Here is a 118164-nt window from a genome sequence, read left to right as displayed (position 1 = left end):
TACAAGAACTTGTGGTTCGGCCCATTTGCTTATTTTTGTGCATGTACAATTATTGTTGTTATAATAGCAATAAAATATGATTAAACTAAACTTTACAGTGTTAGAAATCAGTGACTAACTTTCTTCTGGGTGCTCGACGCTTACATTTGGCCGTGAAAAGGGAGATGTCCTTAACATTTAAGTGATTTTGCCTTCGCGACCAGTGCAGCTGCACTGTTCGCTATTTAGTCAGTTAATTTTCAGTGAACACCCCTTTGAATAACAAGAGGTACTGCCCAAATTGAATGACGGACCAGTCCATTTTAGAAATATATAGCAGGGTAACATGAATGCAGCGTGATCACGTTCTCTTTACAAATTATCTACATTGAATATTAGCTCTATATATAATATACTTGGTTAACGTGACCTAACAGGAGAAAATCTTTTAGTTAGCACAAGTACAGACGTTGTGCTGACACAAGTACAGACGTTGTGCAAATACATTCTCAAAATACTTTGGTTAATACCGAGGACTTAAAAGTTAAATACAATTAAGCCATACGTCATGTGTAAATATCATACACGATATAATATTGCAGAGCTTAGTTTTTTTACCCAAACATCAAAGAATGAACTAAGGTCTTATAAATATGCAGTAAAAATGACAAAATACCGAATTCATATTCGAAATGGTGTGTTCGTAATTGCTGCCTTCTAGCTTTAAAATGCATAGGCACAGTAAAAAAAATATTGTTAACGTCGATTCTAGCATTAAATTGCCGTTTAACGGGAGAGAAAACGTGACTATGTTAATTAACAGAGATTCTCGCGCTAATTCTCTGTTACATATGTGTGTGGGATAACGTAAACGTATTACGGTCGTTCTGCGCATTTCAGATATTTAGTGACGCCGATCGCCATATTATATAGACACATTTTTTTTTTACACGTGATATAGTAGAAAAATGTGGATATATATCTGTTATTGTTGCAGCATCTGCAGAATCACATGGAATATGTTGGTTCCAGTCTCTCAGCATTCTGCAGAATCACATGGAATATGTTGGTTCCAGTCTCTCAGCATTCTGCAGAAAACATGCATTATACCTGCTACTTGAAGTTTCAGATCGCTAGGGTATTAGATCTTCAATAGCTAAGATGGCTGCCTGAGGTTAATAAATGGCGCGCCTATTGTTACGGGGGTCTGTGGGTCAATTTTTAAGTGGTTTTGAGAATGAAACAAGACATTTTTTCGCCCACCTGAGGTTGGACAAAGATGGAAGACATCTAGCATGTGAGAATGATCAATAACTGGAGAATACTTTAGCCTATGACCTACAACCTTAAGTGACTTGTTAGTTGATCATCCTTATTGTTTAGGGTCAGTAAGTCAAATGCTAAGATCACAGTGACAAAGACTTGATCCTATTGTTTCAAGGTGACATCAATACTGAAAATAGTTTTCCGCCAATTGTCTGTCACAGTGGGCATTTGGACATATGACCATTAAACTACAAAGCACACTTGTCTGTGTATGTAGACAACCTCTATTGCAGTTTGTCATTCAAACTTTACTAAAGGTCACCGTGACCTCGAGACTGAAAATTTAGTGGAGAATGCTTTTAACCATGAAACTTCAAGGCTGCTATTCAGCCTATTATGGTCCTTATCAGTCAATGCTCGCTTAAAATGATTTTATTATCTGATATCCACTGGACTTAAGATGACCCTATTGTTTAAGAGTCAAACATTAGTAGACCAGTAGGCATCCTATCAATTACTAGTGAACCAATGAGCCTACCCCAATCAAACTTCATAGGATAATTGCATGTGGTCAGTAAACGATCAGTACAGGTTTTGGGTTAGTCAAGTCCATTCTATGAAGTTTGACCACCATAGGCCAAAGCTTTTTCCAGTTAGTGGACACAAGTTTTCAGTCTGCTGGTCATTGTAACCTTGACCTTTGACCTAGTGATGTACAAAACAGTAATGTAATCTTTAAAGTTTGACCAATGTAGGCCAAACTGTTCTCCAGCTATTGGTCAGAAACCAGTGTACCAGCAGTGGGTCCAACAGACAAACACAGGTAGTACAATACATACAATCTTCTTTGGAGAGTAGAATAAAAATGGTTTCCAACAGAGTTTGCTTGGGCCTATTTCTGCAAACTTTTATGTTCATTCTCTGTAGATGACCCTACTGTTTTTGGGGTCAGTATGTCAAAGGTCACAAAAAACTGATTCCCGTCAATGACTGGAGAACTTATGGGACAACTGTATGTAGTATATGACCTCTTATTTTTTAGAGTCATTAGGTCAAAGGTCAGTCTCAGTTGGTTTTGAGGCTTAAAAACTGTTTTCTGATCAGAAGCTTGCAAAGGCTTTAGTCAACAAAAAAGTTCATGCTGTGAACTTCAGAAGATGACAGTTCCTTGTTTAGCTCAATCTGATTTTGGGGTCGCAAGTTTGATCCTCAGGCAAATGAGGCTTAAGCTTTTCATTGCCATTTAGTATAAAGACATTGTGTCAGATGTCATTCACTTTCCACCTCGGATTCATGTGGATAAGTTGGCATTTACTTGTGTACTAGTACGGAATCTAGAAACCCTGGTTAGGTTAACTTCCCGCCATTCCATCACTGAAATACTGTTGCAAAATGGCACTTAACCAAACAAAATTTAAAGATGATATCTTATTGTCTATATATGACCTTTATCACTTTATTTGGGGTCAATAGGTCACAACATACTCCAGACAAACACTAATTTACTCAGTTACCTTTAACAGGCCATCATGGACGACATTTAGAGACATGTCCCTTCATGTGAAAAATGTCTGTTATTATAATTTTGGTATCAAGTAAAGCAAAAGTTGGGAGTTATTACAAATTCCTCTTCTGTTATGCTCTCAGATCCCTCAAACAGTTCACAAGAAGCGGTTGTTTAAAGCTTTTTCTATTTTAGGGGCCAAATGGAACAATACAAGCCAGATTCAGAAAAGTCTGTACAAGGATGTTATAGACCAGGTTTGGTGAAGAACAATCGAATGATTCATGAGAAGAGGTTGTTTAAAGGTGTTTCTATATCTCTAAAAATGTTATCTACCAAGTTTGTTGAAGATCCATCAAGCTATTTATGAGAAGCTGTTTAAAGGTATTTCCTTTTTAGTTGTGGCTAAAAGGGGTCAAGCTGAGACATGTGAACAAACTCGAGAGAGATTCATGCTAGACCAAATTTGGTGTGCTTCTGGCGAGTAGTTACATTAGGAGATGTTTATGTAAATTGTTGACTATGGACACCAGACCATTCATCTACACAAATATCTCACTCTATGCCTTAGGTTCAGGTGCACTAAAAATGTGGCCTCTAGGTCCGACTTACTTTTTAGCTCTGACAGTTCCTATGTTCAGCAGAGGAGAACCGTTTGAAAATCTTTTGACAGAGGAACATCAATGCATAGTTTCATCAACTTCCATCAGATAGTTTCAAGGAATATGTTGAAAAAAGTGTGGATGTCGAACCAGACAGTGAGATGTCACAAAAGATCAACTGAGCTAGAAATGGAAAGAGCATGAAAACTTTCAATAAATTTTTTAGATGTAGTAACAAGGGAGAGTAGATAAGCTCTCTTTATACTTTGTACGGTAGAAATGAAATGTGTGACACATTTACTTCGACTAAGCAGATTTCTTTTCAATGCAGACGCGTGTTCAAAACAGGTGGAATAAACAAATATGGTGGGTATAACTAAATTTATTCACATACAAATCAAGTATTTAATCATTCATTTTCTCTTTGATTTCTTTTTCCTCTTTTTAGAAGAAGTAGTTTTTACAGCAGTCTGAATTTTGTCCTTCGTTTTCATAACGCACTCTGTTTCAGTCAAAGCATTACTGTTCAGTTCTGTTTTCATCTTGTTTTTCTTCTTTTTTCTTTTCTTCTTAACAGTGTTTTGGTGTTCTACATGTTCCTTCACATCATTGATTTCTTTCACATCTAGTGGTTCATCTTCCAATACATTCATTTCACTACCTTGAGGTAAGAAAGACATGTCTCTATTTTTAACATCTAATGCCTGACTAGATTTTAACACAGTTCTCTCTTTCTTTGCCTCTCCCAATGTAGTTTGATTGTGCTTCACCAATAATTCACTTAAAGATCCTCTCACTTTTTTCAAGAATATTTTCTCTGTCTTTGATGATGAATCTTTATCCTTCATCAGATTTTTCAACCTGTACAAAATGTATATTTTTTTCATTATCTTTTTCTTTCCCACTTTGGAAAAATTTAAGCAAGTTCCACATACCTCGAATGTTCCAGACTTAATTTGCTTGACAAAATTGTCAACATCTTCATATGTAAGGAGAACAGTTTCCAAATGTGCTATCATACTCTGTATACTGCTTATGTTTACTTCAGGTAATTTTACAGTCAGTTTATCATCTACAGTATCTGTGTCTGTTAAGTTTGCACTCAGCTGTTCTTCCTTCTCTCTCTTTTTACTTGCCATATCTGTTGACGGTTCATCAATGTCATACTTCATTGTAGATTCCTGTTTCTCTGTCTCTGGTTTAAAACCAGTGTTTTTGTTACCAACAGATAGTTTTTGTTTCTTTCCTACTGGAGTTTGTTTTACCCCATTTTCTACAGTGTCTATTTCAAATTTCCTTTTACTACTACTGGAAAGAATATGTTCAGTTCCTGATGATTCAATGTCTGGAAGGAGATATGGCTCTTGAACTAAATGTTTCCTCTGTATTGGTTCTAAATAAAACAATAGTGATACTGCTGTATTATCATTCAAATGTATGTAACAACATCTACTGAATATTGACAAAATATTCATATGAAATATCTACAATATAAACTAGTGTGATAAATAGTTCTGCAATTACATTTTGTTCTGCACATTCTATAAGAGAAAATAAGAAATTTTCTCTATGCCCTAAGGGCACATAACCCTGAAATGCCATAACTGACCCTAAGAAGGTATGTCATACAAATTTACAGTCCAAGGTGATGACTTGCATGAAGTTTCATTTGAATCAGTTCCAAAGTATGGAAGTACTTTGTGTTATAATCTTGAGTGTTACAACAAATGCTAGTGTTCACATTTGTCTAGGTCAAGGGGCATATCAGTTAGCAATGCTTTGATTGACCCTACTCTCCTCAATATCCTAAAACTGTGTACCAAAATATAGTTGTTGAATATTTTCAGTTAGAATGATAGCAATAACGAATAAATAAATATTTGTTTTTTAACTTGTTGGTCTGATTATCATAATGTGTGAATCATTCTACTGGAGTAGTAAATAGTAGTTACTATGTGAGTTAATGTATTGTTGAATGTTTCATCACCTGTATATGTTCTGAGGCCCATATGCAAGAAGACTGGGAAACCAAATGTGTAGCCACATTAAATAATGTCTTTAATTATTTACTTACTAAGATAATGTTTGTAATATGCTGTCTGAAAATGTCACAAGTGTGTTATTTTAAACATCATTTCTTCCAATGAAATTAGTAAAAAATTTCCTACATGTAGGCTGATTTTTTTGGTCCCTTGAAACCATGACTAACTTGAGAATTTTGCTCATTCTCTTTGTTCTCAATGATTATTGTTTCACTGTACCGGAACAAGAATTCTGCCAAGCGAGCAATATACACCCGAAGGGTTATATCAAAGGAGGACAGATGCAAAATTTTAAGAAAAAGCAAAATTTAAAGATTTTTTTTTTTGCTGGGAGTGTGTGTGTGTGTGTGTGTGGTGGGGGGGGGGGGGGGGGGGGTAAGCAGGGCGTGTGCATGCATTGGTGGTGTCAGGATACCTAAATGAAAAATATAATGTAGATCGTCTCATCACCACCTGCCTATATTTCAAGTTTCAAGTCAACACCTTTGATGCATGTAGTTTTTAAGTTCTGCTCTGGACACAAAAATACCAAAGTGACTGCTCTATAATGATCCAAGTACCATAACCCAGTTATAAAAGAAGCTTTGATTTAAATGTCATGCAGTAATGCAATATTTAAAGATAATTGTCTGAAAATATGACTCAACAAAATATTTATATTATCATGCTTTACCTCCAAGATCTTCCTGATAGGCTGCCTCCAGAAATTCCACACTTTGTGGTAAACTGCCACTCTCTTTCTCAACTTTAACATTTTTCATCAAGTCTCTAGAAACACATCAAAATGTACCAAGAACAAACTTGCATGTAACTCAATTATAATTTAAGACTTTGTACTAAAGCACACAGGGAAATACTCTGTTCTCAAAGTCGTCTATGCCAGATTCCCTATTTCCTTTATTTGTCAATAAATTTCCGATAAATTCTGTTTATTTCAAAATGGTATAATTTGCTAAAGTTCTCTAAACACAGCATCATCTTTCTAGATTAATAGCTACATAACAACTAAGAAGATGGCAAAGAAAATATGCCACACATAAAAACTGACAGCATTAAAGACTTCACTCCTGGGTGAATACAGGATAGAGAATGGTTATGTACATACTGTTCAGGTAGTGGCTCATCTCCAAATAATTCAGTTAACCATTCTGAAAGATCTTCTGGTAATTCCTCATTCTGCAACTAAAATCATATTCATGTTAACCTTTCTAAAATGGACTGGTCCATTAATCAGTTTGGGCAGTACCATTTATTATTCGGAGAGGTGTTCACTGAAAATTTACTGACTGAATAGCAAACAGTGCTGACCATGATCAGCCTGCATTGATGTGCAGGCTGATCTTGGTCTGCACTGGTCGCAAAGGCAGAATCAGTTGCCACCAGCAGGCTGAAGGTTAAGAACTACTTATACGTACATTACCTTCTTGCAAAACAGTATATGAGCCACGCCATGAGAAAACCAACATAGTGGCTTTGCGACCAGCATGGATCCAGACCAGCCTGCGCATCCGCGCAGTCTGGTCAGGATCCATGCTGTTTTCACTAACAGGTTCTCTAATTACTATAGGCTTTGAAAGCGAACAGCATGGATTCTGACCAGACTGCGCGGATGCGCAGGCTGGTCTGGATCCATGCTGGTCGCAAACCCACTATGTTGGTTTTCTCGTGGCACGGCTCAATTATGATGTTAAACATATACCAAGCACATCTTTCACTAACATATTACTAGTAAATCATTAGATTACACCTTTAATTGTAGAAAAGCTTCACTTATATTCAGCTTTGCTAAGTAAATAAAACAAACTGACTAAAGTACTCCATCTTCCTAAATGCAAGATCTAATGGCGACCCATTCGAAGTCATCTTTATGTTTAATTGGATTTCTGATATTGCTATTTTTATTTCCACCAATCTACTTTTATTTGAACCAATCAGACAACTTGTTTCAACAAGCATTTGGCTCAACCTTCTAAATGCCATCGACAGATGAAGTATTACCGGTACAAATACTTTGTTTTGACCAGAGCAAAGAATTATATTTGATGCTTGGACTTTTTTTTGCTTTATTATTTCATTTCTTTGCAAAGAAAAAACATGAGGGCACAGCCATTATTTATTGTAATCAGAATTATACTGATTCTACTTTCAGTTTCAAAATGTTGAAAGCAATGCTCTGAACATGACCCTCCATCCATTGTATTCAGATCCAAAGCATAGCATTAAGAGATAATTTTTATCAGATTGCTATATAAAATGTGTACATTTTGTATGTAGAGCTGCTGTCACAATTAAATGTTGTTTTTCAGTGGTAGTATTAATTCTAAATACTTATTATATTACAAGCAAACATGTTTATTTTAAGTTAACAGAAGCTTTCTAATTACTGTTTTTTTTGTTGTTTTTTTTCAAATATGAACTTTGTACAGAACATTCCTTTAACTGATCATTTTTATTATAAATAGCCTTATCCATAATTTATACTATATGACCTGTCTATATACAGGGCTAGTAGGTCAAATATTTGAAAATAAAACTGCAAAAATTGATTTTTGAATTTCTCATGTCATGTAATAAAACACTTATTGAATGGCATGCTGATCACTAAGTGTAAAATGCATCAATTTTCTAGCTTTAAAAATGCAAACTACCATTTAAAGCTGACACAACAGTTAATATCAACCAAGTGAAACAGTATTTTTCTACTTTACTCTTAACATAGACACATAATCAGAATTGCAAGTTTATGCTCAGTTGGAAGTAAATTAAACATAGCTTGGAATTTCTGTCTTTCCAATATAGGTAGGATACCATGACGAATGAGGTGTTGAGAGTGAATAATATATTTCACATCCAACCTAAAACAAGTTAGTATACACTAAATTCACAAGATTACATACCCATGGTACAGCTGTATATCTAAAGATGTTCAGACATGAGTACAACTTTCCATACCATTTACATACGTAGAGACCTAGAGAGTTACACACATACCTGAAAGAAAACAATGCTGTAATGCGTAATACAGACCAAACTAATGGATGATGATATAATACGAAGTTTGTTTTGTTTGGTTTAATGCTACACTGACACAATTATAGGTTGCATGGCGACTTTTCAGCTTTTTGAGGTGGAGGGAGATCCCAGGTGCTCTTCTAGGCATTTTTCCAGGCACAAGCAGGCACCAAGATAGAACAACTGACCTTCCTTAAGCCCATTGGAAGGCTTCATCACATGAAAGAATTCTATACCCCAGGTTTTGCCTCCAACAGTGGTGAGGGGCATGTGATTCAGATTAGGTACCTGAACCACCTGGCCATGGAGGACTCTCAGGATACCAAGAAACAATATATCAAGAATCACAATAACTTAAAAAATAACAACAGCTGTTACAGGACAACAACTTTCGAAATTTCTACATCTTTACTTTACCATTCATTTGACATGTCAATTTTTAGAAAATTATATATTATGATACATTTCCAAATATGGTGTTGCAGTATCATGATATACCCAGAAACCAATTTTCTGATTATACCCATCCCTAAAATCTACATACAGACACTTCAGAATGACATACATATGATTTCCTGTAATCAATGACAGTAACCTTCAGTTTCAAGTACTTCCCATGTGACGTCCTTGACAACAAACAGTACGGAGTGACTTTAAACCTTATACACCTGATATGCTTTCCAAAGGCCAATTTTGGAACTATTTTCTAAAGAAATACATTAATTAGTATGGTATGAATGGGAGTAATCGAGTCGAAAAGTTGTATCTGTATCTAGAAGCAGAAGATTATGTATCATACAGTTTTAACACCATGAAACATGGAATGAACTGTTGCATCATGGTAAAAATGGGCAATGAATGACAAGTACCACCTAAAAACATCTGAAAAACAAATTCTATGACAATCACGGCAGACTTGATGAACTCCCATAAAAATATTACACCTTATCAGTTTTTAATCTATCTTATCGGGTAGGAATTTAACTTACCATGATCTGAAAATAAGCTCAGGGAGCCCTGTGGAAATATGGCTTTTCTCAAATCAAATGATATGTTTTGGTAGAATTTCAGCAGTAAGTAAATAGAATATTGATATATGTGAGTTCCTAATACCGATTTTCAGGTGTACTGAAACAAATTTAAATATGACCTAATTATACATACCACAATCTGGAGATGAGAGCTAGCAGGGCTATGTTCTGAGGTATCATATGGCCCAACTCTAAATGTTGTCTCACATGTCTATATTATGTTAAGGTAAATACTTGTATACAAAAGGAACAAAACTGGACAAGATGGGTTACATGAAGAGCTGTCATATCAAAAACAGCATGTAATTTTTTGAATAAGTTTCAACACATCAAAAAGGGTACAAACAATATAGAAGCATGTAACTATTGAAATATTTTTTTATTTTTCATTTTGTTGGGTTTAACTTCGCAGCGACACAATTTTACGTCATATGGCGACTTTCCAGCATTGATGGAGGAGGAAGACTCCAGGTGCCCCTCCGTTCATTATTTCACCACGAGCGGGCACCTGGGTAGAACTGACCTTCCGTAAGCCAGCTGGATGGCTTCCTCACATGTAGAATTCAATGCCACGAGTGAGGCTCGAATCCACATCGATGAGGGGCAAGTGATTTTAAGTCAGCGACCATAACCACTTGGCCACAGAGACCCAAACTATTGAAATAAGACAAAAAAGGCAGCCACATTCAAATAATAGATTTTTGACAATCTTTCCGTGTGAACTGAGATATGCTTAGCATGGTTCAAGGCACTTCCATTTGTAATATATAATAAGAGCAAATACATAAACAATTAGATCTCTGAATATAAAGATAGAAATAAGATGATGGAAGGATACATGAATGACTTCTGACAATATTGCACAGTCTGACGGAGCAGGGCACCAGCACCCTGTAATATCACCAGCTGGTACTCGATCACCTGACGAGATGGTAAAAAAAATTCTGTCTCATCTCCACTGCAAACTCTGGAAAATGTTTTTTATAACATAAATGAACGAGAAAATATTGGTAAAACTGATGAATGCTCCCCGAAATATGATTATGGCATATTAAAAGAACAGAAGTGGAATTCACTGACTTGGCACATATAGTTTACTAATGTTGAATAATCAAAGGGCAATATCTCATTGAAAAATCATTCCAATGGAACATGAAGAAAATATGCGCACCTCCTCTTAAGAGTGAAGCATCCTTTGAATTTTTGCTGAATTCCTGCCAGTGGTTGCTGAGAAATACTCCTGACTATCAAGACACTATAGTTTACTAATGCTGAATCATTAAAGGGCAATAACTGAGTGAACTAGAACTGTCACAGGAGTGACTCATACCCCACCATACGGTCTTGTCACAGAAGAATGGCAACCATAAGTAATCTTAAAAATACTTGGAATAATATAACAAGAGGACCATGATGGTCCTGAATCGCTCACCTCTTCCCACATGACCCAGTTTTGAGTATGACGTCATTTTTTCTATTATTTGACATAGTGACCTAGTTTTTGAGCTCATGTGACCCAGTTTTGAACTTGACCTAGATATTATCAAGATAAAAATTCTGACCAATTTTCATGAAGATCAATTGAAAAATATGGTCTCTAGAAAGGTCACAAAATTTTTCTATTATTTGACCTATTGACCTAGTTTTTTATGGCACGTGACCCAGTTTCAAACTTGACCTAGATATCATTAAGATGAACATTCTGACCAATTTTTATGGAGATCCATACACAAGTATGGCCTCTAGAGAGGTCACAAGGTTTTTCTATTTTTAGACCTACTGACCTAGTTTTTGACCGCACATGACCCTGTTTCGAACTTGACCTAGATATCATCAAGATGAACATTCAGACCAATTTTCATACAGATCTCATGAAAAATATGGCCTTTAGAGAGGTCACAAGGTTTTTCTATTATTTGACCTACTGACCTAGTTTTTGAGGGCACGTGACTTACTTTTCGAACTTGACCTAGATATCATCAAGATGAATATTCAGACCAACTTTCATACAGATCCCATGAAAAATATGGCCTCTAGAGAGGTCACAAGGTTTTTCTATTATTTGACCTACTGACCTAGTTTTTGACCGCACATGACCCTGTTTCGAACTTGACCTAGATATCATCAAGATGAACATTCAAACCAATTTTCATACAGATCCCATGAAAAATATGGCCTTTAGAGAGGTCACAAGGTTTTTCTATTATTTGACCTACTGACCTAGCTTTAGAAGGCAAGTGACCCAGTTTCGAACTTGTCCTAGATATCATCAACATGAACATTCAGACAAACTTTCATACAGATCCCATGAAAAATATGGCCTCTAGAGAGGTCACAAGGTTTTTCTATTACTTGACCTACTGACCTAGTTTTAGAAGGCAAGTGACCCAGTTTCGAACTTGACCTAGATATGATCAAGATGAACATTCAGACTAACTTTCATACAGATCCCATGAAAAATATGGCCTCTAGAGAGGTCACAAGGTTTTTCTATTACTTGACCTACTGACCTAGTTTTTGATGGCACGTGACCCACTTTCAAACTTGACCTAGATATCATCAAGGTGAACATTCTGACCAATTTTCATGAAGATCTCATGAAATATATGGCCTCTAGAGAGGCCACAAGGTTTTTCTATTTTTAGACCTACTGACCTAGTTTTTGATGGCTTGTGACCCAGTTTCGAACTTGACCTAGATATCATCAAGATGAACATTCAGACCAACTTTCATACAGATCCCATGAAAAATATGGCCTTTAGAGAGGTCACAAGGTTTTTCTATTATTTGACCTACTGACCTACTTTTTGAAGACACGTGACCCAGTTTTGAACTTGACCTAGATATCATCAAGGTGAACATTCTGACCAATTTTCATGAAGATCTTTTGAAATATATGGCCTCTAGAGAGGTCACAAGGTTTTTCTATTTTTAGACCTACTGACCTAGTTTTTGATGGCATGCGACCCAGTTTCGAACTTGACCTAGATATAATCAAGGTAAACATTCTGACCAATTTTCATGAAGATCTTGTGAAATATATGGCCTCTAGAGAGGTCACAAGGTTTTTCTATTTTTAGACCTACTGACCTAGTTTTTGAAGGCACGTGACCCAGTTTCGAACTTGACCTAGATATCATCAAGGTGAACATTCTGACCCATTTTCATAAAGATCCCATGAAAAATGTGACCTCTAGAGTGGTCACAAGCAAAAGTTTACGGACGCACGCACGCACGCACGCACTGACGGACGGACGACGGACACCGCGCGATCACAAAAGCTCACCTTGTCGCTTTGTGACAGGTGAGCTAAAAATGTCAAAAAAGCTTAATACTTAAAAAGAAGTTTACTCGTCTTTGTAGTACTTCATCCTGGGCTTCCACATATAAGTAATACTAGTATAATTATGTGCCCTGAATGAGGGATGAGGTAAATATAAAAAAATCTCTAATATTAGAGATACACCAAAAGTGAATACAAAAAGTGTCATACCGACCCATGTTACAACAGAAAAATGTATCTATTTTTTACATAGGACTGATAATAAAAAAGTTAGAAAAATACCTAAAATATTGAAAATCTAAAAATATACTAATTCCTGGAATTTAAGGGGAAAAAACTCCGTACAAAAATTTAAACAAGAGGACCATGATGGTCCTGAATCGCTCACCTCTTCCCACATGACCCAGTTTTGAGTATGACGTCGTTTTTTCTATTATTTGACATAGTGACCTAGTTTTTCAGCTCATGTGACCCAGTTTTGAACTTGACCTAGATATTATCAAGACAAGAGGACCATGATGGTCCTGAATCGCTCACCTCTTCCCACATGACCCAGTTTTGAGTATGACATCGTTTTTTCTATTATTTGACATAGTGACCTAGTTTTTGAGCTCATGTGACCCAGTTTTGAACTTGACCTAGACATTTTCAAGATAAAAATTCTGACCAATTTTCATGAAGATCCATTGAAAAATATGGTCTCTAGAGAGGTCACAAGGTTTTTCTATTATTTGACCTATTGACCTAGTTTTCGAAGGTACGTGACCCTGTTTTGAACTTTACCTAGATATCATTAAGGTGAACATTCTCACTAATTTTCATGAAGATCTCATGAAAAAAATGGCCTCTAGAGAGGTCACAAGGTTTTTCTATTTTTAAACCTACTGGCCTAGTTTTTGACCGCACATGACCCAGTTTCAAAAATGACCTAGATATCATCAAGATAAACATTGAGACCAACTTTCATACAGATCCCATGAAAAATATGGCCTTTAGAGAGGTCACAAGGTTTTCCTACAATTTGACCTACTGACCTAGTTTTTGATAGCACGTGACCCACGTTACCTACTGACCTAGTTTTTGACCGCACGTGACCCAGTTTCGAAAATGACCTAGATATCATCAAGGTGAACATTCAGATCAATTTTCATGAAGATCCATTGAAAATATGGCCTCTAGAGATGTCAAAAGATTTTTCTAATTTTAGACCTACTGACCTAGTTTTTGACCACAGTTGACCCAGTTTCAAAACTGACCTAGATATCATCAAGATGAACATTCAGACCAATTTTCATACAGATCCCATGAAAAAGTATGGCCTCTGGAGAGGTCACAAGGTTTTTTTTATTATTTGACCTACCGACCTAGTTTTTTAAGGCATGTGACCCAGTTTCAAACTTGACCTAGATATCATCAAGGTGAACATTCTGACCAATTTTCATGAAGATCCATTCAAGGGTATGGCCTCTAGAGAGGTCACAAGGTTTTTCTATTTCAAGACCTACTGACCTAGTTTTTGATCGCAGTTGACCCAGTTTCAAACTTGACCTATATATCATCAAGATAAACATTCAGACCAACTTTCATACAGATTCCATGAAAAATATGGCCTCTAGAGAGGTCACAACGTTTTTTCATTATTTGACCTACTGACCTAGTTTTTGATGGCACGTGCCCCACTTTCGAACTTGACCTAGATATCATCAAGATGAACATTCTGACCAATTTTCATGAAGATCCATTCACAAGTATGGCCTCTAGAGAGGTCACAAGGTTTTTCTATTTTTAGACCTACTGACCAAGTTTTTGACCGCACATGACCCTGTTTCGAACTTGACCTAGATATCATCAAGATGAACATTCAGACCAATTTTCATACAGATCCCATGAAAAATATGGCCTTTAGAGAGGTAACAAGGTTTTCATATTATTTAACCTACTGACCTAGTTTTTGACGGCACGTGACCCACTTTTGAACTTGACCTAGATATCATCAAGATGAACATTCAGAATAATTTTCATACAGATCCCATGAAAAATATGGCCTCTAGAGAGGTCAAAAGGTTTTTCTATTATTTGACCTACTGACCTAGTTTTTTTAGACATGTGACCCAGTTTCGAACTTGACCTAGATATCATCAAGGTGGACAATCTGACCAATTTTCATGAAGATCTCATGAAATATATGGCCTCTAGAGAGGTCACAAGGTTTTTCTATTTTTAGACCTACTGACCTAGTTTTTGACCGCACGTGACCCAGTTTCGAACCTGACCTAGATATCATCAAGATGAACATTCAGACCAACTTTCATACAGATCCCATGAAAAATATGGCCTTTAGAGAGGTCACAAGGTTTTTCTATTATTTGACCTACTGACCTAGTTTTTGATGGCACGTGACCCAGTTTCGAACTTGACCTAGATATCATCAAGATGAATATTCTTACCAACTTTCATAAACATCCCACGAAAAATGTGACCTCTAGAGTGGTCACAAGCAAAAGTTTACGGACGGACGGACTAACGCACGGACGGACGGACGACGGACGACGGACGCTGCGTGATCACAAAAGCTCACCTTGTCACTATGTGACAGGTGAGCTGATAAAAATTCTGACCAATTTTCATGAAGATCCATTGAAAAATATGGTCTCTAGAGAGGTCACAAGGTTTTTTTATTATTTGAACTACTGACCTAGTTTTTTAAGGCACGTGACCCAGTTTCAAACTTGACCTATATATCATCAAGAAAAACATTCAGACCAACTTTCATACAGATCCCATGAAAAATATGGCCTCTAGAGAGGTCACAACGTTTTTTCATTATTTGACCTACTGACCTACTTTTTGAAGGCACATGACCCACTTTCGAACTTGACCTAGATATCATCAAGATGAACACTCAGACCAACTTTCATACAGATCCCATGCAAAATATGGCCTCTAGAGAGGTCACAAGGTTTTTCTATTATTTGACCTACTGACCTAGTTTTTGAAGGCACGTGATCCACTTTCGAACTTGACCTTGATATCATCAAGGTGAACATTCTGACCAATTTTCATGAAGATCTCATGAAATATATGGCCTCTAGAGAGGTCACAAGGTTTTTCTATTTTTAGACCTACTGACCTAGTTTTTGACCATACGTAACCCAGTTTCGAACTTTATCTAGATATCATCAAGATGAACATTCAGACCAATTTTCATACAGATCCCATGGAAAATATGGCCTTTAGAGAGGTCACAAGGTTTTTCTATTATTTGACCTACTGACCTAGTTTTTGAAGGCACGTGACCCAGTTTCAAACTTGACCTAGATATCATCAAGGTGAACGTTCTGACCAACTTTCATGAAGATCTTATGAAATATGTGGCCTCTAGAGAGGTCACAAGGTTTTTCTATTTTTAGACCTACTGACCTAGTTTTTGATGGCACGTGACCCAGTTTCGAACTTGACCTAGATATCATCAAGGTGAACATTCCGACCAATTTTCATGAAGATCTTGTGAAATATATGGCCTCTAGAGAGGTCACAAGGTTTTTCTATTTTTAGACCTACTGACCTAGTTTTTGATGGCACGTGACCCAGTTTCGAACTTGACCTAGATATCATCAAGATGAACATTCTGACCAACTTTCATAAAGATCCCATGAAAAATGTGACCTTTAGAGTGGTCACAAGCAAAAAGTTTACGGACGGACGGACGCACGGACGGACGACGGACGCCGCATGATCACAAAAGCTCACCTTGTCACTTTGTGACAGGTGAGCTAAAAAGGTTACTTCCCTTTGGCTCTAAGCCGATCAGAATGAGATATACTGGTCCAGTGCCTAAATCCGGACACTTTTGGTGGTTTTATGACCATAACTTTGCATTCCGAAACCGCACTTGCATCACATTTCAAATGTATAATTTTAGGTTCTTTATAAATCTCTATGCAAAACAACAAAATCGTATATTGCTGATTTCATCATAATAAAGTCATCCGAAGTGGGCCAGTAAAAGCTGTCAAAATCAACCTTCAGAGTGCTTAAATATTCGGACACTATTTCGGTATGAAATGCAACGAGTCAGTGCTCCAAAAAATAAAAATGAACACGACTTTGTTTGAAACAAAGCAGTCAGATTCAGTTCTGTTAATTTTGTATACAGACATCTCCGTTCGATTGAAGTTTTATTACCTGTTAATCATGTGATCATGTGGACTAGTTTCTAATTTAATGTATAACTGTCCAATTATAACAATAATATAATACGCAATAAAATCTATCTTAGCGGAAATTAATGTTTACACACATGCAGATTCTGTTGATGTCGTTATACTCTTTGATGCAACTATGCGCTATAATGATGCCGCGCCGATTTGATCTTATGAATTGCTTCACTTGTCTGCAAAATGCTGGCATTTTCTTCTCTACTGAACTTAATTATTATATAACAGAAATCGGTTAAATTTCTTATATAAATACTGAGGGTAGTACAGAAATGTAAAACATGTTTTACATCAGTTTTGATCAACTAAGAAAAAGAGTCGTCTGCAACAGGAATAATTGTTTTCTCATTAAATTAGTACCTCGTCGCACCTCAAATAACTGGCGTGCGCTGTATGACGTCATCGCCCGCAACACACAATGTTTACTTTTAGCGGTGCGGATATTTGAAGGTAATTTTCTCGGGAAATACTTACATTCACAAACTGTTGTTGACAACTGGTCATCAAAGCGTTCGTCTGCGTCGATCATGTTCATTCCAGTAAAAAATCACGACCGACAAGCGTTTTTTAATGGTGTCCGAATTATTAAGCACTGTCCGGATTTAGGCACTGGACCAGTAGTGAAAATACATCAAATTTAACCTTAAATTCTAAATAAAAGAGGACATAATTCAAGAAAAATTGGTGTCAAGAGTTATGCAACCTGTGTCACATGATGTGGGTGATGAGGTGGAACATCTATTTTAAGTTTAAATAAAATCCATTCACTAGTAACTGAGATACAGTGAATATACATCAAAATTAACCTTAAATTCTAAGTAAAAAGAGGCATAATTCATGAAAAATTGGTGTCAGTGTTATGCACCTTGTGTCACATGATGTGGGTGATGAGGTGGAACATCTATTTTAAGTTTGAATCAAATCCATCTTGTAAAAACTGCGATATAGTGAAAATACATCAAAATCAACCTTAAATTTAAAGTAAAAAGGGACATAATTCATAAAACATTGACGTCAGAGTTAAGCACCTTATGTCACATGATGTGGGTGATGAGGTGGAACAACTATTTTAAGTTTGAATCAAATCCATTTAGTAATAACTGAGATATAGTGAAAATACAATAAAATTAACCTTAAATTTTAAGTAAAAGGGAACATAATTCATGAAAACTTGGTGTCAGAGTTATGCACCTTGTGTCACATGATGTGGGTGATAAAGTGGAACATCTATTTTAAGTTTGAATCAAATCCATTTAGTAATAATTGAGATAATAGATTTTGGGACGGGACGGGACGCGACAAAACTGACTACTATATACCCCCCCCCCCACCACAAACATGTTTGGTGGGGGTATAAAAATTACCTGACCAGAACAAAAAGACAATATGCGCATCTCTTCTTAATACTAAAGCTTCCTAAGAAGTTTGGCTTAATTCCAACCAGTGGTTGCTGAGAAATACTCTTGACAAAACTGTACTGTAGGATTCTACTATTGAATAATCAAAGGGCAATAACCAATAACTTGGTGAAAAATCACTAGACCGAAAAACGAAGATAAAAAATATATCACCTCTTGATAGTAAATTCCGCTAAATTCCAACCAGTGGTTACCGAGAAATACTTCGGACAATATGCTTCCCCTTCAGGGAACAAATCAACATAAATGTAACTGTGGATGATTTATTTCCATCTAAAAGAAAATTACCATGAAATTGTTTATGAAGCTATTCTTCAGTATACCCCCTCTTACAACTTTGTTGTCGGGGGGGTACAACTAATTACAGGTTTATTTAAAGTGAAATGAATACATTATCTTACTTGTCAATAAGCTGTAAGGAATCAGCCAACTGTTTCTCTATGTTTACTATTTCAAGACGTTTCAGACATGTATGAACCTACAAATATCAAAATACATGTACAACACTTCAACATAAAGTAAAAGCAGGAATAAGCTGCTCACAACATCAGTCAGTTCTTCAGCCATTCACTTGAAAAACTTGAAAATCTTGGCATAAATCTGCCCAGTGGTTCTGAAGAAGAATTTTTTTAGAAACTGTTGATGGACTAACAACGCACGACGGACTATGGACATCGAGCGGTCAGGTGAGCTTAAAATGCGGAAAAAGGAAAATGGTGTATAGTATTTATAGCAATTTTAAAGTGTTTCCCTTACCTGGCATAATGTAGGTCATGTTAACAGAAAAATTCTGTTGGAAGGACTGTAAACTCAAATTTTCAAAAGTGTTTGTCCACAAAGAATTGAAAAAGACACTAGGCAATAAATGCATAGTTTTTTAACCTTCAAGTGTATGTGTGGAAGATCCTAGAAGCAATATAATATTAATTTTAGGTTTAAGAAGAAACAGTGAAACTTAGAAGTGTGCAATAACATTCTAACCATCACTGTAACAAAATCTGACCCCAAAACCAGTGACTTTTACCTAAAATGTTAACAATACTATTACAATATGAACAAGCAAATTCGATGAATTGGTATTCCCTGCCGAAAGGGTTTGTGGTGAGGAACGGCAAAACAGTATATCCAGCAAAAGTAACGGGGATGTTAATAAGAGGCAAACAATTTCATTAGTCAAAATCAATTTAACAGAAAATGAATGCTATTTTTTTGGTGGTGGGGGGCAGTGGGGTTGACTGGTTGAGGGTACAAAACATCATATGCTGATTATAAATATTGATGGAAAATTAAGAATGAAAAAAAAAAAAAAATGTGGGGGAGGGGAGCGGGGGAGGTGGAGGGGGTGTGACCAAGGCAAGTTGGTGACCAGATGTGGGTACACAACTTCACATGTTTATAATAAATGTTCATGGAAAAGAATGAAAGACGTTTAATGAAATTCTACCAATTGGTTGGTTTGTTATGTACAAATCTGTAATTTTTAAACAATTAAAGGGCAATAACTCTAAGGAAAATTGACCAATTAAAAAAAATGACAGGCATCATTGAAGTATGTTGGTTCATATTTATCTCAAGTTTCATGATTGAATTCTACCAGCTTGTTACTGAGAAATTGCTGCAGACGTGGATTTTTCGTTAAATCAAGGGCAGTAACTCTAAAGGAAATTGACTAATAAAAAAAAAAAACACTTGAGAGCATCACACAGAGTTGGGTAGCTCATCTGATTTTTTTTTGTAATAAAATATGTCCTCCCCATGATTTTTCTAATCTAAAAAGGGCCTCATTCTTGCAAAAAGGGGGATGGTTTATGTTTCTTGATGTACAGTGTCCCTTATGATGGTGAAAAACTGTTGAAAGTTTTAAAGCATAGTTTTGATAGTTTATGGAAAAGTTGTTAAACATAATACCAACCAAAAAAAAGATTTTTAAAGCCCAAAAGGGGGCAAAAAATTTTTGAAAAAAAGGGATGGAGTTATTTGCTTGCTGTGTTTATGAAAAAATTTGATTTAAAAAAACAAAATCTAAACCAAAGAAAATGTTTTCTAAGCCCAAAAAAGGGGAAATAATAATTGAAAAAAAAGGCGGAGGGAGTTTGTGTTGCTTACGGCAGCTTTATGGTGAAAAATTTTGAAAGTTTAAAAGCAATAGCTTTGTAGTTTATGAGAAAAGTTGACTTAACATAATATAAACCAAAAAAATGTTTTTCAAAGCCCAAAAGGGGCAATAATTTTGCAAAAAGCAGGATGGAGTTATGTTTTTGGGAAACGGGGTCAGCTTATGATGGTGAACAAGTTTTGGGGGCAAGTTTCAAAGCAATAGCTTTGATAGTTTAAAAGAAAAAGTTGCCCTAAACAAAAACTTAACCCAAGAAATCTGTTTTTTTTCTAAGTCCAAAGGGGCCATAAATCTTCAAAAGCGGACGGAGTTATGTTTTTGTATACGGGGTCAATTTATGATGGTAAAACAAGTGGAATTTTTTAAAAGCAATAGCTTTGTGTTTAGGTTTTTAAAAGGACCTAAAAAAAATTTAAACCCAAAAAAGAAAACTGATTTTCAGTCTAAAGGGGAATAAATTTGAAAAAAGAAGAGGAGTTCGTTTTTGATGTAAGGGTTGCTTTGGGTGAAAGTATTCCAAAGTTTAAAAGCAAAGCTTTGATGTTTAGGAAAAAAGTTGCCTTAACAAAAAAATTAACCCAAAAAATTGATTTTTTCTAAGTACAAAAGGGCCAAAAAAATCTGGCAAAAACAAGAGGAGTTTGTTTCTTGCTATACGGGGTCAGCTTATGATGGTAAACAAGTTTTCCAAGTTTAAAAGCAATAGCTTTGATAGTTTGGAGAAAAGCTGCCCAAAAACATAAAAATTACCGGCAACCCCGACGCCGACACCGCCCGACGCCGACAACCGCTCAATGATGAAATAACTCATCATTTTTTTTCAAAAAATCAGATGAGCTAAAAAAACACTTGAGAAGCATCATCACAGTATGTTGGTGCATGTTTATTTCAAGTTTTATGAAATTCTACATGACAGTTACTGAGAAATGGCTGTGGACGGACATTTTTCATTAAATCAAGGGCAATAACTCTAAGGAAAATTGACCAATAAAAAAAAAAAACTTGACGGGCATCATCGCAGTATGTTGATTCATGTTTATTTCAAGTTTCATGAAATTCTACCAGGTAGTTACTGAGATATGACTGCTGACGGACACACGCACGCACGCACGGACGTGAATGACGGACGCCATTTCAATACCCCCTTCCTGATTTCATCGGCGGGGGATAACAAAGTGACCTTGACCGTTTGGGTACCTGATCCTTAACTAGAAGATGTCTGCCCATTACCAAGACTGATCTTTCAGTGAGATTTTGATGATAACAAGGATAGTAGTTAAAACAATACAGTGACATTGAGAAGCTTTCCCTGAAAGCAACAGCAATATCTGATGCATATTGCTAGTACAACAGCCTTCTTTATTCTATCAATAGTTGACTAAAATGGGCATGCATGATGTAAAAATATGAAACAACCTATCTTTTTTATCTCATGTCAGTGTAATAGGAGAAATATCATTTGTATAATTATTTGAAGGATTTTAAGTTTTCATCCACTATTCTGCCTTCATAACCCTTCAATTTAGATCTGCAGTTCTTCATAGTATATGCTTTCCTGCTCTGCTATGCATCCGACTTGGTCTTCAACCATGAGAAAAAAACAAAAGTTTAGCTATGTCACCCAGCTGTCAGTCAGGCGTAACAAAATGACCAAAAACAAACCTGTTTAAGAGTTTTCAGACCTTTGTCACTCCTGAACTGGTTACTCAGTTTGTAAATGATACGTTTTGTCATGTACAGTTCTGCTGTCATTAACTTCATATGGTCATTTATTGGTCCATCAGATTTCTTTAAAAACTTCCTGGCTTCTAATAAACATCCTATAAAAAAAAAGATTATTTTAAAAACGGAATTTAACTTCAAGGACACAGTATATTATGTACAAGTGCATGATACAGCACTTTTATTCTATTTCCTATGTAGTACAGAAAATTTATACTTCTGTCATGTAAAATTAATGAAACTTGGTACTTTCTCATGTAAAAGAATTTGCCAAACTAACAGCTTTATTAGTGGATTTCACTAAAGGAAACCTTGAAGAGTTATATGTCCTAAAAAAGGAAAACCAGGACTTGTTTTCTCCATACAGAAGACAAAGAAATGTTCATAAAATCTATAAAAGAAAGAACAGCTTTCTTCATCAGTATCTCACCGTTTACTGTTAATGAACATACCTTTTTCTGCTGGTTTCAGTAATGTTTTCATTTCACAGTATGGTGGAGGAATCAACACCTTACAGTTCCACATCTTTGCTGGCTTAACTCTGCAAAATATACAGAGAACATACTTAATTACCTACAAACAAACCCTACACAGACACTACTTCACACAGAGAACATACTTAACACAGAGAACAAACCAAAAACAGGCACTACTTCACACAGAGAACATACTTAATACAAAGAACAAACCCAACACAGACACTACTTCACACAGAGAACATACTTAACATAGAGAACAAACCCAACACAGACACTACTTCACACAGAGAACATACTTAACACAGAGAACAAACCAAAAACAGGCACTACTTCACACAGAGAACATACTTAACATAGAGAACAAACCCAACACAGACATTACTTCACACAGAGAACATACTTAACACAAAGAACAAACCAAAAACAGGCACTACTTCACACAGAGAACATACTTAACACAGAGAACAAACCCAAAACAGGCACTACTTCACACAGAGAACATACTTAACACAAAGAACAAACCCAACACAGACACTACTTCACACAGAGAACATACTTAACACAGGGAACAAACCCAAAACAGGCACTACTTCACACAGAGAACATACTTAACACAGAGAACAAACCCAACAAAGACACTGCTTCACACAGAGAACATACTAAACACAGAGAACAAACCCAAAACAGGCACTACTTCACACAGAGAACATACATAACACAGAGAACAAACCCAACACAGACACTACTTCACACAGACAACATACTTAACAGAGAACAAACCCAAAACTGGCACTACTTCACACAGAGAACATACTTAACATAGAGAACAAACCCAACAAAGACACTGCCTCACACAGAGAACATACTTAACACAGAGAACAAACCAAAAACAGGCACTTCTTCACACAGAGAACATACTTAACACAGAGAACAAACCCAACACAGACACTACTTCACACAGAGAACATACTTAACACAGAGAACAAATCCAAAACAGGCACTACTTCACACAGAGAACATACTTAACACAGAGAACAAACCCAAAACAGACACTACTTCACACAGAGAACATACTTAACACAGAGAACAAACCCAACACAGACACTACTTCACACAGAGAACATACTTAACACAAGAGAACAAACCCAACAAAGACACTGCTTCACACAGAGAACATACTTAACACAGAGAACAAACCCAAAACAGGCACTGCTTTGCACAGAGAACATACTTAACACAGAGAACAAACCCAACACAGACACTACTTCACACAGAGAAGACACTTAACACAGAGAACAAATCCAAAACAGGCACAACTTCACACAGAGAACATACTTAACACAGAGAACAAGCCCAACAAAGACACTGCTTCACACAGAGAACATACTTAACACAGAGAACAAACCCAAAACAGGCACTACTTCACACAGAGAACATACTTAGCACAGAGAACAAACCCAAAACAGACACTACTTCACACAGAGAACAAACCCAAAACAGGCACTACTTCACACAGAGAACATACTTAACATAGAAAACAAACCCAACACAGACACTACTTCACACAGAGTACATACTTAACACAAAGAACAAACCCAAAACAGACACTACTTCACACAGAGAACAAACCCAAAACAGGCACTACTTCACACAGAGAACATACTTAACATAGAGAACAAACCCAACACAGACACTACTTCACACAGAGAACATACTTAACACAAAGAACAAACCAAAAACAGGCACTACTTCACACAGAGAACATACTTAACACAGAGAACAAACCCAAAACAGGCACTACTTCACACAGAGAACATACTTAACACAAAGAACAAACCCAACACAGACACTACTTCACACAGAGAACATACATAACACAGGGAACAAACCCAAAACAGCCACTACTTCACACAGAGAACATACTTAACACAGAGAACAAACCCAACAAAGACACTGCTTCACACAGAGAACATACTTATAACAGAGAACAAACCCAAAACAGCCACTACTTCACACAGAGAACATACTTAACACAGAGAACAAACCCAACAAAGACACTAATTCACACAGAGAACATACTTAACATAGAGAACAAACCCAAAACTGGCACTACTTCACACAGAGAACATACTTAACATAGAGAACAAACCCAACAAAGACACTGCTTCACACAGAGAACATACTTAACACAGAGAACAAACCCAAAACAGGCACTACTTCACACAGAGAACATACTTAACACAGAGAACAAACCCAACACAGACACTACTTCACACAGAGAACATACTTAACACAGAGAACAAACCCAAAACAGGCACTACTTCACACAGAGAACATACTTAACACAGAGAACAAACCCAAAACAGGCACTACTTCACACAGAGAACATACTTAACACAGAGAACAAACCCAACACAGACACTACTTCACACAGAGAACATACTTAACACAGAGAACAAACCCAACACAGACACTACTTCACACAGAGAACATACTTAACATAGAGAACAAGAGCTATCACTAAAGGTGATGAATGTACCCCCCGCATGCACTGACACAGTACATTGCAATTTGACGCACACAAGATTGCATAATTATGTGGACTGTATGTATATAGACTGTATGTATACAGTATAGTAACAAAAAACAAAGTCCCATAACTATGCAGAATATTCATCTAAAAGAATGTAACATGACCATGCACAAACTAGGGTTGGTACTGATCACTTGTGTGAAGTTTCATTAAATTGTGTGTAAGGGTTTGGTAGATTAGGCACGCACAAGATTGCATATGCAGACTGTATGTACATAGTATGTTAACAAGAAACAAAGTCCCATAACTTTGCAATTTATGTCGCTGAAAGAACCTAACATGCCCCATGCACAACTACTGTTGTTACTGATCACTTGTGTGAAGTTTCATTAAATTGTGTCAAGAGGATGAGGAGAGATGGTGCACACAAGATTGTGTCTATGTATAAAGTATAGTAACAAAAAAACAAAGTCCCATAACTCTGCAATTTTTTTTCTAAAAGAACCTAACATGCCCCATGCACAACTACTGTTGGTACTGATCACTTGTGTGAAGTTTCATTAAATTGTGTCAAGGGGATGAGGAGAGATGGTGCGCACAAGATTGTGTCTATGTATATAGTATAGTAACAAAAAAACAAAGTCCAATAACTCTTCAAATTTTTTTTCTAAAAGAACCTAACATGCCCCATGCACAACTTCTGTTGGTACTGATCACTTGTGTGAAGTTTCATTAAATTCTGTCAAGGGGATAAGGAGAGATGGTGCGCACAAGATTGCGTCTACGGACAGACGGACAGACAGACAACCTGAAACCAGTATACCCCCCCTTACAACTTTGTTGTTGGGGGGTACAACAAACCCAACAAAGACACTGCTTCACACAGAGAACATACTTAACACAGAAAACAAACCCAAAATAGGCACTGCTTTGCACAGAGAACATACTTAACACAGAGAACAAACCCAACACAGACACTACTTCACACAGAGAACACACTTAACACAGAGAACAAATCCAAAACAGGCACTACTTCACACAGAGAACATACTTAACAGAGAGAACAAACCCAAAACAGGCACTACTTCACACAGAGAACATACTTAACACAGAGAACAAACCCAACAAAGCACTACTTCACACAGAGAACATACTTAATACAGAGAACAACCCTAACAGACACTACTTCACACAGAGAACTACTTAACGAGAGAACAAACCCAACAAGGCATACTTCACACAGAAACATACTTAACACAGAGAACAAACCCTACACAGACACTACTTCACACAGAGAACATACTTAATACAGAGAACAAACCCTACACAGACACTACTTCACACAGAGAACATACTTAACAGAGAGAACAAACCCAACACAGGCACTACTTCACACAGAGAACATACTTAACACAGAGAACAAACCCAAAACAGGCACTACTTCACACAGAGAACATACTTAATACAGAGAACAAACCCTACACAGACACTACTTCACACAGAGAACATGCTTAACACAGAGAACAAACCCTACACAGACACTACTTCACACAGAGAACATACTTAACACAGAGAACAAACCCAAAACAGGCACTACTTCACACAGAGAACATACTTAACACAGAGAACAAACCCAACACAGACACTGCTTCACACAGAGAACATACTTAACACAGAGAACAAACCCAACACAGACACTATTTCACACAGAGAACATTCTTAACACAGAGAACAAACCCAACAAAGACACTGCTTCACACAGAGAACATACTTAACATAGAGAACAAACCCAAAACAGGCACTGCTTTGCACAGAGAACATACTTAACAGAGAGAACAAACCCAACACAGACACTACTTCACACAGAGAACACACTTAACATAGAGAACAAATCCAAAACAGGCACAACTTCACACAGAGAACATACTTAACACAGAGAACAAACCCAACAAAGACACTGCTTCACACAGAGATCATACTTAACACAGAGAACAAACCCAAAACAGGCACTACTTCACACAGAGAACATACTTAGCACAGAGAACAAACCAAACACAGACACTACTTCACACAGAGAACATACTTAACACAAAGAACAAACCAAAAACATGCACTACTTCACACAGAGAACATACTTAACACAGAGAACAAACCCAAAACAGGTACTACTTCAAACAGAGAACATACTTAACACAAAGAACAAACCCAACACAGACACTACTTCACACAGAGAACATACTTAACACAGGGAACAAACCCAAAACAGGCACTACTTCACACAGAGAACATACTTAACACAGAGAAAAACCCAACAAAGACATTGCTTCACACAGAGAACATACTAAACACAGAGAACAACCCAAAACAGGCACTACTTCACACAGAGAACATACTTACACAGAGAAAACCCAACACAGACACTACTTCACACAGACAACATACTTAACACAGAGAACAAACCAAAACAGCACTACTTCACACAGAGAACATATTTAACACAGAGAACAAACCCAAAACAGGCACTACTTCACACAGAGAACATACTTAACATAGAGAACAAACCCAACAAAGACACTACTTCACACAGAGAACATACTTAACACAGAGAACAAACCCAAAACAGGCACCACTTCACACAGAGAACATACTTAACACAGAGAACAAACCCAACACAGACACTACTTCACACAGAGAACATACTTAACACAGAGAACAAACCCAAAACAGGCACTACTTCACACAGAGAACATACTTAACACAGAGAACAAACCCAACACAGACACTACTTCACACAGAGAACATACTTAACACAGAGAACAAACCCAACACAGACACTACTTCACACAGAGAACATACTTAACACAGAGAACAAACCACACAGACACTACTTCAAACAGAGAACATACTTAACACAGAGAACAAACCCAACACAGACACTACTTCACACAGAGAACATACTTAACACAGAGAACAAACCCAACACAGACACTACTTCACACAGAGAACATACTTAACACAGAGAACAAACCCAACAAAGACACTGCTTCACACAGAGAACATACTTAACACAGAGAACAAACCCAAAACAGGCACTACTTCACACAGAGAACATACTTAACAGAGAGAACAAACCCAAAACAGACACTACTTCACACAGAGAACATACTTAACACAGAGAACAAACCCAACAGAGACACTACTTCACACAGAGAACATACTTAACACAGAGAACAAACCCAAAACAGGCACTACTTCACACAGAGAACATACTTAACACAGAGAACAAACCCAAAACAGGTACTACTTCAAACAGAGAACATACTTAACACAAAGAACAAACCCAACACAGACACTACTTCACACAGAGAACATACTTAACACAGGGAACAAACCCAAAACAGGCACTACTTCACACAGAGAACATACTTAACACAGAGAACAAACCCAACAAAGACATTGCTTCACACAGAGAACATACTAAACACAGAGAACAAACCCAAAACAGGCACTACTTCACACAGAGAACATACTTAACACAGAGAACAAACCCAACACAGACACTACTTCACACAGACAACATACTTAACACAGAGAACAAACCCAAAACAGGCACTACTTCACACAGAGAACATATTTAACACAGAGAACAAACCCAAAACAGGCACTACTTCACACAGAGAACATACTTAACATAGAGAACAAACCCAACAAAGACACTACTTCACACAGAGAACATACTTAACACAGAGAACAAACCCAAAACAGGCACTACTTCACACAGAGAACATACTTAACACAGAGAACAAACCCAACACAGACACTACTTCACACAGAGAACATACTTAACACAGAGAACAAACCCAAAACAGGCACTACTTCACACAGAGAACATACTTAACACAGAGAACAAACCCAACACAGACACTACTTCACACAGAGAACATACTTAACACAGAGAACAAACCCAACACAGACACTACTTCACACAGAGAACATACTTAACACAGAGAACAAACCCAACACAGACACTACTTCACACAGAGAACATACTTAACACAGAGAACAAACCCAACACAGACACTACTTCACACAGAGAACATACTTAACACAGAGAACAAACCCAACACAGACACTACTTCACACAGAGAACATACTTAACACAGAGAACAAACCCAACAAAGACACTGCTTCACACAGAGAACATACTTAACACAGAGAACAAACCCAACACAGGCACTACTTCACACAGAGAACATACTTAACAGAGAGAACAAACCCAAAACAGACACTACTTCACACAGAGAACATACTTAACACAGAGAACAAACCCAACAGAGACACTACTTCACACAGAGAACATACTTAACACAGAGAACAAACCCAAAACAGGCACTACTTCACACAGAGAACATACTTAATACAGAGTATGAACAAACCCTACACAGACACTACTTCACACAGAGAACATACTTAACACAGAGAACAAACCCAAAACAGGCACTACTTCACACAGAGAACATACTTAACACAGAGAACAAACTCCACACAGGCACTACTTCACACAGAGAACATACTTAATACAAAGAACAAACCCAACACAGACACTACTTCACACAGAGAACATACTTAACACAGAGAACAAACCCAAAACAGACACTACTTCACACAGAGAACATACTTAACACAGGGAGCAAGTTCAACACAGACATTACTTCACACAGAGAACATACTTAACACAGAGAACAAACCCAACACAGACACTACTTCACACAGAGAACATACTTAACACAGAGAACAAACCCAAAACAGGCACTACTTCACACAGAGAACATACTTAATACAGAGTATGAACAAACCCTACACAGACACTACTTCACACAGAGAACATACTTAACACAGAGAACAAACCCAAAACAGGCACTACTTCACACAGAGAACATACTTAACACAGAGAACAAACCCAACACAGACACTGCTTCACACAGAGAACATACTTAACACAGGGAGCAAACCCAACACAGACACTACTTCACACAGAGAACATACTTAACACAGAGAACAAACCCAAAACAGGCACTACTTCACACAGAGAACATACTTAACACAGAGAACAAACCCAAAACAGGCACTACTTCACACAGAGAACATACCCTAACGCTACAGCAAGATTTTGAAGTACTACCAGAAATGAAATAAAGTCCCTCAGACCTTGACCTTTGCACCACTGACCCTAAAGTCAAAAGGGATCCTTAGACATTGTGAAAAATCTGAAAGCTATAGCTATTATACTCTTATGAAATGTAGAATGTCATCCCCAGAACACTTGGCTATCACAATTGATGACTCACCCACAGCTATTATAAGTACTGCATCAGTTTCTCCTATTTTGTTCAACATATGTCAATATCAAATATAAAACAGTTATTATCCAATTCAAATGGTTTATGAGGCAAAAGACAATCACAAAGAAAGGAGATCTATGCAGTTTCAGTTTCAATACATGTTGGGGATTTCTGCGATAAGTCACTACTAAATTTTTGTCTTATGCTACGATGACTCTCACAAGTGAAACGTTCCAGTGATTTTTTACTTTTTTTGGCAACAGCCCATGCCTTTTAAATTGGGAATTTTTAGTGCGATAAACTTCAAAATTGGGAAAAATTAACAAAACTTAATAAAGAAATCATTTTGAAAAGTTTTATTTTAACGTAAATTTATTTCATTCAAATATGCACTGAGGTTGAACAGACAGGTCAGACAGGTTATTTTCTGATGTGTACAGGATCTGATGGCTCAGATAACTTAGGGTCAGCATGAGCTTCTGTTGATTTCTGAGGGTCATTTTGTGGGGACTCAGATTTCTTGGACAGATCACTTTGCTTTTCTGATGTTTGATTTGAATTTGATTTCTCTTTAACTTTACCAAAAGATATTCGAATGTCCGAAGTACCGATGGCGTGTTTCAGTTTTATTTTCTTATTATAATATTTGGAATTATGCGACATTTTTCGATAATTTAGGTAATTTTCTAACAGTTTTTTTCGGACTCATTTTGACGCATGAAAAAGCGTTTAGCGACCGTGATGAAGTCATACTAAATGCCGTACTATGCCATGACCCGTTTTATGTAAACAACACGCTTCGAATTGTCAACAAAATTCTGCGAATAAACCATAATTAGAGTCGGAATTTTTATGATTATTTGCATCGTTTTAGTTCAACTTTCACAAGAAATCGATCTAATTGGGAAAAGTCATCTTGTTAAGGGGAATTTTTAAGCATTTTTTGGGAATTTTGACCATTTTTGTCATTTGGGAAGACACTGAATTTCGGAGTCAAATCAGCACAAAAAAATCACTGCGTTCACCAATGATTTATTGCAAAATATTGCTACCTTTATTGGAAATGCGACCGAAAGATCTTGATTTTGTGGTATTGTCTTTCATCTTACAAACCATTTGGATGCCATTATGACCATTCTGCATTTGATTTCAACATATTCTGCATTATTGATATTGGTTTTATAACTACTTCTAGCTATATGTAGCTAATTTGTGACTTTTCTGAGACCTGTTCAGCTGTTCTTGACAAGTATTCTCTCAAAATATAGCTTTGTACTGTAGTGATACTAGGTTTATAGGCCACTTCCAACAGCCTTGCTGTTGGGTTAACTCTTTAGTAGCGTGGTAAGATGGATCACAAGGTCCAGGGTCAATCTGACTGAAGTACTTGATCTTCTAAACGAAGATCTGAGAACGACCTATTCACATACGTCTTCTGTATATTTTGGATTTCCAGTATTGCTATTTTTATTTTAACCAATCAGACGACTTGTTCGAATGCCAAAGAGTAAGAAAAATATACAGTTATATCAGGGCTCGAACCCGGGACCCCTCGCTTACAAAACAAGTGGCCTACCGACTGAGCTAAGCGGTCATCTGACACAATACGACATAAGAATTGTAAATATTAAAAGTCAAGGCTACAGGTAGATTTGCAAAATGTTGTAAGCTAGGCTCTGATTGGCTAGCGAAAGGGCCGTCAGAACGAGGCCATGAATAGGTCGTTCTCAGATCCTATGCGTAGCGTAATAGGATATGTACTTTAGTCAGATTGGGTCCAGGGTTCAAGCACCAGTAGGGACCTAGGTATTTTCTCTCCCAGGGTTTACTTTAATGGCGATGAGGATGTTTGATGGGCTCATGTGGTGGGCATATGGTGTGTCATTCCAGACTGGAGAGCTAGTGAGCTCTGAAAAGTAAAGGGGGAGAAGTGTAGAGATAGTAGGTTTATAGACCACTTCCAACAGCCTTGCTGTTGGGTTAACCCTTTAGCAACATGGCTAGAGTGACCACCTAGGGATTATGGTTTGAGCCCCAGTAGGGACCTTGGTATTTTCTCTCCCAGGGTGTACTTTAGCATTCATTAAAGGTCATTATTAGTCAAATACCACAGATAAAATGGAGGCCTATACATGAGCAGGATATACCTATATTTGCCCATCACTCCTGAAAGATACATAAAATACAAATTATCTCAGATTATCCGAATTTGTTACAGCCAAATATTAGTTCAGTTAGAACATTACCTTAACAATTTTTTGGGAAAAAGTTAGTTCTTAATTTCCAGCCATTTTCGAATATGAACTTGTTGGAAATGTATAAAATGTGAACACGATGCGTGTCATATTCTACTTTGAGAAATATCAGCAAACTCCTAAAGTTGTTTACGTTCAACCACGTTCTTACGACTGTAGACTGTATTTCGGAAAATAACAGTAAATTGCGCATCGCCAAGTACGTAAAAGAAACACAGTCTACACATTCGGATATATTTGCAAGTGCTCGTTCAACTGGAACGGAATGATTACTAAGTAGGAAGTTTGTGCAGTTCCAGAGATGTTTTTACTTGCAAAAACATGTGAATAGTATTCATTTTAAAGTTTATTGTGTTATGCAGCCACGATGAAGCGTGTTGGATATTGGATGAGTGAGAAAAAGAGCAAAAAGCTCAATTTTGAAGAACATGTGGATATGTTCAGGTATAAACCAGTTATAGGGAACTGCTGTATTTACTATTTATTATGGTTGTTGTGTACATTACAAGTGTTTGATCAGGTCGGAGACTCAACCTGGATTCAGAGACAGTCTCTTGATCTAAACACTGTCGCTCATTCAAAAAATGTCTTTCAGTCTAAAGACTCAAATTAACTTGAGCAATGAAAATCAGTGAAAGAATAATTAGTTAAAACACTCGATCATTTTAAAAATAGAATGCACAAATTTATTTTAAAGATAGAAAATTATCTTTCTTCTAATAAAATTAAATGTTCAAAATCCAAATTATTTGGGAATTTTGATTAAGCATTATAGTTCTTTTAAGCTAACTTTTATGAATTTTAAAGTATAATACGTAAATTAATTTGAAATAACAAGTTGTTTAAATGAATAAATAATGCAACTGTAATGAAATGATTGTTTTAATTAAGATTTCATGGTTTTTCATCACTTTAGCTAAATACAGTCTTTCGATTGAGTTTTTAGGTCTAGAGAATGTCTCTCGATCCAGGTGAATACTCCAACCTATTGATAGCTACATTTTGTATATACAATATATTTATTTCACCTGTAGATGCTGTTATTGACAAATATAATGGGGCATAATGCATACAGGGTCATTACTACTGGTGTCATTGTTATGAAAAAAGTACAAAATTTTATTTCCAAGCAATATTAGGATAATTACAGGGCCCTCTCTACATTTTGGGGGATTGGGGCCGGGGCCCTTGGAGGGGGGAATTTCGCGTCCTTTTCAAGGGAGGGGGGAATTCATTCTGGAGATATGACATCTGATCATAACCCCTTAAATTAAGGTCAGTTGAGTATTACAGATATCAAACTAATGTGAATATATAAGAAGTATTGTACAGAACATAATCTATTGAAAACAGGCAACTTTTATTTTCTTTTATTAAATCAGTTAGGTGACATCACAGGAGTCTGAAATTCTATCAATAAGACCATAGAAGTCTATCTTTACAAAAAATACCCCCTATATATATAAAATAAACACCAGGAATGAAACGTCAAAAACCCAGGGTCCCCTGAAAATACGCACGGAACACAGGGTGATCGCAATTTAGCGAGCGTAGTTAAGAAATAACACTAAAATACACCTACCACACTCGACAGCATTCAAATCTGATACACTTTACAAGAGTAATCAGACATTTTCTGAGGTTTTCTGAGATTTTCAGCTGTCGCCGAAAATCTCAGAAAACCTCAGAAAATATCTGATTACTCTTGTGAAGTGAGATTTTCGGCGACAGCTGAAAATCTCAGAAAACCTCAGAAAATGTCTGATTACTCTTGTAAAGTGTATCAGATTTGAATGCTGTCGAGTGTGGTAGGTGTATTTTAGTGTTATTTCTTAACTACGCTCGCTAAATTGCGATCACCCTGTGTTCCGTGCGTTATTTTATGTATATAAGGGGTATTTTTTGTAAAGATAGACTTTTATGGTCTTATTGATAGAATATCAGACTCCTGTGGTGACATCCAATCGAGGTTCACATGTCGTCATTAACGGAAGCACTAGCAGTATCCACGGACATTGTCTCAGCAGCAGCCGGAGCAGGGCTTCCCTTCATCGTATCTACCTGATTGTGTATGTCTGGCCCTGATGAAACAGTGGTGTCCGTGACAGTAGTTTGTTTTTTGAGAGCATGCTGCTTAAAAAGCAAATCTATTTTTGCGCATTTCGCCCCAGTTGCATCCGTGATCTTTTTACTGTATGATCAGGGGTCCTGAAATATTTTCAGAGTCTACTTGTCCACGGACAAGTTGGGCCCACAAATCCACTTGTCCGTACCTAAGAAGAACTTGTCCGTACTTTTTAGTTTAAAAAGGAAAGGATCAGCATTATCATTACTAAATAAACAAATAATACAAACATACACTTCTGTTGACTTCTATTTTAACTTATATAAAGTTTTTATGTTATGACTAGAACCATCCTTTTGGAAATATGTTATAACTAGCAAGCTAAGTGACTAGAACATCCACTTGAAAATATGTTATGACTAGCAAGTTTAGTGAGTAGAGAATAATTAAGAACACTTGAACACATGCCATTGACAAAAATAATCTCAGTACATGTATGTATGCCTAGAATTTCTACCCTGGTCCCATTACATTCAATGAATACTGCACTGGTCTTTCAGGGGTCCTGAAATAAGCTGTCCGAGTTGTTAAATGTCAAAACAATCGACTCGAAAAATTAAGCCACAAATTTTGGCTACTAAACTTTTTTACATAGCGTCAACCTAGCTAACCGTTTTTCTGAAAATCAAAAATGAAAGTAGATAACGGGAATCCCCAGACTGGCACTCATTTTCAACTTCACGGTTTAATTTTCCAGTAATGATCATTAAATGTAGTAAACCAGTCCACGTGTCTATAAATGGCTGCATACATTTTTGTTTTGATAAATTTAAGGGTCATAAATGATCACAAATAGATTAGATATTGCTTTTAGGCATGCGGAAATAACAGATGTCGCCGATTAGTTTCATTTTCATAAAATATTTACCACGGAAATTTTACTTGTCCCCGGACAAGCCAGCTTCTAAAAACTGCTTGTGTGGACCGAGGAATCCACGAATCGGACAACTCGGACAGCTTATTTCAGGACCCCTGGTATGATGTGCATTATGCAACATTTTTTTTCAAAGGGAAGTAACTTTGCATACACGTATCCGGGGAACTGAAAAACGAGCGTATTATACGGATCAGTAAAACCAGGGGTTCCACTAGACCTGAAAACCCAAGAGTCCCGGGACCCTTGGGTCCAAATTTTGAAGGGTCCTTTTTCAAAATACAAGAGTCCTGCCCCAACACATCGATACAATTGACTATATTTTCTTATAAAGTAATACTACGTAATTAATAGCTACTACAACCAAGAACATGTTACAGCATAATAACAATTTCTGTTTCAGGTCATATAATCTCAGATATATAGATCTAGCAGAAAAGTGCTAAAACACTCTGTAAAAATGTATCCAAAAACGTACTATCCGGATACTGGTACACTTTTGGAATGTCGTCTGAAATGTTGTTTTTTGCCAGTTACTTGGTCCACTAAGGTAAACCAGAGATAGTTCCTCAAATAATGATGCTACTTTTCATTAAAAATTGCATTGAAAGTCAAGTTTTTTAGTGAATTTTGGAAAAATTGCATATGTCATCGGGTGTAATTAGAATCGTGAATGGACATTCTAAACTTATTTTTACTTTCCAAATTCATTTAAATTTGTGGATTTTCTCGTTGAATTTAAGGTACAAACATTAAACAATGATCTAATTTAAAGTTTGCATGAAGAAATCTTGCAGGACACTTTTCACGTGCTCGGTATTCAGCTGGTCGCTTAATTACGATAATTTAATAATTGGCGCCTTTTTTGACAGTATGCAGGCTCAATACGGGTAACGCTTTATCAATTAATGTTAACACTTCATTGATTCTTATTACCCATGTGCACTCGCCGTGACGTAACTTGCTGATAAAGAAAAATCAGCGTGGCATGTCCACAGGATAAAGGGCGGGAATTTTGCAGAAGATCAAAGGCAGGAGGGTATGACCGCGAGTGTTTATTTTGAATACACGTGTTTTTGCTATATAGAGGATGTCACAGTATATGGAGGCATCCGTGTCCTAAGGACACAATTTCTAGTTGTCTTTCTACAACAGCTGTGTTGAGAAACATGTATGCAAATTACTGTTTTTATGTATACACTTTAAATTTAAATCTTGAAAAAAATTATTGGAATTACAATCATGTTCGACAGTGCCCATTCCTGCTCTAATTTAGTTTATTTGTGATTGCCACATTTTTTTACTATAAACATAAGATTTCTTGTTAAATCTTATTTTTGACAGCAGTTTCCTCTATGTGCTTTAAAAGATCCAGTAATAAATCTAATTTTGAGTTATGTACTTAGATTTATACCAGAAGCTAATTTATGAATTGTGCTTTTAAATTAGATAATAAGTTGCTTACCAGCTACAGCCGATCAATATTTATATTAAAAAGGCTTGTGAGCTTCAGCAAAATGTGTGATTTTCGAGTCAGTTTTTCATGATGGTTGTCCTAACAAGGAAAGAAAAAGAATAAGTCAGCTTAAAATTTGCAGAGCCGTTTTACCTTGCCAAAACTATACCTTTAATAGAAACCAAATCAAAAACAACACTTTTGGCCATCATTGAAATTAATTTGTAGTAAATGCTTGAAAACTGAGTTATGGAAGTCAGTTGGGGATATATTATAATAATTGTTATTACTCTTTTAAGTAATCCCTTTAATTTGTTGGTTTTCAGACCCAAGACCCTTAAGATTTTAAATATGTAAAATACTGTATGTTTTCAAGTGAAAATAATGTTTAGAATTTTTATCCCCCACCCACCCAGATGTTGAAGACCCAGGCTGTATATAGTTTTTGAACTGTCTGTCATTCCACCAATGCACCTGTCTGTCCCTCATCAGTGCACCTGTCTGTCATTCCATCAGTGCACCTGTCTGTCATTCCATGAGTCCACCTGTCCATCAGTGCACCTGTCTGTCATTCCATGAGTCCACCTGTCTGACATTCCATCAGGGCACCTGTCTGTCCCTCATCAGTGCACTTGTCTGTCATTCCATCAGTGCACCCGTCTGTCATTCCATCAGTGCACCTGTCTGTCATTCCATGAGTCCACCTGTCGATCAGTGCATCTGTGTCATTCCATGACTCCACCTGTCTGTCATTCTATGAGTCTACCTGTCTGTTATTCCATCAGTGCACCTGTCTGTCCCTCATCAGTCCACCTGTCTGTCATTCTATTAGTCCATCTGTCTGTCCCTCATCAGTCCACCTGTCTGTCATTCCACGAGTCTACATGTCTGTCATTCCATCAGTGCACCTGTCTGTCCCTCATCTGTCCACCTGTCTGTCATTCTATCAGTTCACCCGTATGCCACTCATACTTTCTTGTGTACTCAGCTCCTTCTACAGCTTCAGCCAGATTCAAAGAAAATAAGGTGTACACCATTGCGGTGAAATGGATATATTGTCAGGTTTCTTTTAATGAAATTATTCATGTTCTGTTGGAGCATGTGGCATGCAATGTTGACATCACTCTTGTTAAAAGTGTACTTTATATTTCTAAGTGGCTTGACACTACTTGTTGCGGGTGTGACATACTTCAGTACAGTAACCACATGTAGGTGTACTGATGTCATTTCTTATTCGCAACAGGTCTTAAGTGAGAATTGTTGCCTCTTTAAACACTTAGACAATCATAGTTTTTTTAGGAGGCTTGCCATTCATTTACACTTACTTTGGTTAAAATAAATGCTCAAAATGTACAGATTTTGTATACAATACAATCAATACAGTACACTATACAATACAATGCAATACAATACAATATTTTGTTTTATTTAAGTCTCACTTTTTTTTTCATAACATTACATAATTACATATACATCCATATTCATAGAATATTTTTGTATTGTTAAAGTATTGGTGCATGAAAACATATATTTTCTAAGTATCACTGTTAAATGCAAAAACGTGTTTCAAAGACATCAGGTTTATTTTCTCAATATTCTTATAATGTGAGACACTATGTGGAGTTGAAGATTTTTTTACTCGAGCTCTGAATGAGTTGATTTAAACTGAAGATGTATGTCGGTTGGATATTTGGAATTTATATGAAAAATTATTTACTGAAACTTTACTGGCATCTGCCAGACTGCTAGATAACATGTTACAGCCAAATATTTAGGTGCAAATGAAGAAAGACTGGTGCACATTTTACTATGGAAAGCTCTACAGGAGACCCAGTTTCTGATAAAATATACTAAAATATGCTGAAGAAATGTCTTACATGTATGTAAGCTGTTCCAGAAGATCAATGTTCTATTAAAAATTCATGCCTGGTGATAACTGTTCATTACAGTCTTATAAGATTACATCTTCTTCAAGGTGTTTTAAAAGTTATTTAAATTTTTCTTTCAAAATGCCTGAAAAAAGGCTCTATGTCTGAGCAGAATGAATGACAAAAATATTTCATAAAGGAAGATATTGTGTTATTATAATTATACCTTACTGTAAATAGTAACAAAACTGTTTAAGACAATAATATTACCTTGCATGTTGTATCCCAGGCTAAATTACCCGAAGCTGGCATTATATTGGCCCACCATGAATGAGGGAAATTATTTTTGACGTCATTTTACCTCCTGTTGTCCTGGTATGAAAGTTGATTTTTAAATGTCTATATTTTATGTGATTAATTGTTTCAAGCAATCAAGTAATAATTATTGTGTTTGAGTATATAATAAGCAGCCCATTAAATGAAGTGACATTCCATATGGGTCATTAGCGCTCCTAAACCTGTATTGGCATTCGGGCTACGACCTCATGCAATATACGTGCTAATAAGGCTTTGTATGAGGGGGTTTTGGATGCTGATGTTCAAATTATCTGTTGAGTGAGGAGTGACGTTTAGAATACACATTTGATATTAAAATTCATTTATGAATTGCTCCCATTTGCAGTTAGGAAACAGTTGTACAACACTAAGTTTAAAGCAGACCTGGTATTAATTTACCATCTTGGAACATGTTTTTTGGCTTGTAAACCATTGTATCAATATTGGCTGGAGGATTTTTCTCCATGTTTACATTGTCAAGTTCACTCTGTTCCAATAAACTATACCTAATCAATGCTCCTGATTTCAGACGGGAGGAACTGTGATGAATCTCATGTCTTGTTAGGCAGAACAGATTTTTTTCAGGGGAATGCATAACTAATTCACACATACTGGTGTGACGGTATTGGTCACCAACAGCATTCTACAGCACTGAAAAATGTTTTAGAAATGACCTACTTTATTTTCTTAGTTTGTATTTGTGATGATACAATATTTAAATGTATGTTTGACATAATAATACTATATACAGTATATATTTAAAGTATTTGGAATTGTAGTCAAATATTCGCAATATTGGTGATTTATAATAATTATATTCAGCTACAAAGAAATGACCAAAAATGGTCCTATTAAATGGTTAGGCTGGTTTTTTTTAGTTTAACTGGTAGACTAACAGTTATCTGGCTTGTTTAGATCGGTCCACTTTTCACAATTAGGTCAAATTAAAAATATGCTTGTTTGGTTAATGTCAATAGGGCAGAATGGCAAGTTTGCCAATGAAAGGGTTGTTAAACATGGATTTACTTAATTTGGAAGCATTGTCAGAACATCAGACTTTGTTGACAATGAAAACTTTCAAACTTTTGTCAGTGATAGTTCTCCATGATTCTATGATGTTTTAATTAATTCTACCATCAGAATATTGATATTCTGTCACCCTGAGCAAATTATTGTGATTTCTCTTTTAAAGATTTTCTTAATATCACATTTCTTAAAGTTAATCATTAAAATCTTGTGGATTTGAGTAGATATTTTATTGATTTCTAAATATTGCACTGTTTTGCTTCCTTTAAGTATAACACTGTCAGATCTTTAAGACCGTCTGCTATACTTTTCTGTTACAGTTTCTTTTTGTTGCAGGCCTTCTTTGTGATGCATGGCTCTATGGTTGTTTTTCGGGTGCTCATTGCGTCTGGGAAATCTACCCTTACCTTTTTTTAGCTCGACTATTCAAAGAATAGTGAGCTATTGGACTCGCCCATGCATTGGCGTTGCGTCCGCATCCCGATTTGGTTAAGTTTTTGTATGTAAGCTGGTATCACAGCAACCACTTGTGGGAATGGATTGAAACTTCACACACTTATTCACTGTGATAAACTGACTTACATTGCACAGGTTCCATAACTCTATTTTGCTTTTTTACAAAATTATGCCCCTTTTGCAACATAGAAATTTTTGGTTAAGTTTTTGTATGTAAGCTGGTATCTCAGTATCCACTAATGGGAAAGGATTGAAACTTCACAGACTTGTTCACTGTCATATGACATGCAGTGCAAAGGGTCAATAACTCAACTTCGCACTTTACAAAATTATGTCCCTTTTTCAACTTAGGAGTTTTTGGTTAAATTCTTATATGTAAGCTGGTATCTCAGTACCCACTTATGGGAATGGATTGAAACTTCACACACTTGTCCACTGTCATGAGCTGATAAGCACTATGCAGGTTCCATAACCCTATTTTGCTTTTTTTTTACTAAATTATGCCCCTTTTTCGACTTCCTTATTCATTCATTCGACAAGGCTGTTGAATAGTCGAGCGCTGCTGTCCTCCGACAGCTCTTGTTTTAAGTATTCTCACTGACAAAGTCTTGTAAAAGCTTTGGCATACATATTTTGACTGTTTCCCCCATACTATCAAACTTCATAATAAAACCTTGGAAAAAGTTTGATTGCCTAAGTTCACTTTGCCTGTATAACCATTTTTATCAAGCAATATCTCATTTTCTCATAAAGATTTACTCACCTATGTACATGTACATTGAAAAAAAAAGATCTTATTGACTAATCGGCCATAGAATATGACCTGATATTCACAGGCAGAAAGTACTGCAGAGCATTAGTGCAAGATGCATGGTTTTTATTATGCCCCCGGCATCTACTGATGCGGGAGGCATATAGTGATTGTCCTGTCCGTCTGTCCGTACAAGGTTAACCAAATGGGACGGTTTCGTCTAGCATCAATACCCCTAACTAGTATGACTTGATACTAATGCAGATGTAACCTGTGACCTAGTGTTATTTCTAGAGTTCAAAAAGGGCAGGGTGCTGCCTAAAAGGGGCAGGGTGCTGTCCGAAAGGGGCAGGGTGCTCTTTTAGACATGAAAGTTACCATAGCAGTAGTTGCATTTCTAGATGTCTATAGTTGATATGTATTCCATTTATCTTTATTGCACACTTAAAAGAAATGTCACAGAATAAAGTGGTAAATCTTCCCAAAACCAGTAACATAGTTTACAAAGGCTTTTTACTTACTTTATAGTTTAGGTTAATAAACCATTCAAGCCTGTCTCTTAAAAAATGTCACCAAGAATGTCAACTTATTCATGTGAAATAGTGGAGGGCCTTAATATAAGCTAATATATAATCTTAAAACCAAAATCATGTTGTAAACAACGTAGTAAAAGGCCTGTTTCAGGTCACATTGTAAACTAATAATTATCAAAAGTCATGTTGTATTGATCAGGTCTTTCATCAATATTTCATTAACAGAAAAGTGTTATTACAGTCAGGTTAAAGTTTACTAAAATGCATATCCAAAAGGTACTATCCTGATACTCAGGTACACTTTCGGAATGTTGTCTGAAAGTAGCTTTTACTCAGTTTACATGACCCACTAGGGTAAACCAAAGATAGTTCCTCAAATTTTGATGTTTCTCATCATAAAAAATACACCGACAGTCAGCTTTTTTGAAGGAAATATGGAAAAATTGCATACGACATCGGGAGTAATAAGACTCGTGAACAGACATTTTAAACTTACTTTTACCTTCGATATTCATTAAAATTTGTGCATTTTCTAGTTGAAATTACAGTAGAATCAAATTGAATTGATATATACTTGTTATTATACTAAACAACGGTCTAATTTAAATTTTGCACAAAAAAATCTAGGGCACTTTTCACGTGCTCGGTGATCAGCTGGCTGCTTACGAATGCCTTTTTGACATTACACAGGATCCATACTCTTTATCAATTAGTTTTAACACCATTGATTCTCATTACCTGTGTGCACTCGCCGTGACGTAATTTGCTGATCAAAAATCTTCGAGGCATGTCAACAGGGAAATTGGCGGGATTTAGCAGAAGATCAAAGGCAAGAGGGCACATTTTAAGGGCAGCATGGCAGCAGTAAAAAGGGGCAGGGCAGGGCGCCCCGCTGCGTCGCTCTAGAAATAACACTACTGTAACCATTTATTACGAATACATAACTGGAAAATTTGACATTTCTAGTTGATAAATGCTGTAAAAGCAGAAATTTCCTTGCGAACATTAATCCTGATGTAAATATTAACCATTAGTATAATACAAATCAAGTAAATCTCTTTATTACACAAACCTTCCTCAACATACCAAATGGAAACTTGGCTATGTTTAGTGCTTCTTTGATAACTATAGGACAGTATGATTTTAAGACAAACAGAACAAACCACATAGTTTTCGAAGATAAAAATGCCATGGATGATTGAAGAATGCCATTGACAAAGAATGTTAACCCTTATCATGCTGGACACGATTGATTCTGCCTTTGCGACTAGTGTATATCATGATCAGCCTGCACATCCGTGCAGTCTGATCATGACCTGCATTGTTCGCTATTCAGCAAGTATCTTTTTGATAAGCACCCCTTTTAACAGTTAATGGTACTGTCCAAACTGGAAGATGGACAAGTTCATTATAGAAATTTAGCAGGGAAAGGGTTAAGAACGAAAAATAATTCCAGTTATCCACTTACAAGTAGTGTTATGTTGGCAAAACAAGGTACCCATACAGTTAGAATCTATATTTTTACCATGAAGTAGGATGTAGGTTACTGTAAAAACCGAAATCCCATGAAATATAAAAATTATTTTGGTTCCCAGATCCTGCTCTGGAATGTTCAGATTCTGTTCATGTATAGTTCATAAATTTGTAATGAATAACTGATTTACTATTAACAATGATTTTATAATTCAAAAATGCTTACCAGGGCCTCCGTAGCCGAGTGGTTATGGTTGCTGACTGATATGAGATGAAGCCTCACTTGGGGCATTGAATTCTTCGTGTGAGGAAGGCATCCAGGCTCCAGCTGCCTTTCAGAAGTTCGGTGGTTCCATGCAGGTGCCCATAATGAAATAATGCACGGAGGGGAACCTGTGGTCTTCATCCACCATAAAATTGGAAAGTCGCCATATGACCTATAATTGTGTCTGTGCAACGTTAAACTCAACAAAACAAACAAACAAATAAAAAATGGTCACCAGTTGTCAACTTACAGTTGCTCCACTGACTACTTTCTGAACTTCCAACTGAGCCTTAGAAGTTAGGGATTTTGGGTTGGAAGCTGTATCTTTAATATACCCCCATGTATGAATTGCATGATTACGTTTTGTTGAAAAGATTTGTAAGCTACATGTACAAGCTATTATTTGGTCTTTTTTCAAGTTTAGGCAAATCATAATTAATGGTAATCATGGATTTTAGAAGTTAATCAAAGAAGGTTTTCTAAGTTATTCATTTATAATGATTAACTGTTATTCTACAAGGCAGGTATAACAGGATTGGGTCATTGAAAAGCAATACATTGTCCAACTATTATATTGATAAATTACAAGGCCACGTAAAGGTTTTTATGCTTAATATTATCTTTCTGTTTGAAGTACGTCATATGCGAACATTTTCAGTGTAAATAAAGACAGTTGGAGATGGGCCAGATTGTATTATAATATATTTGCTCTTGCCTAATTGTACTGTGCTGACTGTGTTCCACACGCTGAACCATTTTTAGTCTGTTGTTATTGGAGGTTTTCGTAAACAGTTCAAAATATAATTATATTATTATACTTTTTATACATTGACTGATTTCATTCTGCCCTAGTTTTTTTCACCTGCATATATTATGTACTTTAATGCAGAAATATCATAACTATTCATAACATTCAAGAATATACCATATTTGGGGTGAAATATTGATTTTATCCTGTCTGTCTGCCTGTCACAAAAGTTTGTCTGGACTACACAGTTTACACCTTGATATTACAGGTTGATTGGATTTCAACAAAACTGGCCCTTTGTAGGGATGTTCAATACCATGGTTAGTTTTGCATGTAATTTGCATTTTCAGGCTCAATGCCTTTTGATGAAGTTAATGCTACTTTAAGGTCGATTCATGCCATTTTTTATGATACATTTATTTGTATACTCCCGTCTCTGAAAAAGCGGGGTGTATTATGTGAACACCCTTGGCTCTAAGTCAAATAGTTTTCATTGGATCTTTACCAAACTTGCTAACAATGTTTGTGGGCATAATATCTCGTCCAAGTAAGATAATCAGCCAAATTGCCCAAGGTACTCCTGGATTATGGCCCTTGAATTACTCGAAAAACTGCGAATTTATCCTTGTCTGCTCTCTAAGTCCGACAGTTTTCATTCGATTTTCACCAAACTTGCTGACAATGTTTGTGGGCATAATATCTTAAACATGTTCCATAGCCAGCCAAATCGCCCAAGGCACTCTTGGATTATGGCCCTTGAATTACTCGAAAAACTGCGAATTTAGCCTTGTCCGCACTTCAAGTCGAACAGTTTTCACCCGTTCTTCATCAATCTTGCTGACAATGTTTGTGGGCATAATATCTCGGCCAAGTACGATAACCACCTAAATCGTCTCAGGCACTCTTGGATTATGCCCCTTGAATTAGGCCAAGTTCGATGACGGGCGTATTTTGTGACAGTCTGGCACTCTTGTTTGCAAACATAATTATATATTTCTGAATGCATTGAATATTTTGATAAAGAAAAAAATATTTTAATACTGCTTTAAAGTATACAGATTCATAAAAATTGTAATAAATGAATGCAGAAATGATGAATTATGTCCTTGATGTTATTTCCAGTTTCATCAGTGATTGCTTTAAGTCAAACTAAGAGTGTCAAACTTTCTTTTTCATAATTTATAAACTATAAGTACACATGGTATTCTGTAGGCGTTAAATACTAGCAACATATTTCAGTAACCATATGTACATTTTTCTTTTGTCATTTCAAGATATTTCATTTATATAAAGACACTTTTGACTATTTTTCATAACCGCAAGTTCATTGATTCAGAAATTCAAGTGCAAATACTAATAATTTAGGACAATGTAGCAGTTGAGCAGATAGAAATTAGCACATTTATCTATTACAATTGATATGAATGAAATCATCTATCATTCTAAAAATGATTATGAAAATATTTTCTTAGCAAGCTATTGGTTCATTCTGCTGGCGGCAAGTGGTTTTGCCTTCATGACCAGCGCAGACCAAGATAATCCCGCACATGGTGCAGGCTGATCACGGTCTGCACTGTTCTAATATTCATTGAACATCCCTTTGAATAATAAGTGGAAGTGCCCAAATTGAATGATGGACCAGTCCATTTTAGAAATTTAGGAGGGTAAAGGCTAATAAGTAATAAATGTGTTTATATCGAACTGCTCAGCTGACACATTGCAGGGATTTTTATGCCCCCAGCATCTAATGATGCGGGAGGCATATAGTGATTGTCCTGTCCGTCCATCCGTACGAGGTTAACCAAATGGGACCATTTCGTCTAGCATCAATACCCCTTACAAGAATGACTTGATACTAATGCAGATGTAACCTGTGACCATTCCTCATCTTCAGACATCACCTGACCTCAGTTTGACCTTGACCTCATTTTGGACTTAGGTTGCTTTATATGGGCCATCTTTTGGTTAACCAAATGGGACCGTTTAGTCTAGCATCAATACCCCTAACTAGAATGACTTGATGCTAATGCAGATGTAACCTGTGACCATTCTTCATCTTCAGACATCACCTGACCTCAGTTTGACCTTGACCTCATTTTGTACTTAGGTTGCTTTATATGGGCCATCTCTTGGTTAACCAAATAGGACCGTTTCGTCTAGCATCAATACCCCTTACAAAAATGAATTGATACTAATACAGATGTAACCTGTGACCATTCCTCATCTTCAAACATCACCTGACCTCAGTTTGACCTTGACCTCGTTTTGGACTTGGGTGCAAAATCTATCAACAAGGATGCCACTGGTGTGGACTTGTAATGTGACATACAACAATAACAATGCTGAAATAAAGGTTGTATGATGGTAAAACTTATTTTTTGAATTTCCCAATTTTCAGGTTTTAAGAGCCATTTTTCCCAGCTTATGTAAGTCAGGCATGTACATCAAATTTTTAAAAGTCTTCTTTTACAACTTGTTTACCTGGGCAGAAATATCATTGATTTTTTTAATGCCACTCTTATACCGTGTTCACACTAGCAGACCGGTTTTATTTTTATCAGACACTAATTGGCTATAATTGGTATTTCGAGGGTTCAATGCAATAAGGGCATATCTACATATGATTATTATATATAGATACGCCCTTATTGCGTTGAACCCTCGATTTGACATTTAAAACCCATCAAAATATAATCTTGTTTGCGTCCACACTAGGCAAAGAAATGTGGTTTAAATATATACATGCAATGTTGAAAGTTAACAAATATTTTGCAATAAGCAAAAAAGGTTACAAAGAAGGAGGCTAACAGATACAAGAAGGAGTCATCAATGTTTAAACTTCTGTGTCCATCTAAGAATTTCTGTTCATTCCATCTATAGTCCATTTTGAGCATCAGCATGACTCCATAATTATCGCAATTTAATGTTTTTGTTTCATCAACACTCCAATTACTTTTGCCAGCCATAGCATCAATTGTTTGATACAAAAGAGAAACAAATGGTATTCTTCCGCCAAAAGGTAATATCTGTGGATTTGGGATTGTAAAAACCAGTTATAACTCACATTTGCATTCACACTTGTAAAAGAATGTAGTATTACTTTTTAATATAGTATTAAAACCACCTCCCAAGGTAGTTTTAATGCTGCATTACAGAAACCACTTGACCTTTACAAAATTCATGTTTTACACCACATATAGTGTGGACAATTCATGTTTTACACCACATATAGTGTGGACGCAAACTAGTTTAAAAAATAAACCCAAGTTAATATAGGATTAAAAATGTAGTATGAACACGGTATTAGGTTAATTTATGTGACTGGTATTGAGGCCAAGTGGATTTGTTTACATGATTTAAGTATGTTGTTTACATGTTTGCATAATACAATAATATATCCTTTTTAAACTTTATGATAAAGTAAATTTTACTACTGGATGAGTCAGATATTAAATTTTTCTTGGAAGAAAATCCTTGTATTTGTATGACTGACACTTGTTTGACTGACACTTGTTCACTTTAATCACAAAAGTATCAATCAGCTGGTAGGTGTGTTACTAATCAAGCACATGAAAGGGCCATGGTACAATTTATTGTTCTTTTTTTTCTCAGTAATATTTTATTTCATGTAATACATACAATGTTATTCAGGACTCATACTAATTTAAACTTTATCAAAGTATTTGTTGGAGGCATTTTATGAATACCTTGGATGTATGTAATGTAAAAAAAGAAATTTTAGCGAGAGTTTAATTTTCGCGAAATGCGCGAGATTCCTTTCCTCGCGAACATTGATCCTCCTCTTGTAACTATTAACCAAAAGTATTATACAAATCAAGCACATCTCATTACACAAACATTCCCCAATATATCAAATGAAAACAGGCCATATTTATAAAGATTGGCTATGTTTAGCGTTAACTATAGGATTAGTATAATTTTAAAGACACTTGCTGCAGTTTCTTGTATGCAAAAATTTCCCAATAATAGAATTTGTTCAAACTTTGTATAATTATGAACACAGTTTCATGTTAGAAACAGAAAAATGCAAAAAAATCATAGGCCACTGTGCTTATTCAGGAGTTATCTACCCATATAACTGGATTTTTCTTCAGACTTGCATATTCAAGGGCAGGTACATGTAACTCCTGAACACGCATGGTGACCTCAGTTTTTTTTTCATAATTCTGTTTCTAACAGATCGCTCTGTGTCAGTACTAGTAGAGGATGAATTTCGCGCCCTGTGTGGCTGCATTTGTGCTATGTAAAGCGCCTTTGATAGTGTTTATCATGAAAAAGGCGCTATATATATCTGGTATAATAATAATAATACATGTAATAATAGCTCTGACATGTATTTTGCAAAATTATGTCCCCTTTTGAACTTAAAACTTCTGGTTAAAGTTTTGCATGTAAGTTACTACACTGGGACCCCGTTATAACGCTGTCGTCGGGGTCCAAGGTTCGAGACCAACGGATCTAGTGGGGTTAAATTTATAACGCGGGTTGATCGTATCAGCGGTATACGCAATACCCCACCCACCGGTAACGTATTTTGGACGCTGTTTTATGTTAATAAGAAATAAGAATCGTATAAACGGGACATTTATTTACCTTAAATGCTACTGAAAAATACATTAAAAGAATTATAACGCTATGTCATCTTCTCATTTTGTCGTGATTATAAAAGAAAATTGGATTTGTGTATCCCGGAAGTAAACATATATAACGCTGTGTGAGGAGTGCGCAGTCGTGAGAATTACATATGCACTACTATTGCACTGGGGGTTTATGTAACTAAAAGAGAAAAAACGCGGACAGTCTTAAAAAAATTAATTTTGAATAGATCTACATGAAGGTAATCGATAAATAAGATAGAAATTTTTTAAATCACCGTCGTTGATATACGACATTAAAAAGGAAGCACATTCTCAGTAAGGCTTTCAGTGCGTAGAATCTTCGTTATTTCCGATGAATTGAGTGTGATGATTACGAAAAACGGCTGCAGTTTATTACAAAATTCAATTTTTTATTCACTCAAGTGATCATGTCATCTGCTTAATTGGTGCAAACTTAAACGGTTTGATAGTTGACTGACCAATGTTACACGCTTGTTATGCAAACAATCTAATTTTGACACGGTACTGATTGCCTAATTGTCACATGTCTACATGTATTGAAACTTTAACAAAGGCATACCCAAACAAGTAAGCTAGCAGACGATTATTGATTTTTGTGACAGTTGTCATGGAAAGGTGTTAAAGTACACAGGTACTTGTAGTTTTAACGCTGGTTATGATCAAATTAAGTAACATCCGCGGATTTTTTTTTTTTTTTTTTTTTTTTTTTTAACCCTCTAAAATTTGGGCGCTAAGGCCATACAGCGTTATACCGAGGACCGCGGTATACCAGGTAGCGTTATAACGGGTTTCGAGTGTATCTCCAAAACAAATGTAGGTACTGTATTGAATGAAATTTTAATATTTAGGGTAGTATTATATTATTATTATTATTATACCAGATTTATATAGCGCCCTTTTCATGATCATTTTCACGTTCAAAGGTGCTTTACATAGTTCAAATGCAGCAACACAGGGCGCATAATTCATCCTCTACTAGTGCAGACACAGAGCCATCTGACCAGAGGGACAGAGTGAGACAAAGCCCCCACGACAGAGAGATCAGAAATTAGATACAGGCTTGTCCGGCTAACTTAGCCTAGCTCGTTGCGAATAGACAGCCTGGTTCTTTAACGTGCCCAGTGTATAGCACTGATACACGCAAGGATTGCCTGGGTTCCTGACCAGTACACCTCTAGTTGGGTGGGAAACACTGAAAAGCGTTTCTGAAAATTCCCGAGTAGCTGCCGGGGATCAAACCCCAGGATTGGAAGGCCAGTGTGCAAAAGGCGCTTTACATATAGCAAACGCAGCCACACAGGGCGCGAAATACATCCTCTACTAGTACAGACACAGAGCAATCTGACCAGAGGGACAGAGGGAGATAAAGCTTAGCCCCCAGAACATATAGAGAGAATGTTTTAGATACAGATTTGTCCGGCTAACTTAGCCTAGCTCTTTGCGAATAGACAGTCTGGTTCTTTAACGTGCCTGGTGTAAAGCACCTATACACGCAAAGCTGTCTTTCCAGGGAAGGACAATACAGGCCTCTAAGTTAGGTGGGAGACACTCAAGAGCATCTCAGAAATTTCCAGTGCCTGGACTGGGATTCGAACCCTGGACCTCAGGATTGACAGTCAAGCATGTTACCACTAGACCACCGGCCCACCTATATTGTGAAGTTCATGAAATCATACTTTACAATTTTGCTTGAAAAATGTTTTATCCAATCAATTATGCAAGAAAAAAATCATTTACCCATTTTTAGCTCATCTGATTTTTTGAAAAAAAAATGATGAGTTATTGTCATCACTTGAGCGGTTGTCGGCGTCGGCGTCTGCGTCGGCGTTGCCTGGTTAAGTTTTATGTTTAGGTCAGCTTTTCTCCTAAACTATCAAAGCTATTGCTTTGAAACTTGGAATACTTGTTCACCATCATAAGCAGACCCTGTACATTAAGAAACGTAACTCCATCTTGCTTTTTGCTAAGTCCTTGTTTAAAAGACCAAGTCTTAATTTCATAAGCATCATCATAAATTCGCTTTTTGATGTCAGTTTTCGCGCAGGTCCTAAACGAGTTTTTGGTCTAAAGTTGCGCACTTTTTTCACAACAGAAACTACACCGATCCAACGCCTGTTGACTAATGGCGATATAACAGAATGTAACTTATCAAATAGACTCCTGCTTCCCAGACCTGTGTAAAAGTTTACATCATCGTTAGTTTTCAATATTTTGTCTGTGAAGTTCTTTCTGAATTTTTTATTTTCACGTTTAAGAATTTCAATTTCTGCCTGCAGCTTCGCGATTTTGTTACTTTGTTCGTAAATGTAATTGAAAAGTCCAATAAACATAGCCAAAAGCGTAAATATCACAGGAACAGTGGTCTGGGACTTCGGAAGAGTTTCTACCTCAGGATCTGTTGATTCTGTTTCAATTCTTGCGCTTTCCATGTCAGAATTCATTGAAACCGCTTCAAAGTCAAACGTTTTTGGTTTCTTTAGTAGATTCTTCAGCCAGTTTAATTCTCTTTCTACATGGCTTAACTGATGTTGCTTCAAAAAGAGCCATCCGTTTAACACGCTTGCATGCCTCTGTAATACCCAAATTCTCGGTTGGTACAGGATTTTTCAGTGTGGGTTCACTTCGATAAATGCTTGGAACAGACGCGACTGTCCTTTGAAGGCGACCACAGCTTGCTTCCCATCTTTCCTCCGACCAACTGTTTCCATTTCTGTCTCAACCTCCGGCTTTCTTATCTTTGTAGAAAAGGGACAATCTGAAATGATACAAATTTACCACGTGTTATTTTGTATTTTATACAGACATCGTTAAGAATATACGTGCAAAACCATGTTTACCGTAATTTACTTGTAATGTATTTATCGTGTGCCAAACCACATGCCCCAGGGCCTCGGATTACCATCCGAATGCTTGACCGACTGAGCCACCCAGCCACATACACATTTCTTCGCCGTAAAATAATCAAGTTCTATACAGTGACAAGTTTATAAGTACACGTACAGATAATATATACATGTAACTTTCTAAAGAAAATTTTATTTTCATGGAACCCTACTTCTGTGTCGGCACTGTGATCACGTTGATACTATATATTAAAATAAGGCAATGACTTTATCAGTTGATGAAAGATCTGTAAGCATATGAAACACAGAATCAGAAAATAAATGGATCCATATCCCTTCTTCCTAATAATCAACACTTTCAGTTTACCCCACCCCACTCTTACAGCATAAAGCAAAATTGGCAGTCAAATATCATAAAGGCATTTTGCAGCGTTAAGGAGAATGAAGCTAGGGAAAAACGTCCCACATTTATAAGAGTTTCAGTCTGAAGTGTTCAAGTGTTCACGAACAAAAAGTGAAAGTATACTTCATACACAGATCGTGTTTGCTCCGTTGCACAATATATTTAACATTTCTTTCAAAGCAAGAGATATCTTACCGAAAAGGTGGTTCACATTTACATCTTCGATCTTTACGAAGGCATCCACATGTCTCAACAGCTGAGATTTCCATTTATTCAGCCAGTATGACCCTTGAGAACAATTATTGACAGCACAGGTGTACGCCATTTCGGATATGTTTACTCGAAATCAAGTCGCGCAACTCTGTTCGGACTATATTTGGCGCATGCGCAGAACCGCCACTGTAAATGCGTGTATACTTGTTCACCATCATAAGCTGACCCTGTATAGCAAGAAACATAACTCCGTCTTGCTTTTTGCAAGATTTATGGCCCCATTTGTACTTAGAAAATATCAGATTTCTTGGTTAAGTTTTATGTTTAGGTCAACTTTTCTCCTAAACTATCAAAGCTATTGCTTTGAAACTTGGAATACTTGTTCACCATCATAAGCAGACCCTGTACATTAAGAAACGTAACTCCATCTTGCTTTTTGCAAGATTTATTGCCCCTTTTGGACTTAGAAAATCAGTTTTCTTGGTTAAGTTTTATGTTTAGGTCAGCTTTTATCCTAAACAATCAAAGCTATTGCTTTAAAACTTGCAACACTTGTTCACCATCATAAGTTGACCCTGTACAGCAAGAAACATAACTCCATCCTGCTTTTTGCAAGATTTATGGCCCCTTTTGGACTTAGAAAATATCAGATTTCTTGGTTAAGTTTTATGTTTAGGTCAACTTTTTCTCTTAAACTATCAAAGCTATTGCTTTGAAACTTGCAACACTTGTTCACCATCATAAGCTGACCCTGTACAGCAAGCAACATAACTCCATCCTGCTTTTTGCAATAATTATTGCCCCTTTTGGACTTCATTTTCTTGGTTGAGTATTATGTTTAAGTCAACTTTTCTCATAAACTATCAAAGCTATTGCTTTAAAACTTGCAACAGTTTTTCACCATCATAAGTGGACACTGTACATCAAGAAACATAACTCTATCCTGCTTTTTGCAAGAATATTGACCCTTTTTAGACTTAGAAAATCATGGGTAGGACAATATTTCTATTACACAAAAAAAATCAGATGAGCGTCAGCACCCACAAGGTGGTGCTCTTGTTTTCTGACATTATCTTTAATGAAAATTTATTTTGTTTATTTTCAGGAATGCAGGTGTAGAGCTGTTGAAGGTAAGCTTCCTGCTTCTCTACAAATTTTGTTTGTTTATTGCAAACTTCTGTTTTAAACAGATACTTTAGCCAAACTAAAAATAATAAACTGCCGATAATCTGGAGAGAGGAATATTGGCAGGTTAGAGGCTTAGAGCATCATGGAATTTAGACTTTTTGAAGGGACATTAAATTGAGAGCCATAACAAATATAAAGTTGAGATCATCCTCCTGCAGTGAGTCATGTATTTTGTCCTTTCTGTGTGTGGGATTCAACAAAATTTCATAGGAATTTGTGTTCAGATGGGAAATGGCATAACTGAGGTTTTTCAGTAACACTACAAAGTCAGTACAATGCAGTTTATCAGATGCCATTTTGTTTTTTTGAAACATGATCATTTCATTATGAAACAAAGACAAGACGAACAGACCCCTTTTGCTTAGTTAGTGTAATATTAACTTCTCACAAACTATTTAATAAACAGGTCCTTTCATGCAATTAATATATTAACTTCATACATTTTCTTGTAGACTTTTTAACAATATTTATGAGTGCATCTTCATTTAGGGTGCCATTCAGTCCCTGTACATTCTAAATGGGGTAACATGGTGTTATGGAACATTAAAAGTTCATCACCTAAAATTATGATCACCTTTAAAGTAAGGGCATATTGTTAGAGCCATCTCTGTGGCAGACAATTTTTGAAAATTAAGTAAGGAAGACGAAAATAGACTGAAAATCCAAGGAAAATGTCAAGTTTGTTGCAGATTATTAAATTCACTTACATAAGAGTTGAAATAGTTAGATGAATTTTACCAATTTGATATTGTGATGGAAGCATGTACATGTATATAGCCGTGTGGGTCTACCCATTAGCTCTATATGATTGAAAAATTGTTGAAATTAAGATTTAATAGAAAATTAATGTATTTAATGTTTGTAACAAAAATGTGGCAGCCATATTTTAACCAAAGTGACTGAGTTAAAAATAGCATGAAATGAGGATTGTACTTCATCAGTCTTGCCAAATTTCCAAGTCCAAAATCTATACTTTATACAGACACATCAGACTATCTTAAATCTAATTTATATTTCAGTCTGAGACAATTATCTTGTGTCACTGCTTATATTTTGGTAGACAATTATGTGGGTGTCTTTGAATTGATTTCTTTAATTAACTTAAATACTTGTACAATACCATGGATTAAATTAATTGTAACACTTGTCTGGATCTCTGTAAAAGAATAATAACAAAACTTATGAAGCAATTTGGGATTGTAATGAATATTTATAGATAGTAAAATCACTGCTAATGGTCAGATTTCATGTTGGGCTGCAAGATTTAGATATAATTTAACAAAATAAAGTAATAGAAAATTACCTTATTTTAACAAGTTGCATTATTTCTGGCTGTCAAGAAATGAATGAATCCATTTAGAATGGAAAGGTCATTGACTACCTAGAGTTAGAACAACAGGTCACTGGCTGTCTAGAAATGAATGAATCCATTTAGAATGGAAAGGTCATTGACTACCTAGAGTTAGAACAACAGGTCACTGGCTGTCTAGAAATGAATAAATCCATTTAGAATGGAAAGGTCATTCAACTACCTAGAGTTAAAAACAACAGGTCACTGGCTGTCCAGAAATGAATGAATCCATTTAGAATGGACAATTTATTGACTACCTAGAGTTAGAACAACAGGTCACTGGCTGTCTAGAAACGAATGAATCCATTTAGAATGGACTGGTCATTGACTACCTAGAGTTAGAACAACGGGTCACTGGCTGTCTAGAAATGAATAAATCCATTTAGAATGGAAAGGTCATTCAACTACCTAGAGTTAGAACAACAGGTCACTGGCTGTCTAGAAATGAATGAATCCATTTAGAATGGAAAGGTCGTTATAACTACCTAGAGTTAAAAACAACAGGTCACTTGCTGTCTAGAAATGTATTTATGAATCCATTTAGAATGGACAGGTCATTTACTACCTAGAGTTAGTCTAAACAACAGGTCACTGGCTGTCTAGAAATGAATTTATGAATCCATTTAGAATGGAAAGGTCATTGACTACCTAGAGTTATAACAACAGGTCACTGGCTGTCTAGAAATGAATAAATTCCATTTAAAATGGACAGGTCATTGACTACCTAGAGTTATAACAACAGGTCACTGGCTGTCTAGAAATGAATGAATCCATTTAGAATGACAAGTTACCAGCATATACTAGCATATCAGTTCAAATATTCCAAGGCAGCAGTGTTTCAACTTTTAACACCTTTAGCCTTCTGGCGGCAAGTGGTTTTGCCTTTTTTGACCAGAGCAGACCAAGGTCAGCTTCAAAGCACATCATTCTGCTTGCACTGTTCGCTATTCAGTCAGTAAATTTTCAGTGAATACCCCTTTGAATAATAAGTGGCACTGCCCAAATTGAATGATGAACCAGTCCATTTTAGATACTTAACGGGATAAAGGTTTAACTAGACTAAGTTAATGAGTAGGCTTAAATTACTAGGTCAGAATCTGATGTTTGACACTATTCAGCATTAGAATGAGGCAACTTTTATTTTGCCTGAAATGAAGGTTTCATGACTGTATCCAAATTTTAATTGGAATAGCAGTTGCTAACTTTATATAGGTTAAATAACTCTCTGCTTAGTAAACAGTCATTAAAAGTATTTTGCTGTGACAAATATAAAACTTTTTTTTTGAAAAAAAAAAATCAGTTGTTTTCTTTCAATGAAGAATGATAGTCCACATTCATCATAAAGTGTTCATTTATATGCATAAATTGGGTCTTGGTTTTCATATTCTGTAATTCCCACAGGACACTCTTCTGTATCACTAATACTGGGACTTTAAGACCGTGATCAGCAGCTGAATATGTTGGGATTGATTTTCAATAAATATAATTGGCTGTATGAAAAAGGTCATTATGACTGTTTCGTTACTATGTATAGATTGTAATTAGAATGAAACAAGTGTAATGAATGATGCTTCAAAGTAGGCCAACACAGCATGGAAAATTTCGCAGAATTCATGTTACCATGAAACATTGCATTATCTTTAACATTATGTCCCTTTCACAGAAGAGGGGTTCTTAGGTTGGTTGTTTGGGTCAACCATCTGTCTGTTTGTAGACCATTTGGCTTCTGAAAAAAAACTGGAGACTGTTTAGGCCTGTTGCTGCCTGACCTTCACCGTCCCCGCACCCGTGAGGACAGCAGTGATTGCAGTCACTGTTCATCCATCTAGATTTCATGTCCAGTTCATAACTTTGTCAGAAATGAAATAAAAAGTAGATGTCTATGCTGAGTTTCGAACCCACACACGGCAAAAGATCTGTTCAACATATCTGCGTTTGAATTTCTCATATTTCTAGATATTTTCCCCATACTTTGACACATATAATTATATGGGTAGCAGAGACTGTTCTCTTTCCAGCTGTAGCTTTTTCAACATATTTTAAATTCTGTGGATTATGACTCTTTAAAAAAATTGCCTGTTTGTTGACAAATTTCTACACAAAAAATGTCACACTTACCCCAGGGCATTAACTGATTTGATATTGACATAGTGTTCTTTTCAGACTGCTATTCCTTGTAGTAATTATGCATGCTATTTTCATGGCTAGAGGTAAAAAGTGCATGGTTTGCATGAGGTATTATAGGCCAATAGTCACTTAAGCCTGCAATAAAGTCTGAGTGGAGTTGTCTCCATTTTTTCCCAAATAATTTACCCAGGATCAGTTTTTCCAGCTCAAATTACTCTTTTTCAGAAAATGATATTTTAATTATTTTTTAGACTGTGCACTTTGATGCAGTTAGCTACACATATCTAAAAAAAGGTTGTGCCTACTTGAAGTTTGTAGTTTTAGTTTCACTGCCTAGATATTGTATGTCAATTTACCTTTTCCTTAACAAAGCACTACAGGGAGATATGTGCTTTTACTAAAGGTAATCTCAAGTTTTTGCCAGCTGACAAAAGACTACATTTATTTCATATGGAGAAGTTGCTAGATATTTCTGGAGAACAAGACTTGAATAGTGCTCTGGTTTGAAAGCAAGATAGTTATAATACAGATAAATTGTTTCAAGAGAGGAAGTTGTTTGTTGAAGAAATCGTTCAAGTTTGTTTTGGTTACACAGACTGTTTTTTCTGTATTGGGACTATTTTGAAATAGACTAATATTTTAGATCTTTTTTTGATAATTTGCCAAGTAAGACTATAATGGTCTGTATAATCTCTAAAATAAACAGAGATTTATTTACCTCTGACTGTGTGGGTTGATATTAATCTTAGACATATATCTTGACTTGTTAATAGAGCCGTTTTATTATTTCCACATAATAAATTCAGTTGTAAAACCAATCAAAAAGTTAGGGCACAAGAGGTTGACACTTATTTTATTTATCCCTGTTTCCTGTTGCTCTTAAAAAGTGTATTTTGACATAAATTTTAGTGAAATAGTATTTTTATTATTTCCTGGTGGTAATAAGTAAGGCCTATATTAAAAGAAATTGTTTGTTTAACATGTAGCCTGCTTAATTTCAAAAATGGACTAGTCAGTCATTCAGTTTGGGCAATACTGTTTATTATTATGTCTCCCCCAGGAGACATATTGTTTTTGCCCTGTCCGTCCGTCCGTCCGTCCGTACGTCACACTTCATTTCCGAGCAATAACTGGAGAACCATTTGACCTAGAACCTTCAAACTTCATAGGATTGTAGGGCTGCTGGAGTAGACGACCCCTATTGATTTTGGGGTCATTCCGTCAAAGGTCAAGGTCACAGGGGCCTGAACATTGAAAACCATTTCCGATCAATAACTAGAGAACCACTTGACCCAGAATGTTGAAACTTCATAGGATGATTGGTCATGAAGAGTAGATGACCCCTATTGATTTTGGGGTCACTCTGTCAAAGGTCAAGGTCACAGGGGCCTAAACATTGAAAACCATTTCCGATCAATAACTAGAGAACCACTTGACCCAGAATGTTGAAACTTCATAGGATGATTGGTCATGAAGAGTAGATGACCCCTATTGATTTTGGGGTCACTCCGTCAAAGGTCAAGGTCACAGGGGCCTAAACATTGAAAACCATTTCCGATCAATAACTGGGGAACCACTTGACCCAGAATGTTTAAACTTCATAGGATGATTGTACATGCAAAGTAGATGACCCCTATCGATTTTGGGATCACTGTGTTAAAGGTCAAGGTCACAGGGGCCTGAACATTGAAAACCATTTCCGGTCAGTAACTTGAGAACCACTTGACCCAGAATGTTGAAACTTAATAAGATGATTGGTCATGCAGAGTAGATGACCCGTAACGATTTTGGGTTCACTCTGTGAAAGGTCAAGGTCACAGGGGCCTGAACATTGAAAACCATTTCTGGTCAGTAACTTGAGAACCACTTGACCCAGAATGATGAAACTTCATAGGATGATTGGTCATGCAGAGTAGATGACCCCTAATGATGTTAGGGTCACTCTGTTAAAGGTCAAGGCCACAGGGGCCTGAACATGGAAAACCATTTCCAATCAATAACTTGAGAACCTCTCGACCCAGAATGTTGAAACTTCATAGGATGATTGTTCATGCAGAGTAAATGACCACTATTGTTTTTGGGGTCACTCCGTTAAAGGTCAAGGTCACAGGGGCCTGAACATTGAAAACCATTTCCGATGAATAACTTGAGAACCACTTGACCCAGAATGTTGAAACTTCATAGGATGATTGAACATGCAGAGTAGATGACCCCTATTGATTTTGGGGTCAGTCTATTAAAGGTCAAGGTCACAGTGGCCTGTTCATGTAAAATCATTTTTTGGAAATAACTTGAGAACCACTTGACCTACAGTGTTGAAACTTAATAGGATGATTGGACATGCAGAGTAGATGTCCCCTATTGATTTTGAGGTCACTTGATCAAAGGTCAAGGTCACAAGAGCCTGAACAGTGACTTGAGAACCACTAGGCCAAGAGTGTTGAACTTTAGCGGGATGACTGGACATGCCAAGTAGATGATCTCTATTGCAGCCAACCATCAGTGTCTCATTGACTTTCGCTCCTGACCCCTATTGACTTCTTGCCTATAGGACTTTGCATTGGGGGAGACATGCGCTTTTTTACAAAAGCATTTTCTAGTAGGGGTGTTCACTGAAAATATACCGATTGAATAGTGAACAGTTTGGCTGAATTATGGCCCTTTTGTACTTGGTAATCAGTTATATTTTTCATACAAGTCCATATTTTGCCTAACCTGTTTGTCATATGGCTTTGAAACTTTGACCACTTGTTTACCATCATAGTCTACATATGTAGGCAAGACTATTTATACATACTAGGACAAGGACTTTAGCTCAGTTATGGCTTTTTTTTGACATAGAAATTAGTTAAGTTGGCATACCATTCCATATTTTGTCTAGACTGTTTGATATATGGCTTTGAAACTTTGAGCACTCTTGCTTACCATCATGGTCACACATTGCCATGTAGTGCAAGACTTATCCAAATCTGCAAATACAGGTACATTGTTTGTTATATCTATTTTTCTTCTGTTGTCTTAGAATCTCTGTAATATTTTGACCCCATACGTCTTGTCTTCCATCAATTCTTCGAATAGTCAAGTGTGCTATCAACAGACAGCTCTAAATGTTTGCTAGGTACATACTGGTAACTGTAGGCCATACCTGGTTCTGTTTCCCAATTTCTTAGAATTATTGTTATGTTGTCAATGAAGCACATTGATTATTGTAACAAATGTTGAGGTAATAAAAAATTCCGGTTTTGGTAGTAACTTATTTTATTGCAGGCATGTATTAAGTGTTAATGATGTTTGTGTGTCATGAAAATAACATTTTGTACCTACAGTACGATTTTAGAATAACATACACAACCTGGATGTTCTGTGTGACACGGTCACCTGAAGACAGCATGTCAGAGTTAATTCATTCTACTACTCTAATAGAACCCCTGAAACTGCAGATATTCTTAGTACTTAAATTAGTCCCTGTATTCAGGCAAGGTTTACTCTATGTTAATATTACTCTCCCCCTCAAAATCAGTCAGTGTTTATATCTCCCTCCCTCAAAATTAGTCAATTGTTTGTGTCCAAGGAGAGCTTTATGTTTATTATCCATCTTCCTGTCAAAAAACATCATTGTTCTGGATCCAATTAGATTTCGCTCATTGTTTTTATTCCCTGCCCCTCAAATTCAGTCCATTCTCTGGATTCAGGCAAAATTCACAAATTTTTATACCTTTTCCCCACAGAATCAGTCAATATTCTTGATTTAGACAGAATTCACTTGTTGTTTCCTCCCTCTCAAGATAAGTCAGTTATTTGTGTACAGGCATAATTCACTCAATGTTTATACCCGCTGTCTCCCTCTTTTAAAATCAGTCAAGCCTCTGCATTCAGGTGGAGTTCATTCAATGTTTAATTATCTGCCCCTGCCTCAAATCAATCTTTTGCATTCAGGCAGAGTTCAACCAATGCTTATTACTCCTGAACTCGTTGCAGGCCATTTACTTCTCTTACTTCAAACACCCATCTTGGTATTAGGTTTTGCTTTTCAATTTGAAAAGGATATCAGTTAACAAACATAAAGAGCCTTGTAAAGAAACCTTTTCTTGAATTTATTCTTGTAATCTTAATTTCTCCATTGACCTTGGCATTTCAGATTGACATTGAGAAACCACTGGAAGAACAGGGACCATTTGATATGATACTACACAAGTTCACAGATATCCTGGTGAAAGCTCAACATGGTTATATCACAGAACAGAGAATCATGAGAAATATAGAGGTAAAATTTTAATGTCATTACAGACAGACATTTTGTATTTTATTATTTGCTTACTTCATAAATAGATATAATGTATGTATGAACTGTTTCCTCATAATAATACCAGACTTCTGTACAGTACTGTATGCCCTCAAGAGTGTCAGGTCTGAATCCAGTGGACATAATGTAACATGAGCAGATGTGCTTATCCTGGTGTTATCTTACAGACCTTTAAATGCCAGCGTGGTTGTATCCTAGTAACATCTCCCTAGCAACAAACATAAAAATAATAGGACTGCAACAAAAAATAGCTTTTATATCAACAACTAATCGTTCTGATACTTATTAACTTCACACCAAATGCATACAGTTTGTTTGTTGAAGTCTGATACTGTAGTTATACTAGGCTTTGCACAAGCGTCACGATTCTTGTATGAACCACAGTCACTTAGATTAACACTCGTCACCAAGATGGGTCAATTGGAGAGTTAAGGAGCTCAAGGTCAAATCTCGTATCAACTACTTTCTTGAGATACCACATAACTATGTTGTCATAATATTGCATGAACTAAGATATTATGGCTATCAAAGTCTTGTATAAACTATTATAGTTACCAAAGTCTTCCATAACTACTAGGGATGCTATAGTCTTGCACAGACCGTTAACAGACTAGAAATATCAATTTCATATTAATAGAAAGGCATACAGTGTAAAATGACTTCATAGCAATGGCAGTTGGTACTTTCTCCATAATAACACAATGGTGGTCAGTGTTCATTCCAGGCCGCGCCATGGGGCCATAGGCGCGTATTTTACTGTATTGGCGCATAAAAGTTTGCCCTATAGTGCCCGTCGGGCGCACACTTTTTCAGAAAACAGTCCATTTACAATGAGCCGACTTCCAGAAGTTGTGAATCGAATACGACTCTTCCGATGACGTAACGCGCATTTTCATTGGTCGATGTTAAAATAGTAGCCAGTCTCCGGTCGCCTAACAACATACAGCTTTCAATGTTGCTATGCAATGGCGGACAAAAAAACAAAAACAGTCGCGATTCGGAGAAAAAAAGAAATCCAATTTTACGTTTTTCTCTAACCGTTAAAAAAAAGCAGACGATGGAGAACAAATTTCCAAAGAAAGATGACATGTTCGAGACTGCTAGACCACTCAATAGCCTAACCGCTTACCCAAAATTATTATGTCATGTTATTATATATTATTAGTCAAAAATATTATGACTTGTTTCGTTTTTGTCGTGTTGAGCGACCTGTGAAGTGTCCACTTTTCTCTTTGTAATTATGTTTTACGAACCGCGAAAATAATACCTTGAACTCCATGTAAGAAAAGTGTTAAAAATACAGCCTTTCCTTTCATGTAAATCAGTTTTTCTTTCATGGCCCCTATTTTTTTCAAATGTCCCCAAATTTTTGCCATCATGGGGCCCTTTGACCCCACTTAAAAAAATCCTGGAATGAACACTGGATGGTACTAGGTGCTTTCTCCATAATAACACAACAATGGCACTAGGTATTTTCTCTATAATAGCATAACAGCGGTAGTAGTTGCTTTTCCCATAGTAACCTAGCAATTGTAGTAGGTACTTTTGGGGCAACAGATAAAGCTCACGCCATAAGACAGCCTTTTGTCTTTATTAACGGTAATTGGAAGTATAAAGTTGTTATCCAACTGTATCGGTGTTGTTTTCCTAAAAAGCAGGTTTTAAAGGAAGGAAAAGGTATGGGAACATAGTACAAAAAGGTTGACTATAAGTTACATACTTTCAGCATACTTTCATTTATACTGAAAGGAAACAATCACTTAACAGCCCCTCTGGCTTTTGATTAAAGCTGTTTATTTACAGAAGTTCATAGAAACAATGATAATTACATTGGAAAGCTGTCAAACAGGTTACAAATTCTCTCCCTGGTCTTAGGTTTGTCCTGATTGAGGAAACAGACTGCTGAGAATTCTGTGAAGTTCTTTCATTAATCTACTTGTCTGTGAGCAAACAGAAATCTGCATTAATGGTAAAAATCAGATATTTCTGAAATGGAATTGATCGAATATTAGAGCAGAAAACAGTATGACTAAGTTTAGATGTAAACAACTTATTTTCTGCAGAACTACAAAATATGTAGGCTAACATCATTAAACATGGTTTCCTTATGGGGGCATCTTGTATGTAATGACATATAGATTAATGTAATAAGACACCCGTAGGTATCCCACAATGGTGTGGTACATGTAAAAGCTGACATACTGACATTGTAGAAAATTATTTTGAATGATTGTTCTTAGGGTGTAAACTGGTGAATTGTATGATAATGATATAGGTCTATCCAGTTAGTTATTCAACTTACAGATATGACTCTGTGATAATGCATTAAACAGCTCAAAAAGCCATCATCCATATATAGATTCTATATGTTTTTTTCTGAGTAATTAGACTGTAAAACACAGATCGCTCAGGTTATCCAGAGTTTTAACCTTTAGCCTGCTGGCGGCAAGTGATTTTGCCTTTGCGACTAGTGCAGACCAAGATCAGCCTGCACATCAGTGAACACCCCTTTGAATAATAAGTGATACTGCCCAAATTGAATGGTGGACCAGTTCATTTCAGAAATTTAACAGAGTGAAGGTTAAGCAAACCAAACAGATCAGTTGCTCGTGCACCAGGTGCATGAGCTGGGGACCGCGAGTTGCTCACGAGCTAGCGTGCTTGTCTGAGCAAGTTATAATGGAGATAATAACAGTAACAACACAATTGCGCAAATTTTGCCATGTCAATAGCTGATCTAAACTGATTATCAGTTCTTAGCCTGTCTTTTAACATCACATACAAAAAGAGCCTTGGGCAAGTTAGCATGTTACAAGGTAGATTTCTACTTGTGTGGATGTAAGCTTGAAGTTTACATTGGACTGTTCAGATTTCGTCAAACATTAAAGACAAATTTTATATTTGATCACACTTTAGTGGCATCTCTTATTTGCAACTTTTTTATGCATGCCAGTTTTATTCAATTGGTTGTTCAGAAAAAGTTCTTGAAGTTTGTTTGACTGCTATCCTGATGCGTATTTATTAAGAGAAGAAGATTTAGTATGACATTTTGAAGTATATTAACCCTTAGCCTGCTGGCGGCAAGTGAGTCTGCCTTTGCGACCAGTGCAGACCAAGATCAGCCTGCACATCCGTGCAGTCTGATCATGGTCTGCACTGTTCGCTATTCAGTCAGTAATTTTTCAGTGAACATCCCTTTGAATAATAAGTGGTATGGCCCAAATTGAATGATGGACTGGTCCATTTTAGATATTTAGCAGGGTAAGGGTTAACAAACTGATGCTTAGTTAAACCATAAGCAATACACGAACTTTCATCTTAATACACCATTTATTTGGTGTCTATACATTAATGAACTATTAGTATGCAATCATGTAATGTTATTTAGTTTTGAGCCTTCCAGACAATGTTTATACTGAAACAATAATGAAAAACAGGGTCTCGAAAATAGGTGACATGAAAACTTGGCAATTTCCAGGAGTTAAGATTTCACATCCAGGCCGGGTTCAGTAACTGTTGGGATTGTTTCTGTAATGTAATCTTACATTCTTTTGTCTATTCTTGCCAACACTGAGATAAATCCCAAAGTTTTGTTCCACAATTTGAAGGGAATTTTTTATCAAAACTAGGGGAAAATGTATACCTTTTAAAGAGGGAAATGTGGTCCCAAATAAATCCCCAAAACATCCTGTGATTGTGAGATTTCAGAATTACATAATTATGTAGTCACTTGGAGTCAATCAGTGTCTTTATTGTAACATTTTAGGACAATATGAAGGTAGATGTCACAATTGTAACATTTAAGGACTGTGGTAGGTTTTAACATCTTGATTGTTACATTTCAGGACTATATAGACAGTCATCCAGAGTGTATTGTGGTAGATCCCCTGGATGGAATACGAAAACTTCTAGATAGACATGAACAATATAATCTTGTACTTGATTGCAATACTGTAAATACTGGTAAGTGAAATATTATTTTTTTTATCCCCCACCAGCACGGTTTGTAACTCCAGTGTGGAAGCTATTCAGCTTATATGAAGATGATTAAATGCATACTTATACACACACAAAAATAAATACAGTGGAACTTCTGAATACCGGACCTTCCAAAAACTGGAAACTGATGAAAATTTTCTTGGTCCTGATTTTTCTCCTACTGTTTTCTATATAGACCATACTTTTAAATACTGGAACATCCAATTTCTGAACACCGGATGATATTTTCGAAAAAATTTGACTTATTTCAGTACAATTTACTTCCAAAAATCGCACAACTCTAACAAATAGATATTTATCATATGCAAATCTGTGTCTCCGGGGAAAATTTCATCTGTGATTCCATTGTTTACCAATTAGTGGTGACAAATTATTTTGACACGCATTAGTATCACAACCTGTCAATCAAAGGATCAAACACCACCAAAGATAATGATCTTTCATGATTAAAGAAATTATTAGTGGATTTAATTTTGATGTTTACATCAAACATCATCATGGACTTTTAATTCTAATTGCGGTATCACTAAAAGCGAGCACTTAGTTAAGAAATTAATTAGCCAGCGTGAAGATTTAACTTCAGACAATGGTTTGATTTTGTTATTGATCAAACAGTTTCTCAAACTGTCGCAGCTTCAAAGCTGGACGTATGTATGTTAAAAAATGAATAAACCTTTTAAAACAACAGTATTTTACAAAATCGACTTCATTTTCATAATCGAAATGACTAAGACAACATAGACAAATCCTAAATCTGAACTATCCATACGGGACAAAATTAAAATAATTTGTGTGTCTGAACTAATCTTGCTCTAACTCATAGAGAATGATTTATGGTACGCATTTTTGTCCAAAACACTCCGTACTTCTTAATACCGGAAACTTTCAAAAACCGGACTTTTCTTCTAGTCCCGAAGGTGTACGGTTTTCTTGAGTTACACTGTAGAAGGTTCCTGAAATCTTGCTTCACCTGTAAAACTGGAAAGTCACATCTGAGTGGTTGGAATGAAGGAATAATAAAAAACTGTTCTTTCTTTAACATCATAAATATGCCTATAATCTTGTCATTGGGAAGTTATATATCCCTTGCTTGTAAACTCTATACTGATAAATAATGACACAATTTTGGCAAACAAGATTCAGTTCACCCTAATTAGCTTATGTTGAGAAGGTGATCACTTATTGTACTTCCCCCCCCCCCCCCGACAACAACGTTGTAAGGGGGGGTATACTGGTTTCAGGTTGTCCGTCTGTCCGTAGACGCAATCTTGTGCGCACCATCTATCCTTATCCCCTTGACAGAATTTAATGAAACTTCACACAAGTGATCAGTACCAACAGTAGTTGTGCATGGGGCATGTTAGGTTCTTTTAGAAAAAAAATTTGCAGAGTTATGGGACTTTGTTTTTTTGTTATTATACTATATACATAGACACAATCTTGTGCGCACCATCTCTCCTCATCCCCTTGACACAATTTAATGAAACTTCACACAAGTGATCAGTAACAACAGTAGTTGTGCATGGGGCATGTTAGGTTCTTTCAGAAAAAAAAATTGCTGAGTTATGGGACTTTGTTTTTTTTTTTTGTTACTATACTATATACATAGACACAATCTTGTGTGCACCATCTCTCCTCATCCCCTTGACACAATTTAATGAAACTTCACACAAGTGATCAGTACCAACCCTAGTTGTGCATGGTGCATGTTACATTCTTTTAGATAAATATTCTGCATAGTTATGGGACTTTGTTTTTTGTTACTATACTGTATACATACATTCTATATACATACAGTCCACATAATTATGCAATCTTGTGTGCGTCAAATTGCAATGTACTGTCAGTGCATGCGGGGGGTACATTCATCACCTTTAGTGATAGCTCTAGTTTTTTTATGCATTTCATCCAACAACAGTTGCTGTATTGTAGAATTATGATTGGTTGGTGGGATGGGGAGCAGGGAGGGGTTTTGTATATGAGTTACTAAATTATGTCCCTGTACTGACGGGCTGTAAACACTGGCTCCCACTCTTTATGGAGGTGAGTTGAAAAAAGAGCCAGTGGTACTTCTGAGACGGCGCTAATGAACTACAACAAAGACAGAGGGTGAGTTTATGTTTTACTTCCTGTAACAAATTTAGGTCTTTACTTCAAAAGAGGGGCAATGCTATTCCACTCAGAATTGGTTAAACTTCTTATGTATGCAGTTCGATCTCTAGAGCGAAGGCATTTCTTGACGTGAGAACTTTTGAAAGTTGTTAAATAGGACCGAGTTAAACCGAAAGTGGACATATGTCTATGTATTTTGCCCTAATTAACACAAGTCAGAGATTTCAGTCATCGTTCGGATGTTGTTGAAAAGAATGTCGTATTACTGTATAATGTAGTGATTTGTTGGCAGATTTCTACCATCTTTGTGTATTTTTGGCCAAGAGGAGGAGCCAGCAACACAGAGGAGGTGCTTAGAACCAGAGTGGGAGCCAAGGCACATTTAATATCAGGGTGTTCAATGCTTAAGTTATTAGAAAAACGGCCTGCTTTCCTTAAACTGCATTTAAAAAGATGTCTTCCTCTTGTCTATGCAAGTCTATCATGAGCAACGCTACCACATGCATACATGCACACACATGGCTTACATATTACATTGTGCCGTTGTGACATTAAACCCAACAAAAACAAAAAAATACAAAAGTATTTCATGCAGACAAACATGAAAGCCAGTACATGAACAAACGATTGCTGTAACAGTCAGAGCATGCAAAGACGTGTGAGTGCTCATGCAAAGAGCTATCATGAATGCACATATACCGTGTGCACTATATCATGTTTGCACACAAAGGTCTTCACATGCATGCAAAGACTAACATATGTGCATACAGAAGAAGATATATCTTTTTGCCCATTCTGTGCCACTGTAGGTTATTGTTGATAATTTATTGAGTCGGCTAAAGGCTGAAAGCCTTTTGACGAGTCCTTGCTGTTCAGCGATTCTCTAAATGGACCGAATAACATGTGAAGGGATGTAGTCCATTAGATTTCTCAACTTCAAAGTTCACTGCATGAATGAAGTAAGTTGTGTCAATTCCTTTGCTATGACCAATATATAATGTAATTGTCAATTTAGACTTGTAATGTGCAATACTCGAATGTAATCATTAAGCATAAATGTGCATTTTAGAATGCGCGGTTACAAAAGCTTGGGTAAATCCAGCGAAAGACAAAATATAGTTCCACAGGCTCAGATAATGCGTATTAGCGTAATTACGTATAAAATAATGCAATACGCATGTCTAATAATTTCTAAGCGTATAAAAACGTATTAAAATTACAGAAAACCCAATGCTTTTTAAAAACAAAATCTGAATCGTTGGATGCGTTAGGTAACATAGCCGATCGCCTTAATTCTCCCACATTGAACGTAAACATCGCATTCGTATGATTTCTATAAACTTTGCGTGGGTTGAATTTTGCAGTCAGTAAACGGATAAATTATCGGAGAACGAAGCTCTTACTGGTTTGTTTAGTTACTACTGATATTAAAAATGATTTTAAATCTAATTTTTCGAGAATAAACAAATCAGCGAAACATTAAATTGTATTTTCTTGTAGTTTTTGAAATCGAAAGTAGATCGTCTATGTTTGGCTGCTTTCACGAAACCAAACAACTTTTTTATGAAAAGATTTAAATAAGAGGTAATTTAACCGTAAACTTCAATGTCAGATACTGCCAATTGCTGCTAAATGTCTTCGTATCATCACAATTTGTAAAATATATTGTTGAAACTGGAGAAGTGTAATCGTATCCGGATATAATATTTTGGGTAAATATCGAGCTGTGTTATGAAATTTTAAGAAAAAAACTAAAAACAAACTGAAACTGGTAGACTATACTGTCAGTACATCAATCATTAGCCGACTCAGGCCCTTCAGGCCTTTGATTATCTTTGCTTTAAGCAGAACAACACTTGATTGTAGTTATGTACTTTTGTGTTGAGGAGCGCAAACATAAATTAAAATCTATTTACTGTCTTATAGTTCATATATTTTCATATAAGTAGTACTACGACAGCTTTTAAAAACAGCCAATTGACTTCGCAGTGGGAGGGGTTAAATGATTATTATCTCTTGTTGTTGGAAACCATGTTTTTTCTGTTTGATAGAGAATTCAGTAAATGTATTAAGTCTAAATGTAAGTATCATGTGTCTGTATTTTTTAATGCAATGAGAATCATTATAGGTCACAACAGTTACTGTATAGTTATCAGGTTTTTTTCTCCTATAATAGGGGTTGTTAACAGGCCTCTTCCCCTCAGAAAATTTCTTTTGATTTATGCTGTTAATTTCCCCAAAAATTGACTTTACATCAGGTTTTTTATTCCCCTTTGCCCAAATACCGAGCTATTTTTTTCCCTAAATCACAGGCCTGTGCCCCTTTCTCTCTTGGTAAGAAAACCCCCTGGTTATGTTAAGTTTTTGTATTTAATTAGTGGTAGAACAGATGTCTTTTTGGAAAATATCTAAATACATGTTCAGTTTCACTTTGTATACATGCGCATAAAATCATTCATGCTGGTAATTTATTTCATTTCAGTTATAGATTTCATTCAAGTAAAAACTAAAAAAATTACACTGTCTGGTTCGCAAATATAACAATGTAATCTGTTGCTGTAACAGAAGTAGAAAAGGTCATTAAATTGATATTGATATTTAATGGTTACCTATTTGCGAAAAGTGTGACACTTCTTTCTTCAGTCTGTTTCATGACACCGCTGCCTTTTATAAGGAAAACACACAAAAAACAGTAACTAAAGATCAAGGATTTGGAGAGAAGTTTTTCCAAGCTTTGTCGTGCATTATCAGATTACTATACAGTCAGTCATTGTCAGACTGCTAACATGTCCTTACAGAAAAACAAAACCTTTCAATAAGCTGTTACATTAGTATAACAGTTCACTTTGTCATAGCTATGACAGAAATTTGAAGCTTCTAGATAGAAAAAGAGAAGGACTGTAACTATTATATTGCAGGAAATATCAATTTATTGACATGAGCAATTTCTGCATTTCTGTTGTTTGATATAGAGAGCACTCCTGAAAGGAGTGTCCACATCCCAAATGATTTATACTATGAATGAATAATTTTCCCTGCACATAAATACAGTCATCAGCAAGCCAAAAGTTTTTTTCCCCAAGAATTATTTTAGCTTTTTTTTTTCTGGTAAAAGAGGAATATTATTTATTAGTTACCACATATTTTTTATGGAATGCACTTGTACATGGCTTACAAAGTGTTATTATTTCTTTAAAAGAAATATTTTGATAATGTTAACATTTGTCTCTATATAATATTGCTGAAATTCATTATTAATACTCTGTAATTCTATCTCGTTGTTGAGATAGAAATATTAAAGATTCGAAAAGTTAGGTATGTTCCCCCATGAAATTCTGTTGTTGCTGGGAAAAAGTTATTGTGAGGCTATAAAACTTGTCAAAATTTCCTCCTTCATGTCAGGATTTAAAGCTCTTCTAAATGTTATCTAAAGATTAAACTCAGTTATGTAGTGGAGTAGGAAATGAGTGCCAGGGGAAAACTTTTAAATATTGGTTCAAATTGATCCAAAACTTCAGGAAATTATTTATGACAGCATTGTATTTGCTTTAGAGACAATAGTAAGTTAAATTCTAGCTGGTTGTTTATCAAAGCTGTCAAGCTGAGTATTGTTTCCACATAAATATATCCACTTTCAAAATCTGAAATTTAGCAGCCCAATTTTTGAGCTCAGTTTTATCTAATCAGCAGAGTTTTAAAAAAAAAGTTTGTGTCTACAGGCGATAATAGAAAATGTCTCATTAATAATGTCTGATCCTTACCTTGCTAGACCTATATCAGACAAATGATCAGCAGATTTTAATGCACAAGTTCTATTAAAAATTAAGAAGAAGAGTTGTTTGTAAAACACATAATGCTCTTCTTGATTTTGTAAAACAAATATGCTCATCATGATAGATTGCTCCATTTCAGTTCCCTGATTACTATCACCTTGACCTTTGACCTAGTAATCCCAAAACAAAATTAGGGTCATCAACTTCATAAGCCCAATCATGCTGTCAAGTTTGAAGATACTGGGTCAAGTGGTTCTTAAGTTTTTGAGTGGAAAACTTTTTCAAGGTTCACCTTGTGACCTTGATTTTTGACTAATACTGACACCAAAAACGATAGGAGTCTTCTACTTCCGCTATATGCTATAAAGGTTGAAGGTTCTTTGTAAAGGTCCACAAGTTATTGTGCAGAAATAGTTTTCAATGCTCAGGTTCCTGTGACCTTGACTTTTGACCTATTGACCCAAAACACAATAGGGGTTTTCTGCTTCCTATGTCCAATCATGCTTTCAAGTTTGAAGGTTCTAGCTTGAGTGGTTCTCAGGTTGTTGAGAGGAAACAATATTGAATGTTCAGGCCCCTGTGACCTTTACCTTTGACTTACTGACGCCAAAACAGTAGGGGATATCTTCATATGGCCAATCATGCTAACAAGTTTTAAAGTTTTGGGGCAAGTGTTTCTCTAGTTAATGGACGGAAACTATTTTCAAGGTTCAGGCCCCTATGAGCTTGACAGTAGGGATCATCTACTTCATAAGCCCAAAATATGTTATTTCATAAGCCAGAAATATGCTACTAAGTTTAAAGGTTCTGGGTAAGTGAAGTGGTTATCAAAGTACTGGGCGGAAACTGTTAGCTCTGCCAACAGACAAACTGACAGGTGCAAAACAATATACCCCCACATCTTGGAAAGGTGGCATAGCAATTGTACTACCAATAGAATTGTCAACAATAATAAATTTGTCTGTTGCATGACATTAAATTTTGAAGTTATATAGCTTAAAATTTATATATTTAGTAAAGTTAGGCCATAATAAATTAATTCTTAGATTATCATCCAAATTTTGTCCAAAAAGGGGGTGGGGGGTAAGAATTTTATTTTTTATTTTTAAAACAACTGTACACAGGGGTTCCATTTGACCCGGACTTGGGATTTTGACTCTTGAAATAAGCAAAAGTGTACATACAGACTCCTAGAATTTCAGCTGAAGGGTCCTTTTTATCAACATGAGATTTATTTCAGTTTAAACTCACAAAATCAAGCCTTATAAATTCAAAATGACAGCTATTTATACATAAATCACAGCCCTGAGTACATGTCAAGACAAATGGCAAAAACAGAATAAAGTAAGATCAAGCTTGAATACTTTCTTTTTTACTCTCATATTACATTTATCAACAATTCAATATTTTATTTAGAAGCTGGATCAACCTGCGTTTTTGATGGACCGACTTAGTTTTCTTGAAAATAAAACTAGTAAATAAAACTAGTAAAATATTGTTATATTTGTTTTTATGCCCCCGAAGGGAGGCATACAGTTTTTGAACAGTCTATTGGTCTGTCTGTCGGTCTGTCAGTCTGTCTGCAATTTTCGTGTCCAGTCCATATCTTTGTCATCGATGGATGGATTTTCAAATAACTTGGCATGAATGTGTACCACAGTAAGACGACATGTCGCGCGCAAGACCCAGGCCCGTAGCTCAAAGGTCAAGGTCACACTTAGACATTAAAGGATAGTGCATTGATGGGCGTATCCGGTCCATATCTTTGTCATCGATGGATGGATTTTCAAATAACTTGGCATGAATGTGTACCACAGTAAGACGACTTGTCGCGTGCAAGACCCAGATCCGTAGCTCAAAGGTCAAGGTCACACGTAGACGTTAAAGGATAGTGCATTGATGGCCGTGTCCGGTCCATATCTTTGTCATCGATGGATGGATTTTCAAATAACTTGGCATGAATGTGTACCACAGTAAGACGACGTGTCGCGCGCAAGACCTATGTCCGTAGCTCAAAGGTCAAGGTCACACTTAGACGTTAAAGGATAATGCATTGATGGGCATGTCCGGTCCATATCTTTGTCATTGATGGATGGATTTTCAAATAACTTGGCATGAATGTGAACCATAGTAGGACGACATGTCGCATGCAAGACCCAGGTCCGTAGCTCAAAGGTCAAGGTCACACTTAGACATTAAAGGTCATTTTTCAAGATAGTGCATTGATGGGCGTGTCCGGTCCATATCATTGTCATTCATGCATGGATTTTAAAATGACTACGCATGAATGTGTGACACAGTAAGATGACATGTTGCGCGCAAGACCCAGCTCCGTAGGTCAAAGGTCCTAAACTCTAACATCGGCCATAACTATTCATTCAAGTGCCATCTGGGGCATGTGTCATCCTATGGAGACAGCTCTTGTTTTTTCTTGTTTTTTTTTTAATTAAATAGTTTGAATAAATAGAAAGCAACTGTTTCAATATTTCGGAATGGTATCTTTCAAAATGACATGAGCTTCTCAATTCAAACTGATAACAAAAGGTGTGACAGTCTTAATTTTGTTATGATCAAATAGCCAGTAATTATCGGCAATTAGCTTGTCATCTCGTGTCAGTTTTGTTGTTCACAGTTTGATCTCGGTTAAAATAATCTCCAATTTTTTGTAAGTATCCTAATATTTGTGATTTTTAATATTTCTTTCATCAAAATACTTTTAAATTTATATGAAATCAATTTTGTTTGAAAGTAAAATAAACTACTCGATCTTTTATGGAACGCAACGGCAATCTTAGATTTTAGCATAGACAGTAAGCGCGGAGAGTAGTTTCCCTTTACCAAAATGCGAGAATCGGAAACAAAATAAGTTTTGCAGTTGGAAAGTCATCTTTACCTGTGTATAATGCGCACACACGATTCGGGCTGGTCCCGGCGGACAAAAAACTGCGCACTATACATGGGAATATTCAGTATTTTGCGGCAGCATTAAATTTAAAGCAAATATACGGGACCCTATCGTGGTTCGTAGATTTTTGGTTCTTTTTTTTTTGGGGGGGGAGAGAGAAGTAAAAAGGTCGGGGCGGCATAAAAAAGAGGGGGTGGGCGGGGATGATAATCTAGGAATTAATTTATTATGGCCTTAAATATATTTGTTGAGGATTTTCTATCTTCAAAGACATGCAAAAAGAGCACTTACTGCTTATAGGGAAAAATAAAAAAAGAAGTTTCATGTATAATCAATGTAAGGTTACATGATATTAATTGATTTATAGATGACAGTAACACTGTTGTATAAAAGAATAAAAGAAAGAAAAATATTTACTGAACGACAAATTTTAGAAAGTTTTTTTTTTGTGAAGGCTAAGCTTAGTAGAAGACAAAATTGATTAGATTTATTCATGGTATTGTCTAGCCATAACAAAACTGACCATTTATAAGTTGTTTTAAATATTGATCTGTTGATTGGGCTTTTATAACATAATGCAAATAGTGTGATAATTATGTCTCCCCCAGGAGACATATTGTTTTTGCCCTGTCCGTCCGTACGTCACACTTCATTTCCGAGCAATAACTGGAGAACCATTTGACCTAGAACCTTCAAACTTTATAGGGTTGTAGGGCTGCTGGAGTAGACGACCTTTATTGTTTTTGGGGTCACTCTGTCAAAGGTCAAGGTCACAGGGGCCTGAACATTGAAAACCATTTCCGATCAATAACTAGAGAACCACTTGACCCAGAATGTTGAAACTTCATAGGATGATTGGTCATGAAGAGTAGATGACCCCTATTGATTTTGGGGTCACTCCGTCAAAGTTCAAGGTCACAGGGGCCTGAACATTGAAAACCATTTCCGTTCAATAACTAGAGAACCACTTGACCCAGAATGTTGAAACTTCATAGGATTATTGGTCATGAAGAGTAGATGACCCCTATTGATTTTGGGGTCACTCCGTCAAAGGTCAAGGTCACAGGGGCCTGAACATTGAAAACCATTTCCGATCAATAACTAGAAAACCACTTGACCCAGAATGTTGAAACTTCATAGGATGATTGATCATAAAGAGTAGATGACCCCTATTGATTTTTGGGTCACTCCATCAAAGGTCAAGGTCACAGGGGCCTGAACATTGAAAACCATTTCCGATCAATAACTGGAGAACCACTTCACCCAGAATGTTGAAACTTCATAGGATGATTGTACATGCAAAGTAGATGACCCCTATCGATTTTGGGGTCACTCCATTAAAGGTCAAGGTCACAGGGGCCTGCACATTGAAAACCATTTCTGGTCAGTAGCTTGAGAACCACTTCACCCAGAATGTTGAAACTTAATAGGATGATTGGTCATGCAGAGTAGATGACCTCTAACAATTTTGGGGTCACTCTGTGAAAGGTCAAGGCCACAGGGGCCTGAACATTGAAAACCATTTCCAATCAATAACTTGAGAACCTCCCGACCCAGAATGTTGAAACTTCATAGGATGATTGTTCATACAGAGTAGATGACCCCTATTGTTTTTGGGGTCACTCCGTTAAAGGTCAAGGTCACAGGGGCCTGAACATTGATAACCAGTTCTGATCAATAACTTGAGAACCACTTGACCCAGAATGTTGAAACTTCATAGGATGATTGAACATGCAGAGTAGATGACCCCTATTGATTTTGGAGTCAGTCAATTAAAGGTCAAGGTCACAGTGGCCTGTTCATGTAAAATCATTTTTTGGAAATAACTTGAGAACCACTTGACCTACAATGTTGAAACTTAATAAGATGTTTGGACATGCAGAGTAGATGACCCCTATTTATTTTGAGGTCACTTGATCAAAGGTCAAGGTTACAGGAGCCTGAACAGTGTCTTGAGAACCACTAGGCCAAGTGTGTTGAAATTTAGCGGGATGACTGGACATGCCAAGTAGATGATCCCTATTGCAGCCAACCATCAGTGTCTCTTTGACTTTCGCTCCTGACCCCTATTGACTTCTTGCCTATAGGACTTTGCATTGGGGGAGACATGCGCTTTTTTACAAAAGCATTTTCTAGTGTTTTAACTGTTTAGGTGGTTTGGTAATGATTTTCAAGTTGGACTTTTAGGCTGTTTTGTAATAATCATTGACTAAATTGAACCATGCAGTAATTATATTCATTTGAGTCTGGAAGGATTAACCTTTACCATGCTGGACACAGTTGCTTCTGCCTTTGCCGACTGCAGATCTTCAAACTCCTGATCACATGTATTGGTTATCCAAACCTCAACCAGTGTGGCAAGGCTTAGACAGGAAAGAGGGAGAGCATGTTTTAAAATAGCTTTATCATTTAATAGAAAATTTATGTATAACCACAAAAATCACCCACTGACAAAATGCTTATGCAAATAAACTGCCCTTTGATTATTTAAGTGAAAAAGCCCTCAGTTACAAAGTTTGGCTTGATACAGATGAATATTTTCAAGACATCTCAAATACAAACAAATTCATGTCTGAAAGTATGAAATATACCTTTTGTTATGTAGAAATTTAGTGCCTTTGAAGTTCTTGTCTAGACTAAGGAACAGGTACCTGTCTTTTTATATCCACTTCAAAAGAATAGGTTTGTCTGGATAGACTAGATAAATTTTATTTTGTTTTTAGTATTAATTATTTTCCTAATTTACATTAAAAGACTTTATTACCTGTAATTATCTATGTGGAAATTTTTCAGCAATCATAATGCTACATAATTATGTCTCCCACCACACAGTGGTGTTGGAGACATATTGATTAACTCCTGTCTGTGTGTGTGTGTGTCTGTCACAAAGCTTGTCCACACTCTATGTCGAACATTTCTCATCCAATTTTCACCAACCTTGAAGAAAATGTGTTTGCTAATAAGTCCTCAGCCAGGTTCGATAACTAGCCAAATCGGCCCAGGCACTTGGGAATTATTGCCCTTGAACATAATTACCGATACAAAGTTATAGACTGGTTACTCCAACATGTGAACACCAATAGGCCGCAAACAGTATACAAAGACAGACTTACTATTCAGATGATTAGGCAGTACGCGTTGTGGGAGACATGCGCTTTTCTCGAAAGCACCGCTAGTTAATTTTCAGGTTCTAAATGATTGCATTTTTCTAGCAGTCAGTCCATCCACATACATAAATCTACCACCTGTTAAGGGATTTTCTAGGCACAAATGATCTCTTGTTATCCCCCACCAAAGGCAGAAGCATATAGATTTGGCATTGTCAGTTCAGGTTGTGCATGCGTCTGTCTATCTGGTTAGGTCCATGTTTCGGAGAAAAAAGTTCGAACATCACCAAATCTCAGAAAGATAGCATTGTTTTACATGAAAATTAAACAGCATATAATACATAGCATTGTTTTACATGAAAATTAAACAGCATATAAAACATGTATATTATTCAACAAAACCATTGTCAATTTACTCATATTGGTATACTGAATTCTGGAAAGGAACTGCACGAAGGGACCACACTTCTGGACAGTTCAGCGCCTTTAAAAACTCTCCATTTTTAAAAAGCTGTTACATGTCTTCGTTTTAATGCATTTGCAACGATGTACCAGTGTTTAAACTTAACATAACTAGATAAAACATTGTTTTTGACAATTGTTTACATTTATTTCTTGTAACAAATGGCATACTTTTTTAAAAGGGGACAACTCCTTAAGAATATTTTAAGTATCCAATTCTATGGGAAAGAACAGTAAACATTTATTTTACAGATAAGTTGTTTGTCAAGATGCTGTTCGTTTACTAAATATTTCTGTTGCTTTGTGATATACTGCTAAACCTTAAATTGAAAATGCTTATAATTCAAGAAGCAAGAAGTGTTTTAGCTAGTATCTTCAAAACTTAAATTTTATTATCAACTAGCTCGTAACCTTTGCTCACATAAATATAGTATTATCCCCCTGACCAAGTAAAAGTTTTTGTGCCCCCCTCCCCCTCCCACACCACCAATCCCAATTTTTTTTGGGGTGGGGGGGGGGGGAGGGGGAGGATTAAGAGTTACCCTTGTCCGTCCATTTGTCTGTATATCTGACCAAATTTGTGTCCTGCAGTACAGACTTCAAGAAGTATTTGACTCAATCCAGTCCCATATGCGAGTTATCATTCTTCACAAACATGAAGTGACCACTTTGTTGAATTTGCAGAATTTCTTTACTTATCAGCTATAAAAATTACTGGAGTACAGTATACCAGTGGCATAAATACAAATAACAATACCTGAAATTTATATTTTCAGAGTCATACATGTTCATCCCAACATTTGTGGATCTCACAAGTAAAGATGTTGATGAAAACAGGAAGAAACTGCTGGATGCTAACGTTCAGTACCCCTTTGGTAAGTGGTGTATGTCGGGTTACCATTTTGTGCCCAGTTTTGCAACAAATTTCGGTTAGTGTGAATTGTCAAGCTTGAGCCTTTCATACGGTAGATATCCTTTCCACAGCCTTAGGCGTAAAAAAAAGAATTGTTTGTTTCCGGTGGCCCGACCTACCCTATTTTTTTACCGCCGACCCTAAACTTTTTTAGCGGTAAAATCGGGCCGCATATTTTTGCAAATAAGTATATTATTATTTTTATAGCTCTTTGCACGAATGGACTACTCCATCGGTCGGGCGAGTGGTTTTTACGTGGTAACTTTACCAAATTGAGAAATTAATACATCAGGCAAAATTACCTGGATTGACTGGAATTTACCCGCGAATCGTAAAAATATCAAAACGTCATGCTGGTAATTTTCCATTCCACAAACACGTGCGCCCTATCATAATATCTTATTTACATCGCGGTTACTTTTGACACAATAAACGCACGTGGTGCATTCATTTTTCAATGTAATCGCTTCAAATTTTCAACACCGCTTGAGAACTAATACAGTTTGAGTTCTATAACAATTTTAATAAGATATCGACAGGAATGTAGGCAAAATTCTTTAAAAACGATCAAATTTTCATATAATGTTTTGTAAAATTTCAAACAGCGCGATCTTGATTATTTACTTCTTTCTTAAAGTAAATAAACGGTACATACTATGGTAATAAAATTCAGACTCTTGACCAGAATGTACAAAAAATACAATTAAAAAATCTTAAATAATGAAAAAGCGGCAGCAGTTTAATTACATGGAGTAAAACGATTTTTGGCAAACAGATTTCTGTTAGCACGGCAGAATAGGTTACGTGACCTCGTGAACGTAAATAGATGTGGTTTTAAAATAAAGCAGTATGATGTTGTTGCGGATTTTAATAAGTTTTAAATTATTCATAGTACATGTATTTTTTGACACAACACTTTGTTAGATATTCTTTTCAAACAATAATGTAAATTCCTTGAGGGCAAATAGGTCACAGAGGTAGGCTATTCACTATCATCGTTCACGACACATTTACATGTCAGTTTATTCGGGATATTGCACATTCGCTTTTAAAAAAAGATAAAGAAAAAACTTTTTTATTGATTTCTTCTCAACAATTTAAGGAATCGAGAAAGTACGATCAGACAGTGATGTGTCACATGGCGCGAAAACATGACGTAATGCCATGACAATCTCGGGCAACTATACCGTTTTGATCTCCACTTCAGATGTCATAATAACCGACACACTTCTTTTAGTTCTTTGAGAGGGTGTTAATTGATGATGAAAACAAGGCTAATTACTTAGTTTATCATCAGAATAATTACCGATAATTATTAATGTTTTTTTTTTTTTTTCACTTTCAACACGGGTCGACGATGGGTGGATGATGATTATTGTGTCCATATTTTGGGACACTTTTCAAAATAATTATTTTTCGGGATAACAGATTGCTACAGTCTTCCATTTTTAATTATTTTAGAAATAAGTCCTGTTTCTTTGAGTCATATGAAGTTATGACGTCTACAACATCACAATTTATGTGATAGAATTGGAGGTCCACTAAAGTCTGAGCAGCACTCCTAGATTTCAGCAGTTGGTGGACCTGCTGAAAAAAGTTAAGGTCGACGCCTGCAGAGTCTTGAAAAGTCAGGTTTTAGATGGGATTTACAGGGTTTTCCCTAGCCCCAAGAAAGGTGGTAAATTTACCACTTTTCAAGGTCCATGTCCCCCTTTTCTTAGCAAAGGGGGCATGAGTTTTCCCAAAAAAACAATTTTTCAAATTAATTAAAAGTTAATTTCAATCAGTTTAAACTATTAAAAGCCGAAAAGAGTATCAAAGTATTCAAGCAAATCCTAACATGTCCCCCAAAAGTCTCTTTTTTTCCAGAAAAATAAATTTGGGGGGACATGATGTCCCTCAAAATGAATTTCCTAGGGAAACCCTGGATTTGTAGTAGTAAGTCGTTGAACAACCACTTGCAGCTTTATTAATTCACAATTTGGGCATACCAGTCAAAACTCCATTGTCTAGCATTTCCAGTTAATCCAGAATTTTAGACTGGGGTAGAAGATCAAAGATGCAAATCATATTCCTGGCCAGTGTGCTTTTACTTGGTTTTAGTTTGAAATATAAATGTTGGTTGTTGAATAATATTCAATATTAAAATTATTATTTAAAGAGAGAATCCACAGCAAGATTTCATTCAAGTTTCATGTTTAATCAAATATAAACCATGTTCTCCGCAAGTAATTGCCAACTTCTCCACATGAATTAGCGGTGGAGAATGAATGATATAGGACACAACAATCCTATGACCACTTGATTCGTAGATCGACTGCTCTACCTATTGAGCTAATCGGATGGGCTACTCTGGAAATGAAAAAACAACAACAACAAAAGACAAACATAAAGCATATATTTATTTCATAATATTTAAATACACAATCAAATGGCATTTTATATTGCTAAAACATCATCAAAGTCATTGTACATTCAGGTGTAAATCAAACATAACAATATGATGCATGTTTATAAGGTTTATAATCTCCCTGTTTGAAACTAGGATGGTGTTAGGTTTAAAAAAAAAAAAAAAAAAAAAATGCCTACCTACCTACCCTATTTTTTTTGGCCATGTCACTGGAAACAAACAATTTTTTTTGTTAGGCCTTAACGTACTAAAACGTATTAGCATCTGATGGCCCTTTCACACTTCCGTAGAAACTTATTTTGAAAATATTTCTGAAATGTCTAGGTCTGCAGCTCTCATACATGGTTATATCTTACATCTGAGGCATATACTGACACTCTCGGACAACATCAAAAATGACATTTTGAGCGATTTGATGAAGTTCCAAAATTATCAATGTACGCTTGATCCGTTACGGACCCCTGCATAGTCCACACGCATACATTTAGACGGGGTGACCCCTGCGCGTGACCTCTGACTATCTACGAATCAAAATGCAGCTTTCGTTTTCAAGTTTAACATTTCTACTTTTATTTTATTTACTTCCGGAAATAGCTGAAGGCCGAGTGACGTCATTTACTGTGTTGTCAAAAACATACATATGCCTGGTGAGATTGCATAAATATGTGCTGACTGTCCTAAGGTTATTAGAGAAATCATCTTTTATCTAAAAATCAGTGCTTTTTCGACATTTTTTAACACATCTGTACGAATACTGACGTTTGAGACAAAAATGGCTAAACTAAAATGCATTTTAGGAAATCTGTATATCCTTTCCACAGCCTTAACGTACTAAAACGTATTAGCGTCTGATGGCCCTTTCACGCTTCCGTAGAAACATTTATTACATGAAACTTATTTTGAAAATATTTCTGAAATGTCTAGGTCTGCAGCTCTCAAACACGGTTATATCTTACATCTGAGGCATATACTGACACTCTCGGACAACATCAAAAATGACATTTTGAGCGATTTGATGAAGTTCCAAAATTATCAATGTACGCTTGATCCGTTACGGACCCCTGTGGGATTTGTGTTTATCAAGAGCTCAAATATTTTTTCATAGATTAAAAGCTGACATGCTGTACTAAAGCCCAGGTAATTTCAATTCGTAATAAAGTGCTGAAAATTGGCTCCCCAATAGCAAAAAAAAAAAGGAAGTCCACGTGCATACATTTAGACGGGGTGACCCCCTGCACGTGACCCCTGACTATCTACGAATCAAAATGCAGCTTTCATTTTCAAGTTTAACATTTCTACTTTCATTTTATTTACTTCCGGAAATAGCTGAAGGTCGAGTGAAGTCATTTTCTGTGTTGTCAAAAACATACATATGCCTGGCGAGATTGCATAAATATGTGCTGGCCGTCCTAAAGTTATGTGCCCTACATTTCCCACTACTTGTAAATTGTTCAAATAAAATTTGTAAATTGTATGAGAGGTCATCTTGCTGTCTCAGGGGTTTGGTTCACAGGCAGACATATAAGATCTTTTTCTTTTAGATTTTGTATTTCCCAACATGATGTATATAGTTTAGCACCACAAATACTTTGCACACTATTTTAGACAAAGTTTTCAAAGACTTGAAAACCTGGCATCATGTGTTTGGATATTTTTATACTTTCTCCACTAGGTAGACAAGAAAAACATTTTTAGAGTAGTATAAACTATTTCTGGGTAATCTGTTTCGAAGAATAAATTGTATAAAAAAGAAATGAAATTTGAAACTATTTTGTGGCGATTATATTGTTACTATGGACAGAAATATCCTCAGTTTTGAAACCATAGGCATGTTATATGTAGGAAGCTATATTCTTTATTATTAATAAATGTCATCACTAAGGTGATAATCCACCTGTTTACTGGAAGCATTGTGCTAGTGTTTCCAATTAGCTCACCTGTAATACTGAGGTGAGAGATGCCTCCTCAATGATTAGCCTTGTAACAAGTATTTCTAGGATTTAAGGTAATTGACCTGATGTAAGGATTATCTACAAGTATTTCTTGGACTTTGAGAAACTGATTATCTACAAGTATTTCTAGATTTTTACAGTAGCTGATTATCTACAAGTATTTCTAGGACTTTAAGATGGCCTGTTCTGACTATCTACAAGTATTTCTAGGACTTTAGATGGCCTGTTCTGACTATCTACAAGTATTTCTAGATTTCAATGGGCGTTACTGATATCTACAAGTATTTCTAGGACTTTAAGATGGCTGTCTGATATCTACAAGTATTTCTAGGACTTTAAGATGGCCTGTTCTGACTATCTACTAGTCTTTCTAGGACTTTACATGGCAGTATTTGATATCTACAAATATTTCTAGGACTTTCAGATGGCCAGTTCTGACCTTTACCAAGTATTTTAGGACTTTCAGATGGCCTGATGTTCTGACTATCTACAAGTATTTCTAGATTTTTACAGTAGCTGATTATCTACAAGTATTTCTAGGACTTTCAGATGGCCTGTTCTGACTATCTACAAGTATTTCTAGGACTTTCAGATGGCCTGATGTTCTGACTATCTACAAGTATTTCTAGATTTTTACAGTAGCTGATTATCTACAAGTATTTCTAGGACTTTAAGATGGCCTGTTCTGACTATCTACAAGTATTTCTAGGACTTTAAGATGGCCTGTTCTGACTATCTACAAGTATTTCTAGGACTTTAAGATGGCCTGTTCTGACTATCTACAAGTATTTCTAGGACTTTAAGATGGCCTGTTCTGACTATCTACAAGTATTTCTAGGACTTTCAGATGGCCTGTTCTGACTATCTACAAGTATTTCTAGGACTTTCAGATGGCCTGATGTTCTGACTATCTACAAGTATTTCTAAGATTTGGAGAGAACTGATTTTCTACAAGTATTTCTTGGATTTTAAGATAACTGATGATCTACAAGTATTTCTAGAATTTAGAGGTAACTGACCTGATGTACTGAATATATACTTGGTCTAGTTTTATTAGACTTTGCATGTGAAGTATTTTGTTATCTGCTAGAAAATGAGAACTTACCAGGGGTTCCACTAGACTTGAAAACCCAAGAGTCCCAGGACCCTTGGGTCCAAATTTTGAAGGGTCCTTTTCCAAAATACAGGAGTCCTGTCCCAACACATCAATATTATTGACTAAATTTTCCTATATAGTAATACGCAACTGGTAATACAATAAAACCAAGATCATATGTTTCAACATAATAAAAATGTCTGTTTCAGGTCACATTTTAAACTAATGTTTATCAAAGTTCATGTTATATTGATTAGGTCTTGCATCAATATTTCATTCACAGAAAAGTGCTATAACTCCCTTATAATAATATATCCAAAATGTTCTATCTGGATACTGATACACTTTCGGAATGTCGTCTGAAAGCGGTGTTTGCTCAGTTTATTTGACATACAAGGGTAAACCAGTTCCTCAAATTTTGATGTTACTTATCATAAAAAAATTGCATTGAAAGTCGGCTGTTTTAAGGAATTTTGGAAAAATTGCATATGACACCGGGTGTAATTAGAATCGTGAACGGACATTCTAAACTTATTTTTGCTTTCGAAATTCATTAAAATTTGTGGATTTTCTAGTTAAAATCACGGTACAATCAGTTAAACAATGGTCTGATTTAAAGGTTGCATGAAGAAATCTTACAGGGCACTTTTCACGTGTTCGGCTTACGAATAATTTAATAAATGGCGCTTTTTTGACAGTACACAGGATCAATATGCTTTATCATTTTAATTTCAACACTTCTTTGATTCTCCTTACCTATGTGCACTCGCCGTGACTTAATTTGCTAATAAAAAGTCGGCAAGGCATGTCTACAGGATAATGGGCGGGATTTAGCAGAAGATCAAAGGCAGGAAGACATTGCGATCGCCTATCAACGGCGGTTTAACTCCGCCTTCCATACATTTCTGCTTACTTCACGCATATCATTATTAGTGTATTGGAGATTTACATGCGTGCTTTCAGTGAACGTGAATGTTTATTTAGAATACACGCGTTAATCATGGACAGAGTTTACTGCAGGAAATAAATGATAAGAGAAAGGATTATCAAAGCAAAATGCCCCTGGGTCCTGAGTGACGCACACTGGCATGTATCATGCCGGGTCCTTTGAGCATCTTTTGAAAATCTCCTGGGTCCGGACCCGGGGTCCTAGGTCAAATGGAACCCCTGACTTACACATGTGTCAGAGATAGAGGACAAAAGACTACATGCATATTGTCATAATAAGATTGTCATGCTGTTCATTTCACTTGTCAGGAAGTCAGACTGTTGCATCTGTTCATTGGGTTTGTAAGGAAATCAAACTGTTGCCTCTGTTCATTTGATTTATAAGGAAATCAAACTAATGCCGCTGCTCACTGGGTTTTTTAGGAAGTCAAACGGTTGCCTCAGTTCATTAGGTTTGCCAGAAAACTGAAATGTTACCTCTGTTCATTCGGATTGTCAGGAAATCAAACTGTTACCTTAGTTCATTGGGTTTATCAGGAAATCAAACTGTTGCCTCAGTTCATTAGGTTTGTCAGGAAATCAAACTGTTGCCTCAGTTCATTAGGTTTGTCAGGAAATCAAACTGTTGCCTCAGTTCATTGGATTTGTCAGGAAATCAAACTGTTACCTCATATCGTTCATTAGGTTTGTCAGGAAATCAAACTGTCACCTCAGTTCGTTCATTAGGTTTGTCAGGAAATAAAACTGTTGCCTCAGTTCATTTGTTTGTCAGGAATTCAATGTTGTCTTAGTTCATTATGTGAACTGTAACCTCAGTTTATTGGGTTTGTCAGGAAATCAAACTGACATTTGCCTCTGTTCATTAGGTTTACCAGGAAATCAAACTGTTGCCCCTGTTTAAATTGTCATATTGTGTATGAGGTTTGCCAGGAAATCAAAATTGGCGACTATTGTTAAATCATATTGTCATGCTGTTTATGAGGTTTGCCAGGAAATCAGAAGTGGTAACTATCGTTGAAGTCATACTGTCATGCTGTGCATGAGGTTTGCCAGGAAATCAAAAGTGGTGACTATCGTTAAAGTCATCCTGTCATGCTGTGTATGAGGTTTTTCAGGAATTCAAAAGTGTGTGTATGAGGTTATCCAGAAAATCAAAAGTGGTAACTATCGTTAAAGTCATCCTGTCATGCTGTGTATGAGGTTTGTCAGGATATCAAAAGTGGTGACTATCGTTAAAGTCATATTGTCATGCTGTGTATGAGGTTTACCAGGAAATCAAAAGTGGTGACTATCGTTAAAGTCATACTGTCATGCTGTGCATGAGGTTTGCCAGGCAATCAAAAGTGGTGACTATCGTTAAAGTCATACTGTCATGCTGTGTATGAGGTTTGCCAGGAAATCAAAAGTGGTGACTATCGTTGAAGTCATACTGTCATGCTGTGTATGAGGTTTGCCAGGAAATCAAAAGTGGTGACTATCGTTAAAGTCATACTGTCATGCTGTGTATGAGGTTTGCCAGGAAATCAAAAGTGGTGACTATCGTTAAAGTCATATTGTCATGCTTTGTATAAGGTTTGCCAGGAAATCAAAAGTGGTGACTATCGTTAAAGTCCTACTGTCATGCTAAATATGAGGTTTGCCAGGAAATCAAAAGTGGTGACTATCGTTAAAGTCATACTGTCATGCTGTGTATGAGGTTTTTCAGGAATTCAAAAGTGTGTGTATGAGGTTATCCAGAAAATCAAAAGTGGTAACTATCGTTAAAGTCATCCTGTCATGCTGTGTATGAGGTTTGTCAGGAAATCAAAAGTGGTGACTATCGTTAAAGTCATATTGTCATGCTGTGTATGAGGTTTGCCAAGAAATCAAAAGTGGTAACTATCGTTAAAGTCATACTATCATGCTGTGTATGAGGTTTGTCAGGAAATCAAAGTGGTGACTTTTGTTGCAGTAAGATTGTCATCTTTTGTATGAGGTTTGCCAAGAAATCAAAAGTGGTAACTATCGTTAAAGTCATATTGTCATGCTGTGTATGAGGTTTGCCAGAAAATCAAAAGTGATGGTGACTATCATTCAAGTCATATTCTCATGTTGTGTATGAGGTTTGCCAGGAATTCTAATTAGACTAAAGTGTGAATATTGTATAGTCATATTGATATGCTTTGTGTATGGTTTGCCAAGAATTCAAAGTCGTGACCATTGTTGCAGTCAGGTTGTCGTGCTATGTATATGGTTTGCCTGGAATGAAGCTGGGGACAGTTGTCATAGTCAGGTGTTGTGCATTAGGTTTGTATGGATGATGTTTTGAAATCAAATAAGGGGTTATTGATATAATAAGGTTGTCATTGATTTTGTCTGGAAATCTAACTGTGTGAAATACTTGCAATTTTTATACCCTTTATGTTATGTTGATGAAATACATGATAATGAAATGTCCGTGATCAAAGAGGAAACAAATTGATGAGAAGGATGAGATTAAATTTGACTTTTACTTTCAATAGTATTTGTATTCCAGTTTAGTATCATGCAAATCATTATTTGCTTGGCCTTTTTATCTGGTCATCAAAAGTGCCTGGTAAAAAGAATGTCCACAACGTAATGCTTTTTAGCTCGACTTTTCAAAGAAAAAGTAGAGCTATTGTACTCGCCCCAATGCCGACGCCACTGGTTAAAGTTTTTGATAAAGTCAAATATCTCTGTTACTATTAAAGCTATTGACTTGAAACTTAAAATACTTATTAACCATCAAACTCTACACCAGGAGAAACAATCCCCATAACTCTGTTTGAATTTTGACAAAATTATGCCCCTTTTTAACCTAGAATTTTTGGTTAAAGTTTTTGATAAGGTCAAATATCTCTGTTACTTTCAAAGCTTTTGACTTGAAACTTAAAATAATTATTTACTATCAAAGTCTACACCAGGAGAAACAATCCCCATAACTCTGATTTGAATTTATACCATTATGTCCCTTTTTAACTTAGAATTTTTTGGTTAAAGTTTTATAAAAGTTTTTACTGGCAAAGCTCTAATTCAGAGTCAAGCACTGAGAAAAGTCGAGCATACTATCTTATGGACAGCTCTTGTTAAACTGTCTAAAAAGGTTTAGGCATCTGATCTTGTTTCATGGGCCATCATTTGAATGGTGCAGATGAGAAGGGTTTTGCATTTGGCAATATACAATATGATATTTGTACCAAATACAAGATAACTCCTGCTCAAAATTAATTACATCCTCAATTTGTATGTGAAGCTGTGACAAGTATAGTATGGTAGAGTGATTAATGTTTGATTTTCCTATAAAGATAACAAGTTTTTTCTGTTAGTCACTCTAGTTCTGTATTACATATCACTGCATTTGTAATCAGCAATAAATGTGGGATTGGATACAAAAAACAAACAATTCAACATTGTCTTTAATACATACCTTAGCAAGGATAATAAGCGCACCAACAAGTACTCTACTATAAATGGTTTTAACCGTTATACCCTGTTAAATTTCTAAAATTGACTGGTCTATCATTCAATTTGGGCAGTACCAGGACCATTTATTATTCGACAGCCTCGGTAGCCTAGTGGTAGAGTGTCTGCTTTGAGTGCGGGAGGTCGTTGGTTCGATCCCTGGGTGCATCATACCAAAGACGTAAGAAATGGTACGTTTCCTCGCTTGGCGCTCAGCAATCAGAGGATAGTGCTAGGACTGGTCAGCCCGGTGTTAGTATAATGTGACCAGGTGGGATATCATGTCACGTGTCTATGGTGTGATATGCCAGTGAGGCAGCACTATGAAGTTAGGCATTGTGCCCACTGCTACAAGTAGACACTGTCGTTTATATGACTGAAAAACACACTATTATTTGAAGGGGTGCTCAATGAAAATTTACTGACCGTCAATCATGATCAGTGCAGGCTGATCTTGGTCTGCACTGATCCCAAATGCAAAATCACTTGCCACCAAGAGATATCTTATTGCTCATCTTTCACTAAAATACTTCATATGTAGAAAATCCTCTTCAAATGCATTTAACTTTATTAAATATATAAATCAATTGCGTATGTAGAGCTACATTCATAATTAAATGATAGGCAGTAACAGTCAGAGTCTCTGCAAAATGTTATTTCTTAAACAATCAAAAATAATTTTACAATGTTTATTGTATTTCTTGAATACATATTGCTATGGTAGAAACAGTAAAATACTGCAATACCACGCAGAAAACCGCACATTGCAACATGTCACAGCATATTAATGTTTTAACAATATTACATTGCGGTCAGGTCACAGATGGTTTCTAACTGCAGCTAATAAAAGAAAAACATTAACAAACAAACACAATCCATATTTAAATATCAAAAGAGCAAAACTTCATTTGAATTAAATCTTCTAGTCCTTAATTAAGGAAATGCAAAGAGCATGATATAAAACACCTGTTTGTCTATACATTTTTTGATCATAGTCTTGGTTCTTACAATACAGGCCGGAGTGTAGCTGCCTTTAGGCCATATAGGTCTGGTTCAACACATTGGGGAAAAAAACATTCCAGAAATTCAATAGAGGGTAAGGGGTGGTGTAGAGAAAATAGGCACCAGAATAAATAGTGAATGCTTAGATATTTTATGGAACTTACCGCCCTCCTACAATATGTGCTGAAGGGAAGTCCAGTCTTTTCCGATTAGCTCATTGAAATCTTGTGGAGCAATATTCCACGAGTCTGTCTGACAGTGCCTTGATCCCTTCACAATTTAAGATCCAAATATGAAAATATAGAACTTCTTGCAAAAAAAATTTGTACAGGTTTTATAGTTGCAACATTGGGGGTGGTGGGGATCCTCACTTTGCCTTAAATTCCCACATAGCAAAGTAATACAGGGATGGATCTTCATGACATTTAATACAAATACAGATCACTGTAGAGCGGTAGTGCTTGCACATCTTTCATCAGCCCTTTAATTGTTTTAAAGTTCATAAAATCCCACCAAACAAAGTAAGCGATTGATGGAATTTTGTGTAAGTGCATACAAATGTAGACAAGGTGGTGGAGCATGCACAGCTTTTGTCAGGATCTCCTTAGTAACTGCAGAGTTATTTCCTTTTAACTGTTATATCTTTCTAAATATAGCCCCCTCATTCACAAAACAACCTATTTGGCAGGGATATAAATTCACTGTTTGGTTGATACCTATTATATTTCTGCATATCATTAAAACAAGCAACTACAGCCCTAAAGTTAAAGAAATTTTTTTTTTTGCACTTGATGCTCATTGTTTTGTTGATTTTTTTATGCCCCTGGCATCTACTGATGCGGGAGGCATATAGTGATTGTCCTGTCCACCCGTATGAGGTTAATCAAATGGGACCGTTTTGTCTAGCATCAATACCCCTTACTAGAATGACTTGATACTAATGCAGATAGCCGCCCGCTTAGCTCAGTAGGTAGAGCGTCGGTCTACGGATCGCGGGGTCGTGAGTTCGATCCTCGGGCGGGGCGTATGTTCTCCGTGACTATTTGATAAACGACATTGTGTCTGAAATCATTAGTCCTCCACCTCTGATTCATGTGGGGAAGTTGGCAGTTACTTGCGGAGAACAGGTTTGTACTGGTACAGAATCCAGGAACACTGGTTAGGTTAACTGCCCGCCGTTACATGACTGAAATACTGTTGAAAAACGGCGTTAAACCCAAAACAAACAAACAAAACTAATGCAGATGTAACCTGTGACCATTCCTCATCTTCAGACATCACCTGACCTCAGTTTGACCTTGACTTTGACCTCATTTTGGACTTTGGTTGCTTTATATGGACCATCTCTTGGTTAACCAAATGGGACCGTTTCGTCTAGCATCAATATCGCTTACAAGAATGAATTGATACTAATACAGATGTAACTGTGACCATTCCTCATCTTCAAACATCACCTGACCTCAGTTTGACCTTGACCTTGACCTCGTTTTGGACTTAGGTTTGGACTTGGGTTGCTTTGTATCAACAAGGATGTCACCGGGGGCATCAAGCGTTTATTGAATGCAGCTCCTTGTTTCATGCTGTTTTTTTTTTTTTTTTTTTTCATCAGTATGGCTATAAGAAACAGAGGCTACCAGCATTTTTGAGAGGCATGCTCTTCTACCACACTAGATTCTTGACAGCTTACACTTGAACTTACTTCGGCTACGCTACTGCAGACTATGTGTATTTTACCTATGACTCTTTTTGGTTAAGGAGGTCACTTTTAGAAGGAAGACTGAAGATATTTAAGATGATTCAGGAATGTTCACATGATATCAATATGATGTAAAGTCTATTAAAGTGAAGGTGACATTTTTCCTGTTGAGTAATTTCCTTAAATAACATAGTATTTGAAGTATGTAAACAACAACTTGGTCATTGAACTATTCACATACTATTTGCCCTGATCTCCCAGTTTTTAGCTCAACTATATAAACTTCTTATGTGTCTCAGTAACAATTGCATGTTTTGGATTGAAACTTTACAAAATAGTTCCTGTCAGCAAGCCTATTGAAATAACCAAGTAAGATGACTCTTAATTCTTGGTTGAATTTAATCCTAAGTTTTGCATTGAACTAACATATCAAGATGTTTCTCAGTAACAACTGTGTAACACTATTGGATTGAAACTTCAGATAAAGCTTCCTAGTCATCAGACTAACTGAAATAACCAAGTAAGATAACTCTTAACTCTTGGTTGAATTTAATACTAATAATAGCCCTTTTTCCACCAACTAACCTCAGTAACAACTGAGGGGACCTGCGTGGCCAAGTGGTTAAGGTTGCTGACTTCAAATCACTTGCCCCTCATCGATGTGGGTTCAAGCCTCACTCGGGGCGTTGAATTCTTCATGTGAGGAAGCCATCCAGCTGACTTACGGAAGGTCGGTGGTTCTACCCAGGTGCCCGCTCGTGATGAAATAATGCACGGAGGGGCACCTGGGGTCTTCCTCCACCATTAAAGCTGGAAAGTCGCCATATGACCTATCATGTGTCGGTGCGACGTTAAATCCAACAAAATAAAATAAATTAGTAACAACTGTCATCAGACCTACTGAAATAACCAAGTTAGATAACTTTAGGTTGAATTAAAACTTTTTCAAATTAAAAAAAGCTCTGTTTAAGTTTTGCGTTCAATTAACAATCAAGCTGTATCTCAGTAATGAATAAATCTTTACTGTGGCCTGTCAGCCTTCTCATCAAAACAACTTACAATAATATTGCCAGCTGTTGGAAATTAATTCAGATTATGGCCCCTTATTTGACTGAGATAATTAAGTTCAAGTTTTACATACAAGTCGTTATCATTACATTCTGTTACCAAGTTATGGCCCTTGTTGTTCAACTTAGAATTGTTTATTTGTCGAGTGTGCCTTCTTATGAACAGCTCTTGTTGTTCATATAGTTCTTCTCAGTCGTCATATTTCATAGACACCACTGGGAACTTAATTGCCACTGAGAAAATCTCTGTCTCTGTATGGAGTTAATCGCTCCTGAGAAAATCTCTGTCTCTGTAGGGAGATAATTGCTCCTGAGAAAATCTCTTGTCTCTGTAGGGAGTTAATTGCCCCTGAGAATATCTCTGTCTCTGTAGGGAGATAATTGCTTCTGAGAAAATCCCATGTCTCTGTATGGAGTTAATTGCCCCAGAGAAAATCTCTGTCCCAATAGGGAGATAATTCTCCTGAGAAAATCTCTTGTCTCTGTAGGGAGTTAATTGCCCCTGAGAAAATCTCTGTTTCTATAGGGAGTTAATTGCCCCAAAGAAAATCTCTTTAGGGAGTTAATTGCCCCTAAGAAAATCTCTGTCTATAGGGAGATAATTGCTCCTGAGAAAATCTTTGTCTCTGTAGGGAGTTAATTGCCACTGAGAAAATCTCTGTCTCTATAGGGAGATAATTGCTCCTGACAAAATTTCTGTTTCAATAGGGAGTTAATTGCCCCTAAGGAAATCTCTGTCTCTGTAGGGAGTTATTTGCTCCTTAGAAAATCTCTGTCTCTATAGGGAGATAATTTCTCCTGAGAAAATCGCTGTCTCTGTAGGGAGTTAATCGCTCCTTAGGAAATCTCTGTGTCTGTAGGGAGTTAATTGCCACTGAGAAAATCTCTGTCTCTATATGGAGTTATTCTCTCCTGAGAAAATCTCTGTCTCTCTAGGGATTTAATTGCCACTGAGAAAATCTCTGTCTCTATAGGGAGATAATTTCTCCAGAGAAAATCTCTGTCTATGTAGGGAGTTAATTGCCACTGAGAAAATCTTTGTCTCTGTAAGGAGTTAATTGCTCCTGAGAAAATCTCATGTCTTTGTAGGGAGATAATTGCTCCAGACAAAATCTCTGTCTCTGTAGGGAGTTACTTGCTCCTGAGAAAATCTCTGTTTCTGTAGGTAGTTAATTGCCACTGAGAAAATCTCTGTCTCTGTAGGGAGTTAATCGCCCCTGAGAAAATCTGTCTCTGTAGGGAGATAATTGCCACTGAGAAAATCTCTGTCTCTGTATGGAGTTAATCGCTCCTGAGAAAATCTCTGTCTCTGTAATGAGATAATCGCTCCTGAGAAAATCTCTGTCTCTGTAGGGAGATAATTGCTCCTGAGAAAATCTCATGTCTCTGTATGGAGTGAATTGCCCCTGAGAAAATCTCTGTCTCTATAGGGAGTTAATTGCCCCTAAGAAAATGTCTGTCTCTGAACAGAGTTAATCGCTCCTGAGAAAATCTCTGTTTCTGTAGAAAGTAACTGCCCTTGGGAAAATCTCTAGTCTCAGTAGTAAGTTACTCACTCCTGCAAAATTCTGTCCCTGTAGGGATTTATTCGCACTTTAGAGCTGAAATTTGTCAACAGAGGTTTCCCAAATTGTCAGTTGAGCAATGTGGCTAACAAGTACTTTTTGTTAAATGTTTAAAATTACAAATATTGTTATTAATGCTGTTACGACAAAGCTTAGATATTATAACATGGCATCAGGAAGGCACTGAAAATTATATTTTTTGCCAGAAAGAAAATCAAGCCTGCTAGTACCAAGAACAAGAATGGAGAAACAAAATTATTGATTTGAGACATGGACTTCCTGAAATCTAAAGTGACAGATTCATTATTTTCTTTTTGTAACAGATGCTATCATAATACTATATTAATGTGTTCGTAGGTCATTTTTTTGCTTCTGTCTGAATGTGAGATTTTCCATATATAACTGTAATTGAATATTCTTTCCATCAACATTCTAGTTTATATTTATTTCACACACTGCTTGGGCCATACCAAATTGATTAATAGTTCTTCGGAAAATTTTCAAAAAAAATGGGAGCGGGCGAGCGAAATTTTTTTTCTTTTTTTTTTTTCTCAATTTTGATTTTTTCAGAGGCGGGTAGCTTTTACATGGAGCGAGCGGGTATTTTTTTTTTTTTTTTTGCAGTTATGACTATACATGAAGTTAACATTTCTTTAAGAATAACACAGAACTTAAACATTTACAGTGTGACTAAGACAGTAGATAGCTTTTCTGTATGTTTTAAAGACTACATGAATGGTTTTGCAAATAAATTCTTGCTAAAACTCACTGAATCACTTTGTTTTTATTTTGTATTTATAATTACTGAGGGATGAGTGTCTTATTTTTAATTTTGATTGCTCTACATTAATCTGAAGGCGTGCCCATTTAACGGCAGAGGATGAGGAATATTTAAGACAAAACAGGCACCCAAGTGGAATAACATATCTTCTTAAACCCAGTTAGATGGCTTAGACACATGAGCAACTTTGTGCCCCTAGTGAAACTCCAAACGGTAGAGTGAGGGGAAAGTAATAAATCACTTGACCAATGAGACCGAACGGAGTTGGGCACACAAATGCTTCAACATTGCTCGAATCCATTGGAATAATTTCTTAACAGATAAGGTTAGGTTAAGTTTTTGTGGTAGAGGTTCATTTCAGTCAAAAATGATAACAGACGGACAAAAAATGATCCCAATATGGCCACTCTGTAAAAGTGTATTTGTTGTGCTTTGATTGAGCAAGAAATTTTGAGTTGGAAAGGTCTGTTTTTTCAGATTCTTTCTTTCAATCAATTCATAGCCAATTAATATACAAACAGGGAAAATTGGGGTTACAATACGACAGAAATTATTTTTAGCTCGACTATTCGAAGAATAAGTAGAGCTATCCTACTCACCACGGCGTCGGCGTCACACCCTGGTTAAGTTTTTCGTACCAGTCCACATTTTGACAAAGTCTTTTGAGATAAAGCTTTGAAACTTTCAACACTTGTTTACCATCACCATGTCCAGTTTTAGGCAAGAGTACATAACTCTGTCAAGCATTTTGACTGAATTCTGGCCCCTTTTGACTTAGAAATCTTGGTTAAGTTTTTCGTACCAGTTCATATTTTGACAAAGTCTTTTGAGATAAAGCTTTGAAACTTTCAACACTTGTTTACCATCACCATGTTCAGTTGTAGGCAAGAGTACATAACTCCATCAAGCATTTTGGTTGAATTATGGCCCCTTTTTGACTTAGAAATCTTGGTTATGTTTTTCGTACCAGTCCACATTTTGACAAAGTCTTTTGAGATAAAGCTTTGAAACTTTCAACACTTGTTTACCATCACAATGTCCAGTTGTAGGCAAGAGTACATAACTCCATCAAGCATTTTGACTGAATTATGGCCCCTTTTGACTTAGAAATCTTGGTTAAGTTTTTCGTACGAGTTTATATTTTGTGTAAAGTGTTTGACATATGGCTTTGAAACTTTTATATCTTGTTCAGTATAATAGTCTCTATCAATAGGCAAGAGTACGTAACTCTCTCATCTTTTTTGGCCGAATTATGGCCCTTTTTGAACTTGGAAATTGGTTCTGTTTTGTAAATGTCCATGTTTTGTCAAGACTATTTGACATATGGCTTTTAAACTTTAAACACTTGTTTATCATTATGATTTCCATCTGTAGGCAAGAGTACATAACTCTGACAATTATTTTGACTGAATTATGGCCCTTTTTGGACTTTGAAATTTGTTCAGTTTTTCTTTCAAGTCAGCGTTTTGTCAAAACTGTTTGAACTGTGGCTTTGAAACTTTTAACACTAGTTTATCAACATGATTTCCATCTGTAGGCAAGAGTACATAACTCTGTCAACTATTTTGACTGAATTATGGCCCTTTTTGGACTTAGAAAATTATTTAAATTTTTCATATAAGTCCACGTTTTGCCTAACATATAACTTAACATATTTGCTATCATGGTCACACATTGCCACTTAGTGCAAGACTTATCGAAATCCACAAATACAGGAACATTTTTTGTTTAATCCATTTTTTTGTTTAGTCTGAAAATCTATGGAAATATTTTGACCCCATTCTTCAATCAATTCTTCGAATAGTCGAGCGTGCTGTCATCCGACAGCTCTTGTTTATATCTACACAACTTATTTGAAAAGCTAAACATTTTTTAAAAATGAATATATGCATTTTGATAGAATATCTGACTGCCGTACTAAAGAAGTTACGTTCAAAACGATTTGGGCCTGAGACAATTAATGTGATGGATCAGTCAGGATCTGTGAACAAACTTTTTTTTCAAGAAAGCAGTGGCTTTGGCTCTAGATCTAAAATATTTAACTAAACAACTGATAACAAATGGTTTGAAAACTTTATCTGAACAATATTTCTATGTTTAATCCAAATATTTTCAATTTGAATCCCCGTGGCCCTGCACGTCTTACAAGTCGGGCTTTGTTCTTTTTACTGTATAATTTGAACAATCGTAGAACGTGCCTACTTCATCACCTACCGGCACATCGAAGGCCATGTGTGGCACTAGCACAGACACTCCAGATTTAAAACAAATGATGAACAACACCATAATTCCTGACTTTTTGAGTTTGTGTCATCAGCTACATGTTACCATTACGAACGCATGGATTCCGATCAATATCACTTTGACGCATTAAAACAGCGATAAAACCTGTTTACCGTTATCATTCCGGAACACATAATCAGAAAAAAAAATTTTTTTTCGGCGATTTTTTTGTACGTGCGGGCGGGTGAATTTTTTTTTCTTTTTCTCGGGAATGAAATCATTGATGCGGTAGTTCCGACGAACGACAAATCAATTTGGTATGGCCTTGTGAGAATTGTCTGAAGGCTTAAGTTTCTTTGCCACATTATGAGGTGTTGTGATTTTACTGACAGGTGGTTGTTATATGACTAGACAAAAATTCCTTCTAAAAAGGAAAGTCTTGACCAGTTGAGGAAATACAGTACAAAGAAAACAATTGTCTCGGGCTAGTTAGTGTATGATTGTTGAAAATCTAGTATAGGTACATGATATCTTAAAAACACATTGATGTTTTACCTGTTTTCTCAAACTGTATAAAGATTTTTTTGTTCATCAACATTACATCTTTGCACACTTGTGGGATCGATGACAATTAAGCAAATAAATTGGTGGTAAAATTACACCGGCAGTACCTTGATTACTTCAGAGATGTGTCCAGTACAATTGCTGACATGTAAGATGATAGTGTATGCACAATAAGAAATGAGATAATCATTACTGTCAATAAGGTTTTAGCACATGTAAATTACTTACCTTTTCTTGGAGACATGTAAAGAAAACATGAAACTCCCCGATTAACATGACTTACAGAATGTAAATTTTACTATAAGCCTTAGTTGGTATATAGATGTTTTAGGCATTAATGTGTACTTTCTTTTATATTTCAGTATGCAAGCCTATTGTGGCTCATGGGACACAAGATTGTCATAAAGTAAGTAGATTACTTCTGCTGTTCCTATAGCTTCACATTAACACTCTAGCTCTTTAGACAAAATGCACTGCACAAGCACACAACAATAAAATTACCCTTTCTTTTACAAAACCACTTATTATCCCCAATGGAAGACTAAGGGATATCATCTTGGTTTCCTATCGTAACTCGCTGAAGGATATTATATAATAAATTTCATACGCGAATTCAAGAAAATTGTGAATATTTACCCTCAATATCCGTCATTTTCCTTATTTAGCCAGGCATATCTGGAAGTGTATCCATCTGAAATTATGTAAGTTTTCCATTAATACAGTACAGGGAACGGATTTATTCACTGAATTAAAACAAAATCCTAGAAACATTGATTCTAAATAAGGACATTTTTTTTGATGGTTTACTTTGATTTTACAATAAAAGTTGGGTCACCGGAAATTTACAGTAATCACCGACAATTTCCAGCCATTTTTACAGTCGGCTCCTTGCAAATTCATAACTTTGCAAGCTTGTCCTTTTCTGTGTGTAATCAAGAAATTTCATCACGCCAAAATTTCCGACAGCTCTTGTTTCTTAGTTTGCTGCTCTTAACTAAAACTTAACTTAAATAGCGGGTGGAGGAGAAGACCCCTGTTCAGTGCTTCCATGTATAAAATACCTGATGGCTGTTTTCTTTACATATTCCCAAGAAATTATGACACCAGAAAGAATATGTTGTATAGAAAAACGATCTTGTCAGGGGAAAAAAAACATATTTCTATAGACAGATTACTGTTTTGAAGGTAAAGGTTATATTAACAGGTAGTACATTTTCTACTGTAATTTGTCTGAGGGAAAGAAAAACTGACAAGACTAGAAGTTTTAGTCTGGCAATGTGACATACTGAACATTGGTGTGCAGATTTAGACAATTAAGAAATCTTTATGGTGTTGCTATGTCTTCTAAGTCACCCAATATCTATAATTATTCCTTGATAATACCAAAACAGAAGTACTGTATTACTAGCTAAGAGGCAGACTAATAACATTGTACTAAGAAATCTTTAAACATCACTAAGTAAATTAGACATTTTCTGAAATTCCTTTTGTCATGACTGCTTAGTTTGGCCCGAATTTTTTGTGTTCTATTTTAGATTTTATGAAAAGACATTGAAAATATAATAACCCTCTGACAAGTTTGATTATGTCCTCAAGATCAAAAACAATTCCTGTGTTTGAAGAAACTCATTCAAAATGCTGTATTTTAAATTTTGATTAGTCAGTTTTCTTCTTTTAAAGTGTCTCTATACTTACTGTTGGATGTGTTTTTAATCAGGCTTACTGCAAAATATTTATATAACATTTCAGATACCAATTGTTTAAAACTGATTAAATTTCATTTTAATTACATTTATGAGATATCAATTTCACCTGATACACTGTGTTATTAGGTCGAATTGTAAAAAAAACAATCACTGCCTATTTTTATTATCCCAGATAATTATACCGGGGTGAGGTGGGGGGTGGAGGAGTCTCCATTTCTGAGTGGTTAAAGTCACTGACTTCGAATCACTTGCTCCTCACCAATGTGTGTTCGAGCCTCAGTTGAAGCATTGAATTCTTCATGTGAGGAAGCCATTAGCTGGCTTTCAGATGGTTGGTGGTTCTACCCAGGTGCCGGCTCGTGATGAATTAATGCACAGAGGGGCACCTCGGGTCTTCCTCCACCATCAAAGCTGAAAAGTCGCCATATGACCTATAATTGTGTTGGTGTCATGTTAAACCCCAAAAAAACAAAAAAGATTGTTTCACCAGATTTAGCGGATTTTGCATAGTTGTGCTAAATTATTATGTTAAAAAAACTCTGCTATACCACATTATGTTATCAACTCAATATTGCTATATCAACAGATGGCTGTGATATTTAGTGAAGAAGGGTTGAAGGACATTACACCACCTTGCGTAGCTCAGACTTTTGTCAACCATAATGCAACACTGTACAAAATATTCAAGATCGGCAGCAAACAATATATAGGTCATCGCCCATCACTGAAAAATCTTTACGCTGGTGGTACGTATAATTTTGTATGTTGTTACATGAAAAGTACTATACCAGTATCGGGTGAAACACAATATAGGGAGCATTTAGAATATCGCATTGTTATACATGGTTTTCAAAAATTTCCTAACGCTTTAGTGCAATTTAACATTTACACTTCATAACACTAAATATGAAGAAGTTCTGTGCCAAATTTTATTGATCTAGCTCAAATAGTTTTCAAGCAGTGGCAAAAAACGCATCTAGAAAAAGTCATTTTTGAAGCGTTATGTTGTTGCACTTAGAATTTTCCATATTTTTCAAATAAAATAATGGTATGATATTATATATTTCTATGTAAATGTGTGTTATCAGCATAAAGACAATTTTTTAAGGATTATTTTGGTGTTTGATTTATCATGATCGGATGAAAATTGTTGAAGCTGTTGAGAACAATGTGAAATGGGTAAGATGTTATGCAGTTTTTCACTGAAATTCCTTCCTTTTGTTATAATGATTAATTGCAATGTTAACATTATTTTTTCTTTAGTATTTTGGTCCAGAATCATTTCTCTGTTGTAATAGTACTTAAAGAAAAAAAAATCAAAATCATGTATTTCTGAAATTTATTTGTATGAATTTTTAAAATTGAAAATCAGGTTTTTATGAAAATATGTAGAGTCCGTAACCAATTGTATTTTATAGATTTGTAAGATATTATGAGAGTCTTCACTGATTTTTTCTTATCAAATTTAACTGTTGACATTAAATTTTTATGCTATTTCCTTTATTGTTAACTACATTTTTGCTGTAGCACCACTAATATGGTTACGGACACTACAAAAACACTGTAGTGTCCGTAACCTGTCTTTCAATGGTGTAAATAAACATTTTTTTAAATTTTGTTTATAGCTATTCTTATGAAAGTAATAACTGATTTCACAAGTTAATTAATCAACTTTATTTTTCATTAACTTGTTGATGTTGCAACAACATTGGAAAACCCTTATTGCAGCATCTTTATATACAGCATCATTTTCTGTTGCTGCAGCATGAAATTTAAAGACGTAATAGCAAATATTGAAGCGATGAGAGATAAAGGATCACTACTTTTTTTCAATTTGGAAGGTTCACTGATGACAAATTTAATAAAGTCTATTAATAATTTCACTACAAAAGGTAAATTTTGTCTATTTAATAATGCTACTTGAAACTGTAGTGTCCGTAACCAGAGCTGAAAAAATTAAAACTTGCATCTTTTTACAGAAAAATGAAAAATTATCATTTCAAACTTTATTAATATTGAGAAAAAAACAAATATATGTATTTGTTGACAAATATTTTCAGATATAAAAATATAGATACAGTTCAAAAGTGCTAAAAATCATGTTTATCATCTAAATTGCACAAATTTATATTAAAAATGTAAAGATGTGATAATGATAATTAACAGTTATTCACTTAGACAAATTTCTTCAAGAGCATCATTGTTAAGATAATTCAAGTTCATGTAGCTTACAATAATGTTTCTTTTCAAAATGTTTCAGAGGGGCAGTGTTATCTGGTTACGGACACTACAGAAATTAAAACAATGTAAAAAACATCCAGTATTACTGAAATTTCTGTTTAAATTATTATACATCTTACAGTTCAAGTGAATAAATCTTTACAAGTATTTATGATTAAAAGTAATATCTAAAAACTTGCAAATGAAAGCAAAATCTCTTCAAGAAGTACTAAGTACAAACCATGTGATGACAGGTACATGTATATTCATTTAGATGAGATTTTATATTTATGTGATGGGCATATAGTGTTGCTGCTCTATGTATGTAAGTCCGTCAGTGCGTTCAGTCTTGTGTGTCCAACTCCTCCCGCCATTAGATTGCTCTGCTTCAAACTTTCATAGATGAACAACCTTGATGTGTAGATAACCATAAAAGAAGGAATTTCTCAGTGACTATTTTAACCACAGTTATGATACTATGATATTTTTATATAGAAATATAGAATATATCCAGAAAAATCTTGTGTTTTCAACTCCTCCCACACTATTATCCTGATTTGATTCAAACTTTTCACAGTTGAACAAGCTCAAGATGTGTATATTACAATAAAGCGACAATTTTTTTCTGTGACTATTTTACTACAGTTATGGCCCTTTGATAATTTCTGTTTAATCATAAGGAATATAGAGAAACATTTTTATGTGTCCAACTCCTCCAACACTAGTAGCCTGATTTGTTTCAGACTTTCACAGATAATCAAGCTTGATGTTCAGATGACCGTAAAGGGAGAAATTCTTTCTGTGACTGATTTTACTTTAGTTATGGCCCTTTGATAATGTTTGCTATATGGAATATAGTATGATAGAGGAAAATCCTGTCAACGATTCCCAAACTTTTAGCCTGACTTGCTTCAAACTTTAACAGATGAACAAGCTTTATGTGCAGATGAAGGGAAGGAATCTTCTCTGAGTATATTTTTACTGGCGGCAGTTATGATCATTTTTGCTTTCTAGAGAATGGGCAATGGCATGTGTATATGTGCACATCTGTGTCGTATGGTTATGATATCTAGTTTTATATTGCAATTTAATTGCTTTATAATAAAGTAGAAGTATGTCTGATTTCATTGTGCATTTGTGATTCAGATATAGAGTTTTGATCTGATTAGGCACCTGCAGTGCTGAAACTTAAAAGGCACAAAAATGCTGAATAGGTTAGAAGAGGTTAAATGGCAAGAAAGGCAGAAACTCAATCCAGGCCAATGTGAAAATTAAAAGAAAAATGAGAGAGAAAGAAAGAAGGATTGTAGAATGAGACAGCGACAAGAAGTACAGCGACAAGAAGTTTGTTTGTTTGTTTGTTTTGGGTTTAACGCCGTTTTTCAACAGTATTTCAGTTATGTAACGGCGGGCAGTTAACCTAACCAGTGTTCCTGGATTCTGTACCAGTACAAACCTGTTCTCCGCAAGTAACTGCCAACTTCCCCACATGAATCAGAGGTGGAGAACTAATGATTTCAGACACAATGTCGTTTATCAAATAGTTACGGAGAACACACGCCCCGCCCGAGGATCGAACTCGCGACCCCGCGATCCGTAGACCGACGCTCTACCTACTGAGCTAAGTGGGCGGGTTTGCGACAAGAAGTAGAGAAGAGTAACTCAAAACTAGATTACATGTAGTTAAGAAAGCAGAACTAATATCAAAATCACATGATGAAGGAAAAAGAGTGGAAAGAAATTTATGTGTCCGCACAAACAGGATCTGTCATAGGAGATAAGAGACAAGTTGTTGCATTTATAGATGAATCTACTATGACTGATAATAGGGCTACATTTTCAACACCAAGACATCTGAAAATTTGAAAAAAAAAGTTACAAAAAGATTATAGATATGTGTACTTTTGTTAGATAATTCATATTGTAGTGTCAATAACCATAAACTTAATTTCTTTTTTCTGGTTAGTGACATTCTTGAGTAAAAAAGTGTAAGTGTTAGTTGTGTGATATGAATACAAAGTATTGATAATAATGTATCACTTAGAGAACTTAATATTGCTTGTTAAGTTACAAGATTTCATGAAAACAGTTTTCAGATTTTGCTGTTCTGTTTTCTTTTTCATTGGTTTTATTTGGCAAGTTGTATATTTTTGTTTGAAGAATATCAAATTTAAATACACTTTCCATTCAGATATCGTTTTAACATTATACCAAATAATCCATGAGTGGATTTAATGTTTTTTACATAATCTAATGCAAAACCATTCTTGGGGCTTTTTTGTAGTGTCCGTAACCAATTACTGGTATCCATCAATATTTAGGATTTTTTGAAAATTATTCACTTTCCCTTTTAATCTAAGTCATTTTGTTTCAACAAAGACAGAACTTGTGTTGATTTTTCATTAAGTTTTCATCATTAAAACTGAAATTGAAGATGTCAGATGATTTGAAATATACATGTTTTTTAGCAACAAAGTAATATCCAACAATATGTTTCTTTTTTCAGTATCTATACCTTTCCCAGTCCTATTTTTGCCTTGCATTATGTATTTCCATGTGTTTGTCCTACAAAACAGTAAAAATAGTTCAAGTTTATCATAAATTTGAAGCTTTATTTTACAAAATGTACCACTTGTAGTGTCCGTAACCAGCAAAAATATGCATTTTATCAGCCTTTAAAAATTACATTTCCGATACAAGTACCAGCAAACCACTTAAGCTGCTTATACTTCAAGCACTCTACTATGTAGAAAAATACTTTTTTTGCCAAAATTAAGAACTTATTTTTTCACCTCCAAGTGCAACACTACTGTTCCCTATATTGTGTTTCACCCGTATACATGTGAAAGGGTGATTTCATTATATGATGAATATAATGGTAGTCGCCATCAGAGTTTTCACATGTTTCTTAAATTTGTGTTTTTGTGGCAAGATTTTGAACCCTTACAGTCTTTTTTGTGTTGGCAGTTGGGTAAATCATGAGTTTGACTCACAACGTACTGGTATGTTATTTTTCATTTTTTCATTGGTTATTGACATTGCATGCTTATAATGTATTCTTGCATTAGTTTACATTGATTTTATCTTTATATAGGTTAGCAGTTAGGATAATACATGTATGTATATAACATGAAAGCCATTAAGGTGGGTATTTTTCTTCAAATCTTTTTTATAAAATGCTCTTATTTCAGTCAAAATACTTAAATAGAATAATCTTGATTGATGATCTGTGATTGGTGATCTCTTTATATAGATGTCTTGCACTGATAGGCTATTTTATATGTTTTCAACTTACCTTAAGTCATGTTTTAATAGGAGATTTTGAAAGTAATAATCTTTAAGACCATGTAACAAATTTAGACACTTAATGCTTTTTGCATTTCTTATTTTTCTGTGTACAGTGTTACTAACTGTCTATATATGCTTGATTATGTATTTCGTTGCAGACCACCCTACCATATTTTTTGACACACATGAAGTATGTAAAAGCGATTCCTCCCATCACTTGACCAAGGTAAAGTCACACACAAAACAACGCTTTTGTTTTGTGAATAATTATTGTACATCTTCTCTCTTTTTGTGCTGTTTTCTGTGTAGTTTTTGGCTTATAGACAAAAAAAAACATTATACATGATATATATATGGCTTATTGATACTTGTGGTGTGAAAGATTTCAGAATTTTGTCTAGATGGGTAATGAAAGAAATCTTGATAAAGTATTACGAGTCTTAACACCAGTAATGGAGTTTCCTAAGATGTTTTTGCACTTCTTCAGTTTTTGCAGTAAATTCCAAAGTCAGCCATGTTTTTATCAGTGTTTAATGTTTTTTCACCCATTTTGTGCCATGAATTTCATTTCTTCACATTGATTTAACTTGCACCATGTGCTAATTTTATAATAAATGTTTTGGTTCTTCAAAAACAGAGTTATCTGCATGACTCAGTTTAAACAACAAAAATTATAACAAAATGCATTACCTGTCCTGAATTGAACACTTAACTTTTCAACTTTTGTTTACCTTGACAATCATTTTCTTGAAAGAAATGAAGTTTATAGCATTTGTTCATTTTAGGTAATGTTAGATTTAGGTTAAGAGTAGTTTTTACTCAACCTTTTTACAGTAATAAAGATATAGTAAACATTTTTTCCTGTCAGCATTATAAGGCCATAGCAGTCTTCTACAGGCAGTATAATTTTTAAATATCAGATCTTCTTTATTACAAGAATAGTGATAAATACGGCTGAATTTGAGTAAGATATATTCTACTAAACTTTTTAACACACATAAATGTATAAATACATTTCTGCCTGATACAAACTGGTATGGCCTAAAATTGGGTATTTCAAATATTTGTATTAGATGTTTTAAAATGTTGGCAAGAAATATGTGCTATAACTTTATTGGTTTGAAAAGGTTCTTCCGAAAGAAGTTTTGAGTTGTGTATCCATGGTAACACCTATCTACTTACAGCTTGACTATGAGGATCAGGACTGCTCCCCGCTCAAACCCAATCTGGCACAACTGAACGCGGTCAGTGAGACCCTGCGCCAGAAGCTCGGACTTGATCTGTTTGGTGTGGATGTGATTATAGAGAGTGATACACAGAGATATGCTGTAATTGACATCAATGTCTTTCCAAGTAAGAGATTTTCTATCATTGTTTGATCTAGTTGGTAAAGCAAGTTTCTCTCCCTCACAAATTGGTATAATGACAGTGGTCAGTCACAAGATGCTGAAACTCCTTCTTTTACTGGTGAGAATCTGACGTAACATTACTGTGCAATACATTTAAATCACAACCCAGGAAAGCTAAACTCTCCTTTAAGCTAAACAATTGGATCTGAAATGTATTCCTTCTATTAACAATGACCAATGTAAACCACTAACTTCTAGAACTGAACTGCCTTGGTCCCAAAGTTTGATTAAGAGATTACGTTGCATCATGGGTGTAAGGATTTTTTCAGATATCATTTCCAAGGCTTTTAAAATGATATGCCGAAGGAGATTTCCTGCTTGTACTCTTTACAGTTTTAACACATTATTTACTTCAGTATCACAAAAAAATCCTGACAGATGTTTTCATGATCGCTAAGCTGATAATATTATGTTTATTATACTCTTTGATATAAATGAAACATTAATGCACATATTTAAGGCCATTTCAGAATAATATCTTTGTGCAATGCAAATAAATGCAAAAAAGTAATTAAATACTAACTTTATAAAGGATAGCAATAACATGGATTAAGTTTGCTTTATGATTGCAAAACCATCAAAAACCGTTATTTTTGTAGACAATATTACATGAGACTTTTATTCGTTCATACTGAATTTATAAAACCAGTTGATTGAAAATGAGAGGCTCTTTTAAACATTTTGTCATATTTATGCAACAAGTTTGATAAATTCAATGTACAAAGACAGATACTTGACCCTTACCCTGCTAAATTTCTATAATGAACTTGTCCATCTTTCAATTTGGACAGTACCATTAACTGTTAAAAGAGGTGCTTACCAAAAAGATAGTGACTGAATGGCGAACAGTGCAGACCATGATCAGACTGCACGGATGTGCAGGCTGATCTTGGTCAGCACTGGTAGCAAGGGCTGAATGACTTGCCGACAGCAGACTAAGGGTTAATGTATTTTTATGCCCCCGGCATCTACTGATGCAGGAGGCATATAGTGATTGTCCTGTCTGTTCGTTCGTTCGTCCGTCCGTACGTACGAGGTTAACCAATTGGGACCGTTTTGTCTAGCATCAATACCCCTTACTAGAATTACTTGATACTAATGCAGATGTAACCTGTGACCATTCCTCATCTTCAGACATCACCTGACCTCAGTTTGACCTTGACCTTGACCTCAATTTGGACTGAGGTTGCTTTATATGGGCCATCTCTTGGTTAACCAAATGGGACCGTTTCGTCTAGCATCAATACCTCTTACTAGAATTACTTGATACTAATGCAGATGTAACCTGTGACCATTCCTCATCTTCAGAGATCACCTGACCTCAGTTTGACCTTGACCTTGACCTCATTTTGGACTTAGGTTGCTTTATATGGGCCATCTCTTGGTTAACCAAATGGGACCGTTTCGTCTAGCATCAATACCTCTTACTAGAATTACTTGATACTAATGCAGATGTTACCTGTGACCATTCCTCATCTTCAGACATCACCTGACCTCAGTTTGACCTTGACCTTGACCTCATTTTGGACTTAGGTTGCTTTATATGGGCCATCTCTTGGTTAACCAAATGGGACCGTTTCGTCTAGCATCAATACCGCTTACAAAAATGAATTGATACTAATACAGATGTAACCTGTGACCATTCCTCATCTTCAGACATCACCTGACCTCAGTTTGACCTTGACCTTGACCTCGTTGTGGACTTGGGTTGCTTTGTATCGACAAGAATGCCACCGGGGGCATTAAGCGTTTATTGAACGCAGCTCCTTGTTTTTATCACATGTTAGCTTTTTTGCTGAAACATCGAAATTCTTTCATTCTTTGCCTATGGTAGACAAAGTTAGTTTGACCAACACCTTCTTTACTTAAAAATGACATCATCAAAATTTTATTGCACTAGTGTAATACCAAAATTATGTAATGACTATTTCACTCCCACAACGTTTAACAACACATCATATTATCTGCTTGGGGTCAAAACTATTGCCAGAGGACCGAGAGCCAGTAGTTCTGATTATTGACTGGCAAGCACATCAACAAATGTTTCATTAAACAACATCAAAAATTAATTTTCACAGTGATATTTTAAATTTTTTGACTTATCAGCCCAGAAAACATGTTACAAATATTGTCCAGTCATATAGTTCAAACTATGGACCAACTGTTTATACAAGGAGTCATGTGATATAGTTTGATATTACAGATTACAGTCTGACTGATAGTGAATTGAGTACATGCATAATTCAAGAATGTTTCATTGCAAAACCAATATAGCATCACTGTGTTAATGTCAATTCAATTGGTTTAGGTTAATATAGGCATACATATTAAGAAAGAAAAACTTGGAAGGAATACAAACAAAATATTCATACTATGTTGGAACCAAATGTTTCTATAAGATGTATGCAGCCTTTGATGAAAGATATTGGTAAGCAACATATTATCTTCTAAATGCTTTCACATACTGCCTTTAATTGTGTTCATAATGTTGAAATAATAACAATTTTCAGGCTATGATGAAGTAGACAACTTCTTTTGTGATTTGTTGGACCATCTTCTGTTCTTGTTGAACAAGCAACAAGACAAACATTCCATCATCTCCCAGACAACCACTCCCCAGCATGCCTTACTCAAACAGACTGGTCGCTCAAGTTCCCTTGATTCTTGCTCAGAACGCATAGCCACTAAACGGCTAAAGACTGTGGACCAGTCTAAAGAAAGAGAATGTGACTGTGATAGTGTGACTTTCCCCAGGGCTGTGTGTAGGTTTGACTCTAACTGTTGCAGGCATAAACAGGAAGTGATGTCGCAGCAGGTTCGCAGAAATCAAAGAAATTCTGCTGGGAAGACGTCTGCAAGTCGTATTTTAGATGATATGTAATTGTTAAGTTTTTAAATTGTTAAAGCAGGGAAAAATAGCATGTTGAAATTTGTACAGATATTTATAATACTGAGCAATTATTTAAAAAAAAAAACCTGCTTTGTTAAATTGTTTTGGTTACAGGACTTCAGACATGTATGGGATAGGCCTACATTGTTATAATTTTAGTGACCGTTTTAATTTTCTATTGTCGAAACAGTTCAGCATTAATATTAAGATCAATGATCTTAAACAATTTACTAAAAATCTTTTTATCTCTTTCAGTCCAATCTTACTGTTATTGTAGCTTTAATTGTTGGCATTAACTTTTAACTAGTCAATTAACTAGACTATAGAGTTTTACATTCTGCTTAAAAATGAAAGCTCCTGCTAGATATTTTACAAGAAATGAAAAACTTGTTTGCCAAAATTATTGACGGGGTCATACTTAACAATATAATGAAGTCACTTAACTGCTGAATTGCATGAAATATATTTTTGTACTTATATCTGTTGTTAAACTCTGTATATATGTACATTGATCTTTTTATTTCTTGTGTATATATATATGTTGGTGTACTGAAAACTGTGATTTTTAGCTCGAAAATTCAAAGAATAGGTAAAGTTATTGTACTCATCTACTAAGTTGATGTCTACTTCTGCATCCTGATTTGGTTAACCTTTGCCTGCTGGCGGCAAGTTATTCTGCCTTTGCGACCAGTGCAGACCAAGATCAGCCTGCACATCCGTGCACAATTCAGTCAGTAAATTTTCACTAAACACCCCTTCAAATAATAAATGGTACTGCCCAAATTGAATGATGGACCAGTCCATTTTAGAAATTTAGCAGGCTAAAGGTTAAATGTTTGTATGTAAGCTGTTATCTCTGTAATTATGGGTGGAAATGGATTAAAATTTCACACAAATGTTTACTGTGATGAACTGCCATTCGCTACACAGGTTTCAGAACTCTTTTTGGCTTCTTCACAAAGTTATGCCCCTTTTTTTCGACTTTTTGTATTAATAAGTTTCACTTTCTTAGGTAAATGGCTTTTGAACAGTCTGGCATTGCTGTCCTTTGACAGCTCTCATTTTAGTACCTTGTGCTAATTGTTGGAACATGGGGCGTGCTAACTTTACTTCCATCTGTTACTAAAAGTGTGTCTATGCATTAAGTGTTTTATATATATTCAGATCAGGCGAACAATTATCATGTAGTAGAATGATAAATAGTTAGTGACTAAAAAATGCTTTTCCAGGCAGAAAATATGCAGTAGATCTGGTAACGGTGTTTTAATGTCATTATTTGTTAATTTTCAACATAAACAGTTTAAGAACATTATTTTACAGAATTTATGCTTGAAAAAAAAAAAACATCTGAATTTTCCATAGTTAATGACATGTACGTATTTCTTCACCTACTACCATTCCATTAATGTTGTATTTTGTTTTAATTGATTCTTTAATAATAATCAATGTCCCATGTGAATTCTTGTATCTCTGTTTTTCTTCTTAAAGGTTTATGAAAGGATTAAGTAATCAAAATTGTGATTAATTGGTTCATTGATTTCAGTCTCTTTTGTACCAGATGAAAAGTGAAATTTTACTCTTTCCATTGTGGGTGAATTCCAAAGTTTTCGAACTTACATTGAGAGACTTCAGATGGCAGTATTGAAAGCCATTAAAGCAATTGGCGTGTTTTATGTTAAATGGATATACATTAAATGAATAAAGGTAGGGATTTCCCCAGAGGTTGACTGTAATCATATTACAAGACAGATTGATTTACACAGAGGTTATTGACAATAAAGTCCCTCCTTCCTTCTATTCAGACAGTAATAGCATTCCTGCAACTTTTACAGCAAATTGCAAACTGAACATAGCCAAACTCAACAGGTGAATCTAGCAGGTGAATTTGTAGTAGATACAGCTTCTTCAAACACACTAACAAAATACACCACACAATATCTTCATTGACTTTTTGGACATGCTATTTAGAACAATTCATAAAACTTTCTCTTTAATATTTTAGTTAGACTCTAGAATATATAGAAGTTAGAAAGACAATTTTATTTGATGTATACATAAAGTGCAAAAGGGAATCACTTTATTTTGATAATGCACCAATGAGCCAGAATTACTAATACCACATCAACTTGTAATTTTAGCATGTATTCTTAGAGACTAAACTCAGTGTATCATATTGTTAGTGAGAAAGAATGGATCAATGCAATTTTTGTCTGGATTACATGGTAATGGTATGTATCAATAAATATATTTACGCAAATGTTATAAAGACAGTTTTATTTGATAGAAATTTTTACCCTTGAACTAGAATTATTGATACCACAGCAAGTGAACTTTTGAGAATGTTTTTTTAAGTTGGTGGCATTGGACTGAATTCAATGTTTATTGTCCCCAACCTTTTCTGAAGAAAAGAATTGGCTCATAGAAAATAGCTGTTAGCATTTTTGTCAATAACTCTGCCATCCATTAAGAGATTTTGATATTTCTTGGCAGTAATATTCTCCATATCAAGATATATGTTTTGCATATGAACAAAGCCTCTAGTTCTAAGTTCAAGGTCACGCTTAGATGTCAAAAGTTTGTCAGAATTGTTACCAAAAGGTCAAGATCACATTTGGAAGTTAATGATTTACAGTGCCTGCTTTATGAGCAGTCCATAACTCTGCCATCCATGAAAACATTTTGATATTATTCGGCAGAATATTCACTAGACCCAAACTCACAGCTCCAATGTCAAGGTCATACTTGGTGGTCAAAGTTGTAAAGGGTCTAATCCATGTCCTGACCATACCTTCAGCCACCGAGGAAGTTTTACTTTACTAAGCGTAAATTTTCCCAAAGCAGTGTGTCATGGTTACAACCAAGGCACATTGCTCCAAGATTTAGGTCATACATTCATTTCCAACTCTGCCATTCATCAGTGGCTCTAATATAACCTGTAACAGGTGGTTTTTCAGATGTCAAACAGTGTGCACAAGACCATGGCCCAAAGCTCCCAAGTTTTCAATTTGGAAGATCATAATTGAGCTGTGCCATGAGAAAATCAACATAGTGGCTTTGCGACCAGCATTGATCCAGACCAGCCTGCGCATCCGCGCAGTCTGGTCAGGATCCATGCTGTTCGCTTTCAAAGTCTATTGCCATTAGAGAAACTGTTAGCGAACAGCATGGATCTTGACCAGACTGCGCGGATGCGTAGGCTGGTCTGATCCATGCTGGTCGCAAACCCACTGTGTTGGTTTTCTCATGGCGTGGCTCAATTATAGTACGAGCAAAATATCCTTAGGCAGGGGACATTGCTAAAGTAAACTTAGGCAAGGGATATTCGTAACTATGCTACAGTTCTGGTGTATTTATTGATAAATGCAAAACTTAGTTTGAATGGCATGATATTGTTGTATAATTGAAGATGAATTAAAATGGCATATTTATTATCTGCAAATTTGACACGAGCAGTCATAGAAACACATATTTTTATGCAGGAGTAATGGTTCTAAACTGAAGGCCTATGCATGAGATCTCATTATTTTTGTAGAACCAGCATAATGGTGTTACTATAATGCTTTTAAGTGATAATTTTTCTTAACTTAGATTGGTTTAAAACATGTCAGATTAAAGTAAGTATATTGTTAAATGTCGATAAAACTTATGAACTGTATGCTTGTGACAGAGGAGTAAGGTACTTAACAGAAGATATTTATTCTCTGTATACTTTTGCAGGTAAATAGGTTTTGATACACAAGACCTTAAACCTTGAGGACGATTATCAGTAAAAGCTTAGAGGTCTGTTTAGCAAGAGTTTTGTTTAGTTTCGTTACATTCTTGCATTTTTCGGGTATACAGTACATCATTGATCACTCAAGGTTGTTTTGGCGCCATATAACCTATACTGTGTTGGTGTGCCGTAAAACCCAAATAGATAAGTACACTCAAGGTTGCTAAGAAATTAGCAAAATACTCGAGGTATCCAGGGTTTTGAGTGATCCAAATATAGAAAAAATATAAAGAAAATGGGAAGGGAGACATGAATTGCTGTGAGGTGGGATGCTAGAGCCAGGCATTCTTGAGTGAGCAGGGTTTCACTGTGTCTATACAGATCGTTATCTGTCTGAAACAAGACAAGTATATCAAACATAAGAAAAATCTTTTGATTACTTAAATAAGTTTTGTTTGAAGCTTTGTCACAAACTATTACTTTTTCATACTTACTTCCTTCAGATAATAAGTTTGTAGTCTATAAACTTCAGTTGTCGGGTTACATTAACAGTTTAAAGTTGTCGTTTCTAAAGCCATTTAATACCATACACATCTCGGAATCAGTCATTTATCTCAAATAGAAAGCAATACCTGTCCTGATGTCTGTCTTAGCAATAATCTATAATACCCATACCTCTAATTTTTGTTTTTTAATGGACTGCTGTCCTTGAAATTATGCTATCTTTTGTGGTATTTGTAATATCTTAATTCCAGTTACAACAGTTTCAAGTGCAACTTACTTACTTACTGTTAATATGAATCGAGGTATTTTTTATCAGCTTCCAGAAAAAAGTAGTTTTATTTGAATACATTTGTTAGATAGCTGAATGCATTTTAAGTAATGGCAAGGGCAGTATAGTGTTACCACTGTATGTTTGTTTGTTTGTTTTGGGTTTAACAAGTTTTCAACAGTATTGCAGTCATGTAACAGTAACATCAACAGTCCTCGTAGATTCTGTACCAGTACTAACCTGTTCTCCACAAGTAACTCAGTATGTTTGTGTGCTGGATTGTGTCCAGCCAATTATTTTGTCATGCATGGTAAGATTGGAAAAAGACAAATGACCGCCACAACAAAGTGATGTGCCACGTGAAAGACCATGCCATGAACTCGAAGTACAAGACATAAGTACATAACAAGACAATGTGTTTCATGCAAGAGATATGACGCCATTTCAAAGGTCAAGGTCATGATTGTCTACTTAATATGGTGCATTTTTCTTTATAAACTATACTGATTACAGTTGTTCCTGTCTAGTCGAGAATTTTGTAGTGCATGGTGGGAGATAAAAACAAGTTGGTACAAATGGTCACCATAACACAGTGATGTGTTTGGCACAAGAACTGTGTTTAAAGTACAAAGGTGAAGGTCAAAGAGCAGGACTAAACACATCAGTTCATACATAAGGCATAACTTTGTCTTGCATGGTGAGTTCTAGAAATAATTTGTAATCATAACCAGCATAATACACTATATGCAAGAAATAAACTTCTGTGTCTTTACATCATAAAATAGGAGCATTCTTCTCTGATGGACACATTTCTAGTTTGTTACTATTTGAATTAAAAAATGTTTATTGATATAATTCTGTGTTTTTACTTTTTATAGTAACCAAGTGTGGTACCTTGTTTTGGTTATTGACTTTTATATTCGTTGAAATCCATTGATAATTGTTGAGTGTTTTTATAAGAGGGGGGTAAATGATGCGAGGATAAAGTACATTCCAGACAGAACATTACAAAATTTATGTAAAGAGTTTTTTTGCTGTGACTTTAACTGTCTGATGTTGTTCATTTGATATATGCAAAAAACAGAGGATGGAGCAGTTCATTTTACATTGCAGAAGCAAGAGGTGCGACTTAAGCTATAAATAGATACAGGCTATAAATAGCCACAGGTTGCTGTTACTCAGCTATAAATAGAAACAGGTTGCTGTTACAAAGCTATAAATAGCCACAGGTTGCTGTTACACAGCTATAAATAGAACAGGTTGCTGTTACTCAGCTATAAATAGCCACAGGTTGCTGTTACTCCGCTATAAACAGCGACACAGCTATAAAAAGTCATTTGAATATTTCTGTTTTACATGCATTAATAGCCATATATGTAATGTGTCACAACTGTATAAATACATAAAGTTGTTGTAGCTTATGTGCATTGCCTCTGACCAGTGTTTGCTGAAAAGAAGAAAAGGACTTGAACAGTCAGTCTTGAAGTACTTGTCAGAGTCATTGTACTTCATATTCGCTTTTAAACTGCCTGAATGTTATCTGCTAATTGTTGACTATTTGCCAGTCACACTGCAGGAATGGTACTGTAATAACCCTGACAGCAGCTCACACTGCATGTATGGTACTGTAATATCCCTGAGAATGCTCATGTTCCTATGTGTCAATATTTGAACTTGCAAGAACAAATGTGGCTTTTTGTGTTTTGATAACAGTGAGTTACTGCATACATGGAGAACAATATGTCTTGAGTAAGCAATACAGCATCAAATTATTACATGAAAGATCATCTACCTCATGCATATTTTGTAATACAGAGAAATTTTTTATATCATTTTGATGAGAGCATTGTGTTTTGAAAGTCATGTTTTCTAACTCCTTGCTTACTGTCAACAGAGGACAATGTGTATTTTTGCAAAACTGAATGATGAAATTTTTTAACCCAAGATTATTTGTCACTACAATATAAGGTACTGGCTGCATGCTTTAAAGCTTCTGGTTTAAACAAATTAACTTTTTATTTCAGACACACAAAACTTCTTTTCTGGGCTTTTACAATAGTGCTCGAAAAATAGTTTTCATTGTACTTGAAAAATTTTGAAATTATAAAATATGCAAGTTCCTTCTCAAAGGACAATCTTAGCCAAACTATAAAGAACCAGTTGTCTCATTCCGATTTTTCATGCTTGCTGAAAATTTCTAGAATTATTTAGGTATTTGTTCCAACATAATATATAGACTTGTACACAGAGAGTGATAACTTGTTGTCACTTTGAATGATGAATTTGAACTTTTGACATCAAAATGTGATATGCATGTGGGATAAGAAACAACATCATGTCCATGGGCATTGTATATACCTGGTTTATCATTTGGTAGCGCATTTACACTGTGTGATGGTAACTGTAACTTTGAAATGTGATACTGATTAACTCGGGAGACACAAATTTGTTTCAGTTTTGGTTTTTACGAAGACTTTAGTAAAATGAGTTATATGGGCGTTTTCAGGAAACTGCCAATAGTGTATATCTAGCTAGCATAGACTTCATTTACCAGTGATGTATCTTGTCACTAATGACTTATCAATTCCTAAACTGATCATTTTATTATAAACCAGCAGTAATTTTTTTGTTTCCTGAACTTGTTATGTTTGACAGTTAAACAGAAGCAGTGTATATCAGCACATCATAAAATGCACTTTTTAACCAACAATATTTTATATTATGAAATCTTTTTGACCTCTGATAAATTTGTCTTTCCTTTCTCTCTTGTAAAATTTAAAAAAAATGTAGGATAGCAGTTAATATTCCTTTTAAACAGGTAGGAACACATTCTTAACTCTTTATACAGAAACTTTACAGAGTCAGGATTTGTACATTATATAGATTTTGATAAAAGGTCTTTGATATATATGTACTTTTTACTTTTTTTATCATTGGGCAGCTAGCTGTATGAATTATCACCTAAATATATTGTGTCCAAAGGGAGAGCAAGTTCAAAGTTATTTAAAATGATTATGTAAGAATTGAACATCTATAAAGAATATTATTTTTAGCTTGACTATTTAGTGAGCAGTTAGAGGTATTGCACTCTTCCCTTTGTGTTTGCGTCGTATTTGGTTAAGTTTTTGTAGTAGGCTGTAACCACTTGTGGGAATGGACTGAAACTTTATACACGTTAACTATGATGATATGACTTGTGCTGTACTGATTCTGTAACTCTGTTTGCCTAACAATAAAGTTATGCCACATTTTTCAACAACATTTTTAGGTGTTTATTTATAAGCTGGTATCTCAGTAACTGTTAGAATGGATTGAAAATTCATAAACTTGTTCACTGTGATGATCTGAAATAGAAAACAGTCCCATAACTTTGTTTCACTTTTATCAAAAAAGTTATGCAGCTTTTTAGACTTAGAAATTTCTGTATCTCATTTAGCATCATAGGATTGAAAGTTTATTCCATTGTATTAATTCAGTGAACTTTTTGTGACAAGGCTTTTGAATAGTTGAGTGTTTGTTCTCGGACAGCTCTTGTTTCAGCACATGCACAATCATGCATTTGAAAATTTAGAGTGCTTCCATATTTTACTAGATTTTTTTAACATTGCAGAGTTAAATGTAGAGACCACTTCATTTAGACAACACAATGGGGCTTTGGACTTTAGAGCTTTTTCTATATTTAATTGTTTTTTTTTTTATTTCTTTTTCTCGATTTTTTTTTGGATTCTTTCTTTTTTATACTTTGGTGTATATGTTTGGTTTTAAACTATGTATGTATATGATTAAATATAGGTTTTTATTTGTATACTTTTTATTTTGATAAATACTGTAGTCTTATTGTTAAGTCTGGAATGATATAGGCTTTGATGAATAAAGAAATATCTCTGTGATGGTGTTGTGTTAGTTTATTGTGTTACAGACTTACTGCTGTGTAAAAGTTGGCATTGCCTTCACCTGTATTCAAAGCATCCGTATAAATGTGAGAAAACTGACAGTACCATTATTATACTCCCACCAAACTTTAGGGGGTGATATATAGAAATAACTTTCTCCTGTCCCATCTTTGAGACCAATTAAGATATCATATTAAAATTTACAACATGTTTGCAGGATCATAAGACAAGTTCATATACTGATTCCCATAATCTTAACTTTTGTGATAACAAAATTATCTCCCTGTTTCATTTAAATTAACATTTATTTCAATATTTCAGAAATCTATTCATGCATTTGATTGAAATTTCACACAAACATTTGAGATTTTAATGTAAGTTTAAATATCAAGTTTCATCACTCTGCCTTATATTTTTACAAAATTATTCCCCTTTTGACATGGAAAATGTGGCAAAA

At 35.8% G+C, this 118164-nt stretch overlaps 2 protein-coding genes across 3 annotated transcripts; one reads left to right on the top strand and one right to left on the bottom strand.

Moving 5' to 3' along the window:
• Window positions 1-3715: 3715 nt before the first annotated feature.
• Window positions 3716-32957, bottom strand: LOC123531376 (uncharacterized). 2 transcript variants are annotated; one of them, XM_045312281.2, is made up of 10 exons: window positions 32793-32957; window positions 22645-22733; window positions 22133-22290; window positions 18756-18832; window positions 10275-10403; window positions 9570-9647; window positions 8291-8384; window positions 6499-6569; window positions 6067-6161; window positions 3716-4744 (listed from the first exon to the last, which is right to left on the bottom strand). In XM_045312281.2, the coding sequence occupies exons 2-10, from the start codon at window positions 22715-22717 to the stop codon at window positions 3765-3767; spliced, it is 1755 nt and encodes a 584-aa protein (XP_045168216.2). In that variant the 5' UTR covers window positions 22718-22733; window positions 32793-32957; the 3' UTR covers window positions 3716-3764. The 2 variants fall into 2 exon arrangements, with proteins under 2 accessions (XP_045168216.2, XP_045168207.2); XM_045312272.2 differs by having other exon boundaries at window positions 6499-6575; window positions 32793-32955.
• Window positions 32958-33069: 112 nt separating this feature from the next.
• LOC123531371 (inositol-tetrakisphosphate 1-kinase-like) lies at window positions 33070-117702 on the top strand. The gene is made up of 10 exons (XM_045312241.2): window positions 33070-33245; window positions 53917-53941; window positions 61616-61741; window positions 65626-65743; window positions 78915-79013; window positions 98180-98223; window positions 100110-100269; window positions 105190-105257; window positions 106216-106384; window positions 108951-117702. Exons 1-10 carry the CDS (start codon window positions 33169-33171, stop codon window positions 109319-109321), a joined length of 1257 nt encoding a protein of 418 aa, XP_045168176.1. The 5' UTR covers window positions 33070-33168; the 3' UTR covers window positions 109322-117702.
• Window positions 117703-118164: the final 462 nt, after the last annotated feature.

This window comes from Mercenaria mercenaria, chromosome 1 (assembly GCF_021730395.1).
Source record: "Mercenaria mercenaria strain notata chromosome 1, MADL_Memer_1, whole genome shotgun sequence".
Taxonomy (NCBI): domain Eukaryota; kingdom Metazoa; phylum Mollusca; class Bivalvia; order Venerida; family Veneridae; genus Mercenaria; species Mercenaria mercenaria.
The sequence above is the reverse complement of the archived record's forward strand: the minus strand, read 5'-3'. Positions and strand labels throughout refer to the sequence as shown.

Excerpts from the sequence above, each read along its gene's own strand:
- LOC123531376 (XM_045312272.2), bottom strand. The coding sequence starts at position 22,717 with ATGTGGAACTGTAAGGTGTTGATTCCTCCACCATACTGTGAAATGAAA. Across the intron at positions 9,648-10,274 it reads TATTGTCAGAAGTCATTCAT|ACATGTGAGACAACATTTAG; the intron begins GTATCCTTCCAT and ends AACATAATATAG. Across the intron at positions 6,576-8,290 it reads GATATACAGCTGTACCATGG|TTGCAGAATGAGGAATTACC; the intron begins GTATGTAATCTT and ends ATATGATTTTAG.
- LOC123531371 (XM_045312241.2), top strand. The coding sequence starts at position 33,169 with ATGAAGCGTGTTGGATATTGGATGAGTGAGAAAAAGAGCAAAAAGCTC. Across the intron at positions 53,942-61,615 it reads CAGGTGTAGAGCTGTTGAAG|ATTGACATTGAGAAACCACT; the intron begins GTAAGCTTCCTG and ends TTGGCATTTCAG. Across the intron at positions 100,270-105,189 it reads GAAAAATCTTTACGCTGGTG|ACCACCCTACCATATTTTTT; the intron begins GTACGTATAATT and ends ATTTCGTTGCAG.